General features: G+C 40.0%; 3 protein-coding genes and 1 long non-coding RNA gene across 6 annotated transcripts; 2 read left to right on the top strand and 2 right to left on the bottom strand.

Annotated features, from left to right (window-relative positions):
• The first annotated feature begins 1,789 nt into the window (after positions 1-1,789).
• baiap2l2b (BAR/IMD domain containing adaptor protein 2 like 2b) lies at positions 1,790-15,658 on the top strand. Its single transcript, XM_085458618.1, has 14 exons — positions 1,790-2,121; positions 2,336-2,411; positions 3,163-3,249; positions 3,932-3,993; positions 4,573-4,644; positions 5,291-5,380; positions 5,543-5,674; positions 9,283-9,387; positions 10,005-10,107; positions 10,309-10,516; positions 11,143-11,208; positions 12,048-12,384; positions 12,496-12,539; positions 12,953-15,658. The coding sequence occupies exons 1-14, from the start codon at positions 2,068-2,070 to the stop codon at positions 13,026-13,028; spliced, it is 1,512 nt and encodes a 503-aa protein (XP_085314744.1). The 5' UTR covers positions 1,790-2,067; the 3' UTR covers positions 13,029-15,658.
• On the bottom strand, positions 15,101-60,517 carry pvalb7 (parvalbumin 7). Of its 2 annotated transcripts, none has more exons than XM_085458617.1 (5): positions 60,347-60,517; positions 17,145-17,213; positions 16,848-16,977; positions 16,595-16,704; positions 15,101-15,755 (listed from the first exon to the last, which is right to left on the bottom strand). In XM_085458617.1, exons 1-5 carry the CDS (start codon positions 60,351-60,353, stop codon positions 15,730-15,732), a joined length of 342 nt encoding a protein of 113 aa, XP_085314743.1. In that variant the 5' UTR covers positions 60,354-60,517; the 3' UTR covers positions 15,101-15,729. The 2 variants fall into 2 exon arrangements, with proteins under 2 accessions (XP_085314743.1, XP_085314741.1); XM_085458615.1 differs by lacking the exon at positions 60,347-60,517 and adding an exon at positions 20,648-20,789.
• ncf4 (neutrophil cytosolic factor 4) lies at positions 33,611-76,352 on the top strand. The gene is made up of 10 exons (XM_085458614.1): positions 33,611-33,837; positions 34,195-34,279; positions 34,392-34,551; positions 44,137-44,207; positions 44,877-45,004; positions 50,909-50,960; positions 60,487-60,585; positions 72,010-72,161; positions 72,936-73,001; positions 75,964-76,352. The coding sequence occupies exons 1-10, from the start codon at positions 33,806-33,808 to the stop codon at positions 76,169-76,171; spliced, it is 1,053 nt and encodes a 350-aa protein (XP_085314740.1). The 5' UTR covers positions 33,611-33,805; the 3' UTR covers positions 76,172-76,352.
• Positions 65,388-68,462, bottom strand: LOC146707288 (uncharacterized). Of its 2 annotated transcripts, none has more exons than XR_014920811.1 (4): positions 67,693-68,462; positions 67,184-67,334; positions 66,727-66,817; positions 65,388-66,138 (listed from the first exon to the last, which is right to left on the bottom strand). It is a non-coding gene; the product is annotated as an uncharacterized LOC146707288 (long non-coding RNA). The 2 variants fall into 2 exon arrangements; XR_014920812.1 differs by having other exon boundaries at positions 66,727-66,812.
• Positions 76,353-110,835: the final 34,483 nt, after the last annotated feature.

The raw sequence follows: 110,835 nt of genomic DNA, 5'->3' as shown, positions 1-110,835 counted from the left end.
GCAAACTGCAAAACATGGTGGATAACTTGCAAAAGTGAGTCACTTCATCAAAAAGAAAAGTCAGTTGTTCAAAATAAGTAGTCAATGCTTCAAAAGCAAGTCCCTTAATCAAAACAGATAATACATTCATCAAAAGCAAGTACTTATATCAATCAAAGTGTCAGGGCTGTCACAATTACAAGTCATTACACCAGCACCTTTGGTCACAAAATCAAATGGTTTGAACATGTTCTCATTGTGACGGATTTCTTTGTAGGTGCTTCCCAATGACATGTCAAGTCTGGACAGCATGCATGGCATGTTGAAAACCATAAATTGTAAAGGAAAATCAAGACACTCCATATGCACTCTTGATAATATTTAATTGAAACTGTTCACAGCATTGTGCAAACTGGGGAAATACAGTAAATCAAACATTTTACAGCAAACATAAACTCACTTAGACAGTAAACCTCACTCCAGTGGTTATGAAACAAAAAAACAAAACTGAAAAACAGACACTGCTGCATATCAATCATTGATATCTAGACGCTCCCGTCTGTCTGCCCACATATTTGCATCAACATCACAGCGAATGTCAGCTCTATCGATGCATCGGGGAAAGTATCTTCTGGAGTGTCAACTCCACTCTCTGCAGGACTCTGCTGTGATGTCATCACAAGCTGCATCCATAGCTGCTAGCAGGGTCATTTGGGTATGTGGATGCCTGTCATATACCTTCCACCTCCAGGAAGAGAAAAACTCCTCAATTGGATTTAGGAATGGAGTGTAAGGAGGAAGAAACTCCATAAGTATCCTGTCGTGTGCTGCAAACCACTGCCCGACTACAGCAGAGTGATGGAAGCTAACATTATCCCAAACCACTACACACATTGTCCGATTGTCACCAGGATCATCCCTTTCATTTTGTGGGATTAGGTCCCTATAAAGAGCGTCCAGAAAAGCCAACCGGTGTTGTGTATTGTATGCACCAATACGAGGAATATGGGTGTGAACGCCATTTTCTGAGATTGCTGCACACATTGTAATATTTCCTCCTCGTTGGCCTGGGACATCAATGGTGGCTATTTCTCCAATGTGATTTCGTTCACGCCTTTTGCAAGATTGAATCCCGCTTCGTCAAGATATACAAACGTGTGCAGGGGTTTCATGGAAACTCCTTAAAAATAGGGTTTTCAAAATGGGTGTACAAAGTGTTTGACAAGATGTTCAACAATTTTGAGTGCACTGACACAAGCAATGAAATGAAGACTATTAGTTGTAAGGACAATGACTATTCAGCCGGTACAAGTATAAATAATTGTGACATTCATGATAAAAGAAAGGAGATAGTGATGAATAGCAAGTCAAAAGTGACCATTCTTTAGATATTTGTACTTACTCAACTGCTTCATGTCCAAAGGCATTTGCCTTTGGACGCAATGAACATGAAACCGCCACAAGGTTGTGCCAAAACGACTACATGTTGTGGAGGTTGAACTAACTGTTGTGCAAAGTTTAATTCTGTTGTGAGAAATGCACCAAAGCAACTGAGAAAAACTGTAAAACTTTTACTTCATTTTGTGAGCTAACTATATTTAAGTAATTTGTACCTTTTTAACACGGAAATTTGTTTCTCGTCAGTCAAACAAACTGTGGCAGGATTTTCCCTCAGGTGTGAGGATACGTCACGGATGGTTAGGCAGCTGGCTGTCCTCCTTCTCCTTTCCTTTCAGGGCTCCAATCAATAATTTACCTTGCTCAGCCGTATCGATGTCAGCTACTCCCTTACCTCTTCTCTTACCCTTGCTCACTTGCTTTTTCCAGAAAAACTGCTGATGACATAAGGGTAAAAGAGCTCATTAACGAATGACTGAAAAAAAGGAGAAGGAACTGTCAGATAGGTGTTATTGGTCTTTGGGAAAACAGCAGAAGCAGTGGGAGGATAGCTGAAGGTGACTTTCTCAGCCTTAAGACGCTGATATACACGGGACAGTAAACTTCTGGGAATACAGACTTTTTACAGAAGTTTAGTTTTTTTCTGACCAGCTTTTTCTCATTTTATCGTTAAACCTGAAATCGATCAATATGTCTGGAGTCAGTAGTGATCAGCTGCACAAATCAACTTTATCTGTCTATTCGGTGAGTTTACATCATGTTTCTTTTGTTTTTGTTCATTGTGTTGAAACCTGGGGACCGGTATAGTATTCATTATTTAAAGAAGGATTTTGTATATTTAAACTAGGCCGGGGCGCACTTGGAGGTGAGTATAAAAATACATTTTAGCGTTACGCTTCAAGTCACTGCTGAGTTCACCTGGTGTGGTGCTCAGTTTGTATTTCGTGTGTTACTGCAGAACTTGATGGAGCACTTCAACCCAGGCCTTCAGAAGCTCGTTGCTCTTGGAAACAGCTACATCAAGGCCTTTCAAGGTGAGCGAGGTTGTGAATGACTGAAAGGAGCAGTTACACTGTGGAGAATGTGGATTTTGTTGTTAGCACTAGTGTAGATGTTGGATCAGGATTGTACAGAGATGATTGAAGTAAAGTCTGCCCATGGAGACCCTAAGAAGGAGGCCACAAGCTGCAATTAAAATCCAAAAAATGTCACAGGATTGTAAATGTCTATCAAGGACCTACTCATTTGTAGAAGTTATTTGGTTAGGAAAAGATATAAAGAGATTTGTACATGTGAATATGAAAATATGATTTGATAAAAATAATCTATTTGATTGCTGACATTAAGCAGAATTTAAAACCTTTTTTTCTCCAGAGATGAGAGATTTTTTTTGTGTGCATCACCTTTTATTTGCATGTCCGAGTTGTCCGACTTTTCCATTGTACATTTTCCAATCTTAATCACGTGTGTCACATTGCTTAGTGCAAGCAGCATGCATCATTCATGCATCTCTGTGCCTGATAAAACAATTCAGACTATCAGCCACAGGGCAGTGGGGCTGTGCTGTAAAACTATACCAAGTGGCACGAGGCTATTCTTAGACCAGAATCACATATCAAATAACACTGCCAGTCTTTTAAAAGTAATGAATAAAAGCAGAACTGTTCGACACAATAAGAAGCAGTTTAAGTGGTTGTGATGTTACTGTAGAGTTTATAGATTTGTCAGTTTGATTTGTCTAAATGTGAAAAGCTACATTTGTCTCTCGATGTCTGTATGTTGCAGCCTTAGGCGTTTGCAGTGAGGCCTATTTCAGCGCTGTGGCTAAGATGGGCGACCAGGCACTTCACACACTTTCATCTCGCTCCCTTGGTACGAGTGTGTGTATTTGTGACTCATTATTAAACAGGTTTCACCCTTGATTTATTGCTTTCATTAGAGAAGCATCGTTATCAAGAGTGCTCTACTGAGACACTGCACTTGCACAAACACAGTCTAGATTTTAAACCACACAAAGTAAATTTCAATTGTACTCTCCTTCTTTTCATACATATAGGCTACATATACGTGTGTGTGTGTATTTACTGATTCTTTTAGCTAGTGTGTGTGCACTATATTTTATGGAAGCTTTCCCTTTGTCATTAGAGATGTGTGTTATCATTCTTCAGCGGTAATTAGCTTTATGCTACTATTAAGACAGTGTTGGCTAGCATACATGTGGTTTCGGTAGGTTGGCTAACTGTGAAGGTCAGGGAACCACAGCGTGACCAGGAGCCCTATTGAGTGGCAGTCACTGAATTATAGATGAGGGCAGTCTTTCAGCTCCACTCAGTTTATTAGCTCAACCGCAATCCTTGACAATAGACAAGGCCGGAGGCGCCCACAGTATATAGGGTTGGCTAACTTTCCACCATCGTAGCAACCGGACTCGTTCATGGCTCAAGTGGTTTTACACTGTGTTAAAGTTTTAGATCAAATTACTGACATTCCCAATAAGATTTCGCTTTCTTCAAATATTTTTCCGTACAGAATTGTTTTTTTTTTCTTTGAACAGGGGATGTCCTGATCCAGATTTCAGAAACACAGAGGAGGCTCACTGCAGAGATGGAGGGAGTGGTTGGTACATTTCCTCAGTAAATGCTGATCTCTGCAGTCTTTAAAATACTACATACAGCAGTTCTACTTCTGTGAATTTAATTTTGTTTGCTTGAAAGTTTTTACCAAACTGAAAATAATGCTTGGTGGGTATTAAGCTATATTTGACAGAATAATAACCGCTATACATTATTTGTCAAATGATGAGTAAAAACAGCTACAATTAGTATTTTGCTTCAATGTAACTTCCCCAGTTTGTCCCCAGATCTTTGAATTTGTGAGTTCAGCATTTATAGGATGCTAGTAAAAGCAGATTTCACTTCTTACAAACTGCTTCATCGAAGTTAGCTACATAAAGCCTTGAGGACACTAGTTTGTCCCTGTATGTTATTTTTCTTTTGACACTAAAACCCCTGTGCCTAATTGTGGTATGAATAATCAAAGCATGGCCTCTGATTACAAAGCTGGCCTGAGGAAGGAGCACATTTGCATTTAGATTTAGTCAAACAGCACAATGAACCTGATAATTAAAGCCTGTGTTTAAACAAGAGGACAGATGGTTCATCACTGTTCCAGTTGAATTCTTTCTTTCTGCTGCAGTTTCGATGGTTCCAGATAGAAGTGTTGCAAGCAATGGAGAAGAATATCAAGTTGGACGAGGAGTATATTGATGTGAGTGTAATGCATTGGGAAAGCTTACGTTTTTCTGCCTGTGAAATTAAGAAAACTTTCTGGACTATTTTAGGTTTTTTGGTTTATGGTAAATAAACCAAACTTTAACAATCCTACAGTGCGACTGTAATAGTTTCAAAATACTATTGCATTCATTTATTTTTTCTTTTTTAATTAACAAAGTACATTTTAAGCTTCCAAGCTTTGTTTCAAGTCAGATCAGCTTGAAATCATCAATAATTAGTAGTTACCCTAAAACTGTCTTAAAGTTGGAACGGGTTAAAAACACAGATGAATAAAGTTTTAAACAAACCCTGTAATCTGTGACAGGAACAGGCCATATTCTTCTCAAGATTTACTTTTAACAAATTTCCTATGTGTGGGACTAATAAGGTTCTCTTATCTTATCTTTAAAAATCACTCCACGTAATTCTTTGAGTGAAAACGGAGCTTCTGGTTCTTTTGTCAGCAATTTCATCTTTGGACTTAATTAGAATAAGAAACAGAGGGGTGCTGCATCGCCAGCAGCACAAGCAGGTGAGAGGACAAAGATGGAGAGCGGTTGACCAGCACTAGGATAAACATGACCTGCTAAGCCTCTTACAATTTTTGTATAGTTTGCAAATAAACTTTCTTTGTGCCGCAGGGCAGTCGCAGAGTGTACGAGCTGGAAGTAAGAAACCAAGCGGAGGCTTTGGAGAAGCAGCTCAGACGGGGAACCTACAGAGACTCTCTGGTAGTTACACAAACATACATAGAAAAATATTATGTGTTGACATTATGCACATTCATATTAATGCACACACAAATACACACACAGTCCAGTAATACACCTTGTGAGTGTATCATTGTAGGTGCATGCCCTCATGTTCATTGTTCCCTGTGCGTGCGGTTTTAGGAGAACAGTGAATACATGCTGTACCTGCGGCAGAGCCATCAGGAGATCTTAAAGGAGGAGGAGAGGAGGTATCGCTTCTTGGCAGAGAAACACTGTGGCCTCACTCAGTCACTGCTGTTCCTAATTAACAAGGTATTCATACACACTGGCCAACCTACACAGTAGAGTTGATTAACCCTGAGCAGCATCTGTGTGAGATTAAGGTAAAATGGTATTATCTTACTTTTGCCATAATTTATTCAGTACTAGTGCGACCTAAATGTAATGGTGTAACTGGTCAGTAGGGTTGCCAACTCCCTGAAAAATAAATAAGGGACACCTCGTGGCCAGGGCCGGGCGACCCAGTTGTCTTCACCCTTCCCAGTGTGGTGAATTTTCTAGCTCTTTTTTTGTGTGTGAAATTATTTTTTTAACCCTTTGACTTGAATTTGATTTAAGTAGATGTGTATTCTTTGTGATATGAACACATGTGAAACAAATGATCATTTAGCCATTTATTTTTAGCTCAAAATGACAACATTAACACAATAAAACAGGTCTCCTTCTTAAACAGAAGCCTGTCATGCTTAACTTTTGAGAATATAAGTAAATCTTTCTTTAAAAGAACTCTGTCCTGCTTAACTTAAAATAATAGAAAACAATAGAAAGAAAAACATTCTTGTAACAGTGCACATTTAGTGCATTTAGTACAATCGGCTTCAGTTGAAATATTATTTCAGCTTTTCTAATGCTAATCAGCTGCTCCTGTTTGTAAACCCGCTTGTTCCCATGATTAGGCATCTTAACTCATCATCATTATTCATCTATGTATTACTTTTATGTATTAGTCATCTATTTGTTGTAATCATCTATCCTTGCAGTTGTTTATTACACAAAATAAATTATATTATCACACTTCTGGCCACATAGCGCTGATATTCATTGCACATGCCCATATTAACTTTTTCCAGCCAGGTGTTTTCCTTTTCCCATTCTTCCCTTTCTCTGAGGGGAACAAACATTGCTGCTCTAATGCTGGGCTCACACTGTGCGGTTTTAGGCCCATTTTGAGCCGATTTTTGACCGATTTTGGCCTTCATCGTGCATCGTGTAGTATACGTGGGGTAACGAGAAGTGATTAACACCTCACGACCAGCTCCCGATCATCAATCGCTCGTGAGGGTCTCATCACAGCCGCTCACACTGCTCGCGCGCAAACACGTAAACGTTGGTGTAAAAGATGGAGCAGCACAGCAGTGCAGCGTGTGATCTGGACACAAGCGATGGAGGCACAACTTGTAGAACTTTGGAAAGCTCATCCGAGCCTTTTCGATGTGGCATCACAAAATTATCACGACCACAACAACCGTGAAAACAGTTGGATTTACACTGCTGCTCAATCACAGCTGCCTGATCATGTTTTTCATTAGCAATTTAGCAAAGTTGATGGTGGTGGTGTGTCTGTGTGAGTGAAAGACAGAGAGAGCGAGCGACAGATTTTCTGTTATAACCTTCGTGTTATGGAGGCACAGTGTGAGCACTCAGGTCGCATCAGAGCATCGGGCGGTATAGTGTGAGACCTGCATCGTGACCTACGAACTTCTAACCCCTGCGAGTCAATCGTGCAGTTTGAGCAGGAGCTGAATAACGTGACTGAAAAAATCGCACAGTGTTTGCCCAGCTTTAGGTTTACTGTCATCCGAGACTTGCACCGCAGTGTCGGCGTTTGTTTCCCTGTTGGCCATGCTTCTTGTTGTGGTCATCTGTTGTCTTCCGGTATTTTCTCCGTAAGCGACTTTTCCTCGACCAATGAGATGAGCGGTAATCTGAATTGTCATACTCGAATTGTCATAAGTGTGCTGTCAGCTCATTGGTCACAAAGCAGGAGAGGGGCTGGGAATTATGTTTTCAAACAAAGCGTTAATTCCATTAAAAGTTATAGACTACTTTTGATTCTCACTGTATTACGGGACAAAGTGCGTCCCTTATTAGCTCAATACGGGACGTGTACTTTTGTTTCGAAATACGGGACGATTCCGTATTTTAAGGGACGGTTGGCAACCCTACTGGTCAGATCTGTTGATTCAAATGCAATGAAATCAGAAAAATCGAGTTTAAGCAGGAAAAATAAATGTTGTAAATCTGGGAGATTACGGTGTTGGTGTGAAAAGCTCCATTAATAGGTGGGTCCCAAAAAAAATGTTTAACATATGAAATATTTTCAAAAATTTTACGTGTTCAGTATGTAAAGGCCTTAAATCTTTTATTTTTAGGTGACATGATGATGGGTCAGTTTAGTCACCAGTAACCTTGTAACCTGCTGAAAGGCACATTACATACTTTTTAAAGAAATACTCACTACAATCTGCTCTGCAAAACAAGGAACAAAAAACATGTTAGATATAATACAGAAATACAAAATTTTGCTTAATTTATATTTTCTTTTACATTCATCAGAAAAAAAGCTGATGAATGTATTATTATGTAATACAAGTTTCCTTTGAAAGAAAACTTTTGCAGCCTTCAATATAGCCGGTACACTGAACAATAACTAGTTTTTGTAACATTTTGAATATATAATTACTGTCCTGACCGATAAGCTGCATTTCCCACTTCATGGTAGTAGATGGAGCTTAGTATTCTGTGTATCAGCTACATCAGCTGCAATCCATCATGTTGTGAAGGGAAGGCCGACTGCAGCCATCAGCCATGAGCTTGGAGTGCTTTTTCCACCAAGACACTGAACTGCCCAGCCTTTTTATCCCAGTCATGTGGGACCTTGCCAATATCTTGTTCATCTGATGAAACTCACTTCTCAGTGTCATGTGTCTTATTTACTGAAGCAATATGTCTTAGACCTAAACCTAGAAAAACACATTAAGACAATAACAAAATCAGCTTACTATCACCTCAAGAATATTTCAAGGATAAAAGATCTGATGTCTCAACAGGACCTGGAAAAACTAGTCCATGCATTCATCTTTAGCAGGCTTGATTACTGTAACAGCATCTTTACAGGTCTACCTAAAAAAATCAGTCAGACAACTACAGCTCATCCAGAACTCTGCTGCTCGAGTCCTCACTAAGACCAAAAAAGTGGACCACATCAGTCCAGCTCTGAGGTCTTTACACTGGCTGCCTGTCCATCAGAGAATAGACTTTAAAGTTCTGATGCTGGTCTATAAAGCTCTGAATGGTTTAGGACCAAAATACATCAGTGTCCTCCTGACCCAGTATGAACCTTCCAGATCCCTCAGGTCATCTGGATCCGGTCTTTTATCAGTTCCCAGAGTCAGAACCAGACACGGAGAAGCTGCATTCAGCTTTTATGCTCCTTATATCTGGAACAAACTCCCAGAAAGCCTCAGATCAGCTGAAACACTCAGTTTATTTAAATCCAGGTTGAAGACTCACCTGTTCTCAGCTGTATTTGAATAACGCACCAAATCCACACTTTTAAGCTTAAACTTCAAAACTTACATTTTAACTACTGATTTTATCTACTGTTCTGATTTGATCTGTTTTGATTTTTGATCTTATATACTGTTTTGTTTGTTTGTTAGTTAGTTAGTTAGTTAGTTAGTTTTTAATCAATTTTAAATCATGCTTTTTATTTGTTTTTGTTTCTAATGTCTCTGTAAAGCACTTTGAATCACCTTGTTGTTGAATTGTGCTATACAAATAAACTTGCCTTGCCTAGTCATGTTGCTGAATGATCAAACTGAGATGGAATGAGGCGCTCACCTCTAATCCGTTTTCAGACTGGTGCATCTCTCCAGCAGAAGGCAGACGGATGGAAGGAGAAAGTGAATGACACCAGAGTCTCCAGATCTCGAACACCCACCCATTCAGACCAAGAGGCACAGGTACCAGCACTTTATCAGGTTTACTCATTTTTTTTTAGCCAGTAGGAACATTACACATGAGTATGCCACGCACTATAAAACAAGGTACAGTGGCTGTGGTTTCTCAGCGAAACACTGCACAGTCTGCTGCGTTTGAATTTGTGGAAACATAGGAACAGAAACCAAGTCAAGTCTCACCGTCTTATTTTTCTTATAGTTCAATAAATAAACCAAAGTCTATTTAAAATAATTTATGTTAAATTCACTTAATAAGTGGCATCTGTTATGTTTACTAGCATCCCCAGTCTAGTTCAGCAGCTGTATTTGTATTCTCATGTGTCTGTTCTCTGCTAATAATGTACTATTTGTGCTGTAAAGGTTGCTTAGTCCATCATCTACAGCTGAAGTGCTTCACAGCGAGTGTAAGCACATATTTGCTTGGTTTATTTGTACAACATGGTGTTTAGTTTTTCCAGCATTGGTCTCTGTGGTTCTTTAGAAATCTTGACACTAAATCGAGCACCAGCACCAGATTGTTTATTTATAATCGTAATATTCCTGCTGAAAGCAAACCTTGCTATGCCAGACTTCAAATAAAAAAATCCGATCAGTGGGATCTGTATTCTGTGTCTGCTTAGCTGCGAGGTTCAGTGAGCTCCCTGCTGCAGACGGTAGCCAGAGATGAGGATATGTCCTGGGCCAGGCGGGAGCAGCACGCACTGGGCAGAGTCCCTTCTAGAGGTGGGAGGTGTGCTGTTCTAATTATAAGAGCTGTATATTAATATGTGATTATTTGATAACCTTTGATGCCAGAGAAGATTAGAAGTATTAACTTTTGCTTGTTTATATGCATTCATTCATGCATGCCTAAAATATTCCTATTAATATTCTTTTAATCTTTTTCTCCTCTCTGTTTCTCCTTCATCTTTCCTCTCCCTCCAGCACCGTCTCCCCTCCCCAGCCGCTCTCGCTCCAGTTCAGTGGGGGAATCTTTAGGCCTGGGAGGAGGGAGAGTCATGAGAGCGCTGGTTTCTCATCCCTCCTCATCCAACCCAAAGCTCCTGCCTTTCAACAGGGGCGAGACTGTCATCGTCCTGGTCCAGGAGCCACGCAACGGGTGGCTGTATGGGCGCACTGACAGCAGCCTGCGGTGGGAAATAAACATTTACGTGCATGTGCCGTTTTTGAAATGCTCCGTCTTTACAGTGTTCAGTTATCATCTGCACCCAATCTTAAAATTGATGGCCTTATAAAAAAAAAGTCTCTCACAGAGTTTTTCCAATAAAAGGGTAAAGATGTCAACCTTTTACCACTTTGAGCTTCTAGATCAAGTCACAAATTTGTTTTGCTCATGATACTATTTAAAAAAAAAATACAATTATTACTGTAAAACTAAATAATAGTAACTCAAAAGACCAGAAACCAGTAAAACAAACAGAAACTCTGTGATTGTGGCACATCACATCCGTCTCTCATGAAATCTCCCTCAGGGTTCCCCAGATTATCAGCTTTGGGTTAGTTCGCATCATCGTGCGATGCTAAGCCCGAACCATCTAACCATCAGTGTTAGGATTATGAGGGAAAAGATTATTATGTGGGAAAAGGTTGAGAACCTGTGATTTAAAGGATTGCTCTTGTGTTTGGTTGACAGACTACACGAGCGCTGAAAAAAACACAAGACTGAGAATTACAGAGTCTGTTGCTGGAATTAGTTTTTTGATTTATGTAAAGACAGGAAGACACATGATGTTTAATTTTCTGTCTTTTCTCCTCCAGTCAGGGCTGGTTCCCTGCTGCGTACGTGGCCCCTATTGAGGATTTCTCCAATAATTTAGCAACAAGGTAGGAGACAGATACTAATCTCAAATCTGTATGCCAAAATGTTCTTTCTCTGGCATGACACTGGACACCAAGAAAAAAAGATATTGGGGCAAACCACAGGATCTAATCTGTATGATATGTGAATATTTAGGTTGCTGCTCTGGGAGAAGATGTTATTATTTTTGTCTGTGAAGGTTCTCAGTCATCCAGGTCATCGTAGTCAAAGGAGCTTGCAAAGAAAAGCGTCTGGACTTCTTTAAGTTGCTTGAAGACGTTTCACCTCTCATCCGAGAAGCTTCTTCAGTTCTAAGGTCAAATGGTGGAGAGTCCCAGATATAAACCTAGTGTGAGTATCCCCCCCCCAGAGGGACAAAAGGACCCCCTGATGATCCTCTAATCGCCTGAGCCAAGGTGTGAAACTGGGTGTGGGTCCCAATCAGCCAGAGTTTCGGGTGTGTTCATTGTGAAACCTGGCCCCACCTTATCATGCGAATTCCTGAGATCAGATGGCCCAGGATGTGAGTGGGCGTTAAGGCGTCTGGGAAGGGATCTCAAAACTGAATTATAGATGGCAGAGAGTTGGTGTCGTAAACCCCCGCCTCTGTTCAAAGATGGTCGCTCACAGTGGACATAGATGGCTTCTTTCACTCCTCTTTCTTCCTCTCCACCATTTGACCTTAGAACTGAAGAAGCTTCTCAGATGAGAGGTGAAACGTCTTCAAGCAACTTAAAGAAGTCCAGACGCTTTTCTTTGCAAGCTCCTTTGACATGTTGTTATTTTGTTATCCTTTAGTAAAATATTCCAGATATTTTTCCCACTATGAATCACTTAAAAGATTCTGCTCCTTTTGCCCCAACAGTGGCAGTTCTCTAAGAAGTCACAGTATGAACAATCTGAATGACAGTGACACCTACGCCGACCAGTCAGAGAGCAAGAGTTACGGAGACGTCCCACCCCCGGCCACACCCAATCGTAGAGCCTCCGTGGACTTCAGGCCTATCTCTCCACTCCCTGAGAAGAAGGGAGAAGAGGCATTGGAGACGAAGCCGAGTCAAACAAGGAGCTACAATGAACATCCACTTCCTCCCCCACCGCCTCCCCCTCCACCAATTCAGAGTGCAAGGAGGAGTTCAGGAGATTTTCGGCCCATTTCTCCCCTACCTGACAGAAAGGGTGGATCAGCATCTGACGTCCAGGTGCTACATGTTTGACTTTAATGAAAATTGTCTCTTTAACACAGAAAAATACGCACCACTTCAGTGCTAAGTGTGGATTTGTATTCATTTATTTATTTGTATTTTTTGTAGGCATTATCACCACATGGACCCCCTGAAAACCCACTGTTTCCCAGGTAATTAGACATGGATTATGTATGCATTTATGGATTATTGTTATGTATTGTTCTGGAAAAAAAAACGCCAGTGCAGCACTGCTTTGCCAATATACCATGATCCAATATGTATGAATCCTATGAATTGTCTTCCCAGAAAACTAGATTACACTTGAGAATCTGCAAGAAACATCTTTTTGAATCCCAATTCCCACTGCAAACAATAAACCCCGATCAAAGTTTACTTGAAACAAAGACCTCCACAGAGTGCTCATTGCACACTGTCAAAATGTACCACCCTCAGGCTGTGGTGTGATGTTAGTGTCTAAACCTAGAGTGTGTGCACCTCTGTCTGAGTGGTTTATTGGTATTGGCAGAAAGCAGTTGAGCGCATGTGGTGTTGTATATCATTTTCCATCATCCTCTCATTTCAGAGGCACAAACCCATTCGCCACGGTAAAGCTTCGTCCCACGACGACCAATGACAGATCTGCTCCTCAGATCCATTAATCCATCGGCACTCGTGCATGCAGGGTTTGTTACTGATGCTGTGAGATCAGGTTGTGGAGGCAGGACATACATTTTTGTTAGTGAATGACGTGACATGTCTGAAATGTGAATGCTCTGAGTGAAATGGCCAGAAGGTTTGTACCGTTTTAAGATAACGTATCTCCCATATCAAAGAAGATACTGTAATACACATCGATTAATCAAATATTAAAACCATTGAGTTGATCATAGCATTAATTCAGACAGGCCACAAAGACAAGCTGCGCTGAGCAGTCTCAGCTCACATTAGCTCATCGACATCCCTTTCATAATTTTATATAAGGAACACTGATTAACCTTTGAGTGACTAATTTTTAGTTGTAAAAACTTCCTACTATGAACTTATCAATCCACAGTTATGGTAAATTGTAAGGTTTTATATATCAGGACAGAGTAAAACTAATCTGGACCTTTCTAAGTTTTAAAACTAGCTAAATGCAGCCCAGTTGAACTACAAAACATGACATATTACGCTGTGTCATAATTTCTTTAACAAAAATTAAGCAAAGCTACAGAAAAATGTGAAAAACTAAGCACACAGGTACTTTAATTAAGAGAGTATGTAGCAGCTAGTCGCTGCTGGTCAGATTGACTTGATTAACTAATCATCAGCTGGTGTTACCACCACTATATAGCAGAACACAATGCTACAAACCTCTTAGGAGGGGATGCCCCAGGAAATTCACCCCAAAGTCAGACTTTGCAGAGCTCACACAATTACCAAAAAGCACAGAGCTACATCTACAAGCCTCAGTTAGCATGCTAAATTGTAAAGTTCTTGACAGTACAATTAGAAAAAGACTGGACAGATATGGCTTATATAGAATGGTTGCCAGAAGAAAGCCTCTTCTCTCTAAAAATAAAATATTGCAGCAGAGCTTAGATATGCAAAGTTACATCTGCACAAGACTCAAGACTTTGGGAACAACGAGTGGAGGTGGTTGACCATAATGCACAGCAGTAGGTTTGGAGAAAATCAAACAGCATATCGACACAAAACCCTCCTACCAACGGCACAGTGGTGACGGAGTGATGCTTTGGGCTTGTTTTGCAGCCACAGGACCTGGAAACCTTACAGTCAACCTTGAACTCCTCAGTCAAAGCACAGACCTCAACCCGAAATTCTGCGATCGGACCTTCAGAGAACTATGCATAAATTAAAGCTCACAAATCTCAATAAACTCAGGCAGTGTTACAAAGAAGAGTGGATCAAAGTTCCTCCACAACAATGTTGGCTGATAATGTCACACAATTACTTCACGCTGCTAAAGGTGGTTCTATGGAATCATGTGATGTGCTTTGTTTTCTGACACTGCTTCAGTATTTTGGTTTAGTTTTTGTTACATAAATAATAGAAAGGTATAATATGTCATGTTTTGTTACACATGACGAATTGTACTTATTTTATGTTAAAACCTACAAAGGACCAGAAGAGTTTTGCTGCAGGCTTGCGAGCCACTTTGCAACCCGCCTCCACCCCATGGCCTTCTTTCTGTCTGTATCTCTTGTTATTAATGTTCACTCTGTTCTGTACCAGGATCCTGTTGCTCCATAGTGATGTGACGCCAAATATAAATTGCTACAATGTCCAAATCAGCCATCCTCCCTGACTGAACTAAACTAAAATGGTTATTTTAACAAACCTTTGTACAGCAATTTGAGTTTGTATGTTAATATTTGTTTGAGTCTGTTGGTAAAAATATTCAGAGAATATTTAAACATTTTTGGAAGTATGCTTGTTGCCAGAAATTTGAAGAAAACACTGATGCTGCGCTGTTTTCTACAGCATTTTATTCATGTGTCAGCACCACGTCTTCAGTCTCTTTACTATGAAACCTGGCTGTTGGCAAAATATTTAAATGTGTGTGTGAGCAAGCAACCTGAGAAAGAAGGCATGTTTCCCAAAATGTTAAGCTTAAGCTCTCCACCATCCCAGTGATTGACCTGTTTTGCGATGTTCAGTGTGTTGTATTTGTGTGAGTTCAATGTTGTGTGTTCACTGCGAGTAACAATAAGTAAAGAGACACCTCACGTCAAGTTTTCTTTTTTATTATCATTTCATACTGAGATCTTTTCTCTCTTCACAGCTCTCCTTATATGATTTTATTTACTACATGATCTGATCAGAGGCAGGGGGTGGAGGAGGTGGAGAAGGAGGAGGTGGTTGAGGTGAGGGAGGTGAATGAAGGTGGATAAAGAGGAGGAGTGGGAGGAAAGTGCACTGACATGTGAACATCTAGAAATAAAACCAGTCAAGACACAATGCAGGAAGGAAATTAAGATTTAAGGAGTCTTGAGAACATCTACACCATCTACAACACTAGTACCACCTTTTTTGACCACAGACTATCCTCGCGAAATCATTAAGAATGCTTCTGAAATCCATACAGCATGTGTGGTTAAATATATATATATCTATCTATATATATAAAAAGAAAAATGAAAAGTGAAACTGGTGCCTGTTATGCCTGTATGTTCCTCCTCAGGTGGACTCCCTGTTGGCCTGTTTTTGGTAGTGTTTTGCAGAGAGCAGGCCTGGTCTGACTCCGTGTGAGGGGTCCAGAGCGAGGAAAGGGAGGAAGAGTTTGAAGGTCGCAGTTACAAAATGTGGATGCAGGGACAAAGAGGAGCAGGAAGAACAAGAGGGGAGTTCAGCTTTCCCCTACTCATGCACTAAGGCTTCAAACTCTGAAAAAAAAGAGAGCAAAACAAAAATGTAAATGCGCACAAATGAGTGAAACATTGTCACCATATTCAGTTAAACACCAACAAGAAACTGATCCAAGTATTTCATGGTGTCTGGAACCTTGAACTGTGTTTTTCCTCTGGACCAAAGCTTCTATATCATAAAACAAATCTTTCACCTTTAATACATCAACAGGCCACACTGTTGCTCCGGTTTTCTGCAAAGCAAGTTATCTAACATTTCTCACTCACCCATTCATTCTTGCACTTTTTTATGCCCAATTGCTTTCTATTTAACATTCACACGCTAATGTACACATCAGGAGGTTCACTATCTGGCCCAGCCACACTTTGGTGTATTTTATGGGATTCCTTATACACCAAGCACAAGCATTCATTCCACCTGTCATCCCTTGAAGTCGCTGAATGGTGTTACCATAGCTAACATTTCAGATATTGTGTTTTTATGATTATGTTAAAAAAAGATCAATTGGCAGATTTAGTTTATGACATGTTTATTCCAGTAAACAAATTAGATATTTAAAAGTTGGTGTTAGCTTGCACAGGTGACATTACATTTTTTTTTCTCAGTGTGTCTTTTCTTGCAAACTTGCAAATTTGCTTCGGTCATATTCAGTTTTTCACTAGATGTGAACAATAAGAATCAAGCATTAGAAACATTTTGGTAAAATCTGAAAAATCCCACACAACATACAGCATTTGTGGAAGTGCAGAAAGCCTACTTGCTAGCTCTCCTCCCACCCCGTCCTCATCCTACTCTCATCACCTCTTTGTATCTTTTTGAAGAATAAACTGAAAACATTTTGACACCTTTCTCTTACCATCAATGCCGATCTTGCCATCTCCATCTTTGTCTGCAGCTGTGAGAAATGCTTTAGTCTCAGCGTCAGTCAGATCTCTGCCATCTTTGGAAAAGCCCTTCAGTACAAACCTGAGAAAAGTGCAGGTTGATGCAGAAAGTGGGTCACTGTAGGGCAGCTTTAAGGAACATGTGACATCAGTGTTATATTGCAGAGCTGTATCTTTCATCATGTCTGCTTTTAGCGTGTTTTTGCATCTGTTTGAGTTTCTTACATTAGCTCTTCTTCTTCTATAAATCCGCTACCATCCACATCCAGAACCTGAAAGACCTTCTTGACGTTTTCAGCCGACATGGCCTTCATTCCCACCATTTCAAAGAACTTTTTAGGGTCAAATGTTTCTGCTACAAAAGACAAGGCAAAGATAAAAGATTTTATTACATCAACTCCATGTGCACAGATTTTTTTTAAAAACAGATTTTTTTATGGGTCAGCAAAAAATTTAAGGCCAACTTTTGGCACTTTGCAGCGCTGCTGAGAATAACACAGAGCCTCTACAACAGTTACTGACCTGCGAAGGCATCAAGAGCTTTCTTGATCTCCTCAGGTTTTAGCAGATCTGTCATAACCATTTTGTTTCCTGGAGAGAGAGACGGAGAGGACATGAAAGGCACAAAGTTTGGTATTGCATTTCAAAGAGGTGAGTGAGCAGCAGCTCTGCAGCTGAGCTGATGTGATACGAAAGCTGAAAGTAAAATCTAACTCGTTATGTGCACGTGTTTGGAAATGTATTTTTAGTTAGACAGATGTTGCATTTTACAGAACAGTAAATTAAGAGAAGATTATCCATGCCAACAAACCCAAGGAGAATTTCAACCCTGACTGGCCTGGTAGGAATATCTTTAAGGCATTCGAGAGATGGCCTCTGTGGAACTTGGCACAACGAGAGGTTAATTGAAGGACATACGTTAGAATTTAAGACAGAGACATAAATACAGTCTGGCAAACGCCCATGGAGAGAGACAAGCTTTGTACACTGAAATAAGCACCCAGAATTGCTCTGGATTCTCCGTTATCTTAAAAGTATCACTCTGTCGGAGGGATTTAAGCACTTCTGAGGAGAGACTTTCCTGCAATTTTTTTCTTTGACTACAATTTTGACAAATAGAACGTGTGAAACAGCGAAGCTGAGTTTGTCAAACAGTACTTTGACATCAGTTAAAGTACATGGTATATTTTACAGTTAAAGTAGTCATTGCAGGATAAACTCTGATGGAATTTATGGTGTGAAAAGAGCCTTTTTTAATTCAGAATTAGGCATTAAATTGTATGTTATTAATTGAAATGTCTTCTGTTCTCTGTGTCATGTGTCACAGAGTCACAGTGCAACTAGTTACCCTCAGTTGATGCAGATGTTTTCCACACTTTAATCCAGCAGTGTTAAACACAAGGCCCAGGGACCAGAAGTGGCCTGCCAGTGACTCCAATCTCTGTCTTATAATTACATGACAGTTGATAATTTTAAAACATTTAGTTCTTACATTTTAAGCCGAGCAGCTTATCATGAAATTGCACTTATTTATATGTAGTTAAAATTCTTTATACTGACTAAAAGGGGAGTTTAAGATCCAATATGTGGCCCACAATGTGAAATGATTTTGATTCCTTGCTTTGACATATAAAGAAAATTCCATTAGTTTGTAAAATAACTTTATTAAACCTAAGAAACCTGTCCAGTCATTGTGAAATACACACCACTTTATAGCTGAATAACACAAAGCATGCTGTAGAGCTGCGTGTGCTCAGTACAAATGTGTAACCTGTTGTGTTTCATGTCTCATCCGCTTGCTCGGTTCTATTTTGTGATCAGTGTCCTCTTAATTGCAGTACATGACTTTAACCTGTAGGTGTCACACCTGAGCTGATCCCAGAGTCCTGTCATTTCAGAGCTCTGGGATCAAGTGCTGAGTTGTCAAGATAGATGTTTGATGAGTGGGTTTTGTGTCTTTAAGAGATGTGAGCTCCTGAGTATGTAAAAGTATATGTCTCACAGTCAGGATACGTGTGCTGAGAGACTTGCAAAGCCCCACCGGGGTCATGTCAGTAGTCCCTGTGCAGATTGCACTATCCTGACCCCTGGAAAATCCCAGGCCTTCCTGTCCAAAGGACAGAATGATAAAAGTAAAAATTCATTGTCATCCTCTTGCTTTCCGTCCAATCAGCTTCTCAACTGTCACCACACCTGTTATGTGTCTGTTTTTGGCAACAAAAACCAATTAGTGAGCATCTGTTTGTGGTTTGTGAAATGTCTTGAGATGTGCAGATTTTTTTTCCTGTCAATAAGATGATGCAAATAGAAAGCGTTGATGCAATGAAGCCATCTCAGGGATAACATTTTTTGCTTTTGGGAACGTGCCACAGTTGTTTTTATTACCTATATCAGCAGTCATACGGTTCCAGTTAGTTGTTGTGGATCTTGTCAGATTTTGTGTTTTGTATTTTGTAAAACACAAAACTAAACATTCAGATGACATAACTGACGTTCTTTCAGCCCATCGTAAAATTCACAGGTTTTGTCCCACTGTTCATGAACAACAAGTGTTCACGAGCATGCGCGCTTTCTTTTTCCATGACTGTGCCCTCAAACGTGATGTCACTTGTAATGCAGACAAACTGGGCCTCAGTCGCATAATTCTGTGTTTAAACCACATGTATGAACTGTTTCACACTCAAATCCGACACAAAGAGACAAACGAAGAAGGCCTGGCTATCTTTTAAAGTTTAAACACACATTTTTCATCAATAATAATAGTTGTAGTTGTGATAATCATAATAATTTCATTTCAGATATTATGTGTATGTCTCTAAAAGAGCAAGAACAAAAATGCTCAAAATAACATGAAGGATAATATATAATATATATGTATAATATATTGAATAACATTCTGATAGGCTGAACGGTGATACAAAAAAGTACACATACAGAGCCCGAGGTAACTGGGTTTCCTTATGGGGTGGGTAATTGTGTGCGCCCACTTATTTCAGTGTGCAGAGTGACAACGTTTCTGCTCACATATTATGAATGACACTCGGTGACTTTATTTAACTTGCAGTGAAGGATGTGCATGCTGTGATGGATATGTGGGGTTATATTTTAGTATCATAACATAACAGACCTTCACTGAGGATTGAAAGCCACTCTTGCCTGCGTGTGTGCTATAAATAAGTCGTGTTTCTTTAGAAAAGTAGATACAGTTCTAACCAGCAACTTAACTTTTTTATTTTAATTTTTTTCTGGTGGCGTTAATGATTTGAAAAGCAGATCAGCATAATACCCTAAAGCACATATAAATATCTGCCAGTTAAAGTTCTGAGTCATGGCACAGAAAAGTGTATTGTTCAGTGAAGCGTGTCTTATTTAAGTCCTCTTTTCAGAATACCAACAACACCTAAAATCATCTACAGCAGACATTAGCTACTGTACTTAAAGTTACTTAAGCACACAGCTGCTGTGCCACTGACACCTGTTCTTGGTGAAACCTGAGCAAGGAAACACCCACGAGACCAACACCTGCTGCTAACATTACCTTTTATTTAAAACAAGCTACTGCAGAGGAGCGAAAACCAAACTGAAACCACCAAACATCCCCATATTTAACAATTTGTGGATTGATTTCAAAAAGATATATTTACATAGCTTGTTATTCTTCTAATACTGTATGACTTTATTGACTGGACCTTTTCACTTTATCAAGTTGTGTTTCATAGGCCTCGCAAATCCTGAATCAATGGTGCTCCTGATTGATTTTCTTAGTCGAGTTTCTAGCGGAGCGTTCGCCCTCAGGCTTACACAAACACACCCCCGATGCACATCCTGCAGCTACAAACAGTTTATCCCCATGTGTCATTCATATCTTGGTAATTTACAACTATTTCACTTAGCTGAAGTCTCTCTGCTTGTCACAGATAATCCCCGAAAAAAATTGCAGTTAAATCTTCAGCTTCCAGTGTCCTATGTGTGGTCTCTTGCACCTGTAAATGTTTGTGTGTGTGTTTATTTATTTTCTGTCTTACCTGAATAAAGGGGTGGATGATTGCAGCTGAGAAATAAGGCAAAACAAAAGGTGATGGAGAGGAATTGGAGCAGAGAGAAGACAGAAGGGCAGGAGATGGAGGTAAGATGAGCAAGATGAAGGGGGGGACGACACAATATGACTTTTATAGCTGCTTCCGAACACATACACACTTACCCCATACACACAACATGCCCACCTCTCATTATACTCTATTTTCAGAGGGGAGGAGGAGGGGGGGTGTCAAGGTATGACGCAAGCACTGTTGGCCTGAGAGTGTGATCGTTTTCTGTTTTCTGTGCAGCACTACCATATCACACACGGGACTGGTAATAATACCACTTTATCTGTCTTGTTTGGACCGTACCCACATCTTCTGTCTTGATCTGTGCGTCTGTCAATACATTTGGTCCTGTCTCTCACACTCAGTATAACTAATAGCACTGGCTTGGCCATGTTATGAGAGGCTGTAGTTACAACTACTTTTAGAAAATGCCATCAAGGAGTTGCACATGTAGCACTGTGTGAAGTCCAGTTTCTTTATATTTTGTTAGGAAAATGGGGAGTAGGTGTAGCTGTTTGTTGAAAATTAAGGAAACATACATGGGAATACAGTATGTAAGGCAAATAAATGATGCTACAACCAATCAGACAGTATTTCATGGGGGATCCAACTCTGATACTTTTCTGTGTTCATCATTACACACAGTTTTGACAAGATGTCCAACGCTCAACCCAAAACCATGACAGAGCGTCCACCGTGTTTTACAGATAGCTGCACATGGTCTCTGTTGTACCTCACTTCTTACCTCACATCTTCATATGCATATTAATAAAGATTTGAACCAGAAAGGTCAAATTCAGATGCAGTGGTCCATCAGACCTGCTGGCACTGATTTTCAGTTTGGCATACCTCAGCCCTTTCTCCCCGTTCCCTTTCTTGAGAACGACTTCTTGACTCTTTGATTGAGACAATTTTTGATTACATTTCAGTGAACCGCAGATGGATCTTTTCCTAAAAGCCAGATTTTTGGATTGGATTTTTACCTTTTTCTTAAGGACATGGCTTTCAGATGGTGTTTATCTGCTGTAGATTATTTTTAAGACTGCCACGTCTTCTTTGTCCATCACTTGTTCAATTCTTGGCTATTTGGTATATTCAGAAAAAAACAGAAGAGAGCATAATTTGAGAGCAAATTATGTACTTTTGGAACATGCTACCAATAACAGAGAGCCTTAAGACAGCAGTCCCCAACCCCTGGACCGGTCCGTGAGTCGTTTGGTACCGGGCCACGAGAGTTGAGGCTCGGGCATGACATTTATAGTTTTCAGGGTTTTTATTGGTTTTTATCGTTATTTTGCATCGTTTTTATCGTTAATTTAGTTTCCCTGGGTCTTTTCCTGTGTGTTATGAATAAATCTTCTTTTTTTGGTACCGGTCAGGTTTTATTTTGTTGTATTTATCCTTTGTCTGTGAAAATATTGTCAGACATAAAACAGTCCGTGGCGCAAAAAAGGTTGGGGACTGCTGCCTTAAGATACACTTTCTTTAACTGTCTTTTGCTAAGTTCTCTGTTGTCTGTAGATGCAACTCTGAGTCTGGCTCTTTGGAAGGAAAATATAAAGGATAGATTGGTGGCTCAAGATTTGTAAATAGCACAGTATAAGTTCAGTGTACAAGATACCTTTGTTATACAGAGCTTTGCAGTACTCACTGCCTAATGTAATTCAGAGTGATTAAGAGCAGACACTAAAATTCAGTTTTTATAAGTAAAAGCTACTTAAAATAATGATCAACACCAAGGAACACTATGGCTGTGCTGGCAGCACGAGGTGTCCCAACACCTTCCTAAATTGCTTTATATTGGATTCATAACTTATTCTTGCATTTTATGAATGCATTCAAATGAATTCCACTGTATGAATTGTGCCAAAGAAATGCATTTAATTTTTTTTGATTTGCTAGGATTTCTAACTCATCCAAGGCAAAGTTATGCTGAAGAAGTCTGTTCTTCTTTCTTCTTTCCATCTTTTATCCAAGAGAAACTTTCCCCTCAACTTTTTCTCTCCCTATCTGTCCTTTCATCTTAACATTGTCCTATTTTTTATATCTAATTTCTCTGTCCATATCTTCCTACACCATACACCTGTGCTTATCAGTCTCTGTCTGTATAGGTTGTTAACTTTGTGCCTTTTTTGTTCTCCCCTTTTCTCCCTTTGGTTCGCTTATCTTTTGCTGAGTGATTTAGTAGGCCACCTTGCACCCAGTTAGTCAAGGCCAACAGAGAAATTTATTTGTAGTAGTGCATCTCTGAAAGAAAAGAAAAGTCAGTAAGATACTTTAGTTGTAATAAAACGGCAGCCAGTTAAAGATACGAAGGGCTTTTTTGTTTTTTACTGCAGAGATTTTCATTATGAGCATTAAATGAGATTTCATCCCTGGGAGTTCATGGTTGATTATACCACACTGCCAAGGTATTAGGCTTTCAACATCAAATATTCATTCTCTGCAAATTTTGTGTGGAAGAGAAAGCTGGAAATTACAGCACATTTTAAGCCTTAATAATGACTTGCTAATTACAGGTTTTAATAATCGAACACCTCCATGGTTAGATTTGACTGTTGGCTGTTAGTAATAGTAATGTCTGCCATGGTTTCCAGTGTAAAATTCAGGCACAAAATGTAGTAATGTTATGACATATTCAACTGCAGCTGACACTGTGACTAATAGTATTGTTAAAAAACCCATTACTAATTAAAGAACAAAAATAGCAACAAAAAAATGTAAACATTTTAAATTTAAAAGACTACCAAACATAAAAAGGGAAAATAAAATGTGACTCTCTGTTCCTTCATGTCCTGCGCTGACCCTCTGTTCTGTCCTGAGACACTCTTAGATTTCGCCTCTCTATTGAGTTACCCTCTCGTCAGCACTTTCCAGCATTGTAGAAGAATGGGAAAGGGAGGAGTGAGGTGGTGAGGACAACATGCTGGAAGGATTTGTAGTTGGTGGGGGTGGAGAACGGTCAGGAAGGGAGGATAGAGAAAGACACTGAGATACACAAAGAGGAATTTGCAGCTTGTTCATGAGATCTCTACAGTCTTGGTTTATTATTAGACTTGTCAAAGGTTTTTGACAGTGTCAACCAAAACATCCTTGATAGAAATGTGGCTTCACAGTGTTTACAACTTAGTAAAGAAAAGTCTGTAGCTAATAACAAAGATGATTAAAATAGAATTAACCTACTTTTTGGACTACAGTGGTCCCTTGTTTATCGCGGGAGTTACATTCTAAAAATAACTCACGATAGGTGAAATCCACAAAGTAGCCAACTTAATTTTTTACAATTAGTATAGATGTTTTAAGGCTGTAAAACCCCTCACTACACACTTTACACACTTTTCTCAGACAGGCATGAACATTTCCACACGTTTCTTTCATTTCTTTTGTTGGGGGGAACCTACAAACATACAGTACAGCACTTCGGAGTCACACTGCTAGCAATTGAAGATTCATGTAAATTTGAAAAGCTGAACGAATTCTGTACTGTACAGGAGACACGGCACGAGATCGATTGACAATGGTCTCCAGCCAGTCAGGATGCAGAACACAATGCGCTGTAAAAGACAACAAAACCCCAAACAAACAAACAAACAAAAAACCATGCAAAATTGCACAAAAAAATCAGTGAAACAGACAAGCTGCGAAAGTTGAGCCACGTTATAGCGAGTGACCGCTGTACATGAGTCCAACTACTTCTACTGCTCTCTTTGAATGGCCTACAGGGGTCTGCAAAAATATGCTTTTTATTTATTTATTTATTTATTGCTGATACGGCTTTTTATTTCACATCCATACCTAATTTGAATTTTGCTGACTTTCCTCAGTAGGTAGTCTCTTTATGGACCCACTTTCCCAATCAGTTCAATTCAGTTTTATTTACAGTTGTGGTCAGAAATTTACATACAGTATGGGCATGAATGTTGACTCTGTAATGACTTAAAAAAACATGAACTAGGTGCACAAGTTTGAATTTATTTTGGGTTTTCTGTAATACACAGGGTCAAAAGATTCTACAATGTCTTGAAACTGGGCAAGACAAAGGCTTAGTAACGTCTCATTAGTGATGATGATTGAATACAACTGGTACTTTCTCTTTGTCAGCATAAAAATGATTTCTTTGAGAGCACTCATTGGATTGACCAGTACACAGAACAATGGGAAAGTCCAAGGATCTAAGATCCAAGAAGGAGGACTGTAGATTTTCACATGTTGGCGAAGTCTCTTGGAACCGTTTCTTTACAACTCCAGATTCCTGGATCATCAGTTCAAACAATTGTACTTTAAGTACAAGTTGATTCAGATTCAGGAACAACCCTTTAACCACTAAGGCTCAGGCCTGTCATGCACTAGAAACTGCTGCCACACCAGCATTACTGTTGACATTAAAGTAAGTTTCACATCAGCATAGACTGAAAGGTTGCCCACCAAGAAAAAAGCCCCGGCTCCAAAATTGACAGTTTCACGCTCAACTGAAATTTGAGGCTGACCACACGGACAAGTCAAATGCTTTCTAGAGAAAGGTTGAAAGAGAGACTGAACTATTCTGTCATGATGACAAAAGATATGTTTGGAGGAGTAAAGCTGAAGCTTTCAAAGCTAATAACATTGTACTAGCTGTCAAGCATGCTGGTAGTAGCGTCATGTTCTAGGACTGTTTTGCAGCCAGTACTGGTACATTGCATAAAGTGGATGGAGTAATGAAGAAGGAGAAATGTTGTCTCCAAATGTTTCAACTTCACCTCACATCGGCAGTTAGACGGTTGAAACGTGGACACAATTGGATGTTTCAACAGGCCAATGATCCCAAATATGCACCATATTTTTCATTTGTGATGTCCATGTCTCTCTCTGAACTGGAGATTGCTATACATGCATTTATTTCCTCATGCTTGGACTATTGTAACTCACTGTCTAAGCATAAGGTTCTCTGGATCGTCTGCAGGTTGTGCAAAACGCTGCAGCTAGGCTTTTGACAAAATCCTCTAAGTATTCACATGTGACACCGTTGCTATCTGGGCTACACTGGCTTCCTGTTGAATTCAGAGTCCATTTTAAGATCCTGGTCTTGACTAATAGAGCTTTGCATGGACTGGCACCAGCCTACATCTCTGATATGCTACAGCCCTATGTCCCTAGCAGGTCCCTGAGGTCATCTGATCAGGGCTTACTTATTATAAAACAGACTAAGATGAGAACTGGTGATAGAGCTTTTGCCACTGTGGCCCCGAGACTGTGGAACTCTTTCCCCCAAACCGTAAGACTGTAGACTCAGTAGTTGTTTCAAAAACAACTAAAAACTCACCTTTTTAAACTGCTTCTGGTTAATTTTTGCCTGTTTTATATTGTCTGTTTTACCTTTTTGTGGCTTTTTATCTTATGTACAATACTTTGTGACTCTGTCTAGAAAGGTGCTATATAAATAAAATGCTATTTATTTTATTTATTTATGTGTAATTATGTGTTATATGTACGCTAACTGATGACTTCTTTATTGTGTTTGGGATTTTAGATGATCCCCAAATGAAATGAAAGTGCAAGAAATGAAGACCAAGAGTTTGAAGGCACAAATTGGGGTTATAATGGAGTGTGATTACTGCCAGAGAGAGTTACATAAATACAGTGTAGGCTGAAGAGACACTCGTGATTATAAACTGTTTAATTGGCCAAGACAGCTTAACACTGAAGTGAAAATAGGCAATGAAAAAAAACAGGGTGACTGCTATACAAGACAGTAGATTCAGAAATAGATAAATGATGTAGACACACATCAGACTGAAAATAGAGAGAATGTGAGAAAGACAGTGACAGACAGACACAGGGAGTAAAAGGAATTAAATTTGTTTTTAATCACCAACTTGCTATTCAGCAACAGGTGGTATATGACATCGTGGCAGGGGTAGCTACAAGCCACAGCTGTCTATGTGAATAAGTGTGTATGAGTGGTATTGATATCAGTGGGGCATCCCTTGTCTACTTAACCAAAGATTAGCAGATATTGGCCCTAAAAATAAACACAGGGGAACCCGGTGTGCTTACTGATCAGGGGTGGAGCTGGAGAATATCGGACGTTTCACTTGTACAGTCGGGACTCAAAGGCCTCGTTCGCTCAAGAAGAAATAGCATCTTACTCACTTGCAGAGTGTGGAAGCATGTCTTTTAACACAACTGCTAGAAGAATAGATGCGTTTGGGGGTGATATTTGTTCATTTACTCCCTGGATTCACAAATGAAACCCCAACAAAATTAAAGCTGCTGTGCCGAGTAACTCCGTATTAATGGATCAGATAATTTCATCCATGTAAGAATCGCAAAAAGTAACAGATAACAAATACCTGACTCTGCAGTTCCTCTCAGCAGAACAGAGCACCATTGAATCTGTTTCTTCTCTGCTCTACATCACTCTCATTAAGCAGCACCAGTAGTTTTAGTGAACTGCTACACTGCTTTCACAAGAATATGAATACTAACCAATGAACTTACTGAACAATCGATTTTGCCAGGAGTTGGTTAGTACTGCACTGTAATACATTTTCTTGAGAGGAGCAAAACTCTAATGTTTAGTTAATGTTAGTGTTCCTCCGTGAGATTAAGTATTGGAATTTCAGGAGCAGGACCACGCCTCCAAACACGCTCCTTCCGGTTCTCATCTTTATAGGTTCCCCCAGTTCTCCACCCTCCCTCCCCTTTTCTGTTCTTTAACGTCTTCACTTCTATTTAGTTCATGGGGATCTGCCAGGCCCGGGAGTCGTCGCCAGTCGCCTTCGAGGCCCTCCCCAAACCGCAGCTCATTTCATGTCCAAGCATTCCCCTTTACTTACTAAAACGCTGTCAAACCTAAAATGAGGATGTGGGCCCAGCCAGTGAATAGCAACTCTTGGGGTATAGATAACGGTATCACAGCTTATCTGCTTCACCGGCTGAGTGTCCATCAGGTCGATAACATTGATTATATGAAACTGCTTTTAATGTGATGTAAACTGCTTCAAGCTCAAGCAGATTTCTCAGACTCCGTCTCAAATATATAAAACTTGACATGGAAACTGACTCATTTTTGACCTGTGAGGTTTGCAGATCTTCGTGTCCACTTGTTTGCGCTTGACTGCAGCGATGCTCGAAACCTTGTCAGTTCAGCTCAGGCCAAAATGCACAGTAGAGTGGGAGAAGGAAGGCCCGCAGTTTTCCAAATGTGCACCACAGGCACCGGTGTTTGTGGTATATTTAGTTCTAATATTAGGGCCGGCGTGTGTGGGAGTGTGTGGGAGATGGTGAGTTTTTAAAGGAATGCACCAAGTTCTTGGGAGGTTAGCCTGTTACTCAGCCAACCTGTTAAATAATGAGAAACCAAATTTTTCCATTATCTGAAAGATTCCAGTTAGTCATGCTCATTGCTTATTACGTGCTATGTTTAGGGACGGTGGGTGACTAGCTTTGTGTCTATAATTACAACACTGGAACTCTAAAAAAGAGCTAAACCTAATCCTCACATCTCCTTTTTTTAATACTTACTGTTGCTGAAAACTGTGTGTCTTACTAATCTGACATTAGCTGAGTACAGTAATTACAAATATGCGTCATTTTACGTTATTCAAAACAAGTGTTAACAAGTGGCCATTAAATTCGATCTGAAGTGAAAGACATTGATCATCCTGTTATCATGCAGTGCACCACTGAGAAAACTTTGATCCTGGCATTCATGCAGACATTGCGTTCACACCACCCACCTAACATCACTGCAGAGCCTGTGTCTGTGTCAGTTCTCAGTCATCCAGGTCATGTTAATTTAAGGAACTAGGCGGTTAGGGACAACCCCCTCTAGGGTTTAAATACCTGGGACTCTCCACCTTTAGGTTTTAAATCTGAAGAAGCCTCTTGGATGAGCGGTAAAACATCTTCATGAAACTTAGAGAAGTCCAGTCGCCTTCTTTTCCAGCTTCTGCAGACCATTTGCACTCCCTGTGGCACCAGCACTCACCAACAGCAGCAGCCTCCCCGAGCAGACAATGACCCCTGCAATGTCGCAGAACCTGCTCAGAGCTGCCTCAGAAACACAAAACAAACATGAGCCTATGATGTCGTCTTGACTGAAGTCAAGTCATACAACATGAGCAACATACATAAGCATACACAAGCCTGCTCCACTGAGGCTGCACTGGTCTACATACTGGTGCCACCAGAGATCTTGTGTTCATGCACCGACAGGTCTGTTCTGACAACGTGGTGGAAATCTGCAGATTATTAGGAAGGTGGTTTCAGTGTTGCTGATGGTGGTGTGGATATCCAATATTTAGAATGTACACCTAGCATCAGAATGGGGAAGAAAGGTGATTTGAGTGATTTGAAACTTGGTGTGGTTGTTGTCTGAGTATTTGAGAAATTGCTGGTGCACTGGTATTTTCCCAACAAATCATCTGAGGTTTATAGCGTGCCACCATCGTGCTGTGTGGCATTCCAGAGGTAGATTTTAGATTTCGGCTCAGAGTTTTCATCACACAAAACAAAGACTCAGCATTTAGGTTACTGCCCAGCTTCACCTCTTCCTCTTTCTGCTTTCCTAATGATGTTACCATGGCAACAAGCTGCCGACATGTCAAACACAATCTGGGTGCTGAGACTTTCTGTCAGTCCCCCTTCTTCTGTTTCTCTGTGTGTATACGTGTGCACTGGTACCTGTCAACTTAATGGCTTATTAGATTTCATCAACACTTTTTTACAGCGTGCTTGTGTTTCAAAGATATAGTCCAAGGCCAGCATGCAATAAACTATATACAAACACTGTTACAGTACCCTCTTTTACAAGCGCACAAACACATAGGGAAACTCCTCCACTGACATGTATACGCATTCCCAACAGCAAATTCACCCGGACACACGTACACTCAAATGCGCAGAACAGACTCCAGCAGCTGGCCTGACCTTGAAGATAAATACACCCTTGAAAAATGCTTCTGCAATTCATGGCTGGCGGTGGTGTGTTATACGAGCAGCGTTTCAAAGGATCCATCTCGGGCTGCGTGAAAATAGATATGGAGTCAACACACACACACACATGCACACACACATCCATCTGTGCACCATCTTTTTCTCTCATGCACGCAAGGTCACTGTATTACACTCAATTTCTTGAACAAATCATCATTTTTTTCCATTTTCTCTCACTCTCCCGATTGTTCTTTCTTGTAGTTGAGTATTTTGCTGTTTGCACACTGAGTGTAACTGAATCACATGACTGCAACTGCTCCAATCTCTTGTCAATCTGAGCATGTAGATTTGCCACTAATCTGCTGATTTAGGTGTAGTTACAATTCTTGTGATTCACTGTGCTGGCTTAAAGCAGATGTTGTTTCTTTGTGTGCAGCTGTCCAGCTATAAACAAGTGCTGAGCTTGGATATAACTGTAAAAAAAAGTAACGAGTATGTGAAAGTCATCAGTTAGTCAATAACTTTCGTGGCATCTTGAGCACTTAGAAAACCATTTTATACTGGACGGTAAATCAGTTCGTTTTTTGTTTCTATCCAACTCCCACACATTAACAACTGCACTGACATCTAGTGTTTGAAGCTTTAATAACCCCATATTTAATGTTTGAACTGTTCAAAACATTTTATTGCACAATTATGTCCCTTCATTGGAATGTCAGCGTCACTAGCTGCTGCCTTTATTAACTTATGAATGTCAGTAACGAGAGACACCCGACAGGTGAGCGCTGAATGAAGGCAGGCTAGTGTCAAAGTGTGTGTGCATGAGATAAGATGTGAGAGAAAAACTGACTAAATAGGTGGTGGAGAAAGCTTGTCCTGAACACGCCTTCAAGAACTGTTCTGATCTCACCATTATGCTTCTCAGTCAAAAGCCAATAAGAGCCTTTGTAAGAGGCTTTGTACACATGCACCGTGTACACATGCACAGTGTACACATGCAGTCGTTATTACTGTAAATAGCTCATTCTGGTAGGCATTTGTTCTCAGTTAAAACACTTTACTGTACATGTAAAGATCTCTGTTTGACATCCTAATTTATTATCTGATCGCAAAATGCGGTCAGCAAAAATGACCAGTCATGCACGTCACTTAAAGATTTTTCAATTTTTCTTTTTTTTCTGTCTAATTTATGTCAGTTAAATTTAAACCGTGTCTCTCAAAAATCAAAGTTCCCTGTATCAGGGTTTTACACAGTATGAAAGGCCGGATAAATGACACTGTTATTAGAAAGGTGCTGCTCTGAGAAAAGTTGGAGGAATTTGGCATTTTTCAGGTCGTTGTTTTGGTTTTTCTCCTTTTGTTTTGACGCCATAATGCAATGGTTACAACAGTAATTGATGAAACACAGAGACATGCTACTTCAGCTTTCTCCTACAGTCCAACATCCCTGGTTAACCTGTTGGAGTATAAATGAAGTGTGCATGTGAGCATGAATGGTTGCCCGTCTCTCTGTGTTAGCTCGTTGATAGACTGACGACCTGCTCAGGGTTTATCCCACCTCTCGTCCTCTGACAGCAGCCAGCTCTCCTTTCCGGCACCCTGAACTGAAGCGGCAGAAGAAAATGAATAAATGGTTGGATGGATGGAGATTTCTCAGGTTTTTATTTCACGTTTTCAGTCATTACGTAGTTTTATTTTCACTTGCTTTTTTAAACTTTGGATTCACTGGCTAGGTTTAAGAAAAGATTGTGCCTTCTTTCAACACATTATCTTAAAAAAGTCCTTTACTTGCATTTGTATAATAATAATAATGATGACAAGTTGGAAGTGAGATCATCGCACATCTAAAGATATCTTCTGCATATCTGTGAGACGCCATTATGATGTAGTTCTTTTAGTAGCTAAAGAGCCAGATATTTCTCTCCGAGGTAAAATGAGAATGGATATTCAGCTTTATTGAGTCTGTTCCATTTGAAAATAGCTAATTACCACATTATGACAGCTTTATGGAGTTATAATATGGCAGTGCTGGGTTTACAGATTGTTCTACAGAACCATCAAGCATAAAAATGCCATCTAATACACACTGACACCATTGGCAGTTGTAATTTCCTCCTTGTGCCTCTGTACTGCAGGTATTATATTATTCTGAGCTAAATGACAAAAGTGAGAGGGGTCCTGCTCGGAGACCATCTGTGTACCCTGTAATCTGCCTTCTGTGTACCTCGGGTATTAAATGTTAACCCATGTTTGGCCTTTGCCTCAAAACTTCCTGTTTTTTTTTATTTTAAATAACAGAGAAAATAATATGTGTGGTTACAGTTAAACATGCTGGCAGTTCAATGATTATTGATCACTTGTACTTAACTGTGACTCTGGGCTTAAACTGAGATATAGCAGATGCAAAGGTCTGGTGGAGCAGACCTGACAGGGCAGGTAAACTTATGGCATGTTCACTGAGTATCAGAGTACATTCACACGTTTTCAGATGTCTTATTCAGCTTAGGTTATATAGAGATGTGTGCTGTTTATTTCTATTTCAACACTGATTTAAAGAGTGTTGAACTACAGGAATATTTGTAAACAAATCCTTTATCCATTATATTAGGTCAAAAATAAGTTTACTCGATGTTTCATGGTTAAACACAACTGAAAATTGTATTCAGTGGTCAACATTTGCAGTTAACTATAGACATACAGGATGGCAGCGGAAATCGGACCTATTTAGTTTGCACAGATGCGGTGCAGTGTGTCCAACAAGGCTATCACTACTGAAGAGGCCTCTTACTTGGTCACAGGAATCTTGCTAATCAGTTCAAGTTATTTATTGTAATTTTAACTTCCTGGTGGTGGATGTGGCTGGTTGTACATATACTCTGAGGAAGTGTTTCAAAAATAAACCATGAAAGGGACAAAATCCTGAGAAATGCTTGGGGAGTCCCAGTGCTTCATGTAAACCACACAGTTCTATTTTAAAATCTGCCACCGAAACTGGTTTACAGAAGGGGAGCGGCACCTTAAAACTCAAACACACACACACAAAATGAAATTTATTTATAGCTGAAAATATATATACATAACATATGTATAATGTATATTATTCAGTGCATGTTACTGGTGAGAGTCTTTTGAGGGGTGCTCAAGGACACAAAATTCGTTCAGCTAGTAGCAAGCATATTGCATTTTAGTATGATTTTCTGAGCATTGTAACGTCACAACATCAAGAAAGCTTCAACTGCCTCCAGGATGTTACAGTGCACACACACACACACGCACACACACACACATTACATAGCATCAAAAACATAATTTGGGAGCGCCGACGCATTGCCAGCTGCCAGCCAAGGATCTGATGTCCTTTGTCATTTTAGTCGTTGTCCTTAACCTCCACCTTATCCTTGGCGGTTTTGAAAGAAAAACCGTTTTCTTGAGGTTTGAGCCACGAAGCAAAAAACATTTGCAAACAGTATATTGCACTATATACTGTTTATACCCCCCCCCCCCCCAGGGATTGGATCCTAGAATCGCCCCTGGCGCACATTCAGAAACTATAGAAATTCGAAACCTGCTGATTAATAATTCTGCTTCCAATTTACAACTTATATTGAAAAAGAAAGAAAGTGAAAAAGAAACCGAGATCAGCTCTCGCAACGTGCGCGATGCCTTGCCAGTGCAAAGAAGCGTGAAGTGTGTCACACATGCTGGGTTCATGGAGTACTTACTTGTAAAGTGTGTAAACACAGGCACAAACAGATGGAGCACATTTACGATGGCTCTGAAGGACCGAAAAATCCAGTACGAAAGGCTGTACACCACAGATATCTAAACGCTCACTAAGTCGCATCTAAGTCCGCATACGGTTATTTTCTGCTTGAGTGTTTGAGTTTTTATCCTTATGCGTTTTTGTTTCCAGTGAAATTTACGCTTTTACCACATGGATTGTCAGCTGATGACGCCTGTGCGTGTTATCTGTATGTGTGCAGTGAGACTTCCCCACACATCTGTGTGGCCAAACGCGCGCACCCGTCTGCTGATCTTTTTTTTAAGGAACTTTCGCTTCCTGTTGCTTTTCTCCGCACTATTGCGCTTGTCAGTTTGAAAGTCAGTCAGCCTGTGGTGTGTGTGAAAAGTGCTTTGTTCACTAGCAGCTTTAAAGTTTCTTCTGCGTTCATCATCATGTCTCTGCCGCAGCAGTTACGCGACCAAAGGTGAGTCTGTCTACAGGTGACAGGTTAGAGTCGGTGAGCCGATGTTTTGCGCACAGACTGGCTGCGAAGTTCATTTCTGATCGCTGGTGAATAATTGTAACATATCTAATTTGATCTAAAAAGACCAAACTAAATCAAGATCAGCATGTTTTATGGTTGTTTTACTCATACAGCTGTCATCATGTTAAAAACAAAACCTTTTTAATTGTAGATTATGTTTTTCTTTGTTTGCTTGTGTGTGTGTGTGTGTGTGTGTGTGTGTGTGTGTGTGTGTGTGTGTGTGTGTGTGTGTGTGTGTGTGTGTAAGTTTTTCTTTGTGTCATTTTTGTCTTAAATGATCTGGTCTTGTTGCTTTAGTGACTTTGATCAGCTCCCTCTCAACATCCCAATCAGCGCCACCATTGCTGATATCGAGGAGATTAAAGGCTTCATCGACTACTTTGTAAGCATTAAAAAAACTAAAGGGCTGAGATGTTTTTCACTGAGACTGGCTCAGAATACCAGGCTCAGCTGTTTCTTTTTCTCTTTCATTCATGCCTCCGTTTCTCTCTCAGAGGTTCGTGATTGAGGTGAAGACTAAAGGAGAGAGTAAGTACCTAATCTACAGGAGGTACCGGGAATTTTTCAACCTCCACCAGATCCTCGAGGCCAGGTACTCTTCAGAAAACCTGGCCAAACTGGGCCCAAACACCTGCATCTTGCCTCCTCTTCCAGGTGTGTGTGTGGGTGTGCACTGTTGATCGTCAGTGGCATGCACGGTGCAAGATTTCATGTCGCTCAAATATGCGCTTGTTAGTGTCCGGCTGCTGGCAGATTGGTTGTTATGCCCTCTGAAGCTTATCTAAATCTTTTCAGGCATGCCTCGTACTCGGACTATGTCAACAGTCACAGCTTCTGATTTTCAGTCTTGCTAAATTGCTTTTCTGAATTGCATGGTATGTGCTGTGATTTCCACCATGGCAGAAATGGCCCACATAAGAGCTGGTGGGTTCACTAACTCAAGGCAAACAGACTGAATTTGAATATGTTCCCTAAAAGTCAAACAATAGTTTGGTCTAGTGTGAAATATTGTAATGAGTGTGGGAAAATGGTATCTACTGTAATGGTTAGTTTCACAGTTTAGCTGTGTCAAAGTTACACAAAGGGAACTCCTACTGGATCCTTCCTGTATTGTCGCTCCATAACCTTACATGCTTGCATGCTTATTCTCCTCCATGCATAGGAGAGCAGGTTCACAGAGACACCTGACTGAATTTCCTCTCTGTCTCTGGAAGAACTGAAACCCCTCTGAATACTCTTTACTAAATGCATACGGCTGCTGTGTTTGTTGCTGTGCTTACATTTTGTTGTTTTGATTTTGTTTTTCTCATGTATTCAGGGGGAGATTGAGACATAATTGGATGCCTTTAGTGAATTAATATTGATATTATAAAGAATAAAAACTGTTGCGTCCCTTAAAGATTTGATTAAGTTTGGTGGGAGCTCACTTCTATTCAAATCCGATTCTATTTAAGCCACAAGAGCTTAGTTATAGCACACTTTAGGCACCCATTGCTGCATAATAATGTGAAGCATGAGTGCTCCAAATGCTGCATTTACAATCCTCTTTCTCCACCGAGACATCCGCAGAAAGAAGATTGAGATCTACTTTTGCTCAGCTGAAGTAAAATGGGTTTAGAATGAAGTTTATATTCTACCAAACCCAGTGAACTTTATTGTGCATTTTCTTTTATTCGCGCTCGAATCTTTAGACACACTTGAAGCATTTACTGTCATGTTATGTGGCTAAATGTCAAAAATCCAGCATTACAAGCCAGCAGGTATCATGGTGCCCCTACAAGGTCAGTTTAAACCAAACCATACATCAGAGGACAGTAATTCCTTTAATCCACAACGATTGACATTCAGATTAGTCAGGAAAGAGCATATGGAAAGAAGGGCAGATGAATGCCACGGGCAAAATACAGAGACTAACTTGAATAGAGAAGGGAAAGAAGAGCAAAATTGAAGGGGAAGATTTTGAGAGGCAGTAAGAAGAGGCTGATTTATTCATTCATCCATTTCCAGGGGCTTCAGGTATGTAGCAGCCGACGGAGCAGAGAAACCCAAGCACCCTTTTTGTAGTAATCAGTGACTTGTATGCTGAAGCACCAGCTGGGGGATACAATTGCTCCATCGTGACCACTTTTGTCCCTGGATTATCTGTGTCGGGAACAAATCTAAACTCAGCAGAGCAGGACATCGACTCACTTTAGCATGCTAGTTAGCTGCAGGTTGATACTGAGGTTTTTCTTACTGATGGAATATACTGACTTGACTGATTTCATCATGATTTGGTGACTTTAAAACAGCCATTTTAAACAAGCATTGCATCCCTACCATTACTGAAATTAAAAGTACAGCCAAACATTCTGCTAGCTTGTGCTTAAACTATACATGCTAGTTTGTACTCAAGGTTAATGGGCTCTTTGCTATGATGGCTAAGATGGTGCATTTCTTATGTTATCACTGAAGTTCTTGAAAACTCCTATCATGGCTTCACTTAACTGGAGTATTATCACTGTTACTTCACTTCTTAAATGCTGTCAAAATGAAAACTACTATCTTAAAAGAGACCTTATAAAGACTACAACTGTAAAAGTATTTTGAAACATCCATACCTTATGCCTAGAGTTTTATATTGAGTCGCTTCTTGCTGGGTACTTAAGTGTCTGTGAACAGAACTTTACTTTTGAAGGGAGGCTGAATCATATAAGTAGAAATAAGAAAGAAGTTCAACCAACAGAGTGCATCTAGACAGTTAACTCATTCACTGCCAGGGTTTTTGAGCATTTTTACTCATTTTTGAAGAGCCACAGAAAACTGTGTGTTATGATCATATAAACGCTGAACCTACCAAAATGAAGAACAGACTCTCTTCTTCCATCCAAAAAAAAAAGCTTGTTTCTACCATTTTCCATTCTTTAGTAATCAGCTGTAGAAGAGAGGTGGGTTCCACCAAAAATGCCTGTTTTGACCACAAAAAGGGAGAAAACGAGCTTTTTGTGAAAAATACATTTCAAGCAGTCTGATGTTCACTGACAAGCTGCCCGAGGTTGTATTCTAGCCCCTCCCATTGGAAACGTAATTGACGTCTATAGACGTCAATGGCAGTCAACGTAAGTTTTTCAATTGACGTCTATAGACGTCAATGGCAGTGAATGAGTTAACAATCTGGAAGAAAAGTCACTTTCCACTGCAAATGAGCTGCTGTCGAAGAAGATTAAGCTCTGGATGAAATGCCTGTACTGGCCACAATGAAACAAAAAATTTAAATTAGGAAAAGTTGGTAAGTGTGATAATGAGTCAACTACTGAAGTGCTTTTTAGAGCTCACTGACAGGCAGAGAAGACGGAGGTATGTGAATCCCGTTTCTAACCCACCTAGTTTTTAATATACAGTAGTTAATGAAGGTTTTAATTTGATCAATTTTGACAGCATTGATGAAAAGACAGGGTTATACTAGCAGGGCACTCAGATCTCTACTAAAACCCAACAGTCTGATAGTCATTTGTTAAAAAATAATGTAAAAGATTGGTTAATTAAATTCCTACTCTAGCGTTCACCTGCCCATATTCATATAATTCCGTAAATACATCATCTAGTGGTCCGAACACAAGAATTATTGAGCAGTAAGCTAACAGGCTTCAGAGTTCCCACTGTGGTGTAATTTTTTCTTTACATGAGAGCACACCCATTGCCTCCAACTCATGTAGCTGCTGCTGCTGGCAGGCGCTGGAGCAGGCTGTAGCTGTGGCTGGAATCCAGGGCCTCAAGCCTTTATCACAAGCACTGTTTGATCATTCTAACACCAAGTAAGCCTGCCATTTTTGGATGATATCTGTTAGCTGCCAAGTTTACATTTGACTCTTTGGTCCAAAATGCAGCAACACAGATTCTTTAGCATAGTGTCAGTTACACTGCTGCCAGCTCCAAGTTAACATTTAGTCAACAAAAACATTTAGTTAGACCTAGCTAACCTCGTTACAGTAGTCCCAAAAGGTTGATCTGTTTATCTGGATGTAGGGTTTTCAGTGGGAGGAGTGTTTCATCACTCATCCAAGTGACTTCCTCCGTATCAGCTGACTGCAGGTTTCCCCAACCAATGACTGGAACTAGCCCACTGAATGAACATTGGGCTGTGAGATCAGTTCCTTGATCTCACAGCCCAATGTTCATTGAGAGACGTTTCGTCACGTTTCGTCACTCATCCTTCGTGACTGAAGAAGTCACTTGGATGAGCGACGAAACGTTTCTCCCACTTTTGGGATTTACTTACTTAGATGATTGAGCATGCATCAAGGCCCGTTACAGGAGATCTGGTGATTCTTTGCTAATGTTAAAACACCCATTTTGAACAAGTAGTCTTCCAAAATTGCCAATATTAATGGATTAGTCCAGAAAGGTTATAAATGTTGCGCTTCACGGAGAATTTGATCAGATGAAAGCATACCGAACAATCAAAAGACTAGCTGACATGGGCACTGCAGCCCAGCAGATGTAATTTCAAATTGTCTCCGAGATCTTTAAGAGACCAAAATTAGAATTAATAGGTTCTTCTTTCCAATCCCACCTAACAAATTTCATTGAAAAGCTGGCTCGGTAGTTTTTCTGTAGTCCTGCTAAGAGACAGCCAAACATGCCAAAGCAATCACACTCTGCACTGCTATTCACCTTGATGATGGATGTAGGATAAAATAATCAAAAGCACAGAGACTTGAGATAAAATATTGTAATGTGAAAGCCAAAGTATATTCAGGCCTCAGTCACTGTTTGTGCTGCTGTGTGGCTGTGTCTGTCCTCATCTGCTCTGTGGCTTTGGCTTTATTCAGCTCATTGTTTCCCCATAAGTCTGTCTGTCTGGGAGGCGGCGTCAGTGTCTGTATTGATTATCAGTGGCTGGAAACCAACATGTGCACCAATAAAAGCCTGAGGGCTTTGAATGGGTGGCTCGGAGCATTGATTTAAGAAGGATGAGGACAGACAGAGGTGATTGTTTTGTGTGTAGATTACAAATAGATTACAGATTTATTTCTGTGGATTCACAGGCTTTAGCTTGGTTATTAACTTGTCATTGTCATTATTAAACATTATATTTACTTGGCAAAATGGCTCTGTCTCATCATTAGAACTACTAGTCACATTATAGTTGCAGTTTTCATTTGATTCAATTTAAAATACAAAACTAAAGTAAAAATGCATTTAAACTAGCTTATAAAAGTGAGCCATTGAGGACTTGCACAAAAACTAAAAAGTCTGCATGTAGGGAAACACAAGTTGAGATGGGTACTGGACAGCTGGTTATTGGCACTTAACAAAAACAACAACCCAAACTTAATACCGTACATGGTGGTTGGATGTTGTTGGTATTGAAGTGGGACACTACAGTAAATTAAAGTCAGGGGAAAAAGTTGATCAAATACACTTTGGTGACCATTTGCCTCAGGTTGAGACATAGTGGGGGTGTCCAAATTCATGGGCTGCATCCTCCTGAGGCCGCATTTGTAGGCTGATTACGTCACAGCGACGTGACGAAGGCTGTCCAAATTCGTAGACTCCTCTGAATTCAGCCGACAAATGCATCCTCCTTTTCCGCAAATTTGAAGGATGGGTCAGGTGTATCCTTCGTGGCCCACCATATCCCAGAATTCTTAGCGCAGCCCAGCCAATTCCGGTTTTCAACAATGGCGGCCGCTACTAAGTTTTAATATTACTCTTATTACTCTTTCTGGGTCCCAAAATACACTTTTAACATAAAAACATGTGTAAACTTCAAATATCTGCTCAGTTTATCAAGATATCACATATTTGCAAAAGTGCTCCGACGTTTTCGGAGACGTCTGTTACCCACCAGCTCGATAGCTAGCCGGGAAACTCCCGGCAAATCATTGTCAGATCACTGCGGTCGTTTGCTACTCAGGTTAAACGTGATATATAAGTCACTTGGGGCGATCGTGGCTCAAGAGTTCGCCTTGTAATCGGAAGGTTGCCGGTTCGAGCCCCGGCTTGGACAGTCTCGGTCGTTGTGTCCTTGGACAAGACACTTCACCCGTTGCCTACTGGTGGTGGTCAGAGGGCCTGGTGGCGCCAGTGTCCGGCAGCCTCGCCTCTGTCAGTGCGCCCCAGGGTGGCTGTGGCTACAATGTAGCTTGCCATCACCAGTGTGTGAATGTGTGGATGACTGGATATGTAAAGCGCTTTGGGGTCCTCAGGGACTAGTAAAGCGCTATATAAATACAGGCCATTTACTTAGATAACCTAAAAATGTTATTATTTGGCTGTTTTTCAGTGTTTTGTTTTTTTTGTGAATAAATCAGTCTGGCAGAGATTAAAGTTATTTGATAAAATAAAACTTCCCTCGGGTGGGTTCCTCCTTGGTTTTCATTGAGCTGAATAAACATCAAACAGAAAACTGATTAAACAGAAGTGTGAGATGGTCGAGAATTTACGTCTGTGTCCTGTTATATTTTAGATAGCAAGGAGCAGACGGCTGAGTTTATTAAACTCCACCAAGACAGTGGTGATGCAAATCTGAAGGCTAGACTGTCCAATTTCACAGCTGTTTACTTCCAGCCTACCCGACCTTCTGAGGACCCGGCCCACGTGGACCGCGAAGGATGGGTCCTCAGGAGGATGCAGCCCATGAATTTGGACACCCCTACTGTCACTTCAGCTCTTCTTTGATTCTGTGTTTAGCTATGTACAAAGCGCTAATGTTGCCATGCTAGCATGCGAACATACTCAGTTGCAATGCTAAAATGCTCATGTTCAGCGGGTGCAGTGTTTTCCATCATTATCATTTTAGCTATTTTTGTGTTATTTTGCTAGCTTTGCTGATTACTACAAAACTGAAAGCATATTTCATGTTGATGGGCATGCCATTAATGTTTCTAAAATGTCCCCATAAACTACTGAAGTATCACTGAAACTGCATCATATCCTTTATAGGCCAGATTCACCACTCAAATGCCCCAGACAATTATTTAACAGGACAAAAAAAGAGGGCTGAAGGAGCCATAACTACACTTACAGTATTTACTGGAACATAAAAAAACTGTCTATGTAGAGCCTACAGTCAAATCTAAATAAATCATGTAAAAGTTTACTGAGCTTGACCCCTCAAGATGTGAGGAAAAAAATATATTTTTTCCTCCAACACAAGCCATCTTTAAAAGGGGTATAAGCTGTGTCTACTGCAGTATTTTAGCTGGTTTGTAAAATTATTATTATTTAAATTATTATTTAAAAATATTTTTAAAGTTTAACTTTACTGGCTTTTAAATATTAGGGGGAAAAAAGCCTTCATTAGCTACACATTAGGAACCAGTGGAAACTTTTACTGATCTTGTGTATTTTAGAGGTGCTGTCTTATAACTAGAGCCAAATCCTTTGCAATCCATTAAAACCAGGCTCTTACTCTCTGATTTCTTAATTCTCCTGTGTGTCCTGCTTAAAGGGTTTCTTTCTTGTTCTTTCTTTTCAGGCATCGTTCAGAATGCTTTTCTGTTCCCTCAGCTAATGTCAAGGTCATTATGAATCATTATAAATCACTATGATCAACCTACCAAATTACAGCTGCTTAAGTCATATGTTTGATTTCTTATTAAAAAGCAAGAACGCTTTTACTAAAAAAGACTCTATAGTAAAGATTTTACGATTTTACAATTTGTTGTAACATGTACCGCCATATCTCGCAATGCCAGCTGCTATATCGGGAAAGTTCTACTTTTCTACAAACTCTGATTTAACGTCTGCCACTGAGGAGTCTGTTGGATAATATTAGATCTGATGGGTTTAATTGCAGTGCCAGATCTCATCAGGATGGGAAGGGAATAAGAAAGACAGGGGAGAGAGTGAAGGGAGACAGGCGAGGATGGGTGATGATTTTGAGGGCAGAAAAAAAAAAAGACAGCAGAAAAGGATCGAGGTCTGTCTTTTCAAATAAAGCTATTCTCATTAAGGAGACGTAAATAATGTTTCAGTATCATGTGTGCGTTTCTTTGTTTCTTTCTTGTGAGCTTGGTGCTATGTTATGCTTTTCTATCTTAAATGTTGATTTCTGAGTCATACGTGACAGCTATAAATTCAAGGTCAAAGGAGCATTTAGGTGAGTGGATGGGTGACTGCAGTGAGTGAGTAAATGAATGAACTTGTGCCTGCAAGTGATTGAGTGAGTTATCGTGCTCCACAGTGAATGAGACAAGGGAAATTGAGTGAAGAGAGAGGGCTGAGGGTCATTAAGACTGTGCTAAATTTGATTTAACAGCAGGGTTAGATGGCCTTGGATGAATTGGTGGGGCCCGATTTAGACTGTTAGGAGTCTGTGCTGTGCCTCGTAATTTTTTTGACTGGACGTAATGTGATATTAGGAAGAGTAATATGCTATTTTCACAATCTTTTAAAGTAAGGAGTATTTGCCTTGTTTAGGACAGGATAAATGTGTTAGCTGTCTAACACATTGACATATGAGTTGGGCTACACCCTTAATCGTTGAATTAAGGTATTTTCAGTCCCACAGATAAAAGAAGTATAAAATCAAGCGCCTAGCGATGCAGTCTGCCTGCATGAACATTTGCCCAGCTGTACGTAGTGTTATTGCTAAATGAATGAGTTTGGGAATCACGGCAACTCGGCAATGAAGCGGCAGGTCACCTAAAGTTACAGAGCGAGTTTTACTAGCAATTTGCTAACACGCTACTTTAAAACTGTTTAGCATCAAAAAAGTGCTGCTGGTTTTTACAGAGTGACAAGATTATATGTAATAGGTGGGAACAGAGTGCAACTGACCCTGTTACATTTGTATTTCTGGGAGTTCCTTTCTTAAAATGCGGAATGTAATTAGGAGAATATTTAAATCATATACACAAAAGGATTCACTAACATCCGCAACGTGCAGTTTGCTGCTAATTGCAATGGTATTTAAAGCCAATAAAAGCATGCCTGATAATGAAATGAACTGACTGTTCTTGTGTTTAAGAAACAGTGCATCTTTTGTAGAAATTCAAATCAAATTCAAATTTTATTTGTCACACACACACAACCATACACAGTATGACATGGGGGTGAAATGCTTGTAGCTGTACAATGCCCGACCATTAAATGACAGAAGAAAAGTTTTACAATATTTACAATTTACTACAAAAATTTACAAATTAACTTAGGAATTTACAGTAAAGAATGTGCAAATAGCAGAAGAGATTATAAAGATAAGGATTATAAATTATAGGAATTATAGGATTATAGGAAATGTGTGGTGGTGCGTGTGGTGACGTGTGTGAGAGTCCAGTCTTATAGTGACGTGTTTGGGAGAGTCCAGTCCTACACCTGGTTCAGGCCCCGAATAGCCTGGGGGAAGAAGCTCCTCTTCATTCTCTCTGTTTTGGCCTTAAGGGAGCGGAAGCGCTTCCCAGACCTCAACAGTGAGAAGAGTGAGAAGAACTAATCACATTGCTGAGCGCTATTTGGTACTACTTTGCTCTGTTTTGTAAATCTGGCCTATGGTGTGTAAAAGTCACCGACGCTCTGCTGACACAATAACTACAGATTTCCAAACCTCCTCTGGCTGCATGAATTGCCATGAAACTTAAGGACATTTTCTCCCAAATACATTAGCTTAACTTAACTTGAAGGTGTTTTTGTGATTGCAAAAATGTACCATTGCTAGCATGCTAACATGCTAAACCAAGTTGTGTAACATAAAAAAACCCTGAACTTAAAACTTATACTTGCGACACACGTGCATCTAAACACTTTCAGTCTTTGTGAGTTCGAGCAAGTAAGGAGATAATGTTACCACATAATCTTCATATGTGTACCTTATCACCTTGTCAGTCGGTTGGCCTATCTGAATGAAACTTTGCACAAACATTGTCACACAATCAGCATTTATAAACCGTATATGTTTATAAAAATGACTTATTTTGAATCCTAATCCTTTTTTATGCTAGTAAATATAAATTACCTAGATTATACTTACCTGGGTTTTATATAGTACCTGCACGCATTTCCCTGGTTTTTGATGTTAAAAACTGAACACAATCATCAAGCTAAAATTAATAATTGACATTTACAGGCTCTTGGTGTTTAAGTGTACTAGAGCATCAACAGTATCGGAGCATGTTTACATGCTTGCTTTGTTTACAAAAACAGCTGTATTGTAAACATACGTATGCATGTCCTCTATGTGAATGCATTTTTATGGCTCCTGTTCTAGAGTGTAATCTCACGTGTGCAATCATTTTTTTAATGCGTTTTCTTTAGGAAAAATCTTCCTCGGAAACAAAAAGGAGATTGCAGAGAGCAGAATCCCTGAACTCAACACGTACATGAAGGTAATCACATTTCATTTTTATGCACGATGCGGTGTCTTTTTAAAAATTTCCAACAGAGGAAAGAATTGTTGGCATGTTTGCCATCTTCTGCAGCGTGCAGTGCGGTAGCCTACAACGCAGTGGGCTGAACGATGCTGTAGGTGGATAAGCACTGACTCGGATATTTCAGCTGTAGTTTGCAGATCGAGCTCAACATGTAGGCGTTGCTGCTCTCTTCTCTTTGCTCTGCCCTGTGCCCACATCACGTCTGACTGACTGTAGTTGTGGGACTTTTGACATGTTTCAGTGTTGCACCATCGCTAAAAACACGATCAGGTTCTCTTTCTCCTACTCACTCACTTCTCTTTTCTGCTCTACTCTCTTTTTCCCCGCAACCTACGTCGCTCCCTCTTTGCCACACTCTCTCGCCTTCACTCGCCTTACACTTCTCGCTTCATCTCCACTCCTTCTCTCACAGCACCCTGCATCTCCTTCTCCTCTTCCATCAAACTCCCACTCTCTTTACACCCCCTTTGTCTCTGTTGACGTCTCAATTCATCCACCCTGATTTCCCTCCTTTTACACCAGTCCTCATCTCCATCTTTCTTGCATGTCCTTATAGTTCATCCATTTTTTTTTTACTTCACTCTTCCCTCATTCCATGTCTCTCTTTCTCTCTCTTATATCAAGAGGTTGCTGGGTTTGCCAACATGGGTGTTGCTAGACGAGGCTCTCAGGATGTTTTTCTACCAGACGGAACAGGATTCTGAGCATCAGCCGCGAGCCCTGAGGCGTCTCCGCCCGAATACCCGCAAAGTGTAAGTCCCACAATTCCCCATGGTAACAAGCCAAAACACAGATTGACTCCTTTAACACCAAGTCAGACGTCACTATAAAGAAATTAGTTTTATATCAAAGGAGACACCAGTTACAAACGTTTTTACTAGTATTTTGCTAGGTAAATGGGAAAGAAGTTCAGCGACTTAAACACACAAAGTCAGTACTTTGTTCGACCAACTTTATTCTTCAACACAGCCTGAGCTCTCTTAGGTAGCTTTTCTTGTCATTTCTTTAAGCAATCTTCAGGAATAGTTCTCCGGGCTTCTTAAAGAACATTCAAAGCTCTCCTTTGGATTTTGGCTGCCTTTTTCTTTTTCTTTCTTTTGTGTTTCTGTGTGCTTTTTTTTTTTTTTTCGTGTTTCTGTTCCCACACTGCTTCAGTAATGTTGAGGTCCTGGCTCTGGGGAGGCCAGCATATGACTGATGGTGTTCCAGTGTGAGTTTTCCAGGTATGCTTTTACTGCACAGGCATTGTGTTGGGATAACGCTAAGAAATGAAGCTGCTGCCAATCAAATGCTTTCCCGATGGTATTGCATGGTGGATCAAGCTTTTCTGCATTCATAAATCTATTAGTTTTGATGGGATCCCCAACACTACTTCGTGAAATGCAGCCCCAAACCATGAGAGAGCCTTCATCCTGTTTTAGAGATGGCTGTTTGACACTCACTTTTATACCCCTGTCTGGACCTTTTACATTCATATTGACAGCAATTTGAACAACAATTTTCAAATCTGGATTCATGACTCCATCGATTTTCAATCCACTTCTTGTGTAATTTGGAATACTTTGGTCTTTCCTTCCCATTTCCCTTTCTTAGAAATGAATTCTTGACGGCCTCTCGTCCACTGAGACCATTTCTGATGAGGCTTTGGGGAACAGCAACTGATCAACTGGGTGATCAAGATGGGTCATTGCTTGATTTGACTTTCAGATAAATGGTCCGGTACATGGACTTGATTGACCAAAAAAATAATAATTTCGAAGAACGTTAAGGCCTTGCTGTCTCACTCAAGAGTTCTCCTGTCAAAATATAAAGAAATGTGGGGCAGCCTGAGACTTTTGAACATTTCTCTAAGTACAAAGTATTTAACTGTGCAAAAGGTGTAGCCAGAGTGTATCACGTTTAAAGTTGATGCATCTGCAAATAATGACAAAGGAGGGTAATTGCTGGCTTTGAATGGCTTGCTTTCAAGGCATAAATACCTCTGAAAAAACTGGAAGGTTAAAATGTGGCTTTAATCTGTGAAATTTCAGAAGCATTTTGACTCTTCGAAAAGAAAAATGCCTCATTTAGCTTTGAAAAAAATCTTTTTAGATGAATATAATTAACATCAATCTAGTGCAATTTGCTCTCTTAAGGAACATGTTTCCTCTTCTCAAATAACTGTGCTTTGAAATTAAAATAATTACAGCAGACTGGATGCAGGTCTTGTATGAATTATATGAGCAGGCAAGATGAAGCTCCAGCAACATCATTTACCTCTCTGAAGATGGAGAGAGAAGAGAATACATTTCCCCCAAAAGCGCAAACCCAGGAGTGCAGATTTCTATAAATATTTAAACTGGTTTTTCTTGCTTGAAGCTATTAGCACTTCAGTGTCAATTCCCCCCAGATGAGATGCACAGGTTCAGGCAAACCTAGGTTCATTTTATGATACAGCTAATCTCATAAACTTGTGTTCTACTTTATGAGTAACTCCTGCAATCTTTGAATGTCTCATGGTCCTTAGACTTGACTTATGTAACTCCTCGTGGAGGATGAAAGGGAAAACATTTTCAAGAATGTTCATCACAAAACTTTTTTAATTCGATAGCTGCTGTTAACTTTGAGTACTCAGTCAATACTGAAGGTCATTTAGACTGCATATTTAATTGCACAGAAATGAAAGCAGAGAGAGATGAAACTTTGTACTTCAATTTAAGTCTTGCAGTTTGGCTTTTGGTGATGTACACAAGGAGATACCAATGCCGGCAGTGAATCAGTGCTAAAAACATGTGATGCTGCTCTTCACCTGAAACTTGGCTTAAGCGCTCCACTTTTAATTTAAAGGTATAAACATTTTGTGCATCTATGAATTCAGGGTCAGTTGACCACATATACCCACAACATGTGTTTTGCTTATATAAGCTTTTACTTCCTCCATAACAATACATTAATAGGCGTTTAGCCCACACACAAATTCAAAATGAATTCACTGAGGGTTGAATAACAGCTTAGATCTCACTGAGCATACGGAGAAAAACTGAAATGCTGCTGCATTCAACACCCAGTTGTCTTGGTTATCATAAATCACATGGAAACTCTTCAAGCTTCCACATGAGGCTTAGTCTTGGGTTGGTCATATAGGGAAGGTCTGCATCATCTTAATGCATAATGGACCTTTTTTTTCAGGTCATGACTAAGAGAGCATTCAAAATCCTTTGTATTTATGGCTTTACTATGTTCTTATCAGGAAATATGAAGCAAAAAGCCTTCCAGAGGATGAATTAACTTAATACTTTATGATAATGGCTGTCCATTTAGATGTGGAATTAAAAGGCTTGGCTCCCAGCTGCAAGCAGTCTGCTTTTAAAATGGATTTCTTCTCATAACTGCAAATTATATTGTCATAAATAACATGGCTAAGGTCAGGATGATAGCGAGCGCTTCTGCAAAAAACTGCAGGTATGAAGTAAATCAGTTGAGCAATAAGCTTAGAGAGTTCACTTGTGATGGCCACCATGCAACTTTGCATGAATATAATTGGATACCTAGGAGTCAGCTGGTAGCCAAACAGCTGATGAGTGATTCACTCGTGTCCTTCTAACTTCAGTCATTTATTGCAAGAAGAACTTCAGCTCCCTGCCTGAACTATTTCCCCCAACGCAACGTAAGTCTTTTATCGCACACAACGTGTTTGCTTTTATAGTGTAGATATATTTATAGTATATGATTCTTAAAACTACTGTACACATGTGAGAAATGACAGCATCAGTGGCTGAGAGACAGGCTGATAAGACTGATCATGTAGACGTAGTAAAAACTTGATCTGCTCAATAAATCTGTATTGATTTACTGAAGATTTGTAAAATACAGTATTGTTTTTTTATTATTCAAAGACTCAAGGAGTCCTTAAAAAGTAGGGGTCAGTTTGTTATGGATGAGTTTGAGTGTAAGAAACAGCAGTGTATTGATATTGTTAATCAGAGGACAGGTGCTGTCGCTCAAAAAAACCCCCGTAAATATTTGATGTCAAATCAAAGAAGGGTGTCCTGACCTGATGACGTCTCAGCTGAGGCAAGGGCACCTTCATTTGGCATTAACCTCCTGAGACCTGAACTCTTTCATGGCATGCATTTTCAGTTTTTCTTTGCTATTTAGACTGATTGGGACCTGATGAATTTAAAAACAAAGAATGACCCGATTTTTTTGTTTTACTTGATTTTTGTTTCGGAGATAAAAGAGATCCACATAAGAGGACAGTTGCGTTAAATTGTGATAGAACAGTGGCAGTATAATGTCCTCGTGAGTGCATATCAGGCCCTTGTAGAGCAAAATTTAGTATTTTGGTCTAGACAACCCAAAATGTGATGTCCACATATGTGGACGCCAGACCTAGGAGGATATCTCTATCTATAAAGGCTTTTTATCCTTTTCATGTTCTACTTCCTCATTTATAATGGCCTTTTAGACTTTTGATTGGTCCCTTTCCCTGTGGCTGGATTACATCAACAGAAGATGTGGTAAAAGCAGAGTCTCTCAACAGGAACCTTATGCAAAAGCAGACTTTCATTGCTTCTTCTGCTCTTAGATTGCCTGTCTCGGTTTGTATGGCCTTTTGGTTGATTTGTCTGTTGGAACATTTGAAGAAACTGTTACTTCCTTCCTGAAGAATTGCTACATATTTGATTTTTACATGGTCTTTCACTGCCAGTACCTATCTTGCTTCAGTATTCTGCAGTAAATACAGTACCTTTCTGAAAGGCTGGTACTGTGCAACAGTCTCAAGCAAGCTTTCTCGTTTATTTTGATTTTGCTTCCAAAGATTGACATTTTCTTGTAATTTTGTAAAGGGTTTTTAACCAGTAGGGTTTCAAAGTTGTTGGGTTTTTTTTTTTGGACTTCTTGCTTTTTACTTCCAGTCAAGTCCTTGTACATGACCATTTTTAAAATAATGTTTGATTTTTGCTTTTGGTTCTTTAGCCACTTGACAAAACAGTAGCCTATGAGTCATTCAAGTGTAAAAAAGAAGCCTAACTCAAAGGATGAATCAGTGTTGTGTCTACAAATAACAGAAAACTTCAGCGCTTTGCTATTAGGAGCCCAAAATTCGTTCCCATTTCTTTAGTTTAATCTATAAGAAATGTCACGGGTAATACAGTTTGTCCGACATAGAAATTGTACTTTTGCACTCTCAAAGAATTATGAGCTTTAGTGTGCAGTGTGTCCTTAACAATATTGAGGAAGTAGAAAGAAGAAGTGGCAGGCCTCAAAAACTGCACTGAAAATAACAGGCTTTATGGAGTGATGGATCCAATGTCACTTTATTGGTTTAAATCATCATTAATGTGTACATAAGAGGTCAGGAGAGAGGCACAGTAGTTATTTACAGCCATCTGTGAAACACGGTGGAGGCTCAGTCATGGTTTGGGCTGCATGTCACTCGGTGGTGATGGAAATCTTGTCAAAATTGATGCAATACTGAACGCAGAAAAATACCATCAGAATTTGATCCAGCATGCAGTACGACCTGGAAAGCATATTACTGACAACTCCCTCATTTTTATACATTGTAATGATCCCAAACATACTATCAGTGCAATAAAAGCATACCCGTACAGAAGCCTGGAGAACTATTCCTGAAATGACAAGAAAGAGACAGAGTTCAGGATCTGTTGACGAATAAAAGCGGTCAAACCAAATATTGACTATTAGACTCATTAGAATTTTTATAAGGCATTTCTGTTTGTTTGAATATTTCAATGAATCTCTGCCACTATATCCAAAATAAAAAAAATGCTAGGTGTTTCAGGTATTTTATTTTCAGACATGTTTAATACAAAAGACTTTCTTTGTGCTTGTGCATTGTAACTGCAGTGCAGCATAACAGTGCTTTGACCTAAATGTGACCATACCCACCACGCTCATAGTGACAATTTTAATATCCTTAGCATTCTTAGTTTAGCATGATAGCATGGCAAATGTAATCAAGGAAACCAATTTGTCCAACAAGTGTTGGACAAATTGAAATATTGAAAGTGCTGAATGAAAAGTTTAAGGGCTGCGTGAGTTAAAATGTATATTTGTTTAATAATGTCTAATATTAATACATTATTATTATTATTAATAATAGTGTCTGTTGACCACATATTAACCTTTTATGTGGAATCAAAACATCTGTGTGCTTAAATAATGTGAAAGGGTTTATGGCCCTGAAAATGACACAAGTGTTTTCCAGCATTTATTGACACATTGTTTCCCAGAGTGAGTGTTTTAAACATGTAGTCGCTCCAGTAAGACGAAGAGTCAAATTTAATTATTTCTCATTTTCTTTAAAATGGTTATGGGTTCAAATTAATCACGTTAGATAGAAAAACAGTTATCATAACTGCAGCAGGCTTTTCTCTGTCTTGTCAATTACATTTAAGCTTACTCTAAAGCTTACTGTGCTTTATCATTCAGGCCTTGTGGAGCTGACCAGAGAGAGCAGACTGAGCTTTCGAAAAGGGAAACAGCTTCCCAGTTTCTCGATGTTACAGGAAATATCTCTGAAATATGACTGCTGAAATATCTCTTGCGGATTCATCAGAGCGTTAAACTTTGAGGTCACTTCGAGGAATTACTTGTATGCAGACAGTGTTCCCTTATATGGCTTGTCTCTATCCATCTGTGTCTTCTAGGAAACAAGTGAAGTCACAAAAGATGGACCTCTTCTCCTCCCCCAGGGCTGAGGTTGGTGTAATTACTATTTTTTGTGCTGTTGCAACCCACGGAGTAACGACCTTTGTAGTCAAACAACCACGCAGAATGCACCGCATCACCCCAAGAAGCACAATGTGATCCTATAAGCACCATCGGCATGACTGCTTTTCATGGCACACACACACACACAAACACACACGACTTTACACAGCCGTGGCCACAGAAACCAGTATTTGGTGAAAGTCACAAACTAAGTGCATAAATAAACCCTAAAAAACAGATCCCATACATAAGTGTGCCATCTGATGTGACAAATCAATAATTACGGCGTCTTTTGTCAAATGTTGTGCTGCGCCTTTTGTCCTTCCATTCTCCCTTGACGCTGTTGACCTCATCAATAGTTCCTGCTTCGCTTCACTTCCTTTTTTAATTTCTGTATCCGTTTCTCTTTTCGTATTAACCTCCCGTTCCCACACTCTCTTCTCCTCCCTTCCACACCTCTCCCCTTAAGCATCCCTTAACTTTTGTCCTTTTCCTCGCCCCTCCCTTTGTCTGTCTCTTTCCAAGGTTGCAACCATCTCTCATCCCTCTCTCCCCCCTCCTCTTTTTCACATCCTCTCATTTCCATTCTATTCACACCTTCCTCCCTGATGCTGATGATGGAAAGAGAAACCCATTTATATTCTAAAGTCGTTTTTCTAGGAGCTGTGTGATTTGGAGGTTGTGGAGCGCTTGTGGTTCAGGTGCTGGTGTGCAGATTTGGGCATGAGGTCAGGTCAGAGGATGAAGCAGTTATGACCTGCCAATTAAACTCTCCATGAGGGTAAAAAAAGAGCTTTTATTCTTTATACGGTCAGCACAATCTTGGACTGAATTTTGAACGCACATGCAGGCTTCTACGCTAAGAGAGCTCATATTGGTTTGACTCATTCCCTTTAACCAAGATCACCAGATCCCAAATCTAATCTTACTCCTACTGTGTTTTTTTTAAATAATATTTATCCCTCCAAACCATTAAAACCTTCAAAAAGTGACGAGAGGCCTCACTTTCAAGACTTACAATTCAGAATGATCCTCACAAAAATGTAGCGGGACCCAGATATGCCAATGCTTAGCAGCGAGTCTAAATGGCTATTTTAAAAAATCAGTTAATCAGTTGAGCCTTAATATTGTTTGCGTGGGAATAGAAATGTTGATAGTACAGTCAGACTGATGGAGGACAGCCCTTCTGTCATCTGGTTGCATTACAGTGTGTAAAAATATCTCATCTCTTGTATGTGTATTGTTGGTTTGTGCAAATTTGCACAGCAGAAATGTTATTCTCATGAGGTAATTTTTGTTTGTCATCTAATCCTAAAAGTTACTTAATTTACCAGCATGTTAAAGGAGACCAGAACCAATAGTTATAATACCTCTAAATAACAAAATTCTACTATTAGTAAAAATGCACAAGTACTCCTTTATTAGTGCAGTTTGAAGCCTACCACAGGCAGTAGATTTTGTCAAAAAATGTATACTCAAATACTAACCAGTACTAAAATTGATTAATGGATTAGGTAGTGATTTGCAACAGTATTGATAAAATTCCATCTTTGCGTCCTACAGCTAGCACACAACTTCACACAGCATGCTGCAGACAGGCAGGTACACAGCCCCTCCCCTCACTACCAGCTGAACACGTGAACAGCTGCAGATCAAACTTGGAGAAGTATCTAAAATTATGTCAACCTAGTTTTTATGAGGAATTTCACAAAGTCATTAAAACACTGGTTTCAACAACATTAAAGTTTTAAAGAGTTATTATAAATGTGAACCTGACTGCACACGTTAATGTTAGCCATGTTAGTGGCTAGTGACTGATTAATAAGTGACAATGTTTAGATTAGAGCTAGAAAGCAAATGGTATCAGTCCTTCCCTCAGTGTTAGTATAACAGGATAATACAATTATTTGTGTTTAAAACATGCTATAGTTTTCTTACAGTCACAAATTGAAGCTGGGAAAAGTCTATCAGAAGCTATACAGAAACAGCAGCATCTTAACAACTGATCAGGGACAAAAATATGGAGTCAAGTCACTAGGAGCAGGAAAACAGGAAATAAAAGGGGGTATGGCTGAATACGTTTGCATTATCGCAGTATCTCATCAGTATTGTTTACATTTTTTATCAGCCTCATAATTTTTCCCTTTTTGCTCCACACTATTGAAAGGATCTTGAGAGACTCACCTATTTTCCTCGATTTTGGTATCGGGTTTGAAAATAGTGACAACCCCAGTTTGCACAGAAGCATCAATCTCCTGCTTTTTTACTTCTGTGGGGCAAACAATCGGGAAAAAAAGTTGCCTGAAAGGGAAATGAGCTTTAAAGCCGTTTGTTTCAGAACTGTTGAACTGTTAATAAGGTTGATTTACTTTAGTAGCGTCCAAGAAAAACAATGGAAATAAGCATTTTCAGAAAATGGTGGCCACACACTGAAGTGGAGCTTCATGAAAAGATAGTAATAAGACTATAACACATCAGTTACATCAGTTTGTAGCCCTGTGAGAGACTGGTGAGCTCTCCAGGGTGTACCCTGGGATAGGCTCCAGCCCCTCCACTGTGACCTTGATATGTACAAGCAGAAGAGAATGGATGGATGGAAGAGTTGTTGTCCAGAATACACATTACACATGTAAAACACATGTATATATCTGTTTTTTTAAACTTTGTGTTTTGGACATGTATGCCAAGTAGTGCATTTTAAGGAGATTATACTGCGATATTGAAGTATATTTTTATTGAAGTACCTCCAACTTTCAGTACAAAATAAATGTCAGTATAATGTAATAATGTAGGAAATCAAATGGTGATGTTGCAAGTTAGTTAAAAAGTCAAAAAATAATGTTTAAAAATTTTTTTTTTTTTTTCAGCAAATATTGTTAAAGGCTTTTTTCTTCAAATCTGTTTCATCTCATACTCAGCAGCAGCATTTACAGCGAAATGAAAGATAATCAAAACATTATGGCTTCATTTCTGTGTTTGTTCACATTTCATTTACTGTCTAATTTACAGAGCAGATTTTTTTCTAAAATCATCGCCATAGAATGACCGTTTCCTTTTTCCATCTTGCGTCAGTATTTTGTGAAAATCACTGGTCACCTGTCCAGAGTGTACCACACCTATAGGACTGGATAAGCAGTTAAGAAAACAGATCATGTGTGGCTTTATTTATTTATTTTTACCTGTGTCCACCTGAAGTGTCTCCCTTTGGCTATATCGCACCATTGTTCCATTAATTTCTCTGAAGCTGTTGAAGCAAGTTAAAGTTGTTTAGGGATAGATTGAAATATTCACAGCTGACATAATAGCAGCACTGACTAATAGCTGAATCGATCCACTGTCAGCTAATTTGATGAAGCAATCATTTGTAATACTTTGTAGAGAGAGACACCTTTGCTTGGTTGTGTAAGCGGCTATGTCTGCACAGTATGGAGTCTGTAATATGAGTACATGTCCTTGAACTCTGTGTGCTATATCGCCTTTCAAAAGCATTTAACTTTACTAACCTTGCTCGACACAGAAAAAAGGATGCAGGCACACACATTGCATTTCTCTCTGCACACTCCAGTGGTCTTTTATTTCCAAACTAAAAGAAGCAGCTCCATTTTACTCTCTCCTCTTCTCTCTCTCTCCCCTCTCTCCCACACAAAAGTAAAACACTGGTGTACTCTACTCATGAAGCTGCCAGCCTACTCAACATTTATTTTAGCTTTCTCTCCTTTTCTAGCTGAAAAGCTTATCCTTCCTCTGTGCGTTAGTGTGTGTTGGTGTGTGTCCTGCTGTGTGTTTCCCAGCTCACCAAAGTGGCTGTCCAAACAATGATCAATGGCCAGCCTGAGCCTGATGGATAAGAGCAGAGCGCAGCATTTGTCACAGCAGAGCCGGTACAAGTGTTAGCGTTTACGCTGCAGCACTTCTTTCCACTCCACTTAGTATTAGCTCAGGCTTAGCCCCCAAACACTGCTATGAGTAATTGTCAGCTGTAGTACTATGAGCTTCAGACAAGGTCAACGGGACAGGCTGCTCGTGGTTAGGAGGACTTTAACGAGGCAGACGCTGGTGGCATGATTTGGCTGATCTGAAAATTGAGTTAGGGAAAGAAATAAAGATAGATAAATGATATAAAAAAGGCAAAAAGATATATTAAAGAATCACAAAGGGTGGAAAAAATATCAATAAAACTAAAAAATGAATAATCAAAGAGGTACTTATCGAGGGATAAGACAGTTAAGGCAGAAATTACAATTTTAGATGAAAAACTGATTAGGAAGTGTTAGTGCTTATCTTCACTGGCAAAAATGTGACCATGTAACATAAATGTGTTAAAGTAACCAAGAATTTATGAGACTTGATTCCAGACACTAGAAAATATCAAAGCGCCATCGTGTCATAGAGCAGGTTTTATCAGTGTGCCTGTGCACAAATGTTTATGTACAGATACAGTATGTGTTGTGTTTCTTCCTGTTAGATGTAGGCCATCTTAGATACTGTAAACAATACGTTGAACAGTTACTTGATTGTGAGCCACATGTTAACGGTGAGTCACAGCATGAAAATCAAAGTTCTAGCAGTTCAGAAACCATTACCTCGCTCATTGTCACCATCACTCGCATCAATCTAGTTTTGCATCAGTGGAAATCTGTTGAAAGTCGAAAAACGATCTACGCTTTGAGATTCAAGGTCTTGCTTGCAAGTGCAAGTGCAAACATTGTCTTTAACTTATGAATGTGTTGATTATTTGAGAAACAGGGAAAAAAGTGTTTGTGCATTACTAACAAGCTTAAAGGTCAATTTTTGGTGTGACCTCCATTATTCTTTAATGCAGCCTGAACTCTCCTCAGCAAATGTTTTTATAATTTGTCCAAATAGGCTTCAAGAATAGTTCTCCAGAACATTTCAAATATGGATTTATCACTCCATACGAGTGTTGTCTCACTCCTTCCTTTAGAAATGCCAAGTTTAATAATAGCTTCCACCTTATTAGTTCAAAAACATTATTTTATGCCAGTCAGACTGTGCTGTCTTTGGCATTTTCCATAGAATCAACTTCAGAAATGGGGGAAAAAATATTTGTGACTTGTTGCTAATAACAAAGTGCCTAAAGAATCAATTTCTAACTGGTTCTTTGCTAAGTTTGCTGTGAACACTGGTTCTTCTGTTGAGTTGCAGTGTTTTGTTATACTTAACAAATTAATAAAAAAGAGAACTTTCCTCTGAGAATAGTTAGGTACAAGGACTGGACTGAAACATGAATGAAAAAGCAGCCAATGTCCAAAGAGACACTTTGAAAGACCGTTAGAGACCCTCGAGAACTATCGCTCAACACCAAAAACAGAGTCTGTCTCATTGGAAGCAAAATATAAAGAAATGAGGGGTGTCAACTTTTTCACAGTACTATATACACACTCAACCTCTGCAACCTGTGTCCATTCTTATATGTATAAAAAGACATGTTTTCTACTATAATCCTTCACCCCAGGCCTTCTAGGAAATGGGGCATCCATTTAAAAAAGACACTTCCATTAAGCATCATCCTCCCTATTGCCACGCTAACGAGCTGAGGGTTTAACAAGCTCATTAAGGCGGGGTCAGTGAAAGACTAATTGTACTGGATGATTGCCCCTGTGGCTTTCTGAACCCAAGGGCTGTGTGACTACTATTAGAGACCAGCTTTTCGCTGTGCAGTGTACCAACACCAACGTACGATAATGAAAGTAGCGTGTGTGTAGACAAAGACGAGACTCTACGGTCTTATAGTTTGCTTTGCATGGCTGTTGAACAACAAGAAATGACACAGAGAAGGACATCAGGAAGTCTTTTTTTCACCACTAATGTGTCTTGTGATACATTAGGAAAGACAGATTTTAAGGGACGGATGCTTTCAGTTTTGCCTCTATTGATGTCACTGCTGGGAGGAGGAGCTGATTCCTTTTCTTTTTGTGAGGAATTTAATCTTAAATGAATGCTGGAATAAGACAATGGGCTAATAGAAGAAAAAACTACATGTTTATAAATGTATGAAAGCTTACTTCCTTAAGGCTTACAGTCTTTCTAAAATTCACTGTACTGGCCAGATAAAGAGTCCAGTGGTCATTTTGTTATGGTGTTGTATGGCAGACACTCTTTTTGGGTGATTTGGCATCACATGATCATAGTGTCATCACATTGCTAAAATCACCTCAAAGCTCAGCTCTGCTAATGATTGCTGGGGGCTTGAACTGAACCCCTTTTGATTTCCTCCTGTGTGCCTCTCAGGATAACATTGAGGACAAATTCTTCCCACCCAGCTCCCATAAATGTTAACAATGACCAACATCACCATCATAAGATTTATTGCATCTAACACTTAGTCATATGTCTATGCGCAGCCCAATCTTACCAACAATGAGAACTTGTAGTTTACACTCATCAAGCTAACTACTTGATTAGAAGGCTAAATTATTAATGGAGACGCAGAGGGACATGGTTTAAAAACAGAAAGGAGTCTCTGGATGAAACAGGCTGAAACAGAGATAAAGGGAAAATGACAAGTAGAAGTAAAAGGAGAAAGAGGCGGAATAAAGCTGGCGCTGCATTGGAGAGAGAGAAAAGAGGTGCAGAAAGATGGGGAATTGGTTTGTCACATCATATTTTGTGTTTGTGCTACAGATACCAGCTTATCATCTCCAACACATTGTCCCATCATCTATAAATTACAGGCAGCGGCGGGTCAACGCTGTAATAAAAACAGCGTCTGGAATAATGCATTAAAAATAGCAGCCCCAAATTCAAAGCGCACGTGTCCTCAGGGTCAGGGTAATCTCATCTGGATTGTTAATCCAGCCAGCTCCCTCTCTCCCCAGCTTCATTAATTTGCCACCAGTCTGCGTCTCATTTTCTGTGGACACACATGCAGCACACACGTGCACTCACTCACACTCACACTCAGATTTGGACACAGACACAGAAAGTAAAATTCAGGATTTACACACCAAGTTTCTAATGCAGGCTATATCAGGTGCGACCAAAAGGCTGAGTGATTGTGTCTGTTAACACTTCAGTGTAGTCTACTTGTGGATAGCTCATAGCTTCTGGTGCTCGCACTGGTTTTTAGATTCATATTACCATCTCTGTATGTGGTTAACTCAAGTTGATTGGTTTCTTGCTGTTTAAAAAGGAATACTGGGATATTCAAGTATACTATGTACTTACCACAGGAACCAGTTCAAAACGTCTTGAACCTGCAGTAATATTTTTGGCCACTTGGGGGAGTGCAACAACATGCATACTCCATACAGACCATAAAGAAGAAGCTAATTTCAGCTGCTCCCTTGTCACAAGGGTTCAACACAGCTTTTTGACCAGGATGGCCCCAAAGGGGATTTGTGTCTCTGGCAGGAGTGTCGCGCACGCCATGCGAACATGTCAAAGCTAGCATGTTAGTAAACAGCTGCTTTTACACATCCAGTAGACAACACAGCGTTAGCATTTATTGTGATTCTTGATTAAAGCTCCATTCACTCAGGTATTTTTTAAAACGGGGATTTTCAGCTTTCGTTTGGAAAAAATGGCCTCATGAAAATGCAAAAATCCAAAAACAAACAAACAATATTAAGAGCAGGCCAACAAATATAAATCTAACTGAACAGAAATCTTGGCCAATCATATGCTTCGAAACATAATGAACTGGTGTCAAAAAGAACATAAAGGCACCTTTGATGTTGCAAGACAAAAGTTTCTGTTTCCACTACATGAAAGGGATTCATAACATCTCCATTTTCAATGACCTAAATCATAGTTTACGTGTGGAGAAACAGCCAAAATGCCTAGAAAAAGATCACAGATTAGCTGGAATTGGTGATGTTACTTGCAAAGCACCAAATTTAAAAACCAAACATGACAGACATGAACCTCTCTCAGTGTGTCAGGAGGATCAGGTTGAACACATAACTGGAAATCCTCCATTCACTTATGTCAGAGAGCTGCACGGATGGTGTGCAGGAGGCAGCACATGTGACACATCACTGTGAATTTACAAGAGCGTTGCCTCTGTTGTCCACACATGTGCTCAATCTTACATCCCTCAGCAGCCTAGTTCTCACGTCCTGTCAAATCATGAAGTATGAAAAAACAGAGATTCCCTACTCACTCGCTGTCTCACTCCATCACTCACTCACTGCCTCCCCCAGCACCGTGCCTCTGCTTAACTTTAACTTTTCTTATCTCCTCCTCTTTTTCCACCTCTTCCTCCTCCTCATCTTCACCTCCCTCCCACTGATGTAACCGCTCTGCATTCTTTTTTCATTCGCTCCCAACCTCTCTGATTCTCCAAATTGTATTTGTTATTTTTCACTCCCTCATGTAATGGCTTTCCTCCCATTGTCTCTCACTCTAACCCCACCACCACACCAGCTCCCTCCCTCGTCCCCTTCCCCATTAGCATTCACGCTCGTGTGGGGCGTGAATGCTAATGGGAGTGCGCGGTACACCAACAAGATTAATACAGAACAAGTATTAGTAAAAGATTATTGTAGTTTGAGTGTGTGCATGTTTGTCGTTGTGTGTGTAATAGGCCGTCTGTCATCTGTGTGTTTGAGGAGTCTCTTAGCAAAAGGATGGGAATAGGTGTAGAGCCCCGGTAATGACTCTACTGAGTTCTACTTAAAATGCAAATTCAACTTTGGGAGGCTTTTATTCCACACGCACTGATGCAGACTAGGACAGTCGAGTATCTAGCCACCCCTTCATACATACACACACACACACACACACACACACACACACACACACACACACACCTTTACATTGCAGTGTGGCGCCTCCTCAGGCTGTATAACTTTTGAGTTTTCCAATGTCCTCATACCAGCTTTTGACTTCATCCTACACACACTCACGCTTGTAGAAGTGACTACAGACACTGTATATCATATGTTATGTAAACGGTGCCACATGCAGCTATAGTACATAAATGTTTTCTAGATTAGAAAAAATAGGCATCTATAAAAATGGTTAACCTTGGATGCAAGCGTTTGTCACACTTTTATTTCTGATTCTCAAAATTCCATAAATATATAATAGTTGTTACTGGAACTGATCCTCAGCTGCAGCGTTAGTTCGCACACACACACATGTAGAGTTTGACAGGCTTACACATATTTACCAGTATCAGCAAGAACACTGCTACTTCGGCAGCCCTCCTTTCCTCATTCCTGTGCTTTATTTCTCTCTTACACAAACATACCTTAAAACTCTTCTTAGACTCACAACTTCACTTTCTTTCTATCACATATCTTTTCTGCTCAAAAATATTATCATCTTCAGGCTAATTTTTGTTCTAGCGTCCCTTCTTTCTCTCGCTCTCTCCTCTCTTAATTATACACATGCAAAAAGTGTCTTACCCGTCATTGTTCCTTCTTTGTGTTGAATCCGTATGCTCTTTTAAATCGCTCCTCTTTTCTCTCACTGACTTTGTGTGTGTGTGCGTGCGTGTGTACTCTCTCTTTTGTGGTGTGTATGTGTGCGTGTGTGTGTTTCTCAGGCGATGTTTGACTTTCGCGGCAACAGCAAGGCGGAGTTGAACCTGAAGAAGGGAGAGGTGATCTTCCTGCTGCGACGAGTCAATGTCGACTGGCTGGAGGTAAGAACGGAGAGAGAAAGAGGGCGAGAATATGAGAGGGACGAGAGAAAGAGAGAAAGGTGGAGAAGGAGAGAGGCAGCGAAAGAGTGGGAGAGTGGAAGCCTGAGAAAGCTGGATGGAGAGTGAGAGGGAGGGGTGGGAAAATAAAGAAGAGGTGGAGGTGGAGATGAGATGGAAGAAAAGAAGAGGAGTTTTTTTTTACGTTGAAAGAGGTGGTGTCTTCATTGGGAGTATATTGGGAAAAGTGAGGAATAAAAATAGAAGAGCTAAAGATCAGAGTGGAGCAATGAAGAGAGATGGAATTAGGGAAACATCAAGAGAGGGAAAATGAGCAATACAATTATGAAGAAGAGTGAAGAAGAGAAAGAAAGTAATGGTTAAGTGATGGTTGTCTGCTTTTAACTTAGTAGATAAAAAATAGGCAGGATAAGAAAGTAAGGAGAGCAGAGAGAGACTGCAGCCTAAATAAATGCACACACATCCACTTTCCAGTTGTCCAGCACCTCTTCCAAAAGATGGACAAAACTGATGGACAAAAGACTGAGATATTTTAGTTTTACACACATCTCAGTCCCGCAGACTGTTCTAATGTTTGCCCGGACTGTGTGCACAGATATATTCCAGTAAATATACGAACATGTATATTTATATGGAATTATATTTTGGCACTTGTGCAGTCAAATTCCTCAAAATCAATAACCCGCGCGTAGAACTCAGCAGCTAGATGCACAAAGAAGCCATTGTAGATGCAAGTGTCTGCTTGGCGAGTGTTGCAGTAGAATCATGCTCTTACAGGCAGCTCTGCTCTCAAAGCTGAATTCACTCAAATCAAGCTGACTGAAAGTCAGCTTGATTTGTTTTGAGGGCAAAAAGGAATGTAACTGGTAATGTAATTGCCCTAATGTAATTGGTAAACAGGTTATGCAATGATGTCATCCAAGAGGTCACAAAAGACCCTTAAACAACAAAAAGGAGCATCATACCAACAGTAAAATATGGTGCTGTGATGGTCTGGGGCTGTTTTGCTCCCTCAGGACCTGGAAGACTTGTAATAACTGAACCATGAATTCTGCTGTTTACAAACAGTCATCTGTTGGTTCATGCTCGAAAACCCTCAACTTTGGCTGAATTACAACAATTCTGCAAACATGAGTGGGCCAAAATTCCTCCACAGCACTGTAAAAGATTCATTGCCAGTTATTGCAAATACTTCATTGCTATGGATGGCCCAGTTATTAGGTTTAATCACTTTTTAACGAAGGGTCACGTAGGTTTGGATTTTTTCCCCGTTATATAATTACAAGCACTTTCATTTATGAACTGGATTTAGTTTGACTTGTGTTATCTTTGTCTAATATTTAAACTTGTTTGATGATCTGAAACATTTAAGTGTAACAAACATACAAAAAAACAGGAAGGGGGCAAACACGTTTTCAAACCACTGTACCTCCTTACAAACACTTCAGTAACTGATCGCTGCGGTCACCTGTAGTTTTTATGGAAGCTGCAGCTGTGAGGAGTGTCGCTGAAACCTCAACATTCACCTTCAGTGTAAAAGTAAAAGTGTCCTTTGAAACTTATTGGTTTAAGGAGGAAGGCACAACTTTTACTTTAAAGGCTGAGGACCCAAATGTGGTTGCTCGTTTTCCTTTTGTTTTGCTTTGTTCATTTGTCTCTTTTAACAAAAAGCACAACTTTATTGGTAATAAAAGTACAACATTGAAGTCCATAGATAAAGTAAGATAAATCCTGCAGTATGAGTGACACAAGGAAACACACTCGAATAGTAAACAGTGTTTGCAGACAGCTCTGTGTTTTCCTTGTAAATGATAGGCAATCCCTGCCATCCGCTTGTGACCAAAGCAGTCGTGTGGATGTTTTTGGTGCAGAAGACTCCTTGCAGTGGATTTCACCTAACAACAGCCAGTAAGCTCTAGGACAGGGTTGGGCAACTCCAGGCCTTGAGGGCCGGTGTCCTGCAGGTTTTAGATGTTTCCTTGATCCAACACAGCTGATTCAAATGGCTAAATGACCTCCTCAACATGTCCTGAAGTTCTCCAGAGGCCTGGTAATGAACTAATTATGTGATTCAGATGTGTTGACCCAGGGTGATATCAAAAGCTTGCAGGCCACCGGCCCATCGAGGCCTGGAGTTGCCCACCCCTGCTCTAGGAAGCAATCGTGAAACTGTCATGGGATTCACACGTTCTTCTGTCGTACAGATACTGTACGACAGAACAGTATCTGTACGACAGACACAGGCGCGGGGGCGCGCCTGTGTCTGTCGTACAGATACTGTTCTGTCGTACAGATACTGTACGACAGAACAGTATCTGTACGACAGACACAGGCGCGGGGGCGCGCCTGTGTCTCCGGACCGTGCTCTCTCGGGCTCCGTGCAAGAATAGTTAACTGAAGTGCAGATTTAATTTTAAATTATTTCACGAACTGTCCAGGAATTACAGAGAGCTTTATACTGATATGGTAAAATTCTCTGAGTGTATTGGTTGTATATGACAAGTATTTGTAAATCATTAGTAGTTACTCTTGCATAGGTGTTTTGCTTGTTTTAAATTTGTGCACTATTTATTTTTATTTTTTGTATTTTGTAATGAATCTCTAATTCACTTTTTCTTGTTGGCCTTGTTGTGTGTACCTCACAAGTCAAATTATACATTGTGATGGAGCAGTCACAATACACCCGCACGAGACACAGTTTGATTTTTCTAACACAGAGTTTGTATGAAGTTCACTTTATCAGCTGAAAATATTAAAGCCAGAACTTACAAGATCAAAAACCTTTTACTTCATGTACAGGGTTTCCAAAAAAGTTTTAAGGAGCTTTCCCAATGTTTTTGGATTATAGCGCTTTTTTTGGGGGGGGAATAGAGGGGTAGCTAACAAGTTATTCTAGGGTTTTGGAGAAATCGCGGAGAATTTTTTAAAAGGAGTTTTGGCTTTGTTTGGCTGAGCATGAAGGGAGCCGCGGGGCGCTGAATTTGAGAAAAAAGACTAAGGATTTTTTCAGGATTTCCCCTGTTATGGAATATAAGGTTTTGGGAATAGAGGGGATACCCTAACAAGTTATTGTAGGGTTTTGGAGAAAACGCGGAGGGTTTTTTAAGGAGTTTTCCCTGCTTATGTTTCTAAGGAGGGTTAGGGTTAGGGGATCGCGAGTTTTTTCTGAGTATGAGTTTTATTCTAAATCTACAAATGCATATAAATCGAAATAAAGTTTTCCCCCAAGGCATGCAGCATGTGTTTGTGGCCATACTGAACGTTACAAAAGCACAAGTTTAACTAAACAATTTTAATATGGTTTAATACATTTTTAAACACATGAGCACGGAGCCCGAGAGAGCACGGTCCGGAGACACGGGCGCGCCCCCGCACGCCCAGACACACAGCCTCGGGCGCGCGCGGGCGCGCGCACACACACACACTGACCCGCCACCAGATGGCGTTTTTTGAGCATAAAAAAATAAAAAAAAAATTTAATTGCTTAAAGAAATAAAAGAATGCTATTTTTTGATATATAAGAAACTTTCTAAATAATCAATTATATTTTTATGAATATCATATTTTTATGAATATCATATTTTTATTACTTAATTACTTCCTACTTCCGGAGCTCATGAATAATTTAATTACTTCCGGAGCTCATGAATAATTTATTAGGGGTCATAAATCAATTAGGGGGGTCATAAATCACTCAGTTTGACGAAAGGGGTATAATATCACTCTCTCAGCTGATTTAAATGATTAAATGACCTCCTCCTCAACATGTCTTGAAGTTCTCCAGAAGCCTGAAAATGAACTAATCATTTGATTCAGGTGTGGTTTCAGGGTGATATCTAAAACCTGCAGGACATCAGCCTTTCATATGTCAATTAACAGTATTCTTCATTGTCATTGGTAGTTGCTTCAGTTATTCACCTGGAAGTTGCGAAGAGTTTATCGTGGGTCCCACCAACTTCTCCTCACCGGCACTTTTTCCACCTGCAGTCACTTAAATGATCAAATGTCACTCACTTTCTCTTGTCTCTTCACTGAAAAAAATATGTTGTTGGATTTACTTAATTCAATGGTGGACATTTGTTGCACACAGATGTTTTGCTTTGGCAGCAACTTAAACAATTGAGTTAAATTAACACAATTTATTCATGTTCAATAAACCTGTGCAATTTGTGTTGATAAAATGTGACTTAAACATGTTTTGATGAAGTAATTTGATCTCTTGGAATATTTTAATCCTTCACAATTTTCTCACGTTATCCCAACACGATTCAATAACTTTTACCCAATACTACTTGGTCACTTAAATACTACATGTTATCTTCAAATTACATTTTGCTATTATATTCTAGTATCAAATACACAATTTTCAAATGGAGGCCTTATAACAGATTGTATTGTTCTCTTCCAAGATGGTTGCTGGCATCCACCAGTAACCTTTCAAAACAAAATGTCTAATTTCACTGCAGTAGGTAAAGAATTAAACTGACATTACTCCTCCACTGAATCTACATAAATCAACAGTTAAATAATGTCAGTTCTTCCGTGTTCTCTGGAATCAATCACAGTAAAGAAATTAGACTGTTTCTTTTGAAAAATGTTGGGAAAGAACAAATCAAAACATTCTATTTAAGGCCTCTGACGTCAAGATTCAGTTAAACAACAATTATAACTAAACAATTTGAGGTAATGTTAGTTTCCATTAACATTAAATTAGGTTACTGAATTGGCAAACACCTTCCTATTAACACCTCCCATTTTACCCCAATAACTAAAGAAATTAGCACTTGCAGGTCAAAACCTTTATTCAAGAGACGCAAAAATAACATTGATACAGTGACTGTCAAAAATTACAGCACTGATCATACTGTGACATCTTGGTTCAAAACAGCACACTTAGAAATATTCAACGTTCTTTACTTCAACTGAATGAAATTGAAAATACCATTTCACACGGCCCATATGGGATATTTAGACTGTATAACTGTTCACGCTACATCTCTTCACTAGTAAAAGAAAGAAAAAATACAAAGAGAAATTTAAAAATGCTGCCAAACAGACAAACAGAACTTGTACAGAGCAAAAGGAAAAACAAACAACAACAAAAAACGGCTCGTCCTCATGGCAGTTGCAGAGTATATAAAAATGAACCCTGCAATCTGTTCCTGGAATTGAGCTTCAAAAATGCAGCAGAACAAGTGTGAGATTTAAATGTCCTCTCACCTAGAGCTGGTCACCTCACATGCATAACAGTGAGCTTCGTTGCAGGAGTAGTTTTGTCTTAGTTGTGAGCTTTTCTTGAGAGCTGAGTTGCATCCAACTCCATTACCACCCTTTGAATCACCTCAAAAGTGTAGCAGAGTTGTGATGGGTAACTCATGTTGAAGGAATAAAAAAGGTCCAAACAGCATGGCTACTGCAAAGGTCACGTTATCCAGATCTTGAAGAACAACATCAGAAAAGTCATTGCCTGGCGCATCTCTGGAGACAGATGTTCATTGTGGTTTTCTCAATCTGTGCAGTGGCCTCAGTCAAGTCCTGGTTAAACACAAAACATTTCTTTAAGATTCCTTTTTAAACTCATCTCTTTTGAATCTACCAGTTCTAATGTTAGAGTAATTTAAACCAATGCAAGCAACATAGTAAATAGCTATAGCCAAAGAGTGGCCTGCCATGCTGCCATTCATGGTCTAACAGAGTTTCTAAGAGAGGGTGAAAAACATAATAATTTCAAATGCTTTACATTAGTTTTTGTTAGAAAGACACCAGCCCATCAGAAATCCAGGTTATGTCACTCAGAAGATGTTAGAATTTAGACTTTCAGCCCCACAATTTGGTTAGCTGTTGGTCAGTTGGTCATTTTTTCAAACAAAAGCTAATGTAAATATTGGTGGGATTTTCCTTTGTTCACTAGAATGACAAATTTAAAGTTTTTTCACACTGATGTGACCCCTAATACAGGGGTGGGGCCTCAAGGGCCGGCGGCCGAGTTCACTACCAGGCCTCATGTGAACTTCAAATTATTAAAGAGGACTACTGGTCCTAACCAGTCCAATGAGGATCAAGTGGATAACTAAATGCATTTTTAAATGTTGCAAAGCCACAATCTACTCATAAAACACTCACCATGAACTCCTGCACCAAGATGTTGCAATTGTCTTTCACACAGATGCGGAGCACTTTGATGAGGGACTCCGAGCATTAATGTCATCCTTGACTATTATAACAAAGAAAACAGAGATTTGTGAACTTTTCAGTAGCACAGAAGAAAATGATCCCAGACAAAAACTCTTGACTTTTTAAACCAGTCAACATGCAACACCAGCATCTACAAAGCAATATCAAAAGTTTCTGTTTGACATCAACTTTATGGATATATAGTTTCCAGAACATATATTTTTAAAAAAAGATAATTTTTTCTCAGTGGGCCAGTAAATGCATGACGAAAATTATGGCATCCTTTTAGTGGAATCGGTACTCACAGGTAATAGTTGACTGTTTCAATGGATGTAGCATAAAAATCTTTTACTGACCTAATGCAATACATATACACTTTGTAGTTAAAGAATTTTAAAGTTCTTACTGTCATCATGGCAGCTACATCCTTTAGCTTTGTGCACTGTTCCCCCGATCACTTTGCAAACACTTTCAGCAGACTGTCAGAGAGAAACTCAGCTCCGTCAGAAACCTTGACTGTATGCATGGTTGGGATGCACTGGAATGCTGCATTTTATCTGAAATGACATAAAATTATTTTGAAATAACAGCAGGCACTGTGCTTGGTTAATCAGTAATGTTTTGTTGAATAAAAACTGTGTTTCCAGATCTTATGGGATTAAAAAAAATCCAAAGATGTTTGTTTCTGATTTGCAACCCAAGAACCCACAAGTTACAACCTCATTTTAGTTCAAGTGTGCATTAATGCGAGTCCAGTAATCACCTTTCTGGCAATACATACAGGTATAAGATAAACCTATGGCAGATTTTGGATCTCTCAGTTGTATTAATAGGGTGAGTATGCATGCACCTAATAATTATAAAAAACCTATTATAATTAAGTTACAGAAACGAAAATAGAATATACTTTCTTACCATAACACCTTGAACCCACAATCCATCAGCTGACTCCTGGTGAAATGCAGAATAGAGGTCATCTCTCAATGTGCAGCAAAAAAAACAAAAACAAAAACAAAAGGACAGCAGGTGAGGGCAGGAGGGGTAGGGATGTAAGCTAGCATAATGCCGCTGATGATATTAGCTAAAGCTGTTCAATGTCCAAAATCTCACTAACACCACGGTGCAGTAAATACACAATGTAACTGAAGAGTCAGTTGGCAAATCTATTCACACAGAAAACCAAATTATGTTATGAGTGCCTCGTAATTAGGTTTAATGTGATATTACGGCTCTTGTGCCAAAGACAAATTCAAATGAAAAAGCGCCAATTCTTTGACAACAGATAAAACAGCAAATAAGCTAACGGCTCTTTTTTAGCATGTTACATGGCGACACTCTAGACGTTTAACTACATTTGGCTGAATTATGGTAAAAATGAATTAAAAAAATCAAGACATACCAAAAACGTAGAGTTGGCTGCTCGACTTGACTGAGATGGATGCCTTTTTTAAACCACGATCCAAAGCCCGCGAGATGAAATCACGCGTGGTTTCACGAGATTTAACGTTGCTATCTTATTGACTTACGTCACCTGAACATGATATGAACAATTTAATACACCCTTTCTGCATATCATGTAGTTTTTACACTATATAGTTACATTTAACTTTAAAACATGAGGCAATTGTGTTAAATGCATGCAAGATGCTTACATAAATCCAAGAGATGGCCAGTCCCTTTTTTTCAGTGTTGTTGCCCCGTCGCTTCAAATTGCTTCCAGCGTGTACACAGTTTTGAGGATTGCCACTGGTCTCTAGACATGTGTGACAGGAGATGTGTAAATGTAAACAAAAAACAGAAAACAAAGAAAAACCGCGAACATGGCAAGCCATGACAGTGTCCATGTTTGCAGACTGTCATGATTGAAAGACATGCACATCTGCCTATTTGTCGATTTATTTATTCCTTTATTATTTGGTCTGAGTATGTCGAAATCTGAAATGATAAAGAAATGATGTGCCAGGTTTGTAATATGTATCCACTAGTATCCACAAAGAGTTCAGCCCAATCTGAGATCTAGAATAACAACTATGAGCAACGGACCTGCTGCTTTACAATAATCTTTTGATTTGGTTTGATTTATTTGTCTTTTACATATTTTTAAAATGTTTTCACTAGGCCTTTTTTTAACTGCAGAGGATAAAGAGCCAACTCTGTGGCAAATCAGAGTCGAGTAGTCCAGTCAGTTAAACTATAATGAAAACAATCATTTAAAAAAAAGATTGACAACATCCTACTCAGAATCAGCCTACTACGGTGACCACAGAGTGCCTTCCCTGGTGGGATTGGAGAAGCTCTGCTCTAGTTTTCACTGTTTGTATGTATGAGTCGTGCACAAGTGGATATTTTTATCTAATACTCTGCATTTTTTTAAAAAAAAATGCAATGCTGGAATATGGCTGCTGGCAAATAGATGTCATAGTAATTCTTCTTCATCACTCACTTTGTGAGTACTTAAAAAAAAGGTAAAGAAACATGCTTGATAAAACTGTGTGAGGTGTCGAGATGTGAGAACGACGCTGGGTGAGTGGGAGAGAGAAAGGAGGTGGAAGCTGCCCTGATGGGAGAGGGAAGAGAATCACCACAGAGGAGGAGGAGGATGAACTTAACCTGCCCCCGGCTTTCTAAAGAGATAGAAAAAAAAAGTAACAGAAAACATAATCTATTTGTCCTTATGCAACACTGCAAAATGCTGAGGCTTTGTTCTTTTTTGGCAACGCTGTTATCCACACTAGTAGTATGTCTTTTGTTTTTTGTTTTTTTTGATGGGGGGTGAGGTTAATGCAACACTTACAACTTGTGAAAAGTTGACTGAGTGCGTAGAGTTAGTCAGTGGACAGAGTGGATGTGGGTGGAAAACGTGACAAATCCAACTGGCATACTGGTGCGTCAAGGTAAACATTTCAAACACACCAGAGTGAAACCACAGTTTTGGAAACCGACAAATCCAGCGGCTGCAAAGCTGCCAATGAGAAACAGACTTCATCACTAGCTGCTGCGACAGTGCTGCTCAGCGGCCAACTGAAAGGAGAGTGATAGAAGCGAGCAGCTGTGAAGTGTTGATGCAGAGAAAGAAGCCTGCAGGCTTGGACTGGTCGTCAGCTTTGACTTTAAGGAGAACTGGATGTACGCTGGTAGTAGAACATACTCAGCCCATGACTGCAGTGACCAGTGACTTCTATCGAGTGACTTACAACAGAGAGTACGTCTACAGAGTCTGTAGAAAATGACACAAAGCAGGATCCAGGTTTGTTTCAACATGATCGCAGCAGATGGCCGCCCCTCCCTGAGCCTGGTTCTGCCGGAGGTTTCTTCCTGTTAAAAGGGAGTTTTTCCTTCCCACTGTCGCCAAAGTGCTTGCTCATAGGGGGTCATATGATTGTTGGGTTTTTCTCTGTATCTATGAAGCGCCTTGAGGCGACTTTTGTTGTGATTTGGCGCTATATAAATAAAATTGAATTGAATTGAATTGAAATGATCTATTCTAGGGACAATATCAGCTTAGATGGGTTTGTAATCCAATTAGTGGTAATCAGATTTTTTTGATTAATCTTACCACTTTCAATGTATTGAAGAGCCAAGAATCCCTCAAAATTGAAGAATATTTTTAGCTAAAAAAAAAAAGAGCAAATCTTTGGGGGTTGTCCACCCTTGGGAAGATTGGCAGCTGTCCTGAATATTTTTAATTTGTGAAAGATTTTTCTCCCTGTGGATTTATAAACTTCAAATAATTTGTAAATGGCCTCATACAGTAATTCTTCTCAGACTGATGGGTCCCATAAGTTCCTGCCTAAAGACATGATGTTTTTCCTTCTTCACATTGAGTAAACACACATCTGACTGCAGTAAAGTGCCAAACAACTTCTGTGTGAACTTTCTTTTCACATGATTGCACATCAGTGACTTTTTGTCCATGTTTTTTAACCTTATTCCTGCTAACCAACTAACCAACCAGCCAACTAACCAACCAACTAACCAACCAGTTCTGTCATTTTTTTCAATAAAGACTTCAAAAGGTCACAATAAAGTAAAAGTACCTCTTGTAGTACTTCATAGTACTTAGAGTACTGTTACTACAATTTAAGGAAGACTAAGCTCAACTATTTAAGCACATTCACTTGCAATAAGATTATCAAGTGAGTATATAAGGATATATGTATTTCTTGAATGGTGTTCTGTTTTTACTGAATGTAGAAATAAAGCACATGCCGTTTTCCTTTCTAGCCTCTTTTAATCCTCATGAAAAAAAACAATGGCTAATGATTACATAGATTCATTGCTCTGAATTGGAAGAGGCTGAAGCTCCATCCACACCCATAGTATAAAGATCAAATTAAAGGTACAGTCAGTATTTGGGGTGCATTAGAAAAAATGTTCTGCCCATAAATGTTCATTGATTATTATGTAATTTCCTGAAATGAAGCCAGGGCATAACGTTTTACAGCCTCCTCCAAAGTAATGATTTGGTAATCCAGGTGCAGGCTGCAGGATGAACCACAATGATCAAGCAGCAAAGTTGTACAACTACAACCTCTTTCAAGCTCTCTAGACTTTTGCCCTTTTCCATGGACCTCAGAAGCACGTGAAGTTGTGATAGAAACAAAATGATTATCTGGATGTGCTGTCTTCAGATCCTAATTTTTTTTAACTTAACTTTTATCAATTGCTTTAAAGTTGCAACACAAGATACTACAAATGCTCCATTTTTATTAAATTCACACCCATTAGATAACATACAAGTCAGCTGACTAAAGAGGTTTGAATATACAACTTTTCAGGACAGACTGGGTGTTATCATCATTGTACTTGATCCAAAGTTGTGATTTCGGCGCGTTACAATGAAAGGCTTTTTTTTCACATAATACTGCTTCCTTGTTCTACAATAAATGTGTGAAAGTGCTGGATGCTTTTTGAAACAGCTTCTGTATGTGTTTCTGCAGAGTAACACAGTGAGACACCAGGGGTGTAGTAAAAAGGCTGTATGATTGTGTTTAGTGCTTCCAACATCAGCAGCATATTATGAACACGCTAATTAGTCGGGAAAACGTCTCTCCAGATGCACTTCCATGCTGCTTTCTTCTCTTTCTCTCCTTTAAATCATCACCTTGTCTAATCATCAGTCCCCTATCACTCCATCCTCTGAGACATAATTCATTTGTTCGCTCATCTTTTGATCATTTGCTTCCTCTTCTTTATGCGCTTCTTCCTCTTCTTCTTTTTTTTCTCCTTCAGGGTACAGTAAACAATCAGACCGGTATCTTCCCAGAAACCTTTGTGAAGATTATTAAACCCCTCCCTGAGAGTGACTCTGAAGGTGAAAGTGGAGGCCACACATACAGCTGTCTCCGCTGCTTCCTGCTCACCCCTTCTGGAGTCGACACCAGGTCTGTCTGACTTTAGTGAGCTAAGACGATATCGTGTGCGATTCGATTTCAGGTTTTAAACGCATTGTTTATTTATATGTTACTCTTGAAACAGTATCATGCCAGTGAGAAGAGATCCTTCATATGATCACCACAGATATATGCAAATTACGGTTCAAATGAATCACAAGAATACTGGCTTAAAGGTAGATAAGCAGCTTGTTTCAGACAGTGGAGGAACTGAGGGATACACCGAGGCCCAGGATAAGATAAATAAGGATTATTTCAAACTGTGAATCATGCAAAGCTGCTTGAGTATAATCCTGAAAAAAACAAAAATTAAAAACATTAATAGGTCCCCTAATTTTATACTTTGAGGCTTTAATGGCTTCAGATAACTAACATCAAATGTTAGCCTCAGCCATCAGGTAATGAAAACATTACAGTTAGTCATTACAGGTGATCGTACACTAATATATAGCACTATCTTCTATTTGTACAATTACATCCCTTAAATCCTGCACATTTGTTCTTGAAGTTAAAAGAAAATGAATACTGCATTTCTCACTTCAGCTTTGTGGAGGGATTTGAATCCCCTTCAGTCAGATTTCAGATGTAACAAAATCCAACAAAAAACCTTGGATTGAATTTGTTACTGTGAATTTGTTGAATTTATTGTTGCAGGCGACATAATGTAAAAGTGAATCTCTCCTATTAGCATTGTGTATATTGATTTTTAGGCCTTCAGTTTTCTAAATGCTTTAATCAGAGAATTGTGTGTTCCTTCTTTAACAGAGATGTGTGTGTACAAGAGGACCTCAGCATCCAGCCATCATACAAGGACCTGCTGTCTCGCATGAGGTAAAACTATCCTCAGTTCCTCAGTAATCTGCTCTCAGTCTTGTAGTAGCGCTGGGTTTTAGGTTATAAAAAAGCCACACCCTTACTGCATTTACACCTATATGGGAAAGATTAGCATCGGCGCTGAGGGAGAAATTACTGTGAGCGACTTCACACATGTAAGCAAATTACCACACCTTCTAAAATGTGATAATGATTTACTTGGTTAAAGCTTGTGAATACTGTTAAAGGAGACGTTCATGCTGTTTTCAGCTGTTTACATTTGCACTGAGGTCTTACTGGTCTATTGGTGCATCATGTGCGCATCTTATAACTCCTAAATACGTCTATATATTTATATTCAATGTTGGTCTGGAATATTACAGAAGCTAAGTTTGGTTCTGGTGGACGTCTCTTCCTGTTAAAAGGGAGTTCTTCTTCTCCATTATCACCAAGTGCTGGCCAAGGATCTCTAACAAGATCTGATTGTTAGAGAAAAGTCAAAACAGATTTTTAGGGGCTTTACTTTACAATGTAATACACACACACAGAGACACACACACACGCACACACACACACATATAAAATTGAATTGAACTGGGAAATTTAATTCAGCTTTACTATTACTCCAGTGAAAATTGTGAAAGATGAAATTAAAGGGATTCAGCATCAATGACTATAATCTGATTCTGTTTTTCTTCTGAGTTTATTGCATACCAGCGGCAAGAAATTGCAACAGAAACCATCCACAGCAGGAGGATTGCACTCCTTTACACATGTAGCACAACAGCACGGACTTCATTAACTATGACAGACATTAGAAAATGATTGATTAGGATCTAACAGCAATTTACTTCTGGTTCTCTCTCACATAGTCATAGTTTATATGTTGCAGTTTATTAAATGTTTTCATGATGTTTACTAAAGATTGTATGAATGTGATCCCAGATCCAACTTTTATTCCATTAAAATTCTGGACTGCTTTTATTCATAAATAGTTTCAGTAAACTCTCTTTGCACAGAAACATGAACCATACTGTACATGCATTCACATAAATATTCTGATATCAAATATTCTTCCAAATTCTTTTCTGAATTAAAAAAAAAACACCACTTGTTTTGGTTATTTCTACATGAGCAATTAGATGTTAAATTTACATTACAAATCTAAGCTTTTGTCCACGCAAAATTGAGCAGATTTCCATATCTGATGTTTCTTCCAGCATGTACTGATGAACTATGCTGATTGCTGACCTTTGTGAGCACGCTTTCAGCATTTCATTTTTTGTGAGTTAAAATGAAATTCCACAACAAACAGTGATGGGTATGAATCCATTAATTCACCGACCTGCCCTGAGGAGGAACATATTTAGTCATTGTGCACTGCAAACCTGCAAAATGCCTGTTGCCAATCCTCACCACTCATCAAATTAGTTCCTGTGGGACCTCCAAGTCCCCCCTCTTGCAATCTTTCCCTCAGCAACATCACCGGATGCATGTGCTCATTACGCTATCTGTCTTTTTCTCTTTCATTCTCCCTCTCCCTCTATTTCTCATTATCTGGTAATTTAGATATGTGAACGCTATGATTATTAGCCCTCCCCATTCATAATCAGTTCATTTCCGCCGCTTATCTGCTCATTATTGTTTTTCTGTGTTCAGGCCTATTGTGCCCTGGAGTAGGATGGATGAGACCCTGGTCTTGAGTTTTAATATGGCTTAGCACTGATAAAAGGGAGGGGGAGAATAAGGATAGGGAGGAAAGGGTGTTGGTTACATACGAGAAGACAGGAAGTAGGAAAAGAAAAGACAGATGCCAGCGCTGTAGAACAAGAAAGCTCAGAAAATGGGCCTCCTAAGGTATCTCAAGACTGTTTTATTCTGTTACATTCTAAATCTAGGCGTACATTGAACACAGCAAGAAATTGGCCCCCACTCATGCACCACCCAAGAAAGCGCAAAAACAATAGTACCTTTTAAAGTGCTAAGCAGCCATTTATTTGCTTCAGCAGTGAGCAATGCCAAAATAATAAACAAAACTCCCTAAAAAGGTCCCTATGCTTCCCTATACAAAAGAAATCCAACCAAAAGACAGTTCACTTACCTAACATTCTAAAAGAAAACCAGGAGAAAACTGAGTCAGCAAAAATGGCTTCTCACACCTACCAGGCTGCTGCAGGGAACAATATATACACAATATACAATATATACAAATCTATTTACAACGATTTACAAGATCAAGGCTCTAACGCCAGACACACAAATGAGGTTAAACTTGCGAATCAGTTTGCAAAGGCACTCTAAGTATCAACAACTGGAAAACACAGGCTGGTGGTGGAGGATGGTGGAGGCTAGGAGGGAGGGGGCCAGGGGGCTGTTATCTGGTGGTTAATTACAGGGGGGTGATCATCCAATTATCCAATCCTAGGACAGGAACAAACTCCACCCAACAACTCAGCAGCCACTCCCAGGTGTCCACCCCCTAAGAGAGAAAAGGAAAAACCCACAGCCATCCTCTGGTGGGAGGAGTCACACACATAAAACACAAACACTGATAACACTGAATCATAACAAAATGTGGTTGTTAGTCCAAATGCAGTCATTTATATTTGGTGATATGGCTCTGTTCTGGGATTTTTTCACACTTCCATCCATATACTTGGAATATGGAGTATAACTGGGAGGAGCTAGGGTGGTAGTGGGTTGCAAAGTAGCTTGCAGATGAGTGATGACAATACAGGGTGCAGCTGCAGCTTGAATAGGATGGCCCTTATGAGATTTGCCAGTTGAATGTATAACAGGTTATGAGCCAGGCAATTAACTGGCTTTGAGACAATCTCACTCGCTGATCTCTCAGAATTTCTGCCAACAAGAACTAACAACACCCACAAATAGTTTTTCTATTTCTGTAGAATATGCTTAATATTATTTATACTCTAAAAAAACACACTGATTATTGAAGTGTTTTTTTCGTCTCTTGCAGGAATGTTTTCAAGGTGGATGATATTGCCCTGAACTACCGCGACCCTGATGGTGACCTTATTCGTATCCTGGACGATGAGGATGTCCAGCTGATGATCAAGGAGGGCAGACGTCAACAGGACAAAGTCAAGAGACCTGTTAATCAGTTTCCATGGGAACTGCATGTGACCACGACCTCTGACCTTTCTGTTTACAATACAGAGGCTTGAGAGAAGTTGAAGAGAAGAAAAATAAATATAAAATATTTAGTTGTGTCATATAAGAAAATGAATTTAACCAAGTGTATAGTTGCTGATTTGAACTCTGTGTAGTTTGCCATTTACATTCATTCTAAGTCTGTTTCAATAAATGTTCCAGTCATTTCACTTAATAAAATAACTTAATACCATATTTACATTTTGCGTGCTTAAATTTTTTTCTGCTTGCTTAGAGGCTTTTCAACCGTTAGATGTGCTCTCTGACAGAGTTTTACAGTCTAGTTAGTAGTTCAGTAAGAAGAGATTAGAAGGAATTGAACAGGAGTTGTTAATATACAGAATTCAGTTCTGTTATTTGACAATTAGACTCTGGTCCCCCATCACAGCAGAATGAAGTCCCAGCAGTGATGGGAATTAGGGCAGGGCATTTCCTCAAGCTTTATTTTTAATGCTAGAAAGTAGGGTGTTGTTGTTGTTCATCCATCAGTATGTCGACAGAATCAAGAGCTGGACAGCAACAGGACCCAACGTGAGCCATGCTTAATGGCTAAAGACGCAACAGCACTCCATGGACGCTTGGTCAGCCATCATAGTAGCAAAGCTAAGTGGGTTCAGTACATGACCACTGCCAATAAATGTTTTGGAAACACCAAAGGCCAAACTCAAGCTCCTGGCTGATAAAGCAGCACACCAGGACTCTTACGACCAGAGAAACCGCCTGCACTACAAGAAAGCCTACAACCAGTGTTGGGCAGTAACACTGGTATTTAAAATACAAAATATGAGTAACTTTATTCTGTTACAGTTACCGTTTAAAAAGGTGGTATTCAGAATACAGTTACTTTGTTGAAATGAAGGGATTACACAGCAGTCTTCCTGTTTCATATGTTAGGCTGTTCCCTCTCTATTTTTTGTAATTCCACGCTGGAACAAAACACACACTGAGAGGCTCTAATGCAGGGGTGTCAATCTAGCGGCCCATGTCACCTCCACTTGTGGCCCACATAATGACGTGACAAAATATTTTTAAAAATGATTGTTCAAATAATTATTTAATATGATGGCAATAGGCAGAGTGTGACAAGCATAGCCCTAAAGAATGTAGCCTCACGGGCAGTGTAGCCCAGTTGTAAGTAAGCTATTAAGACTTGACTGTACACTGTGTTTGTCTTTACCTCCGAAACAATAAGTTCTGTTGGAGCAGCCTTTCAACTCCTCTCTCTGTCTCTCACTAGCAAAGTTGACCCAGACAACAAAGTAAAGCTAGTTTTTGGCTACGAGCCCAACAAGAACCCAAGGTATTAGTAGTAAAGGTTATCAACCTTTAGGAGAAAGCTGTGGGAAAAAGTTTGAAAGCTGTTGAAATAACTTTAAATTTATATTGAGTTTAATACAAATCCCAAACATATCTGCCCCCAGGGTTACGGATCAATACTGTTACTCAAACTTTTAATCTTGTGAAACCCAAAAGCTTCTCCTCATCTTTAACTAGAGTTTAAATAACATCTTTTATAAAAACATTGTGTTCCTTATTGTGTTCTTATTAAATCTATATGATTAAATCTTCATGAAGATTACGCACACAGTCATCTGCATTCAAACCCAAGACATGCTGTCTTTCTGACTATTTTGTCTACATCAGGAGTGGGCAACTCCAGGCCTTGAGTGCCGGTGTCCTGCAGGTTTTAGATGTGTCCTTGATCAAACACAGCTGATTCAAATGGCTAAATTACCTCCTCAACATGTCTTGAAGTTTTCCAAGGGGCTGGTAATGCAGGACCAGGACACCGGCACTCGAGGCCTGGCGTTGCCTACCCCTGGTCTACATGCATGTTTCATAACATGTATCCATGTTCTGAATCTTTGCAAAGACTTGGCTATTCACTGCATTTGAAACTTTAAAATCAAAACTCTTTATTTTGAAGTTTTAGCTGCACCTTTATGTGGTAATGAAGGAGGATTTCAGGTTTTCACTTTTGTTTATGTTTGCTTCAAAAGGCACAACGGCTTTATTTCATTCACACCCAGCATTCATATTTCGCTCATGTGTCTGCATTTCATTCATACTCGCCTCAGGAAATCCAGATATTGCCTTTGCTGGCAGAGGCACTTTTACCTCATCTTGAATGCAAAGTTATTCCCATCATATTCTTTTTAACAACCTCTTTCAGGCACTGTTGAAATTATTCAAAAGTTGCTTATCACACTGGAGGCCACTGACACTTTCCCATATTTAAGCATAAACACCCTTTTAACTATTCAGTAGTATACATTGTTATTTAGTTTCTTTGTTTTTTTTTCTGCAAGAAACTCATTAGCATCATTAGGAAAATAATCAATTTATAGGGAAACATGCGTGCAGTTCAATTCTATGATAGTAAATTTGACTTTCTCTTCTTTTTTAATACTTAGAAAAGATTTTTCAGGGCAATAAATCCTCCTTACCAGATCTCCTCAGTTGCCTTCTTGTGGAGAGGCAAGACTCTCAAGCTGGATGTGGGACATAACCATCTTTCAGTGTGGAGAAACAGCAAGTCTCCTGTGAGGCTCGCTCAGATGACCAAGTTCCTCATCCTACCTCTAAGGCTGAGCCTAGACACTCTTTGGAGGAAGCTCATTTCTGCTTTGGTACAGTAAGGGTAACAACATGGCTTTTTAACAGAGCTTTACAACATTGCTGCAAATGTTCTAGCAATCTGTCTATCAGTCTCCCACTTCACTTTTCCATCACCCATGAACAGCACCACAATACACTTAAACTCCTTGTGGAGAAAATGATCCCAAACGCCGAGTGGGCACTGCTTCCTTCTAATAACAATGGACTAGATTCTAATTCTCATATCAGGCTGCTGCTCAGTGTGGCCAGAAGAGCTGGAACAAGACTGTCTGAGAGCCCCTTTGGTTGCAGCTAAACAATTCAGTCCATAGCAACTTTGTGTTCCCCAGGTCTTCTGTCTATAATCACTGTTTAGCAAATAGAGTCATTTCTTCATGTGTTATAAATACGGTCACACAGTCGCTCCTAAAGAAACATAACCTTGAGTCTAATGTCCTTATTAATGATACACCCCAAATTACCTTACCACTCCAAGATTTCTGAACAGTTCCTGGTTTTGTTCTATAGAGCAGCGGTCCCCAACCCCCGGGCCTCGGACCGGTACCGGTCCGTGAGTCGTTTGATACCAGGCCGCGAGAGTTGAGGGTCAGGTGTGAAATTCAGGGTTTCTATCAGTTTTCAGCGTTATTTTGTTATCATTTTTATCATTAACTCGGTTTTCCTGGGTCTTTTCACGTGTGTTATGAATAAATCTTCTTTTTTTCGGTACTAGTTTTATTTTGTTGTATTTATCCGCTACACCTTAAAGGCCGGTCCGTGAAAATATTGTCGGGCATAAACCGGTCCATGGCGCAAAAAAGGTTGGGGACCGCTGCTATAGAGCATAAAGTTGGACTGCTGGGTCTAGTTTTGCACCTGTTCTTCATGTCTGAAATATAGAAGCTGTCCATATAAGAAACTGTTTGTCATCCTCAGCTTACATTAACTGTGGCATCCCTAAAGGATTCAATTAGGTCCTCTTTTATTTCCATTATGTATGATAACCCAGTGCTTTGTTCACTATCACTGATATATGAATGACACTGAGAGCTATCTACCTGTAACAAAGCCAGACTTCTGACAATGACTCAGAAACTCTTTGACTGAATGATCTGAAATTCTGGATTACATAAATTTCTTTGAACTAAATAATAGCAAAATGGAAGTGATTTTATTTGGCTGCCTGCACTTAAAAATCTCCCCATTGAGGCACTTGGCCCTTTAACCACATACATCCAAACTGCAGTTAAAAATCTTTGGGTTTTTGTGGATAGTTTGTTTACTTTTAACAAACAAATCAGTGATGCTGTGAAGGGCCCCTTTTACCAATCGAAAATCATCGCAAAATCAAGGCACCCATATGGAAAAGATATATATAAATCTTATAAAGTTCGTATCTGTCTTGTATGAAACTTGTATGAAAAGCATACAAGAGTGAAAACACATATAAGATACCTTGAAAAATTATATAATGAAACTTGTGTGTTTTGGATACTTACTAACAAAATATATGAAAGTAATGAGAAAGTGGCCACTTTCATGAGTAAATCATGTATGTTTTTACTATTTCTTTTCCATATGGGCAGTTTTGTGTATAAAAGGCTTAACATGTAATACTGCTAACTTCAGCTCTTTGGAAGCATTTGTGACATTATGCTAAACTAAGCTGGTCAGGAACTCAAAGTGATAAGAAAACTGAGTGTTTGCTGACCTTAGCTGGACCCCAAACTTCAAGAGAAGTTTAAAAAAGGTGATTATGAGGGTTAGTACCTGTTTGCATTTCTACAGAGAATCACTGTGGTGGTCGCTTTGAACTTTCTTTGGGCTGGTTTTTAACTTTGTCACTTTATGAAGTGTAATGAATTACTTTCTCTGGCATGTAATTAAATAACATACTACATTACTTCTAAACAAAGTAATGAATAATGCATAATGCGCTGCTCTTTTTGAGTAAGACCCCAACACTAAAGACAGTATATCATTCGTGTTTGTCACGGCCCAGCGGCACGAGGGAACAGGGATGGACACAGGCGCAGAAACCAACCCGGAAGCGAGGTGACAGAAAACAAATGATTTATTTCCGCCCACAGGTAAACAAAGGTGAAACACAAAGCGACGCCACCACACTATGGCGCGTAGGATTCGTCGGGGATAATGAGGGCGACCTAGACACCTCTAGGAGACGGCTGAACAGCGGGGACAGCGGGGAGGTAGAAACAGGACTAGGTAGGGACCGGGGGCACTGGAACAAGAGGAGATCACGATCAGAGGGATCCAGCAGACAACCAACAGTCCTCCGCAGTTGAATTGAATTGCCTTACTTGGTTTCAGATGGAGGGGACAGGTGGAGCGGAAAATCCGGAAGCGGTCGAGGCGTGGGGAGGCAGGCAGGTGAGCGGTGGGCCGGCAGGCCACGTGGTGTAAGCAGCAGGCGGCCCAGGTCCAGGAGGACGGGAGCGAGGGGAACAAGATCTCCACTCCGGGTGCTATCTCTGAGGACAAGAAAGACAGGTGAGTCATCACACGGCGTTAAGACAAGGTTTAGGATGCTCCACTGAACTAACATGGGAATAGCAGATACTCAGGCGATGAGTGGTTGAGAGCGCAGGTCTGATATACCGCTGGCACGATTGCTCACAGGTGGTCAGCCAGGGAGGGGCAACCGGACTCCGCCTAAAGGAGGAGGAGCCGCTGTCTGAGACCTGTAGGTGCCCAACCAGACCATGACAGTGTTATAGCTATACTGGCTGCCTGTGGAATTTAAAATTGATTTTAAAATGTTATTGCTTATTTTTAAGGCCTTCATTGATCAGTTTCACAATATATGGCCGATCTTTTAACCATGTATTTTGCTTCCAGGTCACTGATGTCATGGTCTCAAGAACTTTCCTCAGGGTGCCCTCCTGACTGAAAAACTCAGACATACCAATTCTCAGTGCTTTTAATCAGATCTTAGTTGCCTCATAGTTTGGGCAAGTGCGCAGTAAATGTGCTCTACCACTCCTTTTTTGGCCATTTTCACTTTTGATTTATTTTATTTATATATCTACTCTTTTTTAAAACTGCCTTTTCAGTTTTATACTCTTTTATTACTATTTTATTTATCACATTTTAACCACTTGACTTTGTCCACTGTTCCACAGCCAGGTTGAAAATCACACTGCACCCCCTAAATCTGAGGTTGGGCTAATGGATGGATACTCCTAAGCAGAGATGCTTAGGACTGCTGCTCTCACACCCAGGACCAGCATAAGTATTAGAAAATGGGTGGATGAATGGATTATTTTTTTATATACTACTATAAAAACTAGGTCTTGTTATTTTTTTTTTACTTCTAAAATGCTGTTAACTCTCTATCCAAAAATACAGTTGTGATCTCTGGACACATGGAAGTGTAAATGGTGACTGTTCAAGTGTTAATGGGTGTTTTTGTGAGGATATGTTCCACTGAGGCACAGTACACTGACCTGCAAAGCTCTGATATAAATGCATAGGGCTCTAATTCACTCTCTTATGTTGATGAGTTGTGTGCAAAAAAAAGAAGATGTGTGTGCTTCTATTAATGTTACTGTGCTGAAAGCATTTAAAACTGACCATGCAAAACAAACTGAGAGAGACACGAGCAAACCCTCTTGAAAAAAAAAATCTCTTGAATGTTTTTGGGGTTTTTTTGAGTTGAAATCAAAGTACAGAACATGTCGTTGATATTGAAGTTTATCTGTTTGTTTGTTTTGTGCTGTGTGCATCAGGCTCTTTTTGGATTATAATGGATTGCAATGATAATGGATTGCATTTATATAGCGCTTTTCGGGGCCCTCAAAGCGCTTTACAATTCCACTATTCATTCACTCTCACATTCACACACTGGTGGAGGCAGCTACAGTTGTAGCCACAGCTGCCCTGGGGCAGAATGACAGAAGCGAGGCTGCCATATCTCGCCATTGGCTCCTCTGCTACAAAAATCTGTTTTTTCATTTCTAAAGTGATAGAACGTTTACCTCCTTTTCAGTGACTTAGAAGAACAATTTGACCTTGACAAAGCTGGACTGCAATAAACTTGTTACTACTGAGTAACGCAATTCAAAAGGGAGCATAATAGCGTCTGGAGCAAAAACCCTTTGCACTGCATCCTTGGTGACTACTTTCAGTCAGTGCCATGTTTTTAGTGTTTTAAGTGTTAAAGTGACAAGCCCTCTGATGCCACTTCAGCTTCGGCTGCTGCTCTCATCCTGGGCAACTTGACACAGAGTGGGTGGGTGTGGAGAAAGAGCTTGTCCAAGGACAGACAATCGAGCCGATCAGAGTTGTTATTTTCTCTGAAGTAGAAAAGACTTTCTTGTTTGAGTGAAACTTTCACAGTTGAGTCTTTTCAGACTAAAAGCGCTGGCTGGGGAGCTCCACTACCAGTTGAAAAACATTTACATTCAAGATCTCTTTATGTCAACGTGAGCCTTTTGTTTGTACGACAGAAAGGGCGTACCCTGTCACAGCATATCATAATGTAGTTTTGCCAGAAAGTGGGTGACAGCAGCTAAGTAATATGATCTCCATCCAACCTTAGCCTAGAATTTAATTATCAGCTCTGTTTTATAATGCCATGCTAGTCTGTGGTACATCTAATTAAGCTCATAATTAATGTCTTTTGGGCCTGCCAGCCTGCAAATTAGCCATAAACAGTAAATGCAATGTGGGGTTCATGTGGTGAGGTGTACAGAAACACAACAAGGTTTCTCAGCAGATAGGGTGGACATGTGGACATCGGCTGAAAGGTGATGAGCTGCACTGATGCTCAAGGTTTAATATTTATTTATTGAAGCCTTGTCAAATTGAAACAAGAGATTAACATTGTGACACATAAAATGTCTTCACCCGACGCAATGTGGTTTGACAGTGAGCAATGAGATTTCCTCAAATGGAGAGCTGGAGGAAAAATGGGGAGAAGGCAGCTATCCTGGAAGACAGAAGACCTGGGATGTTCAGTGGTCTGGCCACAGGTGAGCAGCTAAAATTACTGATTAATGGAACAACCTGAGACCTCAGTTTGGACGACACCAGCGGGACTGCCATGGCTCAAGCTGCCGAATGTTCTCTTGTACTAAATATAGACTTCCTCAGTGTAGGAGGTTAATTGAGTCACATCTTCAGTGGATGTATAGGGTAGCTGAATCTGTACCTGGTTGTACTGTACAGTCACAGCCTGTTCAGGGACAGGAGTCAAACAAATCCAAGGGGGCTAAGGCAGAAAGGCAGGGAATAAAAGGCTGAAAACCTTCGCTTACATTATAAGAGCACTCAGAGAGCACAAGTCCCCCCGGCTATTGTAAAACTTTGTTTTATGCTGATGTCAGCATTGTTAGTATGGAAACCAGCTCTCTCCATGACCTTTCATTTGATATATTACTTGATATGGTTTCTTGACATTTTCTTTCAAGGTTAACTTTGACCTTGTGTGTTAACAATGAAGGTCAAGGACAAATGCTTAGCCATCCTAAGTATTCATGAACCCCAAGACCTGGTACACTGTCAAGGGTGAAGATGATTTAAAAAAAATTAAGTAATTAATTTTCAAATGTGGTGTGACCTTCACCAAAATTAAATCAGCTTATTATTATCTACCATCGCTGAAAGGTAAGGGATCTGATTGAATAGAAGTGGATTCAATTGAGTTTTTGCCTATAAAAATGACCCAAAAGTCTAATTTTAAATAAAACTCAGAATGTAAAATGTTCTGTAATATTTCATTCATAACAGTTTGAATAGAAGCAGGAGAAATAAAGAATATGTTTAAATGCTAAGCTAAAAGGGAAAAATGAATTCGAGCATGGATATTAGACCTGAGGAGGAACTACAAGGCAAGTTCAGCAAGGACATGCTTTCTTGGCTCTCGTCAGACATAGCAGGATTATCTTTGTATTTTGCTAACCCAGGCTTTTTTAAAATTAGGAATTAAGAATAATAACTGTGGTGATCCAACCAGAAAAAGAGAAACACCTTCATGAAACGATGAAAGTGTAAAGTCTGGCTTTTAGACTCAACATATTTGCCAACCATTCATCTCATTTTCCAGTGAAGCCTTGAGACAGACTTTACTTACAGTATTGTACAGCGTGATGTTTACTATCTTCACTGCTTTATTATGTAGTAAAAAAGTTCAAATATTGGTGAATAAGTTAGCTTACTAACCTTTTCTAATGAGCACTGGATATAACTTGCTAATTATTATGTGCCATTAGTTTGTTTAGTAGTAGTGGTAGAATGTTCATTTAATCTACTTTGAGCGCTGGCGTGCAAAAAGCGATTTCCTGTATTTGCCAAAAAATGATCATCGGTATTTAAAAGATTCTAAATGAGCCTTATGTGAAACATATCTCCCACGAATGACATCAAGTCATTTTGATGCAAAAACCACTTTTATATCACAGCATAGATGCTGCAGTTAATCTGTGACACCGGGACTTTCATACGGGCTGTCCTTTATTTATCAAGGTAAAAACTCTCATTGATGCTAAAAAAAGTCTGTTTCAAGAGAGATTGTGCCAGAGAAATTGCAACAGATTCAATATCACAGTTCTATCAGGATATTTTAAGTGACCAAAGGAGTTGATCAATGATAACATAGAACATAATGTAGGTACAGTAACTCAGAGGCATTACAATTCCTGCAAAATATTTCATTTCTTTATTTCATATATACCCCTTTGTAAATCCTGCTGCCTAAAACATATTTATCAATTGAAGCAAATATTAAGAATTAAAAACCCCACAGAGAAACATCAGAAACTTCTTACCAGATGACTTTTTGGCTGAAATTTTGATGTGAAAGGAGGAAATGTTACAGAAAAGGTCATTGGAAAAGCATACTTACATCAACACTACAAATGATGAGATTTTGGCAGTGCAGAAAGCAGAAATGACAGTGGGCTACAATAACAAGACAAAAACAAGGCATAAGACAGAACATGGGGAAAGTTCAAAGAATGGGGATAATAAATATTTGATCTCCAGCTAAATTTGTAAGTTTGTTCAAAAAACTATTTTTTTTTATTGTAGTTTAATTTTAACAGAATATTAAAAAAGAAAAATTTGGAAAAAGAACACTTTGCATAAAAGTTTTAAATTGATTTCCATGGTATTTATTTGACTCCCAAGCAAAACACGACTTAACAATTGGTGGAGAAACATCTGTTGGCAAGCACAGCTTAACACGTATATTAATGTTCATCATCAGGTTTGCACACATCTGTGGAGGGATGTTGGCCAACTCCTTTTAATAGAAATTCACCAAATCCTTTAGGTTTTTTGAATGCTGCTTGGTAACTCAAACCTTCAGCACCCTCCACAGATTTTCTACAGGACTGAGGTCTGGAGCCCGGCTAGGCCCTTCCATCAACTTAATGCTTAGTGCTTCTTCTTTAGCCTCTCCATTGTTGTCTTTGTGGTATGTTTTGGGTCACTGTCATGCTAGAAGATCCATCCCGATCCATCCATCTTCAGTATTCTGGTCGATGAAAGAAGGTTCTGGTCCAAGATTTTACGGGACATGACCGGTTCATTGCCCTCTCAATGCGGTGAAGTTGTCCTGTATCCTTAGCACGACAACATCTCAAAGTATAATCTTTCCACCTACATTCTTGACTGTGGAGATGGTTTTCTTTGGGTCATCCTCAGCATTTCTCTTCTTCCATACACGGTAGGTCAAGTTGATACCAAAAAGCTCGATTTTGGTTTCATTTGACCCCGGCACTTTCCTCTCTTTCCTCACTTTTCTTCTCTTTGGTCTTCTCTATCGTGACGGAAAGGTCTGATTCTGTGGACAGGTGTGCACAGACTTGAGATCAGGAGTTTCTGTAATTGATTGATTGATATTAATCTGTGTCCCTCTTGGGTACTTACAAACTAACAAATTTCTCCCACTGTGCATAGCAAATGTAACGATACTCCACTTGGCCATAAGCCAGATTATGAACATGCAACTAAGAGAGTGGGCTCTTTGAAAACAGCCACATGACGTAACTGTCAGGGTGCAGACATTGGGATTCATGTCAGAGAATAAAATTAGGGGGTGGCTGTTCACCTTCCTGAGTGCCCAGAGAAAACAGGCCAATATACGGGTCTTTGTCTAAATTTAACAACGTGTGGTTGGTGAAAGGTGTTAATTTTCCCACAAAGTTTCATGAGCTCCAACACCACCGTTTCCTTCTTCTTTACCTTTGTGACCTTCCTTTTACTTTCTCTCTTGTCTGGTATTCTCGTATTTGGCAACACCAGTAATATAATCTTCTTGTAGTGGGGGAAAAAACCTGTTTTCCATTTACTTTTGGTGCCCAGCACAAGGGTTAGTTAAATCAAATTGTAATGAGTTAGCACTCCTCCTGCAGCTGTTCTGTTTGAGATCGCTTTTTCCAAAATTGTATCATTCTACCAACTCAATTGCTTTTGGAAGAACATTTTAATGAAAAAGACATTTATTTAAATGATGACAGAATGTTATATAGCTGCTAAAATTAGCTATATTTTGAGCTTTGCATTCATGCAAAATTATTCAAATTGTTCACAAATACCAAGCATATTTCATTTTGCTATTCATGTTTCTCAGCTATTTAAGATGATCAAACCTTCTGACCTCCATGTTTCCATATATGATTAAAAAGATATATTGTGAGTTTTAATTAAAAGTCCTCATATATATATATATATATACAGTGGGGCAAAAAAGTATTTAGTCAGCCACCGATTGTGCAAGTTCCCCCACTTAAAATGATGACAGAGGTCAGTAATTTGCACCAGAGGTACACTTCAACTGTGAGAGACAGAATGTGAAAAAAAAAATCCATGAATCCACATGGTAGGATTTGTAAAGAATTTATTCGTAAATTAGGGTGGAAAATAAGTATTTGGTCAATAACAAAAATACAACTCAATACTTTGTAACATAACCTTTGTTGGCAATAACAGAGGTCAAACGTTTACTATAGGTCTTTACCAGGTTTGCACACACAGTAGCTGGTATTTTGGCCCATTCACACCAAGCTGCTTGCCTATTGTAGATTCACTCTTCCCAGTCTGGTGCAGGTCTACAATACTTTTCCTGGTGTCCTTCGAAAGCTCTTTGGTCTTGGCCATGGAGGAGTTTGGAGTCTGACTGTTTGAGGCTGTGGACAGGTGTCTTTTATACAGATGATGAGTTCAAACAGGTGCCATTCATACAGGTAACGAGTGGGGACAGAAAAGCTTCTTACAGAAGACGTTACAGGTCTGTGAGAGCCAGAGATTTTCCTTGTTTGAGGTGACCAAATACTTATTTTCCACCCTAATTTACGAATAAATTCGTTACAAATCCTACCATGTGGATTCATGGATTTTTTTCTTCACAATCTGTCTCTCACAGTTGAAGTGTACCTCTGGTGCAAATTACTGACCTCTGTCATCATTTTAAGTGGGGGAACTTGCACAATCGGTGGCTGACTAAATACTTTTTTGCCCCACTGTATATATATATATATATATATATATATATATATATATATATAAAAACACCCAGCACGCCCCTGCGGGCGGTTTATCCTTCAAGCTCAGGTCCTCTACCAGAGGCCTGGGAGCTTGAGGGTCCTGCGCAGTATCTTAGCTGTTCCCAGGACTGCGCTCTTCTGGACAGAGATCTCCGATGTTGTTCCCGGGATCTGCTGGAGCCACTCGCCTAGCTTGGGAGTCACTGCACCTAGTGCTCCGATTACCACGGGGACCACCGTCACCTTCACCCTCCACATCCTCTCGAGCTCTTCTCTGAGCCCTTGGTATTTCTCCAGCTTCTCGTGTTCCTTCTTCCTGATGTTGCTGTCATTCGGAACCGCTACATCGATCACTACGGCTGTCTTCTTCTGTTTGTCTACCACCACTATGTCCGGTTGGTTAGCCACCACCATTTTGTCCGTCTGTATCTGGAAGTCCCACAGGATCTTAGCTCGGTCATTCTCCACCACCCTTGGGGGCGTCTCCCATTTTGACCTCGGGACTTCCAGGTTATGCTCGGCACAGATGTTCCTGTACACTATGCCGGCCACTTGGTTATGGCGTTCCATGTATGCCTTGCCTGCTAGCATCTTGCACCCTGCTGTTATGTGCTGGATTGTCTCTGGGGCATCTTTACACAGCCTGCACCTGGGGTCTTGCCTGGTGTGATAGACCCCAGCCTCTATGGATCTTGTACTCAGAGCTTGTTCTTGTGCTGCCATGATTAGTGCCTCTGTGCTGTCTTTCAGTCCAGCTTTGTCCAGCCACTGCTAGGATTTCTGGATATCAGCCACCTCCTCTATCTGCCGGTGGTACATACCGTGATGATCTGGGGGGAAGGGGGTGACTGTCCTCCAATGTAGGAGGAAGAGAAGATGTGAAGTCTGAGAAATGACAAGGGGTGGGGTGGAGAAGTCAGGACTGCAACTGAGGCATGAGTGTCCATGACAACGTCATTCATTTATGTTGAAGAGGGTTTGTAATGGCTCCTGCATAGTTTCGCAAATTTTTTTCACAAGGTAACAAATCGAAACCAAAGCCTACCTAACAGATACCCGTGAGCTGACAGTGTGCACATGCTTTCAAAGAGTCACAATTCTTGTTATTACTTAAAAATGTAGAGTTGTATAAAAGTCATTTTGTGTATGCAGAGTGTGCAGCCTTGCATCGTGTGGGTGTATTCTTGCATAGTAACGCTGATTGGCACGCAAAGTGATCTCACGTTACACAATGTAGTAACTTTTAGCAAGGCCAGCTGCAGGCATTTACTCATAGTGTGGGTCTAGGATCAAGTTAAACTTACATGTGTGTTCCAATACTAGTCTTATACATAAGTTGAATATACCTTTAGGTCTGAGTACAATGAGGTCTTTATCTATTGTGAAAAAAAGACATGGGCAAATAAGGATCACAAAAATTGTGCTCTTAGTTATGCAAAAAATGAAGGAGGTTTGTTTCCTTCTTTCATTTCAGTACTTGGAAATCTGGACAATAGGGGAAAGCTGTTAAAGCTCTTAGACAAGCTCTGCACACCCTAAATCACCGCACCATGAACTGATGTGGATCCTCGTGTGTACTTCCATGTAGACTTCCATCAACAAGAAAGTCCAGGCACCGAGAACCCAACTTTTTGGCTTTTGCTGAATGCAAATTAGAAGTTACTGCACAGTCAGCAGGCAGCACTAAATGTAATTGGTCCTATTAATTGCTCACTCAAAGGGTTCTGCTGTCTTCTTCTGGTGGTAAGAAAAAGTAATGAGTGACTATGACTGGTAACAACGAGCCAGACAGAGACAGGTAAGGAGATGAATGAATGTTAAAGTTTATATCTAATTTCTCCTTGTTTCTACAGTTTGATATCCAGACTATGAGCACATTGCCTCTCTCTCACACACACATATGCGAGGTCATGTTTAGTGATCTAACACTAAGCTTAAACCCTAAGAGTCTTTAGTGTAAATCATACAGCTTTTTCAGAAAGCTGATAATTGGCCCAGTGTGCCTCTGCTTTGCTGCTTTAAGACCTAAACGTAATCAATATCCACTCAGCCACGTGATTCAGATGCTATTTAATGTTTTTGTTTGCAGTAAAGGGATCAGGAATAAAAAGCATCAGTACATTGAATTGCACAGCAATTCACACTCTTGTAAAATCAATACTTACAGTTTTTCCTCCTACTTACAGTCTTCCATTCAACCCAAATAATCATGATGAAACCTTAACCGTAAATCATTAGCATGGCTCAAATTTGTGGGAATGCGTCCATGACACTAGAGGGCGCTGTTTTACTGCCTAAAAAATGTGAAGCGGATTAAACTGATGCTGCAGGTGTAAAAGTCAGAACTGAGGGCAGACCATCGTAACTGTACATGATCAGACTGTTTAAAAATGAAAATAAAACCTTTTAGTTTAACACCAGTTCGATTTAATTAAAGTTGATCTTTAAAGGTAATTTCAAAGTGACTTTTAAAGAAGTACTCTCTTTCAAAAAATGAAAGAAATGCAAGATTTTATATGGTTTACTGTTCCTAATAAGAAAAAGTAAAAAAAAAAAGCAAAAAAAAAAAAGCATGAGGACACCCGTATGTGAATTTCTTTTATCAGTTTAAAAATTTCCAATCTTTGCCACAGAGGGGCGCTCTTGTTCCGCTCATTTCAGAGGTCAGATGACAGTGCTGCAGAGCCAGTATCCTCTTCATCAAAGTAATTATCATCATCATCATCGTGATCACGGCGGTCAGCATCAGGAGCACCCTGATCACTACCATTAGCAGCATCCTGCAGATTAGATTCTAAGCAAAGAAAACACAATTACCATTTACCGCTCTCCACACTGCTTTCTCTGGGAGCTGGAACACATCATGACAGTGCACTGACTCCTGCATGCTTCATTACTGCCTGTAAACTTGTCTTCTCCATTTAAATATTTGTGCTTTCCTAATGAGCTGTAGACACAAAGCCGAGGTGAAAAATATGCCCCGTGGTTACCACATTGCAGTCAGAACAGGAGCATGACTGGATAAAACTGTACCACACTGCAGTACATTTTCCATCAGACAAGAGAGGAGGAGGCAAAGGAGGAGGAGTTTTTATGGAGAAATTGATCAATACTGTCATTTCCACTTAGAGCTGCAGAGTTTGAGGGGATAGGCAGACAGTGAAGGAGAAAGAAGGGGCAAAGAAAATAAGCAGAGACAGCCCAGTGAGCAGTACTCAAGGCGAAAATGTTCAAACGGGGCGACTGGAGTCACACAGATGGCTAGACACACACAGAAGGTCAATTATGAAGCTGTGGAGGAGGCAGAGACTGCTCGGAGTCTGTTGTCAAGAACTTGGCCTGAGATGTTGGTGTGAGGATGGTGCGTGTGTGTGTGTGTGTGTACTTGTGTCAGTGTCAGAGGGTGTGTTTCTGTTTTCTGCATGAACTTTAAATCTGTGTCTCTTTGAGATATGAAAGTGGGTGGAGGGAAGTTAGGACGAGGCTGAGACAGGTTGGTGGAAGGTGAGAAATAAAACAAGACAGAAAAAAGTGATGGGTTGACAGGCGGGGGGGTTGAGACTGAGGGGGCAACAGAGACTTATGATGCACATGACAGCAACAGACAAAAGAGGCTGTGCCAGAGATTTAAGTAATAAATCTGTTTGTCTGGATTACAGTAAGCTGGGCAAATTGTTTATTTCGTGTGTGTGTGTTTGAGTGAGTGCGACAGTGAAGATGTGATTAATCAAACATCAACTGATGGGGAATGAAATTATTTAAAAAAAAAAACCCAAACGTGGCAAAATCGAATCTAAAATTCATGAAAAAGTGCGTTCAAAACAAACACATCTCATCATCTCTTCTTTCTATTGCTCTTTTCCTCCATCTGTACAGGCAGAGGTCAGGAGGACCTAAACGCACTAGATAAAGTTGTTACTTTCAAATAACAACCATGTAATAACATTTGATTGTTGGCAGCCTTTGTTTTAGGGTTATTATTAAGATCTGTCCTTATTTGTGATTAGTTTGTTAGTTATGGGCAGATTTGCATGAAAACACTATGAGAGGTGGACCTCGGCCCATCTCTGGAGTCGGAGGCAGAGCCACGCTTTCAGCCCCCTTTTGTGTGGAACAAATTCTTAGTTTGAATTTAGTAGACTGACAGCCTCTCTGCCTTTAAGGTTGGGCTTTAAACCTTTTTTTTTATAAAGCACATAGTTGGGGCTGGATCAGGTGACCCTGAATCCTCCCTTAGTGACACTGCAATAGGCCTAGATGGCAGGGAATCTTTCTTCTTCAACACTTGTCTATGTGTTTATACGCCATGTAATCAATGGCTATTATATATAATCTTCCACAGGAAGTCTTTCACTTTGTTTCCCTTCCATCATCCACAACTGGTCACAGCAGATTGCTCCCTAAACCTGGATCTCCGGGAGGTTTCTTCCTCTTAAAAGGGAGTTTTTCCTTCCCACTTTTTTCCTTCGTCAAGTGCTTGCTCAAAGGGGGTCGTCTGATTGTTGAGGTTTTCTCTCTATTATTATGAGGCCTTTATATTACAGTTGAATTGCATTGAATAGAATTGAATCTTATAAATGATGCTAACTGAAGTCTGGTGTGGATCTTTGGAAAGTTTCTTTATCATTATCGGATAGATATTTCACATCAGATCTTCCACCATCCACGCCATCTCTCGGCTCATGATAGGCTTTAACACCACCACAAACATGTGGTTGGATAAGCAGTGAATAAATTAGGATGGATAGATTAATAGATGGATGAAAGCTATCTTCTTGATGTTCTCAAGAAAATGTCACAAATTAATCTGAATCCAGTGACTCAGTTCATTCATGGTATGAAGGGAATTTTCAGTCTTATCAAAGATAAGCAGGCTGTGATTGTTGTTGTATTTTGACCATATTTCCAAATTACTTCCTACAACCAAATTTGCTTTTCTGAAGAAAATAAACATACAAAGGCTGCTTACAGGATATTAAATCCCTGATTTAACATGTAATACAACAAGAAAAATAAATAAATGAAAGACAGCATTTCTGTCAAATCCAACCTAATGGTAGAAAACATAAAATACAGAAAGGCAAAGATCTGGTCAATGTGCCGACAAAAATATCCATCAACTCCAGGGGCCAAACATGCAGAGTAGACCTCTGAGTACTGCTGATGGTTACCTGATGAATGTTTGGCCGAATAACTTTCTAGATAACTTGATATAATAGTTATGGTTAATTGATTAATAACTGCAAAATTAGCCTATTTTACCAAAACCATTTATTTCTATGCAAGTCAATGGCTGTCACGTTTTAGGAAAGTATATATTGTGCATTTTTTTATTCAAATATTGGAGTGGGCAACATTGGAGCCTATCCCAGCTGTCTTAGGGCAAGAGGCAGGTATACCCTTGATAGGTTCCCAGTGAGTCACAGGCCAGACGTATGTAATAACTGCAATCATTTAATGTATTTACCACATATGCACATTTGGCTTTCAATTTTTCTTTAAAAGGACAAGAAAAATATCAAGCAAAGCTCAACAATGAGACAGACATCCGTCATAATTCTCTCATCCTCTAAATGTCCACTGCTAGAGTCAAAACAGCGGCAAATTTGGAGTCCAAGTACAAAGGCAGAAGCGGAAATGTACCGTAAACACGCTGACATTTCTCTAAATAAACTCACACGCATCCTCACCTCCACAGGAACTGTCTGTCCAATCTACTGACAAACAGGAACAGACGTGGCAGATTTCTTTGTCGCACACATACACGTATAAGAATAAACTGTTATCACCATAACATACCATCCCCACTCATCAAAATAACCGTCTTAAAAATATCCCCCCCACACACACATGCGTGCCCACCCGCACATGGAACGTGTTCAGACATGGGTGTGGGTGAGCTGGCCTCCTGTCCAGTGCAATACAGAATAGACCATTGTTAACAGTAAGTGACAGAGAAAGGAAAACAATTAGGAAAAGTCCCCCCTGACACACACATGCACACACTTCTGATACGTCACTTTGGTGGAAAATGACACAACTCACTCATAAACTATGTGAAATAAGTTTCTGTGTTTTATTATTTTTGGTCTTCTTTGTCTGGTCCACCAAACTTGCTCACATTTACGCTACGCTCCTCAGATACGTGTGCACACTCCACCACCCGTCCACCCTACATCCATCATTCTTATCAAGTTTCCATTTTTTGTTCATTCTTGTCTGTCTCCTTGTCTCGCTACGCCATTTTTGTCTCCGCTATTGTCTTCGTCCAATTCTTTTTTTCTGCCAGCGCTTTCTAAATCCCGTTATCTCTCCGCCGTTTCCTCCTCGGCCTCACACTGCTCTCGCTGTGCTGGCATCTGAAACAAAGGGAAAAATGAAAGCCTTTGTACTCCAGTGACTTTGTATTTGATGTCAGAGCGGAAGCCTTTTCATGATGGTCCAAACTGTAATTAGGGTTTACCCATACAAAGAGCTGCTGCCCTTGATGGGCCTTGTGTGGATATACAACTGACAAACTCACACCTTCAGTGTTGTCGGGGGTGGTTAAGTATCTGTGGCCCCTGACAGAGGTGTCTTTGAGCCAGTTTCTGTGGTTGCCTTGTTGTGGCACAGCTGAGTCTTCGGCTTCTAGCTCTTTAATGTGTACACTGCTTTGTATCATGCTAAATGTTTTATGTGGTTAGTTATGTTTGCTATTTTTAAAGAGATTTTCAGATAATGAAAGTCAAATAAAAGGCGCCCAAATGAATCAATGTTCTTTTAAAAATCAGAAAATGAAGTGCAGTGCAAGAAGTCATGTTCCCATATTCTATGTGTAAAAATGTCTAAATAGAAGCAATACATTTAGCCAACACTAATTAGATCATCATCAGCATAGCCCACCCATATATCCATCACCTGCCACATGCCCGGCGGTTGTCTTGGTCTGGGTTACAGGGGTAACAGTCTCACAAAATATACCTGGATCTCCTTCTTCCAAGACACCTACTCCAACTCTTCTGAAGGGATACCAAGGCATTCCCATGACAGCTAAGAGATGTAATCTCTTGGCTTGATTGGGTCTGCCCTGCACCCGTATCCTAGTAGGAACACCTCACCTAGGAGGCAGCCAGGAGATGCCTGATTAACTATAACTGGGTCCTTTTAATGAATGACCGAGCTCCTCATCCGATTTCTCAGGGCGAATCCAGCTGCCCTTTGGAGAAAGCTAAAAAAAACCCAAACTGCCACTTTTATCTGTAATCTCATTCTTTCAGTCACTACCGGTAGTTTGTGTCCAAACGTGAGGGTAGATCGACCTGTTAATCAACAGCTCTGCTTTCAGGCTCAGCTCTCTCTCTAGTCTTGTAGGGACTTGTTCATGAGTGAGGAGAAAGTTCAGCAGGAGAGTGACCCTCAAACAAACCACATGTTGATTGTGTTTCCCTGGAGTCAGGTTAAAATCAACATTCTGCTAATGAAAATCATCCGCATACATAGTCATCAGAGAAAATGAGCTGAATACTACTGCAGTAATGTAGGGCTTTACTATATAACCACCCAGGGAACTAATGACTAAATGAGTTTTCATAACTTCATTTACTTTTAGCAGGTTGTGGTTTTGCGTTTAACACATTCTGATGCTCACAAACACTGATTTAGTGAATAAAGCATAGTTGGTTTAGCATCTCTGCAGTTTAACACTACTGAACACTGAAGTGAGAAAGCTGTCACAAGTCAAAGCTTGAACTAAGGTGTTGCATTTTTTTTTCTCTTTCCCCTGTCTTCATATATAAGATAAAAGATTAAAAAAGTAATGTAAAAGCATTTTTAACTCATACAGGGGAGGGGGTCAATATGGGGATGGACGATATACAAACAAGCAATTTATTTTTATTTCCCAAAATACAGCAGGTTAAATGTAATTGTGTTTTTTTAGTTTAGTTTTTTTTAATGCTTCCCTAAATGCGTCTTTTGTGCTGCTAACGTACTGCAGCCAGTCTTCAGCACTTGTCGAGTACATTTGATTCTGTAAATTCCTGCAGTCACAGCCTTACTTTGCTGATCTTCTACTTGACCTTTAATTTAAACCCAACGTCTTCTCAGTCAGGCTGCATGAGTGGCTCATGGTGTAACTTTACACTGTTTGTATGGCTGTGTTTAGACTGAGTCCTATTTCATTATGATCATGTTGCTGCAGCAAGGATTACTGATGAAAGAAAGGGTTGGTCACCCCCATGGTATGTTTCAGCGTTCATTGATTGCTCTTATTTGAATTTTGTAGAAGAAATTATTTTACACTGGGTTTACAGGCTGTTTCTGGGATTTGGATCTAAGGTGTTTAATAAAATACTATATACCCCCTTTGTGACTTTAGAAATCTTGGAGATCTCTAAACAAATCAGTCCAATGGCATCTGTCAGACAGAGGTAAGTGGGAAAAATGTCTTCCTTGTTATGGTGTATATTTGTGAACAGAAACCAGCAACTGCATGGAAAACATATTCAACAGTCAGATGTCAATGCATACTTCTACAAGCTTTGATAAGGTATTCCCAAGGAACTAAACACAGGCCCTTATTGCTATAAATATTGCTCTGTGGTTGTCATCAAAAAACAGTCAATTTTCTTCTCCTTATCTGGAAAGTGTAAAGCACTACAACCTCTTTAAAACTGTCAGTTGCGGTTCAAGGAAAGGAGTCTCCGCTCCTACTTTCATGTGTGTTTTGTGTTTTGTCTTTGCCTACATGCAGCATGCAGCTGTGCCTGCACCAATTGCACATTTACACTTTAAACAGCAACAGATGCAGGTTAGGATGCCGATGTGTTTGTGGGTATCAGTCTGAAAATGTACCCATACACACAAGAGCGAAGACAGAAAGAGATCAACTTTCACTTTCAAAACATCCTGAAGAGGGAACACATGCACTAATTCTTTAGTGATGCCCTTAGAGAGTGCATGAAGGATAGAAGTGAGCCAAAGTGCATTTATCCCCTATCAACAACTTGATGGGAGGAGGATCCTCTTTCACTCATAAACCACTACCACCACAGCTTTCAACACACTGAATGGTAGACACTGGTATAAAGGTCCTGCATATACAACCCCAGGAATTACCACCTCTTTTGCTTTATAGCAAATACAAAAAATCACATATTTGACATAGATTATTGTATCTATGTTAACATTTAGAAAAGGCTTGTGATTTGCGTTTCTAAAACAAATACCAGCACAAATTGAATATATCTTAATAGTTTCCAGTTTAAAAAAAAAGAGTTTTTGCAGTCCTTAATGAGCTGTTTCACCTGGCTGATTGAAAGGAAGCACGGCCCCAACGGCAGAACTGTCAGGTGAAACAATGGAGGGGATTGTAAAGCTGCAGTGAGAAAGAAATCCAACACAGAAAATGACAAAACATGGTGGTTGTTATCAGTCAACTGTGTGCAAAATCTGGAACGAGCATAAAAAATCCGAACGGTTGTGAAAGAAAAACATACGGGTAAGTGGAAGACAAAGTCAAGTGTCAGGACAGAAAACTAAAAGCAAGATGCCTTGAAAATAGGAGATGCAGAGCAAAAATTAAAAGAGTCTGTATTTGTTATAGAGCTGTAAGAAATAGGCTGGATGGAGCGGGATTTATGAGCCATAGAGGAAAGCTAAAAGTTAACCAGTATTAACTTCTAAATGGAAGAAAACAAGGTTTCACTGGGCTAAAGAAAGGCAGCCGTGGACTGTGCATCGGCCAAGAAGATAATGTTGAAACTTTAGTTTGATGCTGTTCAGTGATTCCTTTTAAAAATCACTCAAAGACAAGAAAGATTAATTTACGATACAAAGCTGCATGTCAGGTAAAGGACCAGATTTAGAGGTGTACTCAGATTTTGAACACTGTTCTCATTTTGCTGATGCAAAGTTTGGTTATAATGATGCACCCTACCACAGGCCAAACAGTCAAGCTCTCACAAAACATGACATTATGGGCTATAAGATGTTGGGGATGTGACGAGTGACTCCACACTTGAGATTTATTGAAATAAAATATATTTTATCAAACCTCCTCCCCCCCAACTATTACAAAAAACCCACAAACAGTAAAGAAGGTTGATCTCAGGTGGAGTGGAAGACAGAGTGAGGTGTTCATTTGGGTCAGCTTTTATAGCCTAAAGGTCCAGGTGAGCATCAGCTGACAACCCTCCAATGTCAACCAGTTATCAGCCAAGAGTAGGCCAGGACTCCCACAGGGACAGAGAAAGGGCGTGACGCTGAGATTGAGTTGAGGCAGCCAGGCTCACCCTAAATCAATTATGTCAGTCAAGACATCTGCAGATGTGGGCCACATAGGCCAAGCACTGCTGTCTGGGTCCTGTGTATAGGTAAAGTCAATGTGGCGAGGATGGCAGACAAGTTAGGTTACCTGGCGATTCTAAAGTGGCAATGGATGTGAATGTGAATATCAGAGGTTGTCTGTGTCTCTGTGTCAGCCCTGCAACTGGTGCCATGTGCAGAGGGTACACTCTGCGTCTCACCCTGTGGCAGCTGGCATACACTCCAGCAGCCCCACAAAACTGAAGTGGATAAGCAGAAGAAAATGGGTGGCTGGTCTAATGAGACTAATACGGTCAAATCCTTTCAAAGTACAGTTTATTAAAACCCTTTTCTAGTGCACTAAATACATATCCTGTTTCAGTTCTCACAACTGGTTTTCTTTTCAAACACAATGGGTTACATGAAGTCACTTGGACGTCTGATGAGTTAGCCTGAAGTCAAAAGTTTCCAGCTGTCAAGTAAAGCAACATACAACTCACTGCCTTTTTCTTCCAGCTCTGGATGTGAGCACATATTATAAAATCTTATCATAATAAACAGACTTAAATGCTCACTTCTTTCCTTGCATCGTGGCGATCGTGGCTCAAGAGTTGGGATTTAATCGGAAGGTTGCAGGTTCGAGCCCCGGCTTGGACCGTCTCGGTCATTGTGTCCTTGGGCAAGACACTTCACCCGTTGCCTACTAGTGGTGGTCAGAGGGCCCAGTGGCGCCAGTGTCCGGCAGCCTCGCCTCTGTCAGTGCGCCCCAGGGCAGCTGTGGCTACAACTGTAGCTTGCCATCACCAGTGTGTGAATGGGTGGATGACTGAATGTGTAAAGCGCTTTGGGGTCCTAAAGAGCTATACAAATACAGGCCATTTACCATATTGGCTTTGTTCCTGCTTAATCTTGACAAATTCCACTCTGGGCTTTTAAACCTGCGTTTCAGACTGTGCAGTCATCTTATGAAACTGTGTTGACACATGGAGATAGGCAATCCTCATAAAAGCGCTCTTTCCAACACTTGAAAAATAATAACTGTGATGACATTTTGATTCACTTTTGCATGTGTACGTATCATTGTGTTTTCTATTGGATGAAAGATAACAGCGCCTTAAAATAAATGGCAATCTGACTGCTGTTATAGAAGATGATAGTGGAAACAGAGCTATTACACCAGCTATCTGTGCCAATGCAATCATAAAGCACAACAGCTTCTGTAAAAGAGGAGGTAAACATACCTTGTGCCGTTCAGCCCCAAGCAGAATGGCTTTTGTGGCAAGAACATTAGACTTATTTTTAATTTATTTAAATATACTGAAAAACATAGTAGAGACAAGATATAGCATGCTATGAGCACTTAGATTACTACTAGAGTTCTTTGTTAGCGCGTAACTGAAATGTTGTCTAATAACTTATCCATAGAGCGTACATGCTCAAACTTTAAGGGAAACACGTTCTCCTGAACTCTAAATCTCATCCGTGATCGTGCTCCATACAAATAAACAACTGCAACAACAACACCTGAGGGATAAACTATGAAGCAGGTTTAACGTAGGCCTTCCAGTAAACCCCTGCTTTCTGCTTCAGGCTCTGTGGATCCTCACATTAAAGTGACTATTTGACTTGTTTTCCACAATAAAGTGGGTCAGTTGAGCACCGCCCCACAATCAGAAACATTATCAAAAGAAAAGGTGATAGAGAGCTATAAAGATTATTAAAAAATATAACAAGATATAACAAAATGGAGCCTTTGGGTGCGAATAAAACAAGACTAATGCTGTACAGAGTTGTTAATATTATGGTTTAATAGAGCGGAAAAAGGAAAGCTGTGTTGAGGTAATTATACTTATTTTGCTGCTCAGTGGGCTGCATGTTACAGTTACAAATTACTCTGACTGGCTCTGAAACTTTAAAGTGTGGCCATTTCATGATAACTCAGTGTGTTCGTGTCTGACTGTCCCACAGTCTAATAAAGGAGGTGAAATTAAATGCACTGACTGAATATTATTGGTTATAATTAGCCTATAATTACTCTACAAATGTAACTGGGAGATCAATACCCATAACTTACTCCAAATGAGGCACAGATGTTCCTGTATACTATCTCAGCCACTTAATGTATCCCATCCCAGCTTGCTAATATATTTTGGATAGTCCTGTCAGGTGTGGTTGACTCCTGCTGTTCTTTAAGCCCGCCTTTTCTAGCCACTGGTAGGATTTCTTGATGTTAGCCACTTCCTTTTTCATATCGATGGCACTTGCTTATTCAAGCAGGGGCATGAAAGTTTCTTTTCCTCTTCCTCTTCCTCTTCCTCATCGTTGTCTGTCTTCAGCTGCCCGAGGCGTTCTTGGAGCGGCTCATCTTCATTATATCCAAATTGCTCGTTATTGTTGCCACTGTGTAGTCTCTGGATCTACAGCTTTGATAGTAGCTGCCATCTATTGATGTCATTGCACCAAGCTATAAGGTGCTTCTTAGTAAGTGTAGCTCAACACGTGGTGTCGAGGAACCTCGATGGTATGGCTAAAGTTATGTATCTCTCACTCCTGTTCAGAGGTAGGCTTGGGTAGCATGGGGCGCCTTGCCTTGTTTTGTTTTTTTTAAAAGGTAATTGTATATTACAAAATACAATAACCTTTATAAAGAAGGGAAGAAAACATGGATGGAAAGATTTTCAGATTCCATGATTACACGGGCACATTTGTACTCCTGGCTGCTTTCTCCAAAAAAACCCACAAAACCACAAAAGTGAGGAAGAAGAGCTCGTTTACTCAGTTCAAAGCTTTTTACGATGCTCTCAATGAGTCCTACACCATCTGCAGCGTGTACGCCAGTGCGTGCTTGTGTATGCATGCGTGTTAGTGTACTGCCTTTGATGTGTACAGTAATGGGTCTGTGCATGTCTCCTGCTCTGTCTCTCCAATGACATCTGGATGGGTGTGAAACAGCTGTGTCTGCTGCAGTCCCTCTTGGGATTTATTGGTTATACACACACACAAATACCCCTCATCCCTTATCTTTCCACAACATCCCACCTCACGCCACTCCCCGCCCTAACCCATCCTCCAACTCTCTGAGCCTGTTTGAAGGAAAGTATTTGGGGGTTTTAAGATGCCTCTGGATATGATATCTTAACGTGTTCTGTGTCGTCATGTGGATTGTTTGTCTCTGGGACTGAGTCCATGTCTCTGTATCGGTGCATTTAAATATTTCCACAGAGACACAAAAACCCTAAACTCCTTCTGTGTCTGTTTTAAATGTGTATATGTGCGAGCACATGCATGTGGACATGCACAGTTTCATGTGTTCAGCACTCATGCACCCCCATGGCGAACATTCCTCAGCCTCTGATCTTCCTCGCTTCTCCTCCTTTCATCCCTGCCTTTCCCTCCTCCTCTTCTCATTCTCCTCAGGGCAGCCATTCATAATCAAGATCATTTTGGAAGAAAAGAGGTCTGTTGGGGGGAAAAATACTATTCTTTCATCTTTTGCCCTTTTCTCTTTCTGCCATTTGGATTAAAATCAGATCCAATAATTTGCTACAGGATTTATGGGATGAAATTGGCATTATATCACGATGAATTTATTGTGTGCATATCAGTATCTACAAAACAGAATAAGTCTGATTAAAGAAATAGGGAAAAGAATATCACAAAAGCCCAAAATGTGTATCTTGATTCAGTTGTGTTAGTTAGTAGCTGCGTGGACCACGTGCACATGGATCTAAACTGTTCTGCCTCATTCAGCATTCACAGTACCATGAAACGATCTGGCAGAAACAACAATGACACAGCCACACCTCAACCACAGTCAGGTTGATCTGATTAGCACACGCTCTGTCGGTCCCTGACATCTCCTCCTTTACTTTGAAACTGTCCAGAACCAGCTAAACAAACCAAGCTTCCCCTTGGAAGGTTATCCCTTTCCCACTTTCCAAATCTGTCCTCCCTAACTTCTAATTCTTTTCATATGAGTGGACCAATAATGAGAAAATTTTATAGCATGGCTAATGCTATTCAAAGTTTTACTGCTTCATCCAACAGATGCTTAATGGAGTTCAATTCCTGGCCAATAAAAACTGCAATAAAAAAGAAGTGCAATAAACAGCAATAAAAAACATTTTGATGTTCCTGGAACAATATAGAGATCAAACATCTCTTGAACTGATGTGGGATTGCTTCAAAAACACATTTATAACTACAACCCCAAATCACAGTGGTCTTTACAATCTGTAAAACATCATAAAAATGCATTCTGTAATATATGCACCACACCCTCAGATACAGAAATAACTTTCTGTGGTCCTGTGCAATAATTCTGGAGGCTTTCTGAAGGTCCTTCGAAGTTTTTGTTGGACATCGGCTGCTTTTTCACTCATTTATAGCGTTCAGTCCTTCTGTCTGAATATTTTCAGAGCAACACTAACCTGACTGACTTAACACTGGATGAACCAACCAACAGATAACTTAGCAAATAATTTATTTTAAACTGTAGTGACTGACGAGCAGATCTGCTGTTACTAGCAGCCTGATACAAAAACACATTATTTGTTCTGATTTCTTTTTAATCTCTGAAAAATGTTACAGTTTGACAGGCATAACAGTGTGCTTGTACCAATTAGGTGATGAGTTGTCAGGCACAAACTTGGCATATCTCAGCATGATGTGCAGTGTCTTTAATATATTTGAGGAAACTGGATGAATGGAGGACGAAAGAAGATGTGGCAAGCGTGAAAAACTATCAACAGCAGATGAACAGCATCTGAAGCTCTTTTAAAAATAACAAATAAATCCAGAAAAGATCCAAGAGATGCATCTGGCCCTCCATGGTTCATTTAAGGTTCACCAAAGCCACATCAGAAATGGTCTCAGTGTAAAGGTGGCTGTCAAGAAGCCATTCTTAAGGCAAAGAAAAAGGGAGAAAAGGCTGAAGTATGCAAATTTAAAAAGTACCATCAGATTTGGATCCACCATCTAGAAAGCATCTGATTGACAACACTTTCATTTTTCAGAAAGCCAATGATCTAAAAAAAAAACCTCTCAATGCAGTAAAAGCATACCTGGGTAGAAAAACACATGGACCGGCCTCCCCAGAGCCCGGACCTCAACATTATTGAAGCAGTGTAGGTGATTTTCAATTTCCTAATAAAAGAGTTAGATATAGTTAATTGTTTAAATATAGTCTAATATATAGTTGCTTTACAGTAATTCTTGTTATTTAGGTGAACAAAAATAAAAACATTTTAAATACGTCCAAATTTCTGACCTTTAGCAAAACACTGGACTTTAAGAAACCGACAACACATCACACTTTTTAAAAGTTCATGCCAAACAAATAAAACCTTTTTGTCAAAGCAGACTGAACCAAGACATGAGCCTGAAACTGTAATATTTGTTACCATGGTGTTTTTGTTTTAGCCGTAAAATCTGAATAATCTAATGTGCCTAGCTGCCAGCGGTCTACTTGAGTGAAACTTAGCGTCCTCATGTGAACTCTAACCTAAGCAGTGTTTTTATAAGCTGACTCTGAGTAGTTAATAGTCACGTCCTTCTTAGTAAACACTTGATACTCTTAAAAGCCTGAGATGAGAGCCGTTTAGAAGATAATGGGGTCTCATTTTTCTCAAAGGTCACACTTTTTGTTTGTTTTATATTTTACCCATGAGTGCACATCTGCCTGACTTCCAGCACACACACCGTGATAATGTGATGCATGGCTCTTTGGGAGGAACATTTTACGTTAAAGGTGGGAGGTACCCGACAAACTGCACACTCTCGTGTACCACAGTTTCTATGAAACAGCATTTCTGTACGAGCTAAACTTTTTATTATGTGATTCATGGGAACACAGTATACCGAGGGAGAGAGGAAGTGATCGACTAATTAGAAGCCGGTGTGTGTGTGTGTGTGTGTGTGTGGTCTGTGTCTGATGGACTGCAGCTCCCGTTATAGGCCCAGTGCAGAGATTAGACTTGTCCGTGAGCTGATTAATATTCCCCAGAGACGTCGGGTGAGGTGGGGGAAATGATTATGGGATGGACAGATAATGGAAAGATAATGCCTCCATGGATCACACTGTCAGAGCAGAAAGAGAGTGAGGGAGGGCAAGGAGCAAAGGGATGCAGGTACAGCAGGCAAGCCAAATGGAGAAAAAAATGACTTTTCAAAAGATTTTTAAAGTGCTCTGTGAGAGGAGGAGATGCTGAGGAGGGTGGAGAGGAAGCCGTGAGAAGATAAACAATGGCTTTTGGGTGTTTTTACCCCATTTTCTCTGTTTGTTGCAGAAGAACTTGATCAGTCTGCAAAGGGTCCTAACTTTACTTACGATTTGTAGGCTGAATGCAAGTGCCAAACAGAAACCAAGCCCTGCTGTCCATTGGTGGACAACTTAATCCATTCTGTTGTTATCAAAAACGTTCCAAATTACTGTGACAAACCTTGTGCATGAGGCTCTAAATCAGATTGAGTCTAACTGTTTGTCTTTCAGTCTTAATTCTGGGCACCTGGATCAATGATATCTCTTTGCTTTTCTGGTTTGTAGACCAGGCTCCATCGAACACCTCTGGGCCTAAAAAGACAGTATAAACAGTTTTGCAGAAATCTGCCAGCACGGCTGACACTATAAACAACACTAATGTAACACCTTTTATATTAGTAGCTGGTGTGATACACTAATATCTCTATTAAAAATGGCCATATGTTGTAAATATGCATTGACCAGTGTGTGGATATAATGCAGCAGATGTCAAAAATCCACACAAACACACTATTTCATACGTTCTATATGTATGTGCTGTGAGTGAGTGACACATGGACGGGGAAAAGAAGAACAGAAAGGGGGGAGAGGAAGCAGGAGGAGAAAAAAGGTGTTATAACAGTCATGGAAGATGAGGACAGGGAGGAAGTCGGCAGACTGGGAGGAACGAGGAGAAAAACTGGTGGAGATGAAGTCAAGCGGCGAGAAATGGAGCGTAAGATAATGGAAGAGAAGGGCCGCTGAAGAGACAGCGAAGGTGAAAGTGAGGGGGGGTTGGATGCAAGAGGAGGGTGGGAGAGGTACAAACACTGAGGTGGAGCAGCGAGAAGGGATGTGGAGAAACAAATGGGACTGCTCTGAAAGAGAGAGGAAAGATGAGAGGGGAGGAGGGCAGCTGCAAAGGAGTAAACCCAGCTGGTGTTTGGCCTGGCATAAACTATGCCAACATAATAACGTCAGCCGCAAGCCGGGCTGACAAACAACGGGGATGAGCGTGCAGAGAGGGGAGGAGAGAAAGGGCGGTGGAGTGAGAGATGGGAGACAAGAAAAAAGGGTGAGTGAGGTGATGCAAGGGCACACAGAGGAGAAGGAGGGAAGCTGTTTGATTAAAGCAGAGGGAGGTCAGAGCACAGCACCGAGGAACTGCAGAGGAACACAGCAGGTTTTGTGGTAAATGACATGTCATTAGATTTAAATGTTAGAAGAACTCGGTTGCTGTTAAGACCTGCTGGCAAAAAAATGTTTCCTCAATGCACGCGCAGACATGTGGCTAAAAATATACAGGTGTAAATGCATCAAAGACAAACTGATCAGCCACAACACACATGGATGAGCTCAGAAATGCTCGTCACCACGGTGTGTGAGCACGGATGAGTCCAGCTGAAAGTGAATGAGCTTTTTTTGTTGATTGCACGCTGTCCACTGATGTAAAAACAAGATGATTACAGTCATGTTTAATACTGAAAAAAACTTCATTTTCATAGCTCACGCTATAATATGCAGGATCCTTCTCTGAGAGCAGAGATGGAGTCGGATTAATGACTTGAAACGAGTCTGTATAACATATTGTGTTTTGACGGGGCAGCAAAATCCAATCACAAGTGGTCATGGGATATTGAGTTTGAGGAGATAGCTGATGCCAGGAGTAAATGCAGTTGATACTCAGTGAATACATTCATTAAAAGTTTGTTTCCTTCTTTTCTTAACACAAATGTGCCAGTCCTAATAAATACTATGAAGGTGACCATTCATGCTGATCTCATTCTCCTGGGATTAAAATTACTACACTTTTGTCAACAGGTAAGTTCGATGCACTATATAAGTAAACCACATGTGTGCATGTAAAGTGAAATGCATAACCGGTTTGTAGCTACAGTAGTTTCATTATATTAGTAGCCTTATAGTCTTATAACTGATTCTTATTTTTATTTGACCAGGAGCTAAGGCTCTGACCAGAACAGGCATTATTATCACAGCACATGACTTTCTGTGTACCACAAGCTAGCCGAGAATCTTATTGCCAGGAGCTCAAAGCACCAAACCCCGACAGCTCCTCATGTGGTTGGTGGGCCCACAGGGGAGGGGACCCATGCAGCTTAACAGGGTCTGTATAGTGACCAAAAGTTCGAGGTTACAGATACAAGTAGAGGACATGAGTTTCATTCAAGGACTGGCTGGGCTCTCCCTTAGGAATAGGATGAGGATTCAGCCATTTCAGTAGAGCTCCTCCACACTGATAGGAGATAGTTGAGGTGGTTCAGGTATTAGGATGCCTCCTGGACGTGTCCCAGGTGAAGTGTTTTGGCATGTCCTACTAGGAGGAGGCCCCGAGACAGACCCTGAGGACTATTGAGGACTCAGAGGTTATATCGCTTAGGTAGATAAGCATACACTTATTCTTCTTTTTTATACTAAGTTAATATACTGTGTTGTGTTGTTTGTTACGTTGTGATGTGTCATATCGTGTCGTGTTGTGTTATATGTAGTGCCGACGTAGGACAGTTTTTCCAATTTCATTGTACTACTGTACTATGTATGACTGTGCAATGACAATAAAGAGTTATCTTATCTTATCTTATCTTATCTTAGGTTGTAAACGTCTTGTTGTCCCCACGGATGAGCTGAAAGGGATGGATGGATTGAAGGAAAACCAGGTCACATGTCACATGTTGTTAGATATTAAGCGTAATCAGTGCTGCTGAAGAAAATCTGGGAATGCTGAATGAAAACATGCAGAAAACCTTAGCCTAGGTTCTAACACAAGAACTTCTTGCTTTGAACTTAGCAGCATTAACCAGTGATGTAGGATTTGTCGTTGGTCAAATGTGTTACAGTTGTCTCTATTAACTGGAAATTAAAAATGCCAACCCAGAGATTACACGCTAGTGGTTATGTCTTTTTATACAAAACACAGCAAGTTATGAGCCAGGCACAAATGAAGGACCATGATTTATATAATCATTTCAGATCATTGGAGATGTAGGCAAAGTTTCCATTAAAGGATGAAACTGTACTTTTTCTGAAAATACACGTGAGCTGGGACTGGGATCATTTCTGTTGACGTATTGTATTAGCACGCTGGATTTATTATTACTGCAGGACAGCAGTGACATTCCTGCTGAGACTGTTTCTGCAGATACAGCATGTGTGTATTCGCCCATATCTGCTATACTTGCCTTTTCTGTCTTCGGCTTCATAATTGACCTTTTGTCTGTGTCTAGTCATCTGTGTGACTCGAGCCCTCCAGTTTGAACATTTGTGTCTTTTTGGTGAGGCTGTGTGTGCTGCTCATTGTTCTCTGTCTTTCTGGCTCTTGCTCCATCATGCTGGCGTAAGAAAATGCTGGAATTTGAGGCACTCAGTTTGTACTTCCTGTATTTTCTTCGTGTTGCTAAGGTAGCACTTCCTGTCTGGGAAGCTGGAAAACATTGCTCCGATACAAAACACATAAATGCGCCCAAACAAGCATGCACATACGTATTAGAGTTTGCCAGTGTGAGAACTTGAGAGAGATTATTATTATGATTATTGGATTTTTCCAGTTTAAGAATGCAAGTTCATACACATTCAAATGTTTAACGACGTGCTGGAAAAGATGTCCACAGTGAATGACATCATTCATTAGTTAGTGAGTTCCTGTTATAAATCCTTGCCATCACCATATAGACTAGATGCCACGAGTGAGGGTGGAGCTGACATCACACTAATACAGAAGCTTGTCAGTCACAAAGCAGGCTTCCACCAAAGCACACCCTGCTTTACTGTTCCTTTTTTAGGGACCAGGATATACATAATTAACATCATGTTTTACTCAACAAGACTTTTGAATAGTGACTGAGAATAGAGGATATGCATTCATTTAAACCTTACAGCACATGTCTGTCTCCAAGAATAGAAAAGAAATATCCTTTATTGTCAAAAAGAAACCAGGTTTACGGCACTTTTGCATTTCATAGACTCCATATGGTTCTAAGCATTTCAGTAAAAACGCGAGAGTCGGTGGTATCAAAATAAAGATAAATGTTAAATTGCTTACAGTTGTTTGATGTGGTTTTGTTCAGTCTATATTTTCGGTGCCTCCATAGCTATAAATGCACACCACAAACACCACAGCGACAATAAAAGACATGAAAATCAGGTTGCTGATGGCACAGACAGATCGAGGCGAGAACACAATCTGAAAATAGCAGCAGAGCAAAAGGAGAAAACCTTGAAGGGGATTTAATTTGGTACAATTCATTTGAACCTTTGGATTATATCTAGAACTGTAGCACTGAGATGGATTAGTACAGTTTTAAAGGGACCATGCAATTCACTTTTAAAACATGTCTATGATGCATTGCATTGCAGTAGTTCTAAATAATACTGCTTTTGGCTGCTCCCTGGTTCAGAGGGGGTAGCCACAGCAAATAGCTTTGCATATTTGATTTGGCAGATCTTTATACCAGAAGCCCTTCCTGACACAACCCCAAATGGGAATTGTGTCTCCTCCCAGGATCTAACTGAGGATCTTTTGCTTGTTAGGCGAATGTATAATCCACTGAATTATGAAGCCGTTCATTATAGCAGCTACAAATCTGATATTTACTCTTTGCTTTATAATAACACATTATTACTCGCTCAGATTTCCTTATTACTGTTCACACACTTAAATCTTTAAAAAAAAAATGTCTTTCTTTGTTTTCTCTCTGACTCTTTTTTTTTTTCTGACTGTCACACCAGGTTCATGCCCCCTATTTGGCCACAACGGGAGACTGAAATATTGTCTTGGTTTCATTTTGTCAGACTCATCTTTCTCTCTCTCTGGCCCTGACAGCCTGTGACAGTCCGTAGACTCTGTGTGCATCGCCGTCGCACACAGACTCACATTCTTTGTGTCTTAGTCACTTGCGCACAGAAAATGTCATTGTCAACATCCAGAGAAACAGACAGAGGGGGAGCGGTGGGACTGCTGGGGGGGTGAGAGAAAGAGAGGATGTCAAGTGTTGACTTGTGGTTTTAAGTTATCAGCAGAGAATGGACAAGGACTGACAAGTATAGCGGTGAAGTGCTGAACAGCTGATAGTATGTCTGAAGTGAAGCGTGCGGTCCTGGTCAAATTGAGATGACGTTTGGAAGATAAATGGTCTGGAAAAAACAAAGAAAGAGAAGAAATTCTCTCTGGGCTTTATGTCTGACCTCTTACAATTGATCCTTTTGCCACTAGAAGATTGGGATGTATTTTTTCACAGTTACACATGTTTCAAGGGGGTTTTGTCCATCTTGCTGCACCTGAGTAGATTGATTGGTAGGTTGAGGGATGGAAGGTGGTGTGGAAGGTAATGGGGAGTATTGATACCAAAGCTGGTACTGGTATCAGATCAATACTGCATGATCAATACTGGTCTGTTTTATTTATAGCCCATAGCATATTTAAACTCAGAAGTTGAAATTTGCAGTGTTACACACAAGAAATTAAAAGGTTTCATTATGATTACACTCAACCTCTCTACTTTCTTTGTTTTTGCTACTGTCTATTTTAATGTGCACCACTGAGTTCACCAATCCATCGTAATGGTTATTCCCAGTAGAATATATCCTCATGCATCATCACGTTTGCCATTTGACAACCAGTTTCTTTTCTTTGCTTTTAAAGCACCATCTTCAGATATTAAAGAAAGCTGAGCAACCACTGGGATGAAAAATTCAGCGTGTGTACTTGTCCTTGATCAGTTCAAAACTTGAAGTCCAAGTCTTTTTCTTGTCTTTTCTTTCTCATGTTTCACACTAAAAGTTAAAGGTCCTCAGTTTGAGACAGGGAGGAGACGCAGCCCAGCCTCAAGGGGTCACGAGCTTGTGTACTCACACTGCTGATCCCACCCCTGGATAAATAGGAGTGCTGGGCATCTGGCACAAAAGCTCTGCCAAATCAGGTATGTGGATCCATCTATTGTGGCAGCCCGTTGGGAAATAAGGAGGCAGCCGAAAGTACCTATAAGGCTAAATAAGTATGGTTTGTCTGTTAATAGATATTTGGTACATATGT

Source organism: Copadichromis virginalis, linkage group LG6 (assembly GCF_057382275.1).
Source record: "Copadichromis virginalis isolate Kocher_CV1m ecotype Utaka linkage group LG6, C_Virginalis_male_GT1.1, whole genome shotgun sequence".
Taxonomy (NCBI): Eukaryota; Metazoa; Chordata; class Actinopteri; order Cichliformes; family Cichlidae; genus Copadichromis; species Copadichromis virginalis.
Note: the sequence above shows the minus strand (reverse complement) of the source record. Positions and strands in the feature narration are given on the sequence as shown.

Excerpts from the sequence above, each read along its gene's own strand:
- baiap2l2b (XM_085458618.1), top strand. The coding sequence starts at position 2,068 with ATGTCTGGAGTCAGTAGTGATCAGCTGCACAAATCAACTTTATCTGTC. Across the intron at positions 11,209-12,047 it reads TCCAATAATTTAGCAACAAG|TGGCAGTTCTCTAAGAAGTC; the intron begins GTAGGAGACAGA and ends TTGCCCCAACAG. Across the intron at positions 12,540-12,952 it reads GAAAACCCACTGTTTCCCAG|AGGCACAAACCCATTCGCCA; the intron begins GTAATTAGACAT and ends CTCTCATTTCAG.
- ncf4 (XM_085458614.1), top strand. The coding sequence starts at position 33,806 with ATGTCTCTGCCGCAGCAGTTACGCGACCAAAG. Across the intron at positions 34,280-34,391 it reads AAGGCTTCATCGACTACTTT|AGGTTCGTGATTGAGGTGAA; the intron begins GTAAGCATTAAA and ends TTTCTCTCTCAG. Across the intron at positions 44,208-44,876 it reads AACTCAACACGTACATGAAG|AGGTTGCTGGGTTTGCCAAC; the intron begins GTAATCACATTT and ends TCTTATATCAAG.
- pvalb7 (XM_085458617.1), bottom strand. Across the intron at positions 16,978-17,144 it reads AGCTCTTGATGCCTTCGCAG|CAGAAACATTTGACCCTAAA; the intron begins GTCAGTAACTGT and ends TGTCTTTTGTAG. Across the intron at positions 16,705-16,847 it reads ATAGAAGAAGAAGAGCTAAT|GTTTGTACTGAAGGGCTTTT; the intron begins GTAAGAAACTCA and ends CACTTTTCTCAG.